At 35.6% G+C, this 144,179-nt stretch overlaps 6 protein-coding genes across 6 annotated transcripts; all 6 read right to left on the bottom strand.

Moving 5' to 3' along the window:
- Positions 1-10,875: 10,875 nt before the first annotated feature.
- Positions 10,876-29,628, bottom strand: LOC127557632 (vomeronasal type-2 receptor 26-like). The gene is made up of 7 exons (XM_051990944.1): positions 29,369-29,628; positions 27,229-27,520; positions 25,888-26,694; positions 22,117-22,257; positions 19,854-19,977; positions 19,715-19,720; positions 10,876-11,780 (listed from the first exon to the last, which is right to left on the bottom strand). Exons 1-7 carry the CDS (start codon positions 29,626-29,628, stop codon positions 10,876-10,878), a joined length of 2,535 nt encoding a protein of 844 aa, XP_051846904.1.
- Positions 29,629-37,974: 8,346 nt separating this feature from the next.
- LOC127557633 (vomeronasal type-2 receptor 26-like) lies at positions 37,975-40,641 on the bottom strand. The gene is made up of 3 exons (XM_051990946.1): positions 40,633-40,641; positions 39,961-40,084; positions 37,975-38,924 (listed from the first exon to the last, which is right to left on the bottom strand). The coding sequence occupies exons 1-3, from the start codon at positions 40,639-40,641 to the stop codon at positions 38,020-38,022; spliced, it is 1,038 nt and encodes a 345-aa protein (XP_051846906.1). The 3' UTR covers positions 37,975-38,019.
- A 1,511-nt stretch (positions 40,642-42,152) lies between these two features.
- On the bottom strand, positions 42,153-51,359 carry LOC127557634 (vomeronasal type-2 receptor 26-like). The gene is made up of 6 exons (XM_051990947.1): positions 51,256-51,359; positions 50,728-51,019; positions 49,360-49,479; positions 46,259-46,480; positions 44,068-44,191; positions 42,153-43,090 (listed from the first exon to the last, which is right to left on the bottom strand). Exons 1-6 carry the CDS (start codon positions 51,357-51,359, stop codon positions 42,186-42,188), a joined length of 1,767 nt encoding a protein of 588 aa, XP_051846907.1. The 3' UTR covers positions 42,153-42,185.
- Positions 51,360-69,419: 18,060 nt separating this feature from the next.
- On the bottom strand, positions 69,420-80,937 carry LOC127557635 (vomeronasal type-2 receptor 26-like). The gene is made up of 6 exons (XM_051990948.1): positions 80,897-80,937; positions 78,893-79,184; positions 77,542-78,345; positions 74,549-74,776; positions 72,393-72,516; positions 69,420-70,324 (listed from the first exon to the last, which is right to left on the bottom strand). The coding sequence occupies exons 1-6, from the start codon at positions 80,935-80,937 to the stop codon at positions 69,420-69,422; spliced, it is 2,394 nt and encodes a 797-aa protein (XP_051846908.1).
- A 5,923-nt stretch (positions 80,938-86,860) lies between these two features.
- Positions 86,861-109,268, bottom strand: LOC127557636 (vomeronasal type-2 receptor 26-like). Its single transcript, XM_051990949.1, has 7 exons — positions 109,159-109,268; positions 108,635-108,926; positions 107,719-108,096; positions 107,295-107,432; positions 104,226-104,453; positions 100,378-100,501; positions 86,861-87,765 (listed from the first exon to the last, which is right to left on the bottom strand). Exons 1-7 carry the CDS (start codon positions 109,266-109,268, stop codon positions 86,861-86,863), a joined length of 2,175 nt encoding a protein of 724 aa, XP_051846909.1.
- Positions 109,269-116,606: 7,338 nt separating this feature from the next.
- On the bottom strand, positions 116,607-135,748 carry LOC127557637 (vomeronasal type-2 receptor 26-like). Its single transcript, XM_051990950.1, has 8 exons — positions 135,621-135,748; positions 135,117-135,408; positions 134,967-134,977; positions 126,183-126,474; positions 124,840-125,664; positions 121,774-122,001; positions 119,574-119,697; positions 116,607-117,511 (listed from the first exon to the last, which is right to left on the bottom strand). Exons 1-8 carry the CDS (start codon positions 135,746-135,748, stop codon positions 116,607-116,609), a joined length of 2,805 nt encoding a protein of 934 aa, XP_051846910.1.
- Positions 135,749-144,179: the final 8,431 nt, after the last annotated feature.

The raw sequence follows: 144,179 nt of genomic DNA on the forward strand, positions 1-144,179 counted from the left end.
CTAAAATGGGACTATTTAAGTAATTTATTTCTTCTGTTAATCGGGAAATCCACATTTTTGTAGATATTCCTCCATTTCACTTAGGTTATCAAATTTATTGGCATAAAGATAGGCAAAGTAACTCCTAATTATTGTTCTAATTTCCTCTTTATTGGTGGAAAGTTCACCCTTTTATTTTTGAGACTAACAATTTTATTTTTCTCTTTCCTTTTTCTAATCAAATTAGCTAAAGGTTTATCTATTTTATGGTTTTTTCCACAAAACCAACTCATAGTTTTATTTATTAATTCAATAGTTTTTTTTTTTACTTTCAATTTTATTGATCTCTCCTTTTATTTTTAGAATTTCAAGTTTGGTATTTGGGTTTTTAAAAATTTGTTCTTTTTCTAGCTATTTTACTTGTCAGACCAATTCATTGATTTTCTTAGTCTTTATTTTATGCAAGTAAGCATTTAGAGATATAAAATGTCCCTTAATAACTGTTTTGGCTGCATCCCACAAGTTTTGGTATATTGTCTCATTATTTTCATTCTCTTGGATGAAATTATTAATTGTGTCCATTTTTTGCTGTTTCACCCATTCATTCTTTAGGATGAGATCATTTTGTTTCTAATTACTTTTGGGTCTATTTTCCCTGGCCTTTTATTGAAAGTAATTTTTATTGCATCATGATCTGAAATAAAATTCATTTACTATTTCTGTCTTTCTGCATTTAATTTTGAGGTCTTATGTCCTAATACATGGTCAGTTTTTGTATAGGTTCCATGAATTGCCAAGAAGAAAGTATATTTCTTTCTGTCTCCATTCAATTTTCTCCAAAGATCTATCATACCTAACTTTTTGAATATTCTTATTTACTTCTTTAACTTCTTTCTTATTTGTTTCTTATTTGTTGTAGGATTTATCTAGTTCTTAGAGAGCAAGGTTGAGATCTCCCACTGTTATAGTTTTCCTTTCTATTTCTTCTTGCAACTCTATTAACTTCTACTCTAGGATGCTATACAACTTGGTGCATATGTGTTTAGTATTGATATTGCTTCATTATCTATGGTAGCCTTTACTAAGATATAGTTTCCTTCCCTATTTCTCTTAATTAGATCTATGTTTGCTTTTACTTGATCTGAGATCAAGATTGCTACCTGTTTTTTTTTTTTTTTTTGTTTTAATCACCTGATGCATAATAGATTCTGCTCCAGGCTTTAACCTTCACTCTGTATGTAACACTATGCTTTAAATGTGTTTCTTGTAAGCAACATATTATAGGATTCTGGCTTTTAATCCAGTCTGTTATCTGCTTCCATTTTATGGGAGACTTCATCTCATTCACATTCACAGTTAAACTAACTATATCTGTATTTTCTGCCAACTTATTTACTGTTAAGTTATGCTTTTCTCTTTTCTTCCCCCCTTCTCTTCTCCCCACTATTTTGTTTTTGATGACCATTTACTTCCCTCAAACAGTCCTCCTCCTTTAGAGCCCCTCCTCTTTTTTTACACCTTTCCCATAATACATCTGTTTTCCCTTCTAATAGTCTTTCCCTTTCTTTTCCCTCTTTCCCTCACATTTCCTTATAAGGTGAGACAAATTTCTCTGTGAAACCAAATGTATCTGATATTCTTTCAGAGCCAAATCTTGTTTCTTCTCTCTCCAACCCTTCTTTTATGGATCTGCCAATCAATCAACAAATAGGCATTTAGAATGGTTCTACACATTCACACAGTGCTCATCCCCCTTCCTTCTTTCCCTCAATTATAATAGTTTTCTCTGCCTCTTTGTGAGATGTAATTTCTCTTATTTAACTCATTTTCCCATTTTTTTCCTGTATGATCCTCTTTCTATCTCTATTTTGTTTTTCATATTATCATAATACAACCAAATTATACCTGCATTCTCTAAGTATACCCACACAAAAATATAGTTCTTGAGTTCTTTCCTTTTTACCTTTTTATGCTTCTCTTGAGTTCTGTGTTTGGAGATCAATTTTTTTGTTCAGTTCTGGTCTTTTCATTAGAAATAGGTGAAATTCACTTGTATCACTGAATGTCCATCTACTTCCCTGAAAAGATAATGTTCATTTTAATTGGATAGCTTATTCTTGGCTGTAATACAAGTTTCTTTGCCTTTTGGAAGCTGCTAGGTCCTGGATTTCTGTATCATTATCAAAGATCACATGATTGAGAATATCAAAGTGTGCCACCAAGTTCCTCTTCTTATCCAAGACCATCGGGTTCCCAGCACTATTCTTAAACTGTATGTTCTTCAGAAAGAAAGGGAGCTATAAGTGAAGAAAATTATTTGGAAGTTCACCACTAAATTCTCTTGGGATTGTTTGATAGATTTTAAGCTGTTTCATATTTTCCTTAATGTCTTGCAATGAGCAGGAATTGTACAATTCAATAAGATTTTTCAATTGTCACAGAATTGGGATGGATTGCTAATAAATTGGATAACAGAACCAGGATTGCAAATGTTCTCAACAGGCTAAATTGATCCGAATTTCAACCTGGAAGTAGGAACTTTTCAATCTGCATGATAAAGCTAGATGAGAAGGGAAAGTGAAGGCACAGAAATGGAGAATGCAGTTCTTGCTTAGAATGAGGGTGTGTGTGTGTGCTACTGAGTTCTATCTCTTAGTTAATCAGATTGGTTCCAATACAATCCAACAAGTCACTATTACCATTTATTAAATCCCCACTATTTTTGAGATACTGAACTGGATCCTTAAGATATAAAATGAAAATAATAACTATTGGTCTTCAAGAAACTTACATTTTTTGGGAGGCTATATCATTGACTTAGAAAAAATAAATATGGCATGATTCCATGAGAAAGAAATTACTGCCTAATTTGAAGCAAAAGAAAAAAATTTCATATAGCATTCCCTATGTGCAATGTATTATGCCACATACCTTTTATCATTATCTTCTTTGATAAGAGAAGGGAGAGAGGATTTTTTAAGTGATAGGTCAGAATCTAAACCTATAGGCAAGCTAGAAATTCTAGAAGCCAGAGGTGAGTTAGCAGTATATCTCAGACTCAAGTGCTCATGTAAAAATGTGGAGATGGATGATGTGATTCTAAGTCAGAGCACATCCAGTTGGGCAATTTTGTATGAAATATATAAAATACTAAAGAGTTATAGTGTGAAATTAGCTTGGAATCACACAGTACAGGACTTTTAATTCTAAGCTTAGGATTTTTTATTTTCTCTTAGAAGTAATAGGAATCCATTTATGGTTCCTAATCAAATATATCATTATAGTAGGTGAGGAAAGGTTCATGCTTATATGTGCCTTTTTTTCAGTACATGCAGTATATGAAATACATGCAAAGATAGGTTTCAATATTCACCTTTGCAAAACTTTGCATTCCAAATTTTTCTCCTTTCCTCTTCTTCCTCTCTCCTCCCCAAGGCCTCTGCATTTTATGGGCTAAACATGTGCAGTTCCTTAATCATATTTCCACCTGTTCTTTAAGAAGATTATTTTGCTGATATTTGTCTTTCTTCCCTGATGATCTTAGATTGATTGGCATTTATAGTTTTGTATTATATATTTTTATAATTATTTTGTATATATAGTGATTTATACATACACATAAAATAATATGTATAATGTAAAATATAAACCCTTTATATTTATTTTAAAAATATTTTAACAATACATACATATACAATTATATGTCTATATAATATATATGTACATAATATACATATGTATATATATATATATGCAAACATATGTTTATCTTGCTATTTCCTTTAAGTTCTCAAAAGGATTTTTTTCATCTTTGTGTTCTTATCTTCATCTCAGTAGAACCACTCTAAATGCCTATTTGTTGATTGATTGGCAGCTCCATAAAAGAAGGGTTGGAGAGAGAGGAAATAAGAATCTAAAAGAACATGTAAGATACTTTTCATTCAAAAAGCATCTATTATGTACTTCTCAAGTAGGCTAGATACCATGTGAGTGCTGGAGACTTAACACAAAATAAGAGAAATCCCTCTTCTGAAGGAGCTTATGTTTTTGAAAAGCCAATATGTAAATCCTTACTTTGAGATTTTACATCCCATGTTAAAATTTACATTGAAAGGATCAACCAGGTAGTGCAGTGGCTAGAGCACTGGTCTGGAGTCTGTAATATTTGAGTTTAAATTAGTCTCAGACACTTGATACTTACTAGCTATGTGACTAAGCAAGTCATTTAACTCTGATTGCCTTACTTTTTAAAAAAGGAAAAAAAAAACAATTTAGATCTAAAACTGGAAGTGACCTTAGAGGCTATTTCATTCAACTTTATTTATTTAGAGATGAAACCTAAGAAATTCAGGTAACCTTTTCAGTGGCATCTGGGAAATAAGTTTTAGAGGCAAGATTTTAACTCAGGCTCCTTACAAGAACAAGAGCTCTCTCCATTGTATTATGTTGCAGTGGAGTAACTAAGGCTTCCAGGGTAAAAGAGATGCCTAGTTCTGACTTCCTCAGCCCCTGGTAGAAGAATGGCACCTATAGGGTTGATGCTCCTACTCTTTCCTGACATTCTCATTGTCAGAACCTCTCAGGACTCAGTTGATCTGGATTCTCACTCTTGTATCCTATCGGTTTTCTGTAATAATCCTAATTCTGAAATTACTAGAAATGCAGTATAATATCCTGAGTCTGCTGTGCCAAGTTTACTCACTGAAGAAAAAGGTGAGCTCAGTTATGAATCCCTTATCTCTTTTCTGGTTATGGCAGTTCCTGTAATGAGAGATTTGGGCATCAGTGACATGTGTGTGTGTGTGTGTGTGTGTATGTGTGTGTGTGTAGGAGGACATTGTACCTTCCAGTAGTGAATGGATTGTTGTCTCCATCTATATTGGATTGTTTCTAATATCATCATGAACATTTCAAGAAGGGCCCAGGCCACAGCATACACAGCAGTGTAGACAGTGGTCTGACATAGTGCTGTCTAAATAACTTAAGTGTAGTGGATCTACAGAGACATTTGGTGGACAGACCCCCTTATTCTTCCTTTCCATGTTTATATGGACATCCAAAAGCTGAGTTCTAAAAATTCTTAAGGAAAATGTCCTCTGGCTATCTGGCAGGATTAATGGTTTGCAGAAGATGTTTGAACCCAGGAATCTTACTTGTCTCATCTGAAACTATCAGAGCCCCATGGAAATTATCAAAATAGATATAACCAGGGTTTTTTTTTCAATATCTCAGTAATTGTTGGTGATCCATACCCTTGTTATAATAACATCAGACTCTGTCATAAATATCAGGCTCAGAAGTAAATTTGTATCTCCATAAAATATAATCATCTTTGCTGCAGAAACGAATATGTTCTACACAAAAACATGACACTGTTTCTTTTAATGATTGATCAGTGATGATCTTTTCTATAAAGGCCACACAAACATAATTTCTGACCATTTTTTCTTGAAGGTTCCTGAAGAATTTCTCACTTCTTGAATCACCTGAGGCAACAAGACACACCCAGGTCCATTTGAAATGGAACCATATTGATCTGACCATGCCAATGGTCAGAAAGTGTCCCTAGGGGGCCTAGTGATAATAGATGGAAACTGAAGTGGGTCACTCATAACTAGATCAAAGAAACCATAGTTCATCTGAATAGAAACCAGCGATGAACCTTTTTTCAGTTTAATGAGTTTAGTGTAGCAAAAGATTCCCCCATCCTATTACTCTACATTTGAACCTACTCTTTATCCCCCCTATCTAGAATGGACTCTTTCTCAATACCTCCCTTCATATTTTCTGATCTTTTAGACCTCCACCCAGTGGGCATCTTTCCTCAAAACTTCACAAGCTGAAACCAAAGTGTTTTCTGTCTTTTTGCTTCATTGTATCCTTACCATTGAACATAGGGACTTGAAAGTATTAGATGCTTACCAATTAATGTTTTTATTACAGTTCTTTTTTAAAATGTCTTTTCCAAATATAGAAGAAATTGTTTCATGTCTGTAAGAACAAGTGCCCTTTTCCATTTGATGAATTACATAAAATTTAAATAGGAAGTTACCAAGGTAAGGAATCCAAAATATAGATATATGAAAAAATGTTCCAAATGGGAGCATTGTAATTTAAAAAATCAACACAACTCGGAATCTTTATCTAATATTCACCAGATTGGCATAATTAACTGTAAGAGAGAAATGTGTATGGAGATATGATGTAATAGTCATATTATTGTATTATTGATAGATTTATTAATTATTTTTAGCATTCTGGAAAGCAGTTTCTATTTGTAGCCAAAACTTTAGTGAATTATAGATATATTTTGAGTAAACAATTCCTGAAAGAGTAAAAAAAATTATGATGACCTATTTATAAGTGAAAAGGTAGCATTTCTTTCTGTAATGGCAAAGATCGGGACATGAAGAAGTTGCCCTTTCATTAGGGAATACTTGAACAAATTATGTTATACATATTGAATACTATTATGCTGCAGGAAAGGAAACAACATGATTTTGTAGAAACATCAAAAAACTTGTAGGGACTTATGTACTACAACAATTAAAAAAAGGAACAATTTATACTTTAACAATAATATTGTAAAAAACAAATTTCTCCAGAACATTTAAGACCTCTGAACAATGCAACAATCCATAGTGATTACAAAAGACTGATAATGTATAAAGTATCCACATCATTATTGAAAGCTGATGGACTGATGAGCAAAATAAGACACTCATCTTTGATTTGTCCACTATGAGAATTTCAGGGAATTTTTTTGTGGGGGGGGTATTGGAGATGATACAGAAAAAAATCCTGGATAATTGAAAATGTTTTTTAAAAAATAAAATAGAACAAGTACTTATTGATAGTCTTTAGTATGGTATTGAGGGTGAAACGAAAACATTTTCCAATACATAAATGTGTTTTATAAGTAAAGGAAAAAATTCTCTAGCAAGATCCCCATCTCTGGACTATGTGGGGCTGAAAGTCCTTTTGAGGCATCATGGAGTCCCTTGCTTTGTGCCCATAGAGAATTGCAGCTGTAGGAGCAAAAAGAAAAAAAACAGAGAGAACATCAGAGAGACTGCTCTGCAGTCAAGGACCACCAGCCCTCTAGCCAAGTTTGTGCCATTATAGTATCTTCAAGGATCTTGGGAAGGGAAAACTCTCCTGCAGGTGAATTGTGTCTTTCTTGAGTAACTGTTTAAGCTTTGCGCTGATCCTCACCCTTGTGGAGACAGACATGATATGGCTCTGGCCCATATCCAAGACAGAGGAAGTGCTGGCTATGCCATGTGATGACCGCGTATTTTAAAATCAGCCAGAGTCAAGAATTCAGGGTAAGGGATAAGCTTTGATCTTTATTCTTTGTGGAGGTGAAGGGGGTTAGTGATAGGAATGTGAGTGGCCGCAACATGAACCCAGCCAGCAGTCTCTCTGCCTCTGTCTCTGCCCCTCTCTCTCCACCCACCAAAATCATCCCTACATCATTTCTTATACAATACATCAGAACTTGCACAAAGAGTGGGTGGGGGGGCATTCTTTCTCCAAGCATAATTAATATTATTATTAATAGAGTATGGTCCAATTACTATTTAGCTTCATGTGCTTGGGACCTTAATGCATCAATTCGAACTTCAGCTCATTACAATGCCAGAATGTATTTATGAGGAGTTACCCTGACTGAAAGCTCACTGAAAATTCTTTCTTAGTCTAAGGGAATAGGCTCCTGTGTTTGTATCCTTCCACCCAGGAGAAGTATCTTAGTCTTTGATGGACTCTTGGGATCACTGCTGCTTGTAGCTCTGCACCTGTTCCCCTGTGTCCAAGAAAAAACCTTGCTTATCTCATTTTCCTTCTCAACTCCTCTGCTTTCAACACAGCCAATTGGTATCAAGAGGGTAGGAGCCTCAGTGATTTCTCCAAAGGCAGTGGAGTTTCATACCATGTGAGAACCTGTGTAGGAACATAGATAACTCTGATCTGGTGCATCAGGGCAGACTCCATGAGAGGCGAAAAAGCAGAAAGTTGTAATGGCCGGGTGGCCAAAATTTAGATGGTATCAGCCTCCTGTCCGCCATATCTTTAAATTAGGAAGCCCTACAGTCTAGGATTATTCTCTAAATAATGACACCAGTCCTATTCCAAGTATTTTTTCACTAGTTCTTCTAGCAGCATAAAGAAAAAAAAATTTGGTCACTTATTGCCTCACAATATCCTCAACTTGTGACTAGATAATGATTTCTTACAAGTTTGTTGCAGAACAACTTGTTCTCTTCTTTCAGTAGTCCCTGAGTCTCAAACTCTTCCATTTTCTTGGGAGTGGTCACACTTATTCATGATAAGTAATCTCATTGGATTGGAGATCTTAGCCAGGGGCATAATCACCACCCTCTATTGATTGGAATGGCTCAAACTCCTAGTTAAGTAATCTCATTCAATTTTGAATTGCATTGAAGCCCCAAGCCTCAGAAGGCTAACAAAAGACAACTCTGAACCCCAATCTCTGCAGAAGTCCTAACAGGAGTTTACCTGCTGCTGAAGATATTTTCTTCTCAGTTTTATATTCCTAACAGGATCTTGCCCACCAAGAAGGCTGTTTTCCTAGCAAGCTGTCTTCTTGGTATAAATAGATCCCATTCTTTGCCACAAATCTTGTGTCTGTATTCATTGGGGTTTGTGAATTCTTTCACAAAGCTTGCCACCAGCCAAGGGGATTCCAGTGATGTTAGGGGATCTCTTACAGTTCTCGCACCTCATCATTATTATTGCACAGACCTTAGATTATCTTTAAAACACTGTGAAAAAACACTTTTTAGCAACTCACTTTTACTACCATTCTGTGCGGAATTGAAGTGGGAGGGAACTTTTTCCTTTACTAAAGTTGTGGTCCCTTTAAGAAACTATTTTTCTTTTGATCTGTGATCCCTTTCAAAATCTCAGCACCTCCTGGGGAAGATATATCTCCTCCAGATAAGTTATCTTTCCAAGATTCCAAAGCCTTTGATTCAATTAGAAATTCTGGTCAAAAAGCACCCCTTTGAAGTGTTGTTAATTCCAATAGGAAATCCAGGCTGAAAACTGATAAGAATCTAAGCCTGGGAACCTTGGCTCCTGAAACCCCAAGACTCCTTAAAAAGGGCTGTATCTGCACTTATTCTTTGAAGATGGCTCATGTACTTTTTCAGGACCCTTCTGCCCTCTGAGGAAACATTCTCAGTGCCAAAACACTATTTCCTTAATAGATCTCTGCCACTATAGAAGTGTCAGCCCCTTAGCAAACTGATTTCTATCTAACAATAAACTTTCATTTTGCAACTAATAATTCGGGAACGAGTGAATGTTCTGTGACTTTCAAAAACCATCATCTGAATTATTAAACCAGATGCCAACAGCTACATAAATCAAATAACAATCATTCTGAGGGAATGAAATACAAGAATCATGAAAAGTAGAGTGATTCAGGGTTCCTCTTTCCATTCAGAATAGTCTATAATACAATAAGTAAAAATCTTTAATCTAGAAGCTGGTTTGTAAGAGTAATCTTATTGTAAGGTAATATTTTGAATACCTTGTACCAGAGCCACCCTATGTAAAGAGAGGTAAATGAGTAATTGAAAAATTTATCATTAGTTGTTGAGTGTGGCCAAAAACTGGGGGGACAAATGGTAGTTATTTCCTTCAATTGATAGCAGAACAAATTTATAGTTATACCTCAATCCATTCTTTGTTTTTTTGTTAGTATTTTTTATTATAGATTTTTATTGACAAAACATATGCATGGGTATTTTTCAACATTGACCCTCACAAACACTTCTATTCCAACTTTTCCTCTTCTTCCCTCCACTCCCTCCCCTAGATGGCAGGTAGTCCCATACATGTTAAATATGCTAAAGTATATGTTAAATACTATACACACACACACACACACACACACACACACACATATTTATACAGTTATCTTGCTGCACAAGAAAAATCGGATTTAGAAATAAGGTAAAAATAACCTGAGAAGAAAAACAAAAATGCAAGCAAACGATAACAGCAAGAGTGGAAAGGCTATTTTGTGGTCCACACCCAGTTCCCAGTGTTCTTTCACTGGGTGTAGCTGGTTCTGTTCATTGCTGATCAATTGAACCTGATTTAGTTCTTCTCATTGTTGAAGAGAGCCACGTCTATCAGAATTGATCCTCATATAGTATTGTTGTTGAAGTGTATAATGATCTCCTAGTTCTGGTCATTTCACTTAGCATCAGTTCATGTAAGTCTCTCCAAGCCTCTCTGTATTCATCCTGCTGGTCATTTCTTACAGAACAATAATATTCCATAACGTTCATATACCACAATTTACCCAACAATTCTCCAATTGATGGTTATCCATTCAATTTCCAGTTTCTAGCCACTACAAAGAGGATTGCCACAAACATTTTTGCATATATGGATACCTTTCCCTTCTTTAATATTTCTTTGGGATATAAGCCCAGTAGAAACACTGCTGAATCAAAGGGTGTGCACAGTTTGATAACTTTTTGATTATAGTTCCAATTTGCTCTCCAGAATCCCAATTCATTCTTTTTAAAAATATTGTATTTGCACCAATTATGTTATGGAGAAAGTTAAGAAAGTAGCTGTTCATGCATAAGTCATGGGAGAATTTCTGTAATTCACATATGGATTCAATGTGGAGAAGGGGAGAAAACTCTGAAAGATGTCATTATTAGATTCATGAAATTGAAGACCCAATAAAAGTGGTTTTGAAGCAGTGGGGAATAGGCAAGAAGCTCTTGTTGAGTAAATGTAGAAGTCATTTGGGTTTCACTAGGATACTTGGAAGCAAGAGCAATTTGGGCTGGTTGTTTAAAATCTCATGTTAGTAGTTCTGCAGAACAATTCACAACAATTGTGCACTCAAGACTTGACATTATTCTTTAAGGTTTTCCTGGTGTTCTTGTGGGGCTGCAGAAGGATCACATAGCATTTGGGGATAAAGATGCAGGCTAGCAAGCCAGTACTGGAGCTTAAGATGGAGAAGATCTCCACGACAACCATCATCTTCCCCTTGGTGCTCTGGTAGGTGGGGAGGAAGGTGATCCAGACGCTGCAGAACACCAGCATGCTGAAGGTGATGAACTTGGCTTCATTGAACTCATCAGGGAGATTTCTGACAAAAAAGGCCACAGTGAAGCTCGCCAGGGCCAAGACTCCCATATAGCCCAGGACAAAATAGAAGGCAATGAGGGAACCCTCATTGCACCCCAGGATGATGTGCTCACGGTCAGAGTGTGTGTCTGCTTCTGGGAATGGGGGAGAGAGCAGCAGCCAGATTGCACAGACCATGACTTGAATCAAGGTGCTAAAGAGAACAACAGAAATGGGGACTCTTGATCCCATCCATTTCCTGCTCCTGCTGCCTGGTCTGGTGGCTCTGAAGGCCAGAACCACAATGATGGTTTTGGCCAAAATAGTGGAGATGGCCATTGTGAACATTACTCCAAAGGTTGTTTGTCGGAGAAGGCAATGGGCTGCTGTTGGGCGACCAATGAAGAGCAAAGAACAGAGGAAGCAGAAGAAAAGGGAGATGAGGAGGATGTAGCTGAGATCCCGGTTATTGGCTCTGACTATGGGGGTGTTTTTGTATCTCACAAAGACATAGAGAACCAGAGCTGTGAGGAGAGACAAGCAAGCAGCTATAGAAGCCAAAGCCATCCCAATGGGATCTTCATAGTCCAGGAAGGTCATCATTTTGGGGAGGCACTGATTCCTCTCCTGATTGGGATATTGATCTTTGGGGCATTTCACACACTGATCTGCATCTGAAGAGAACAAACAAGTCTCAATATTTCAGCCACAGCAAAACTTCCCTTTCAGTGGACCAATAATATTTGTGGAAAAAATACAAATGGCTCCATATGGTTCCATGGGGATCAGAATCTGATATCAGTGGATAGAACACAAGATTTGGAAGACCTGAGTTTGAATTCTGATTCAGATAGGTCTGAGACTTTGTGATGCTGGGTTAGTAAATCACCTTCTTTATACTTCAATATTATAGTTTATAAAATGGGGATAATTATTGTGCCTACTTCACATAAATGGAAAAAATATGGCACATCTTAAAGTAGTAAAATAAATTTGAGTAATTGTGAGTTGTGACTGACTCTTTGTGACCACATTTGAGGTTTTCTTGGCAAAGATAATAGAGTTATTTGCTATTTCTTCTTCCAGCCTATTTTTCCCTGATGAGGAAGCTAAAGTAAGCAAGGTTATATAACTCACCCTTAGTCATAAAACTAGTAGGTGTTGAAGCCAAATTTGAACTCAAGAAGATGCTTTCCCTACTGCAGGCCCAGTGCTTCATTCTCTACTTCATTTACTAGATAGTCACTAGATACATGCTAGCTTTTATATCTATATCTATATATCTATATAAAATATTCACAGAGTACCTTTTAAATATGACATATTATTCTTAGTATCAACAACAAGAATTATAAATGTGACAACTCCATGTCACAGAATAAGGTAATCAATTTATTGCTAAATTCATTTCTTGTACTTGGACCATAATCTTTTTAAAGGTTTTCTGTTAGAGAGATAGTAGCTCTCTGTTTTTGTCGTTCCTTCTTATAATAATATGATTCTGTTGTCCTAAATGCATTAATTCTTCCAGACTTCTTTTGCAACATGTGGAGAGATTCCCCCTACAACTGTTAAAGATCCTGGTTGTGTGTTTTTCCTGTTGGTGCTTAGCAAATTGATGACCTATTTGTATACAACTATTTGCTGACAAAGTCTTCTGTGCTTTCCTTAGATGACCCTGGAGTTTTTTAAGTCATCAATTATGAATGCTGTAAGGATAGGAATCAAAGAAACTGAATGTGTTTAACCTGGAGAAGAGCAACTTCTGAAGGGACATGACACTGGTGTGATATATAGAAATCTATGGTACCTGGAAGAGGGACCAAACTTGTTCTGTTTGGTGCTACAGGACAAACCTCAAAGCAAGCTGGGAATTGCAAAAATTCTACAGATCAAGCACTACTGCAAGTTCTTCCTTCACAGATATTTTGTTCTTGTAGGCATTGCTCTAGATCTGGCTATTTTAATTTTATCCATTATTATCCCTTTCCCTTCGTCAGAAGTATTTCCCCAAATTTCTGCCTATGTGGGCAGTTTTGTCATCTTTTACTTTCATCTTCCCCAAAATCATAATTTTATGTTGAGTAGGTTTAGGTCTGGGTTTAAAACAGATCATTGTCTATTAGGAAGGCAGGTAGTTTCTGGATAAACATCCAGGAGAAACAGCTGAGATGAATTGAAAAATGCACTGAATTGTAACTCCATACCCTGGCTGGAGTCCTAGCCCTCTTTAATAACCCTTATACTGTGAATGGTTACTTCATCTTTCTCTTCTCTTAAATTAGTAGGGAAGTATTTGTATTACATCACTGCTGTCCTGATTGGGGAAAAAAATAAAACCTCTTTTGAAAGGCTTTATTCCTATATAGGTGTGAGAAATCTGTGTAACAGGTACTTTTTTCAGCAATCTCTCCCTGCGCAATTAAAGTACAGAGGAACTTGGCAAGAAATTCCTACTTTGTGGATCTCAAATTCCCCATATCTCTCTAATATTGATCACTTTGGAACTTCAATATTTTTGATTGTTGATGATTGTTGGACTTCTGGGAGCAGAGCCATGATGGTGGAGAGGACATACACTTCTTACTGACCTTCTCCTATAACCCTCAGAGTAATTAATAAGTCCAGCCTCTTAATTAGCTCTTTACCAGCAGAATCCACACATATTGGGAGTGCAACAAGTTACCAACAGAAGATAATTTTGGAGAACACCAGGAAAGGTCTGTTTCAATTGGAAATGGGAGGGAGGGAGGCCAAGCACAAGCAGGCTGAGCACAGATGCCAGCACAAATAGCACAGAGTGCTGGAATGGTGTGGGCTCTGCAAGGAGGTGCAGAATCTGCATGGTGGAGAATCTATGGGGATAAATCTACACCAGTGTTGGCCACTCTGTCCTGGTTGCAAGCCATAGATCAGTAGAGAACTTAGAAAACATCCAACATAAACACAAAAGGTAAATAGTGAACCCCAAAATGCCAGAATCTCACAGGACTTGGCCACGGTCACCCAGCACTAAGAGTGAGTCAGCACTGATCCAGAGCAGCCTCAGACACATACAGAGGAATTCACTGTATGTAGAGAAAACTAAAACTTTTTTTTTTTAACAAAATGAGTAAGGAAGTAAAGAGAATTCTAACAATAGATAGCTTTTATGGTGAAAAAGAAGAACAGATTTCAAACTCCGAGAAGACTAAAGGAAGATTGTCTCCAGATGAAGACTCTGAAGGTGATATAATCTGGTCCCCATTGCACAAGACTCTCCTAGAGGAAATTTTAAAAAGATCATAAAAGTGAGCTAGAAGAAAAATAGGGAAAGGAAATGAAAACTTTGCAAGAGGGTTTGGAAAAGTTATATAACACATTAAAAGATAGATTTGATAAAGTGGAAAAAGAAAACAACTCCTAGAAAAACAGAATTTGTGAAGCAGAAAAAGAAAATAACTCCTTAAAAAACAGAAAGTGAAATGGAAAAAAAATTTCATAGAACAAAATAATTCATAGAACAAAAAAATTCTGAACACCTCCTGAAAGAAACCCTAAAATTAAAACCTCAAGAAATATCATGACTAAATTTCAGAACTATTGGACCAAGGAAAAAATATTACAAGCAAACAGAACAAAATAATTCAAATACTGAGGAGCCACAAAAAGGATTACTCAGGACCTAGCAACTTCCACTTTAAAGGATTGAAGGGCCTAAAATCTGATATTTTGAAAAGCAAAGTAACTTGGAATGCAACCAAGAATAAATCACCCTGCTAAACTGAGCATTTTATTTCAGGGAAGAAGATGGACATTCAATGAAAATGGTGAATTCTATTTATTTTTGATGAAAAGACCAGAGCTAACCCAAAAATTTGACTTTTGAAAATAGAACTCAAGAGAAGCATAAAAAGGTAAAAAGAACTCTTGAGAACTGTATTTCTCTTATGGATATATGTAGAGAATACATGTGTAATCTGATTTTACTGTTATAATATAAAAGAAACTAGAGGTAGAAAGGGGATTGTGACAGAAAAAAAGGGGAAAGTGGAGGTAAAATGAGGAAAATTACATCTCAGAGGCAAAGAAAACCTATTATAATTGAGGGAAAGTAATGAATATTGTGTGAATCTTACTCTCATCAGATTTGGCTTAAAGAAAGAATATTAGATATATTTGGTTTCACTGAGAATCTTCTCTCACCTTATAGAAAAATGGGGGGGGGGGAGGAAAAAGGGAAAGGCTAAGCTAAATAGGAAGGAAAACAGGAATAGTAGGGGGAAGGTATAAGAAGGAGGAGGGTCTCTAATGAGGGAGGATTGCTTGAGGCAAGTAGTGCTCATAAGTAAAATACTGGGGAGGAGGAAAGGAGAAAAGGAAAGAGAAAATTATAATTTGGGGTTAATAAGATGTCAGGAAATACAGAATTAATAGGTTTAGCCATAAATTTGAATGGGGTGAACTCTCCCATAAAGTGTAAGCAGATAGCAGACTGGTTTAAAAGCCAGAATTCTACAATATGTTTACAAGAAACACATTTAAAGAAGAGTGATACATATAGAAACAAGGTAAAAGGCTGGAGCAGAATCTATTGTGCTTCAGATGGAGTAAAAGAAAGCAGGGGTAAACATCCTGATTTCAGATCAAACAAAAGCAAAAACTGATCAAATTAAAAGAGAAAAAGAAAGAAACTATATCTTGCTAAAGGGTACCATCGATAATGAAGCAATATCAATATTACACATATATGCACCAAGTGGTATAGTATCTAAATTCCTAAAGGAGATGTTAAGAGAGTTGCAAGAAGAAATAGCCAGCAAATAGTGAGAGATCTCAACCTTGCTCTCTTAAAACAAGATAAATCAAACCACAAAATAAATAAGATAAAAGTTAAATAGGTAAATAGAATACTAGAAAAGTTAGGTATTATAGATCTTTGAAGAAAATTGAATGGCAACAGAAAGGCATACACTTTTTTTCTCTGCAGTTCATGGAACCTATACAAAAATTGACCATATGTTAGGACATAAATACCTCAAAATCAAATTCAGAAAGGCCGAAATAGTAAATGCACTTTTTTTAGATCATGATGCAATAAAAATTACATCCAATAAAAGAACAGGGGAAAATAGAGCAAAAAATTAATTGGAAACTAAATAATGTCATCCTAAAGAATGAATGGGTGAAACAGCAAATCATAGACACAATCTATAATTTCATCCAAGAGAATGCTAATAATGGGACAACATATTGTGGAATGTAGCCGAAACAGTTATTAGGGGAAATTTTATATCTCTAGATACTTAATTGCATAAAATTTAGAGAAAGAGAAGATCAATGAATTGGACTTACAACTAAAAAAGCTAGAAAAAGAGCAAATTAAAATCCCCCAATAAAATGCCAAACTTGAAATTCTAAAAATAAAAGGAAAGATAAATAAAATTGAAAGTAAAAATACTATTGAATTAATAAATAAAACTGAGTTGGTTTTATGAAAAAAAACCCCAACAAAATAGATAAACCTTTAGTTAATTTGATTAGAAAAAGGAAAGAGGAAAATCAAATTGTTAGTCTAAAAAATGAAAAGGGAGAATTATCCAACAATGAAGTGGAAATTAGAGCAATAATTAGGAGTTACTTTGGTCAACTTTATGCCAATAAATTTGATAACCTAACTGAAATAGAGGAATACTTACAAAAATATAGCTTTCCCAGATTAACAGAAGAGGAAATAAATTACTTAAATAGTTCCACTTAAAAAAAAGAAATAGAACAAGCTATTAATCAACTTCCTAAGGAAAAAATCCCAAGGACCAGATAGGTTCATATGTGAATTCTACCAAACATTTAAAGAACAATTACCTCCAGTACTATATATACTATTTGAAAAAAAAAATAGGGAATGAAGTACTTCTCCCAAATTCCTTTTATGACACAGACATGATGATACCTAACCAAAGCAAGAAGAAAAAAGATAAAGGAAAATAGAGACCAATCTCCCTAATTAATATTGATGCAAAAATCTAAAATAAAATATTAGCAAAGATAGTACAGAAAACTATCCCCAGGATAATACCCTTTGACCAAGTAGCATTTCTACTAGGAATGTAGAACTGGTTCAGTACTACCATAATTGATTATATCAGTAACCAAATTAACCAAAACTATAGATTATCTCAATAGACGCAAAAAAAGCATTTGATAAAATCCAACACCCATTCCTATTAAAAACACTAGAGAATATAGGAATAAATGGACTTTTCCTTAAACTAGTCAGTTGTAGCTATTTAAAGACATCAGCAAGTATCATATGTAATGGAGACAAACTGAAACCATTGCAACAAGATCAGCGATGAAACAAGTTTGCCCTCTAGTACCATTACTATTCAATATTGTAATAGAAATGTTAGCTTTGGTAAAAAGGGTAGAAAAAAATTAAAGAAATTAGAGTAGGTCATGAGGAAACCAAATTATCACTCTTTCCAGATAATATGATGGTATACTTAGAGAACTCTAGAGAATCAACTAAAAACTATTAGAAGCAATCCATAACTTTAGCAAAGTTTCAGGATGCAAAATAAATCCACATAAGTTATCAGTATTCTTACACATCACTAACAAAATCCAACAGCAAGAGATACAAAGAGAAATTCCATTTAAAATAACTGTTAATAGTATAAAATATTTCAGAATCTATCTGCTAAGGGACAATCAGGAACAATATGAGCAAAACTACAAAACACTCCACACAAATTAAGTTAGATCTAAGCAATTGGAAAAATATCAAGTGCTCTTGGATAGGTTGAGTGAATATAATAAAGGTGACAATACTCCCTAAACTAATCTATTCATTTAGTGCTATACCAATCAAACTCCCAAGAAAGTATTTTTCTGACCTAGAAAAAATAACAACAAAATTCTTCTGGAACAACAAATGGTCAATAATTTCAAAAAAATTAATGAAGAGAAAAGCAAATGAAGGTGGCCTAGTTGTACCAGATCTAAAACTATATTATACAGTAGTGGTCATCAAAACCATTTGGGACTGGCTAAGAAGCAGAGAAGTTGATCAGTGGAACAGGTTAGTTTCACCGAACAAAATAGTCAATAAATATAGCAATCAAGTATTTGTCAAATCCAAAGACCCCAGCTTTTGGGATAAGAATTCACTATTTGACAAAAACTGCTGGGAAAATTAGAAACTAGTATAGCAGAAACTAGGCATTGATCCACACCTAACACCATCTATCAAGATAAGGTTGAAATGGATTCATGATCTAGGCATAAAGAATGATATTATAAACGAATTAGAAGAACATAGGACAGTTTACCTCTCAGATCTGTGGAGAAGGAATTTGTGACCAAAGAAGAACTAGAGATCATTATTGATCACAAAATAGATAATTTTGATTATATTAAGTTAAAAAGGTTTTGTACAAAAAGCTAATGCAGTCAAGATTAGAAGGGAAGCCATAAACTGGGAAAACATTTTTATATTCAAAGGTACTGATAAAGGCTTCATTTCTAAAATATAGAAAGACAAATTTATAATACTTCAAGCCATTCTCCATTGATTCAATGGTCAAAAGATATGAGAAGACAATTTTCAAATGAAGAAATTGACACTATTTGTAGTTATATGAATAGGTGCTCCAAATCACTATTGATCAGAGAAATGCAAATTAAAATAACTCTGAAATAGCACTACACACCTGTCAGATTGGCTAAGATGACAGGACATGATACTGACCAATAATTTAGGTAATGATACATTGTAGGTGGAACTGTGAATGGATCCAACCATTCTGGAGTGCAGTTTGGAACTCTGCTCAAAAAGTTATCAAACTGTGCATATCTTTTGATCCAACAATGTTTCTCCTGGGCTTATATCCCAAAGAAATCTTAAAGGAGGCAAAGGGACTCACAAATGCAAAAATGTTTGTGGCAGCCTTTTGTAGTGACTAGAAACTGGAAACTGAGTGATGCCCATCAATTAGAGAATGGCTGAATAAATTATGATATACGAATGCTATGGAATATTATTATTCAGTAAGAAACAACTATCAGGATGATTTCATAGAGGCTTGGAGAGACATGAACTAAGTGATACTAAGTGAAATGAGCAGAACCAGAAGATCACTATACAGGGCAACAACAAGACTATATGGTAATCAGTTCTGATAGATGTGGCTCTCTTCAACACTGAGATGATTCAAGACAGTTCCATTTGTTCAGTGAAGAAGAGACCCATCTACACCCAGAGAGAGAACTATGGGAACAGAATATGGAAGACAACATAGCATTCTCACTTTCTCATTGTTATTTACTAGCATTTTGTTTTCTCAGTTTTTCTTTTTCTTCCTTTTTGATTTGATTTTTTCTTGTGCTGCAAGATAACTGTAAGTATTTTTACATATATTGGATTTAACATGTATTTTAACATATTTAACATGTATTAAACTACCTGCCATCCAGGGGAGGGGGTGGGGGAAGGAGGGGAAAATTTGGAACAGAAGGTTTTGCAAGGGTCAGTGTTGAAAAATTTTCCCATGCATATGTTTTGTAAACAAAAAGCTTTAATAAAAAATTAAGAAAATATTCTTGATTGTTCTGACCTTTCTTCTACACTTCCCTTGATCTCTGGATATCATATTCCATGGGTAATAAGTTGCCTGTGCCTTACAGTAAATAGGAGACCCATTCACTTGCTTGGTTACCCTATATTCATGTTTGCTACAGGAAAGCAAGTGTCCTCATAGACTTACCTGTCTGGTTGGAAATGTGCCTCTCTGGGCAGAGGTCACAGTTAAAACAGCAGACAGGCCTTCTCTCCTGGGCTTTCTTCTGAAATCCAGGACCACAGACTTTACTGCATCTGGACTGAGGAGGCTGCACAGAGAAGTAGCCAAAAGCTTTTGAGAAAGTCATTTTGACAAAGTTTAAATCAATTTCTTTGCAAAAGGGACCCATATAACTAAAGCCTTTAGGAGTTATATTTCTTCTTAACTGTAGAAGAGAGAATGCTATTAGTATCAAAACAACCTGGGTGAGGTTTTCATAAAAAACCAATGCAAAGAAATAGAAAAAACAAAGAATGGGAAAGGTAAAAGATTTCATTAAGAAAAATTTGAGCTATTAAGGGAGAGTTTCATGCAAATATGGACATTATAAAAAAACAAAATGCTTAGGTATTTAATAGAAGTAGAACACAACGGAACTACATAAGTAAGGTATTAACATCATCAGCAACCATGATGTTGTGGCTGTTCTCAGGAGCCAAGTATTTTGGAGAATGAAATTATATTTGCCCTAGTAAGCATTGCTAATGATAAGGTGAGGAAAAGTAATACAATTCTAGCCAAGCTATTTAAAATTCTGAAAGATGTGGCTCTTAAAAAGATGGACACGGTAGGACAGCCAATTTGAAAATCACAATAGTGGACATAGGATTGAAAAGATCAGTTCTAAAGATGGACAATTCTAAGACAATTCAAGTCACTCAGCAACTGCATTCATGTTACATGTTGGCAAGGTTATATTTAAGATCTTTCAAGTAAGGTTGCAACAGCAAGTACAGAATTACCAGAAGAGAAGACTGGTTTTCAAAAGAGAAAGAGGGATTAGAGATCAAATTGCCAAGATTCATGGACTATGAGTAATGTAAGAAAGTCCCTGAAAAATCAACCATAGCATGTCTACTTCATTTCCATTGATCGTGTTACTCATAACATATGTAGGAAGTCCTCAAAGAGATGGGAGTACCAGATCATCCTACTGCAGCCCAAGAAACATGAATGTGGACCAAGAAGAAAAAGCTAAATCTAAACATGCAACAATGATTGCTTTCAGATTGGAAAAAGATTATGATGAGGTTGTATACTTTCTCCTTATTTATTTAATTTATATGTACTACAAGTTATGAAAAATGCCTGACTGGATGAAACAACAGCTGGAATCAAGTTTTTCAGGAGAAATTTCAAAGATCTCAGTTATTTAGACAATGCCTTTCTGATGACAGAAAGGGAAGCAGAATTAAGAAGCCTCTTAATTGTAGCGAGAAAAGTCCCTTGAAGCTCAACAAAACCAAACTAACTAAAAACTCAAGATCTTTATAACTAGTTTAATCAGTTCTTTTCAAATAAGGAGGTAAAAATGGAAGCACTAACACATTTTATGTGCTTGGCTCAAAAATTTCTACAGATGGTGGCCACTGGGATGACATAAAAAGAGACTTCCTGCTTGGAAAGGGAAATCTAGACAGTATACTAAAAAGCAGAGATATTACCTTCTTAGCAAAAGTCTGAATAGATACAGTTGTATTTTTCCCCAGGAACAGTATATGACTTTGTCAGTGGAACTTTTAAGAAAACAGCACTATGGAAAAGACATTTTTGAATCGTGATGCTAGAGAAGATTTTTGAAAGGCTTTAGTTCAGCAAAAAGATCAAATTGGTCAATACTTAAAAACTTAATTGCATTTATTTACTTGGAATTTCAAATAATGAAGGGAAGCTACATACTGAGAGATTCATTAGAAACATCCCTGACATCATGAAATATTAAGTCAAGAGGAGAAAGGGATTGCAGAGCATGAAATGGATGAATAATGTCATGGAAAAAATTCTAGAATTGGCCCAACTTGAGTGGTAGGGGAGGATAGAAGGGCTTGGTGTTCTAGTCACAAATACTTGGATAAGACTGAGTGACTGGACAAGAACCACAGTCTTGGAGTAGTAGTTTGTTAATTACAAGATTTAAAAATCTTCTGGGGAAGGAAAAAAACTAATAATCATAATCCATTGCACACCAAATATCTTGATTTCTAAGCTGTTTCCTTCAAGCAGATTTTGTGAAATATACCCCATGTTGGAAAGTGCTAGTAACTATTGTGATGGGCTATTTTCTTAGAGATTTCATAAAACCAACATTTTAATCATTTACTTTTTTATTCCATCTGGGCCATGTAATGGCTTTCTCTTGAATGGTTAAATCTTGGCCAAGTGGAGCTTGAGGAATAAACTCTCCCACTTTTATCAGGACTTCAGTATCATTTCTAAAGGTCACATAGTTGAGAATGTCATAGTTTGCCATAGAGTTCCTCTTCTTATCCAAGACCACCAGGTTCCCAGCACTATCATTAAACTGGAGGTTCTTCAGAAAGGAATGGAGCTGAAAGTGAAGAAAATTAGTTGAAAGGTTGCCACTAGATTATCTCAGGGATGTTTTCTAGTTTCTTTGCTGTTTACATTTTCTTCAATGCCTTGCAATGAGGAAGGATTGTACGATCCTAAAATTTTTCATTTGTCACAGAATTTTATGATGGATTGCTAATAACTTGGATAACAGAACCCCACAAAGCCAACTGTTCTTTCCAAGTTAGAAGACTGGGCCAAATTTCAAGCTGGAAATAGGAATTTTTCAACCTACTGAAAAAAGCCTTTTCTCTGTTTGATGAGAGTGTTTTTAGGATTGAAGGTACAGAAAGAGAGCATATAGTATTGATTAGAGTAAGTAGAGTGGGAGTTCACCCTTATAACTAATTATACTGCTTTCAACACAGCCTTTTATAGCCATTTATTAATTTAAGACACTCAGCTGGGTCCTTGTTTTCAAGGAACTTACATTCCTCTGGATACTAGATCATTTAATCAGAAAAATACATACAGTATGATTCCATGAAGAAGAAAATATCACCAAAATAGAAGGGAAAGACCAAGTATTTATATAGCATTCTTTATATGCAATGCATTTTCCATATATAATTTTTTTTACCAATATTATCTGATATGAAAAGAGAATTTAGGGTTAGAGTTGGGAGTCGGGAGGCATATAGGGTTAGGGTTAGAGTCGGCTCTAACCCTAAAATCGCATGCTCAATAGCAAAGATTTTTAAGTGAGAGCACAGAATCTGAACTTATAGGAAGCTAAAGATGCTCTGAGCCAGAAGTGAGTAAGCAATGGATCTTAGGCTTAAGAGGCTGTGTAAAATTATGGAGTTGCATGATAGGATCCTAATTCAGTATACATCCAGTTGGGAATTTTGCTGAAACATAGAATGTTAAATAGGTATAGTGTGAAATTACATTGGAAAGCTGTGATCACACTTTATAGCACTTTAATTCTATGCTGAGGATATTTTCTGCTAGAAGACATAAAAATTTATTTATGGTTCCTGACCATGAGTATATTATCATATTGGGTTAGGAGAGGACCATGTTAAGATGGTTTTTTAGTTTGTGTTTTATTTTTTCCAAATAGATGGAAAAAGAGTTTTCAATATTTATTTTTGCAAAATCTTGTGTTCCAGATTTTTCTCCCTCTCACTGTTCTCCCTTCTCCCCAAAACAGCAAGCAATACTTTATAGGTTAAACATAAACAATTATTGAAACATATTGACAAAATGTATAGTTTTTTAGGAAGATTATTTTGCTGATATTTGGCTTCTTTCCCTAATATTCTTATATTTATTAGTATTTATATTTTTGTATTATATATTTTCATATTTATTTTGCACATATATATAATTTGTACATACAGGTAAAATATTGTGTATGTATATAATATAGGAAGCATTTATTTTAAAAACATATTTACAATAAATATATATGTAATTATATATGTCTACATAAAAATATGCATATATATATATATATACACACATTTTTGTGTTGCTTCTTCTAGGGTTAAGTTTTTGAGATGAATGCGTTTTTCTTAAATTTTGAGTTCCTATCTCTATTGTATGTCATTTTATTTTTCTTTTGGTAGAATTATTCTAAATGCATATTTGTTGATTGGTTAGTAGCTCAATAAATAATGAGTGGGAGATAGGAAAAATAAGAAGCTAAATGGACAGGTAAGATGATTTTCATTCAAGAAGCACTATTAAGTAGTCTAGACATCATGCTAGTGTGGTAGACTAAACTCAAAATAAGAGCAATCTCTGTTTTGAAGGAACTTATATTTTACAAAAGTCAATATATAAATCCTTGTTTTGAGATTTAGCATTCCATATTAAACTTTACATTGAAAGGATCAACCAGGTGATGCAGTGGCTAGAGACTGGATTGGAGTCTGGAAAACCTGAGTTTAAATTAGCCTCAGACAATTGTGTGTGACCCTGGGTAAGTCACTGAACTCTTATTGCCTTGCAAAAGAAAAAAAGCTATAAAGCTGGAAAGGACCTCAGAGGCTATTTCATTTAGCTTTATTTCCTAGGAAAATAAATTCACTTATTCAATGGCACCTGGGGAATAAGTTTCATGCAGGATTTGAATCCAGCTTGTCTGACTAGACAAGAATTCTCTCCATTTTACTAGGCTGCCATGGAATAGCTAAAACTGCTAAGTTAACATAAATGCCCCTGACTTCCTCATTCTCTGGTGGAAGCATGGCAACTGTAGTGCTGATGCTTCTTCCCTTGTCTGACATCTTCTTTGTCAAAGACCCTCAGGAACCAGTTAATCTGGATTCTCACTCCTGCATCCTATCACAGGGATCGAAATTGATCTTAATTTTTTTTTTAATAATAGCTATTTATTTTAAAAATACAAACAAAAATAGTTTTCAACATTCACCCTTGCAAAATCTTGGAGTAGTGAAATAGCCCAGGCAATAAAATTCAGGCCAGCCAAGGTGTTTGTAATTTGGAAATCATTTATCGTTTATACCAGCCGGGATAGTCAGGATGGACTCTCAGTAGAGATCTACCTCGAACCCAAGTAGAGACAGGCCTAGAAGCAATTCTTGTTCTGCCTTGCTGTTACAACAGTGACTCGACTTCTCGCTCGAGAAGGGGGATGCTGGGGGAGCTTACAGGATGTCTGACATTGTTAGGCAATCATTCTATTTGAACATCAAGCACTTTGTAAAAAACACTTCCCTTAATTTAGTTTAAGCAACATTTTCCTACAAGCTTGAGGCCCCTTGACCCAGGGATGAGGGGGCCAGTCTTTTGTCCATTTCAGTACAAATTTTTCTTCCTCCCTTCTCCCCTTGTTTCTCTCCCCCAGACAGCAAATAATCCAAAATATGTTAAGCATGTGCAATTCTACAGATATTTCCACACATCATACTGCACAAAAAAATCAGATGACAAAGAAAAAAAAATGAGAGAAAACAAAAGCAAGGAAACAACAACAAAAAGAGGAAAATACTATATTGTGTTCCACATTCAGTCCCCAAAATTCTCTCTGAACGCAAATGGTTCTCTCCATCACAAGTCTATTGGAATTGACCTGTATCACCTCAATGTTGAAAATAACTACATCCATCAGAATTGATGATCCTAATTTTGAAATGATAAGAAATGAGCTAAAATATACACATTTCATAGAGTTTTCTCATAAATTTATCTCTGATTCTGTCATTTCTCCTCAAGAAAAGGAGGCCCAATTTCAAAGGGAGTTTTGATATCTCACAGCTACACAGGCCCTACCTTTCTCCTAGCTCTTATTGAAGTTGACAGAAAATTTGCTTGATTCCATCTTAAAGTTTTTTATAATGAATTAAGGGAATAGAAAATTAGTTTTCATAAGATAGCTCAAGTTATCCAGCAACGTTTAAAAAGCAGCCCCTCATGCTTTATTCAAAGGCAATGAGAATTTTTGCTCAGGATCTTTAATTCAGTGTTTACTCATAAGAATCAGAAAAAGTTCAAGAAGGATTTGAGTCTGCTGTGAAGAGCTAACTCACTGTTGGAAGAAGTGAGCAGAGTTACTAATCCCTTATCTCTTTTTTTAAATATTGCAAGTTGAGAATCAATGACTTGGATATCACTGTAATGAAAGAGGGAACTTTACCTTCTGCGGGGGAACAACCCTGTCATCTCCATCTATGTTGAATTCCATTTCTGATCTCACCAAGAACATTTCATGAAGGGCCCAGCCCACAGCATACACAGCAGTGTAGACAGTGTAACTCTGGTCAGACATAGTGATGTCTAAATAGCTCAAATGCAGTGTGTCTAAAGAAGCATTTGGTGAACAGATCCCTTCATCTTCCTTTCCATGTTTATTTGGACACCCAAAAGCTGTGTTCCAAAAGTTCTTAAGGAAAATATCCTCTGGGTGTCTGGCAGGATTAACAGTTTTCAGAAACTGTTTGAACCCAGGAATCTTACTTGTCTGATCTGAAAATATCAGAGCCCCATGGAAAATATCAAAATCGATATAATCAGGTTTTTTGGCAATATCCCAGTGACTGGTAGTGATCCACACTCTTCTTACAAGGATATAAGGATGTATCGTAAACATCAGGCTCAGAAGTGAATTTGTATCTCCATAAATGACAGTCACATTTACTGCAGAAAAAAATATGTTGATTATAACATTTTCTTTTGATGAATATTCTTTTAATGAGTGACCAGTGGAGATCTTTTCAAAAAAGGCCACACAGACATCATTTTTTGCCATTTCTTCTTGAAGGTCCCTGAGGAATTTCTCACCTATTGAATCATCTGAGGCAATAAGGCCCACCCAGGTCCATTTGAAATGCAGCATTAATCTGACCATGGCAAGGGGAAGAGAAGTGTCACTGGGGGCCATCTGATAAACAGAAGGAAACTGAAGTGGGTCATTTATGAGTGGATCAAAAAGACCATAGCTGATCTGAAAAGGAACAAAACAGGGGTGTTTTTCAGTTTAATGCATTTGCTTAAAAAAAATTCTCCAACCCCACTCTATGTGAACTTAGTCTCCTCACTTCTCTCTATCTAGAATGAACTCATTCTTCATTTCTGCCTGGTAAAGTACAGAACTTCATGCAAGGGTCATCTCCTTCATCAAACCTGCCCTAGTTGGAACAGGTGTAAGTGTGTTCTCTCTTTTACTTCCTTGTATCCCCACCATTGAACCTAGGGACTTGAAAATATTAGATGTTTAATAAATATTTTAAATATTCAATTACATGATTTTATATAGCTTGTTGGTCAAAATGTAGCACATCCTATGTGATGAAGCTAATAAGTCTGATGTCCTCAAACTCTGTATTAGGTTTTTAATTTCTGAGATTCAATAGAAAGGTAACCGAGACACCAGAATTCCTGAAAAGTATTTGACATTTGTATTTCAAGTGGCACACCCTCCCAGGCCTGCCTCTGCCCTCCAACCAGCATAAGCTAAATGAAGCCTCTGATTTCCTACCTGTGGGAATTTATAGAGCTCCAGCAGAGTTCCCATGGAGAAAGTCAATTCAGAATTTTCTCCTCCAATGACCACTACAGACTTTCTCTGCCTCTCACAGCTGTAATTTGGAATGGTCTGTCCCTGGCCTGATAGCCACATGAGGGAACTCTCCAAGATCCTGTCATCATTGTGATAAGCATTGTAGATGTGGAATCCCAAAGAAATGTTGGGCAAGAGATGTGGGTTCCTGTTGATTTCTTCTATGGCAAACATAAAAGCCAGGACTTGATAATAGTGTTTGAGCAGCCAGCTGCAGTAAGAGGGAGATTATCAGGGACAAGGAATCTGTATGGTTCTACCAACCTTAAAGAGGAATTGGAAATTTTCCAGAGGATTTCCTCAGTTATACAAAGGTCCATTTTTAGATCAACCAACCTTCTTATTTTCTTTTTAATTGTATCATGATTTTCTGAATATTTCAGTCTATTGCTAGCAATGTCTCAATTACCTAGGCTTTTACTAGCTTTGTTGAATCTATGCCTGAGGGCATCAGGAGCTATACCAGAGCTTTCCTCCCCCTTTCATTCCAAATTATCACCACATTTAAACTACCACAGTAGCTGTCTAAAGCTCCCATTCATTCTCAAACATCATAAGCAGTTCCTCTAAAAGCTAACAAATTCTTTAGATAAATGAGACAAATTTAAAATAAATTTTCAAAATGTGGAGCAATAAAAAAAATGAAAAAAATAAGACAAGTAACATGGAGAAAACCAAACATCAACTTGATAGAAATAGATTGTTCACTGATTTTATTAATTATTATTATAATTGATATTAATATAATCTTCAAATAGATACATAATTAAGATATAAAACTAACATTATAAAATTGGGATCCTAAGGAAGAAATTATTTTTGAGCATTGAAAAGAATCCATGAACAAAGAAGGCATATACAAAGGAAGTTAATGGAAAAATTTTTGGTTATTTAAAATTTAAATCTTTTTTTGCCCCACACAAACCCAATGAAACTAAGATCAGAAGTCAAAGATTTAAGTGGAAAACTTATTATGCTTCTGTTAAAAAAATTATTTCCAAAATATAGTTTTTAAAAAGTAAAATTTGATAAATTGTCAAAGAATTTAAATAGAAACTTGTCAAGATAAGAAATTAAAGGTATCTTTAGGCTTATGAAAAAATAATCAAAATGGCAAATAAACATGGTAATAAAAAGCAAATCAATTCTGAGTCTCAACCTCGCACCCATCAGATTGGCATAATTAACAGAAAAGAGAGAAATAGTGAAATGTGCAAGGGGATGTAAGGTAACTGTCACATTATTGTATTTTTAATGGAACTATTAATTGTTTTAGCATTCTGGAAAGCAATTTCTATCTTAGCCAAAACGTCATTAAATTATAGAAATCTTTTGTATAAATAGTTCTTCAAAGAATTAAAAAATAAACGAGAGAAAGGTGTATAAGTAAAAAACAATGGCATTTCTTTGTGGTATGGCAAAGATCTGGACATGAAAGAGCTGCCTTTTCATTATGGAATGGCTGAGTAAATTATGGTACATAGATCTAATTTGATACCATTATTCTGTTGAAAATGAAGTAATATAATTTCATGGAAACCTCACACAATTTGTAGTAACTGATGTAATATGAAGATAGAAAAAGCAAAAGAACAATTTATACTTTAAGGACAACAATGTAAAAATAAATATCTCCAGAACACTTAAGAACTCTTAGCAATGTAATAATCCCACAATGATTGCAAAGGATTAATTATGTAGATGGTAATGAAATCATTATAGAAAGCTGCTGGGCTGATGTACAAAATAATACATTCATTTGAGATTTGGCCATTGTGAGAATTTTTTCCTTGATTATGCTGAATTGTTATAAGGAATTTTCTTTTTTTTTTCCAATATGAAGTGATACAGAAAAAATACTGGATAATTGAAAAAGTTATTTAAAAATAAAATAGAACAAATACTCACTGATAGTCTTCATTATTGTATTGAGGATGAAACCAGAACATATTCCCGTATTTAAGTTCTTGCACTTGATGTATGAATAAAGGAAAAAATCCTCCAACAACAAGATCCCCATCTTTGAAATATGTGGGGCTGAAAGACCTTTCTAGGTAACATGGAGTCTCTTGCTCCCTGACTACAGACAATGGCAGCTGCAAAAGCAGGAAGAAGAAAAGCCTGAAGAATATGTGGGTGACTGCTCTCCAACTCCCAGCCAAGGTGCACCTGCTTTTTAGCAAAGTTTGTGATGTGCTGTGGAGGAAGCAGGGCAGCAGCATCTGTAGTAGCTTTAGGTGTCTTGGGAACAGAAAACTTTCCTGCAGAATGAACAGTTTCTTTTTTGAGCAACTGTTTAAGTTTTGCTCTGATCCTCATAATTTCGAGACAGAATATAATATGGCTCTGGCTCATATCTAAGACAGAGACATTTCTGGCCAGGCCAGAGTGTATTAGCTCTGGTTAAAGGATCATTGAAATGTCCTTGCTGGTCTATGTGGCTAGGATCCTGTGTGTGCATCTTTCCACCCAGGAGAGAGAACTTAGTCCATGATGGACTCTTGGGACCATTGCTGCTTGCAACTCTGCACCTGTGTCCCTGTGTCTGAATGAAAAATGTGTTTTTCTCAGTCCTCCTTCCCAACTCTGTTCTCAGCACTGACAATTGGTATCAAGTGGGTAGGAGACCCAGTAATACCTCCAGAAGCAAGGGAATTTAATAATGTGTCAGAGCCTTTGTAGGAACCTGAGTAATCGCTCTGGTATATCAGAGTAGTGTCCATGACAGGTGACAAGGTCAGAAAGTGGTCCTGACTGAGTGACCAAGCTTTAGGTGATTTCAGCTTCTTTCTCCCATATCCTTAAATCAGGAAGCCCTGCAGACTGGGGTTAGTCTCTAAATAATGTTCTGTGACATATGTCCTGAACCAAGTATTTTTTCACTATTTCTTCCAACAGCACATAGAAAATTATTGTTGGCATTTATTGTCTCACACCTCCCTCCATTTGTTGATAGGAGGATGACTTTTACCAAGTTCTTCTATAGAAATCTCATCTTTTATTCCAGCAATCCCTTCATTCAGTCCCTCTAGTCAATGCCTGTCTAATTTTGAAGCAAGCATCCTTTCTTAATTCTGTCCCTAAAACACAAGCCCATAAAATATCACTCAGTTATATAAAAGCCACAAAATTATATACTTTGAATATCAGTGATACTATGAAATGACTCATTTGAACTTGAGTCAATTTAGTAAACTTAAAATTTATTAACAACTTGTTACTAATGGCAGATAGATTTTTTTTCCTTTGGAGAAGGCTTTATAACACTGCAATTATATTAGGATTAATGTTTAGAAATAACTTGTATAGACCTGGGAAATCAAAAATGAAAATCCCAATTTTCCTGCACCAAAGGAATTTTCATACTATTGTGAACAAATAAAGAAAAAAACAAATGCTTTCCTACTTGGATCTATGATCAGGTTTGAAATTTCATGCCAATGGGATAAGAAGGCCACAAAGAGTTGTTTCAGATATTTCCCAATTTCACTGATTTTGGAATTCTCTTCTACAAAAATTGTGGATGTGCTCATAATATTTAGTCTCAGAAGTCATGTGCAGCGTAGTTTTGATGAGGAATCTTTGTGCTCCTTCTAGGCAGAAGTACCTTTTTTTTTTTTTTACAAACAAGATGTTATAAGTAATATATTGATAAATAAAATAGGTAAGAGAAAAATCTGGGCAAAAGAAAAAAGATGAAGCCAAAAAGAGGAAGAAAGGAAAGAAATTTAAAAAGAAATTGAGAAGGAATAGAAAATCAAAAGCAGAAAAGTAGTAGAATAATAATGATTGTGATGATGACCCTAATATGAAGAAGAATAAAGATATATAAGAAAGGGGAAAAGGTGGAGCTTAAAAATGAGAAACAGGAAGCATAAAGTTAAGATGAAATGATTTATATTTCTACAGTACTACTTTTATATTGGGTGTATTCCATGAATCCAGTAACTTAGTTTGGTTACCATCACATTCATTTTAAAGTTAAAACAACTTAGGTCTAGAAGCAAGAAAGAACTTGTCCATGTTTCCATAATAGGTTGAATGGTTGTTGTCTTTCATTCTTGAAGAGAACCAAAATGACAACACTATGCTAGAGTCGAGTTACAGCTGCTGTTATAGTCTGTGGAGTTCTCATTTTTCATTAAGCAGCTTCTGAATTTCCCCATCATTTTCATCAAACCAGTCTTTATATTTGTGAGTGTTCAGATTCAGATGAGTAAACGCATTGCTGTTCACCAAATCTATGAAAGCTGCCTATTCCTTTTCTGCTTCATTGTTGCCCACTATGTCTTAGCTCAATTTACCCTCTAAGTTGACAACATACTGCTCCTTCTCAGAGAAGCACTGTAATCTGTTGACATTAATTCTTTTTTATTGTAGTTTTTTTTATTTTTAAAACATATGCAGGGATGTTTTTCAACACTGACCCTTGAAAAACCTTGTGTTCCCATTTTCCTTCCTTTTCTCCAACATTCCCCTAGATGACATGTAATCCAATATATCTTAAACATGGTTAAATATATATGTTAAATTCAAAATAGACATACATATTTATACAATATCTTGTTGCACAAGAAAAATCAGATAAAGCAAATGAGAAAGAAAATAAAATTCAAGCAAACCACAACAAAAAGTATGAAATGCTATGTTTTAATCCACCCTCAGTTTTCACAGTGCTCTCTCTGGGTGTGGATGGTTCTCATCACAAGATCAATGGAACAGGCATGAATCATCTCATTGTTGAAGAGAGTCATATCCATCAGAACTGATCCATATAATCTTGGTATTGATATGTATAATGATCTCCTGGTTCTGCTCATTTCACTCAGCATCAGTTCATGTAAGTCTCTATAAGCCTTTCTGAAATCATTCTGCTGATCATTTCTTATCAAACAATAATATTCCATAACATTCATATACCATAATTTATTCAGTCATTCTCCTAATGATCATCATCCACCTAGTTTCCAGTTTCTTGACAGTACAAAAAGGGCCGCCATAAACATTTTTGCAAATGTGGGTCCCTTTCCCTCCTTTAAAATCTCTATGGGATATAAGTCCAGTAAAAACACTGCTGGATCAAAGGGTATGAACAGCTTGATAATCCTTTGGGCATAGTTCCAAATTGCTTTACAGAATGGTTGGATCCATTCACAATTCCACCAACATTAGTGTTCCAGTATTAGTGTTCCAGTTTTTTTCACATCCCCTCCAACATTTCTCTTTATCTTTTCCTGTCCTCTTAGCCAATCTGAGAGATTTATAGTGATATCTCAAAGTTGTCTTAATTTGCATTTCTCTGATTAAAAGTGATTTAGAACACCTTTTCATATGACTAGAAATGGTTTTAATTTCTTAATCTGAAAATATTCTTTGACCATTTATAGTGGAGAATGGCTTGAGTTCTTATAAATTTGAATCAATTCCTTATATGTTTTAGAAGTGAGACCTTTATCAGAACTTTTGAATATAAAAATATTTCCCCAATTTATTGCTTCCTTTGTATTCTTGCCTGCATTAGTTTTGTTTGTATAAAAACTTTTCAACAATATTAAACAATCTTTTATGTTTAATAATGAATTTTAATTGTTCTTTGGTCACAAATTCCTTCCTTCTCCACAGATCTGAGTTTTAAACTATGCTATGGTCTTCTACTTTGCTTATAAACTTACTTTTTATGAACCCATTTCAACTTTATCTTGGTACATTGTGTTAGATGTGGGTCAATGACTAGTTTCTGCCATACTAGTTTCCAATTTTCCCAACAGTTTTTGTCAAAGAGTGAGTTCTCATCCCAAAATTTGAGGTCTTTGGATTTGTCTAACAATAGATCACTAGAGACATTGACTGTTTTGTCGTGTGAACCTAACCTTTTCCATGGATCTACTACTCTGTTTCTTAGCCAGTACCAAATGATATTGATGACCTCTGGTTTATAATAGAGTTTAAAATCTGGCACAGGTAGGCCACCTTTATTTGCATTTTAATGCAATTCTCTTGAAATTCTTGACCTTTTGTTCTTCCATTTGAATGTTGTTATTATTTCTAGGTCAGTAAAATATTTTTTTTGGAAGTTTGATTGGTATAGCACTAAATAAGTAGATTAATTTAGGTAGGATTGTCATCATTATTATATTTGCTGGACCCATCCAAGAGGACTTGATATTTTTCCAATTGTTTAGATCTGACTTTATTTGTGTGGAAAGTGTTTTATAATTGTGCTCATATAGTTCCTGACTTGCCCTTGGCAGATAGATTCCCAAATATTTTATACTATTGACACTTATTTTAAATGGAATTTCTCTTTGTATCTCTTCTTGTTTGATTTTGTTAGTGATGTATAAAAATGCTGATGATTTATGTGAATTTATTTTGTATCCTACAACTTTGCTAAAGTTGTGACGTTTCTAGTAGTTTTTTAGTTGATTCTCTGGGGTTCTCTAAGTTTATCATCATATCATCTGCAAAGAGTGATAATTTGGTTTCCTCATTACCTACTCTAATTCCTTTAATCTCTTTTTCTTCTCTTATTGACAAAGCTAGCATTTCTAACACAATATCGAATAGTTATGGTATAGTGGGCAACCTTATTTCACCCCTGATCTTATTGGGGATGGTATAGGGTTTTAGAGACCTTAGATCATCTTTACAATACTGTGAAGAAACACTTTGTAGCAAGTCACTTTAACTACCATTCTATGGAATTGTATTTCATTTTTGAAATGCCATTGAATTGTATTTCATTCCCAATGAAAGTGGACCGTGAATGGGTGTGATGTAATTGAGAACTTTCTAAGGAAAATTCCTGAGGCAAATGGGGACTTTAATAACTTCCATCTTGAAAGAACAGAATTGTTGGGTGGGTTGTTCCATTCTTTTGTGTGGATCAACAGTAGACATTTTTTAAAAAAGCAATACCTTTTGATTTCAAAATTCATGAAGATAGTTTTCAATAGTCACTCTTGCAAAACTTTGTATTCCCCAATTTTTCCCTTTCCCCCCTCCACTTCCTCTGCTAGATAACATAAAATCCAACATGTACAATTCTTCTCTGTATATTTCCACAATTATCATGCTACAGTAGAAAAATGAGATCAAAAAGGGAAAGTGAGAAAGAAAAAATCAGACAAACAACAACAAAAGAGGTGAATACAATGTTGTGATCCATGTTCAGTTCCCACAGTCATCTCTTTGGATATAGATGGCTCTTTCCATCACAAGTCTATTGGTTGATGGGGTAGCATTGTTTGTTTGTTTTTATTATGGATATCAGATTTTATTTTATTTGTTTAACAAAAGAGAACATTTTCATGTACCCAGCAGAACATCAGGGAGGATTCAAAATATATCACAAAAAATTACCAGTTTAAGAAAGTGCATATATAAAAAATACACATACACATATATTTATATATAATAGTAGAAGAAATTATATTCATGAATGTCCAGCTTTTCTTTCCTTCCTTGTAAATTGTTCTTTTGTTCTCTTTTTAATTTTATTCTTCTCCCTCCCCTTTCTTCTTTCCCCCACCTTAAGCAGGTTATAGTTAAGAAAGAAAATATTTATTTTTCCATATTTAGCAATATACATACACACACATATATTCCGCCCCCTCGATGCCCACTAACATGCAAACATAATTTTCCTATCTCTGCTGACTCTTTCCTTTAATTCTTATTCTTAATTTGCCTTGCTATTACTTAACCTCTCCCTTCCCCATGGATAATTGATATAAAATTTCTTTTGATTCTGGTTAATAGAAAGTCCTGAAAATCTACAAGTTCATTAAAGGTCCATTTGTCCTCATTCAATATTACACAGAATTTTGCTGCAGTGATATTTTTGGCCACAAGTCCAGTTCTTTTGAGGGTTGGTAGATATGATTCCAGAACTTGTGGCCTTTTATTGTGGCTGCTGTGCCACAATGCAAGCCTGTGCAAGTCTAATTGTAGCTCCAGTATATTTGAATTTTCTTTTTCTTGTTTTGTGTAAAAATTTTCTCTGTCATCTAGTAGTTTAAAAATTTATCAGTAATATTCCTATGTATTTTCCACAAAGGATCTTGTTGAAATGGTGACTGGTGGATTTTTCCTGTTTCTACTTTTCCCTTATGTTCTATCACTCCAGGACAATTTTCTTGAATTCTTTCTTCCATTATTGTGTTAAGATTCTTTTCTTGGTCACAACTTTCAGGGAGAAAAATTATTCTAATATTTTCTCTTCTTGATCTGTTTTTCCTATCTGTTATTTTTCCTATAAGATGTTTCATATACTGTTCTATTGTTTCATTCTTTATAATCTGTTCTGTTATTTCTTGGACTCTTATAGATTCATTGGCTTCTCTTTACTGAATTCTAATTTTCAAAACTTTATTTTCATTTTTGAGTTGCTTTCTCTCCTATTCTAGTTTGTTAATGTTTCTCCCATAACCTTTGGGTTTTTCTTAAATGATTTTTTTCTTTATTTTTCTTTTTTTGGAGGCAATTGGGGTTATGTACCTTGCCCAGTGTAACAAAGCTAGAAAGTCTTAAGTGTTTGAGATCAGATTTGAACTGAGGTCCTCCTGACTTCCAGGCTAGTGCTCTATCCAATGCACCACATAGCTGCCTCTTTTGGATGTTTTTTAAAAAAGGTTTCCTTGAGTATCTCTCATTTGATTTTTAGATTCATTTTTCACTTCTATAAATTCTTTCAGATTAGAAAGGCATTTCATGTTACTTACTTGTTGGGTGAGAATGTTTTTCTATGGTCTTCCCTGTTCCCATAGTAAGTTTTTGTGGTGGGGTTCTTTCATCTTGGCCATTTTCTTTTTTTAAAATAAGAAGTATTAGTGTAAGCATCTCTAATCATGGGATGATGGTTCAAACTTTACTTCAGCTCCTCCCTTTGACCTGGAACCCCAAACCAAGAGCTCTTTCCTTCTGTAAGTGCCTGCAGCCAGCAGTATCCTTGACCCCTCTGCCTCTGTACTCCTGTTGTGCTGATTCCTACATGCCCAGGGTTGCTCTGCAGTACATCTGGGCCTGGCATTCCTAATCAGACAAGGTATGCTCAGTTTTCTTGGACTCAAATCCAGACTCCTCAAGTAGTCAGAAGGAAAGTTTCTGTAGATCCTGCTGAGTGTCAACTCACATGTTGCTAACCATGGGGATCTACACTTGACATTTCTGCAGAGCTAACCTGGAGGTGTTTGCAAATCACATAGGTTAATCCTGGCCCCAGGTGTTGGAATCCTTACAAACTGCTAACTGATTAGAGTTGATCTAATCTTACAAGAAGATGTTTTGGGCAGAACCTGAAACGAGGTACTAAGTAGGACTAATTAATACAAGGCTTGTGTTTACACCTTTACTCATTGGAGTGCACAAGTATGCCAGCTTCACAAAGTAAACTTTGTACCTTTATGAGTTCACACCTCCCTTGAAGCTCTTTGGGCCAGAGAGCACTATGGGAGAAAACCCATAATCCCTCTCTCTCGTATCCCACAATTCCTCCCTCTTGTATAAAAGAAACAGACACAGAGCACTTTGAGAGATTTCACCGGAATGACATGAAGAGTGGAGCTGGCTGGAGGCTGAAGAAAGCAGAGGCAGAGGCTGAAGGACCAGACCTTTGGATTTGGCGACATTTGGAGAGAGCTCTTGGAACCAAGCAGAGAGATAGGCCTCTAAGCTAACCGGGCTATATTGGAGATAATAAAAGATCTGAACTTTTATCACCTGGCTGTGTTTTGAGAAGAAAAAGCTCACAACACCCAGGTCTTTGTTCAGATCATCTCTGGTTGTTTCAAGAGATCCCCTGTTCTGTCTCAAGTCTTCCTGGATTTCCCTAAATCTATGTTTGCTCTGAAATGCAAATTTGTTGTATTTGGGGGAAAATCCGCAGATCTTGAAATATACCAATCTACCCCACCATGTTCCCAGAATCTTCCCCAGCATTATTTATTTTACAGTTCTGGAAAATGATCACAGCTAATTGTGCCCAAGAATGTTTTGTAAGTTTCAAAAACCATCACCTGAATTAGTAAACCTGATGCCAACAGCTACATAAGTCAAATCACAGTCATTCTGAAGAATGAAATATAAGAATCATGAAAAGTAGAGTGATTCACGGCATTCAGAATAGTCTCTAATACAATGAGTAGAAATCTTTAGATTCTGGTTAGTAAGAGTAATCTTACTGTAAGGTAAAAATTTCAATACCTTGTACCAAAGCCACCCTATGTAAAGAGAGGTAAATGAGTTAATTTTAAAAAGTTATCATTAGCTGTTGGGTGTGGCCAACAACTGGGAGGACAAATGGGAATTATATTCCCATCAATAAAGTGATAGCAGAACAAATTTATAGTTATACCCCAATCTATCCTTGAAAAAATGTTTTATTTGCACCAATTATATATTATGGATGGAAAAAGGGTAAGGAAGCAGATGTTCATGCAGATATCATGGAAGAATTTGTGTAATTCAAATATGGATTCAATGTGAAGAAGGGGAGAAAACTCTGAAAGATGAAACTCATCAGATTCATGAAGTTGAAAGACCTAATGAAAATGTTTTTGAAACAGTGGGGAATCAGCAAGAAGCTTTTGTTTAGTAAATGCAGAAGTCATTTGTGTTTCACCAGGACACTTGGACACAAGAGCAATTTGGGTTGGTTGTCTAAAATCTCATGTTATTAGTTCCACAGAACAATTCACAATAATTGTGCACTCAAGACTTGACATTATTCTTTAAGGTTTTCCTGGTGTTCCTGTGGGGCTGCAGAAGGATCACATAGCATTTGGGGATAAAGATGCAGGCTAGCAAGCCAGTACTGGAGCTTAAGATGGAGAAGATTTCTACGGCCGCCATCATCTTCCCCTTAGTGCTCTGGTACGTGGGGAGGAAGGAGACCCAGACACTGCAGAACACCAGCATGCTGAAGGTGATGAATTTGGCTTCATTGAACGCGTCAGGGAGATTTCTGACAAAAAAGGCCACGGCGAAGCTCGCCAGGGCCAAGACTCCCATGTAGCTCAGGACAAAATAGAAGGCAATGAGGGAACCCTCATTGCACCCCAGGATGATGTGCTCACGGTCAGAGTGTGTGTCTGCTTCTGGGAATGGGGGAGAGAGCAGCAGCCAGACTCCACAGAGCATGCCTTGTATCAAGGTGCAAAAGAGAACAACAGAAATGGGGCCTCTGCTTCCCATCCATTTCCTGCCCCTGCTGCCTGGTCTGGTGGCTCTGAAGGCCAGAACCACAATGATGGTTTTGGCCAAAATAGAGGAGACGGCCACCGTGAACATGACTCCAAAGGTTGTTTGTCGGAGGAGGCAATAGGCTGCTGTTGGGCGACCAATGAAGAGCAGAGAGCAGAGGAAGCAGAAGAAAAGGGAGATGAGGAGGATGTAGCTGAGATCCCGGTTATTGGCTCTGACTATGGGGGTGTTTTTGTGCCTCACAAAGACCCAGAAAACCAGAGCTGTGAGGAGAGACAAGCATGCAGCTATAGAAGCCAAAGCCATCCCCAAGGGCTCTTCATAGGCCAGGAAGGTCTCCACTTTGGGGAGGCACTGATTCCTCTCTTGATTTGGATATTGATCTTCAGGGCATTTCACACATTGATCTATGTCTGAAGAGAACAATCAGAGTCTCAATATTTCAGCCTCAGCAAACCTTCCCTTTCAGTGGGCCAATAATATTTGTGGCAATAATACAAATGGCTTCATCTACTTCAATGGGGATCAGAATCTGTTATCAGTGGATAGAACACAAGACTTGGAAGACCTGAGTTTGAATTCTGCTTCAGATAGGTTTGAGGCTTTGTGATGCTGCGTTAGTAAATTACCTTCTTTATACTTCAATATCATAGTTTGTAAAATGCGGATAATTATTGTGCCTACTTCACATAAATGGAAAGAGTTTGGCAAATCTTAAAATAATAAATAAATTTGAGTAATTGTGAGTTGTGACTGACTCTTTGTGACCACATTTGAGGTTTCTTGGCAAAGATAATGGAGGTATTTGGTATTTCTTCTTCTAGACTAATTTTTTCCTGATGAGCTTCCTCATGAGTTTCCTGAGGTAAACAAGGTTATGTGACTTGCCCTCAGTCACAGAGGTAGAAGATGTTGAAGCCAAATTTGAACTCAAGAAGATGCCTTCCCTACTGCAGGCCCAGTGCTTCCTTCATCTACTAAGTAGCCACTAAATACATGCTAGCATATATATATATATATATATATATATATATATATATATATATATATATATATATATATATATATATATATATATAATATTCACAGAATACCTTTTAAACATGACATATTATTCTTAATATGAACAACAAGAATTATAAATTTGTCAGCTCGATGTCATAAAGTAAGGTAATCAATTTATTGCTGAATTAAGTACGGAGAAACTTGGCAAGAAATTCCTACTTTGTGGATCTGAAACCCCAGAAATCTCTCTAATATTGATCACTTTAAACCTTAATTAGTCTTGATTGTTTTGACCTTTCTTCTAGATGTCCCTCAATCTCTGGAGACCATTCCATAGGTAATAAATTTCCTTTGCCTCACTGTAAGTGGGACACCCATTCTGTTTTGCTTGGTCACTCTATGTCCATGTTTCCTGAAGGTGAGTAAGTGTCCTCACAGACTTACCTGTCTGGTTGGAAAAGTGCCTCTCTGGGCAGGGGTCACAGTTAAAACAGCAGCCAGGCCTTCCTTCCTGAGCTTTCCTCTGGAATCCAGGACCACAGGCTTTGTTGCATCTGGACTGAGGAGGCTGCACAGGGAAGTATCAAAAGCTTTTGAGACAGTCATTCTGACAAAGATTAGATCAATTTCCTTGAAAAAGGGACACATATAACTAAGGGTCTGGGGAGTTGGATTTCTTCTCAATTGTAGAAGAGAGGATGCTATTAGGGTCAAAACAACCTGGGTGAGGTTTTCATAAAGAAATAAGGAAATAGAAGACAATACAATGGGAAAGATAAAAGATTTCTTTAAGAAAATTTGAGCTACTAAGGAAAAGTTTCATGAAAATATAGAAATGATAAAAGACAAAATATTTGCTATTTAGTAGAAATAGAACACAATGGAACTATCTAAATAAGGTATCAATATCACCAACAACCATGATGTTGTGGTTACTCTCAAGAGCCAGGTATTCTGGAGAATGAAATCCTAGTTGCCCTAGTAAACATTCCTAATCAGACAAGGTATGCTCAGTTTTCTTGGACTCAAATCCAGACTCCTCAAGTAGTCAGAAGGAAAAGTTTCTGTAGATCCTGCTGAGTGTCAACTCACATGTTGCTAACCATGGGGATCTACACTTGACATTTCTGCAGAGCTAACCTGGAGGTGTTTGCAAATCACATAGGTTAATCCTGGCCCCAGGTGTTGGAATCCTTACAAACTGCTAACTGATTAGAGTTGATCTAATCTTACAAGAAGATGTTTTGGGCAGAACCTGAAACGAGGTACTAAGTAGGACTAATTAATACAAGGCTTGTGTTTACACCTTTACTCATTGGAGTGCACAAGTATGCCAGCTTCACAAAGTAAACTTTGTACCTTTATGAGTTCACACCTCCCTTGAAGCTCTTTGGGCCAGAGAGCACTATGGGAGAAAACCCATAATCCCTCTCTCTCGTATCCCACAATTCCTCCCTCTTGTATAAAAGAAACAGACACAGAGCACTTTGAGAGATTTCACCGGAATGACATGAAGAGTGGAGCTGGCTGGAGGCTGAAGAAAGCAGAGGCAGAGGCTGAAGGACCAGACCTTTGGATTTGGCGACATTTGGAGAGAGCTCTTGGAACCAAGCAGAGAGATAGGCCTCTAAGCTAACCGGGCTATATTGGAGATAATAAAAGATCTGAACTTTTATCACCTGGCTGTGTTTTGAGAAGAAAAAGCTCACAACACCCAGGTCTTTGTTCAGATCATCTCTGGTTGTTTCAAGAGATCCCCTGTTCTGTCTCAAGTCTTCCTGGATTTCCCTAAATCTATGTTTGCTCTGAAATGCAAATTTGTTGTATTTGGGGGAAAATCCGCAGATCTTGAAATATACCAATCTACCCCACCATGTTCCCAGAATCTTCCCCAGCATTATTTATTTTACAGTTCTGGAAAATGATCACAGCTAATTGTGCCCAAGAATGTTTTGTAAGTTTCAAAAACCATCACCTGAATTAGTAAACCTGATGCCAACAGCTACATAAGTCAAATCACAGTCATTCTGAAGAATGAAATATAAGAATCATGAAAAGTAGAGTGATTCACGGCATTCAGAATAGTCTCTAATACAATGAGTAGAAATCTTTAGATTCTGGTTAGTAAGAGTAATCTTACTGTAAGGTAAAAATTTCAATACCTTGTACCAAAGCCACCCTATGTAAAGAGAGGTAAATGAGTTAATTTTAAAAAGTTATCATTAGCTGTTGGGTGTGGCCAACAACTGGGAGGACAAATGGGAATTATATTCCCATCAATAAAGTGATAGCAGAACAAATTTATAGTTATACCCCAATCTATCCTTGAAAAAATGTTTTATTTGCACCAATTATATATTATGGATGGAAAAAGGGTAAGGAAGCAGATGTTCATGCAGATATCATGGAAGAATTTGTGTAATTCAAATATGGATTCAATGTGAAGAAGGGGAGAAAACTCTGAAAGATGAAACTCATCAGATTCATGAAGTTGAAAGACCTAATGAAAATGTTTTTGAAACAGTGGGGAATCAGCAAGAAGCTTTTGTTTAGTAAATGCAGAAGTCATTTGTGTTTCACCAGGACACTTGGACACAAGAGCAATTTGGGTTGGTTGTCTAAAATCTCATGTTATTAGTTCCACAGAACAATTCACAATAATTGTGCACTCAAGACTTGACATTATTCTTTAAGGTTTTCCTGGTGTTCCTGTGGGGCTGCAGAAGGATCACATAGCATTTGGGGATAAAGATGCAGGCTAGCAAGCCAGTACTGGAGCTTAAGATGGAGAAGATTTCTACGGCCGCCATCATCTTCCCCTTAGTGCTCTGGTACGTGGGGAGGAAGGAGACCCAGACACTGCAGAACACCAGCATGCTGAAGGTGATGAATTTGGCTTCATTGAACGCGTCAGGGAGATTTCTGACAAAAAAGGCCACGGCGAAGCTCGCCAGGGCCAAGACTCCCATGTAGCTCAGGACAAAATAGAAGGCAATGAGGGAACCCTCATTGCACCCCAGGATGATGTGCTCACGGTCAGAGTGTGTGTCTGCTTCTGGGAATGGGGGAGAGAGCAGCAGCCAGACTCCACAGAGCATGCCTTGTATCAAGGTGCAAAAGAGAACAACAGAAATGGGGCCTCTGCTTCCCATCCATTTCCTGCCCCTGCTGCCTGGTCTGGTGGCTCTGAAGGCCAGAACCACAATGATGGTTTTGGCCAAAATAGAGGAGACGGCCACCGTGAACATGACTCCAAAGGTTGTTTGTCGGAGGAGGCAATAGGCTGCTGTTGGGCGACCAATGAAGAGCAGAGAGCAGAGGAAGCAGAAGAAAAGGGAGATGAGGAGGATGTAGCTGAGATCCCGGTTATTGGCTCTGACTATGGGGGTGTTTTTGTGCCTCACAAAGACCCAGAAAACCAGAGCTGTGAGGAGAGACAAGCATGCAGCTATAGAAGCCAAAGCCATCCCCAAGGGCTCTTCATAGGCCAGGAAGGTCTCCACTTTGGGGAGGCACTGATTCCTCTCTTGATTTGGATATTGATCTTCAGGGCATTTCACACATTGATCTATGTCTGAAGAGAACAATCAGAGTCTCAATATTTCAGCCTCAGCAAACCTTCCCTTTCAGTGGGCCAATAATATTTGTGGCAATAATACAAATGGCTTCATCTACTTCAATGGGGATCAGAATCTGTTATCAGTGGATAGAACACAAGACTTGGAAGACCTGAGTTTGAATTCTGCTTCAGATAGGTTTGAGGCTTTGTGATGCTGCGTTAGTAAATTACCTTCTTTATACTTCAATATCATAGTTTGTAAAATGCGGATAATTATTGTGCCTACTTCACATAAATGGAAAGAGTTTGGCAAATCTTAAAATAATAAATAAATTTGAGTAATTGTGAGTTGTGACTGACTCTTTGTGACCACATTTGAGGTTTCTTGGCAAAGATAATGGAGGTATTTGGTATTTTTTCTTCTAGATTAATTTTTTCCTGATGAGCTTCCTCATGAGTTTCCTGAGGTAAACAAGGTTATGTGAATTGCCCTTAGTCACAGAGGTAGAAGATGTTGAAGCCAAATTTGAACTCAAGAAGATGCCTTCCCTACTGCAGGCCCAGTGCTTCCTTCATCTACTAAGTAGCCACTAAATACATGCTAGCATATATATATATATAATATTCACAGAATACCTTTTAAACATGGCATATTATTCTTAATATGAACAACAAGAATTATAAATTTGTCAGCTCGATGTCATAAAGTAAGGTAATCAATTTATTGCTGAATTAAGTACGGAGAAACTTGGCAAGAAATTCCTACTTTGTGGATCTGAAACCCCAGATATCTCTCTAATAATTGATCACTTTAAACCTTAATTAGTCTTGATTGTTTTGACCTTTCTTCTAGATGTCCCTCAATCTCTGGAGACCAGTCCATAGGTAATAAATTTCCTTTGCCTCACTGTAAGTGGGACACCCATTCTGTTTTGCTTGGTCACTCTATGTCCATGTTTCCTGAAGGTGAGTAAGTGTCCTCACAGACTTACCTGTCTGGTTGGAAAAGTGCCTCTCTGGGCAGGGGTCACAGTTAAAACAGCAGACAGGCCTTCCTTCCTGAGCTTTCCTCTGGAATCCAGGACCACAGGCTTTGTTGCATCTGGACTGAGGAGGCTGCACAGGGAAGTATCAAAAGCTTTTGAGACAGTCATTCTGACAAAGATTAGATCAATTTCCTTGAAAAAGGGACACATATAACTAAGGGTCTGGGGAGTTGGATTTCTTCTCAATTGTAGAAGAGAGGATGCTATTAGGGTCAAAACAACCTGGGTGAGGTTTTCATAAAGAAATAAGGAAATAGAAGACAATACAATGGGAAAGATAAAAGATTTCTTTAAGAAAATTTGAGCTACTAAGGAAAAGTTTCATGAAAATATAGAAATGATAAAAGACAAAATATTTGCTATTTAGTAGAAATAGAACACAATGGAACTATCTAAATAAGGTATCAATATCACCAACAACCATGATGTTGTGGTTACTCTCAAGAGCCAGGTATTCTGGAGAATGAAATCCTAGTTGCCCTAGTAAACATTGCTAATGATAAGGCTAGTGGAAGTAATATAATTCTAGCCAAACTATTTAAAATTCTGAAAGATGTGGCTCTTAAAAAACTGGACACTGCAGGACAACCAATTTGAAAAATACAATAGTGGACACAGGGTTGAAAAGGTCAGTTTACATGTCACTTCTAAAGATGGACGATTCCAAGACAATTCAAGTCACTGAGAATTACATTCATTTCACATGTTGGCAATATTTAAGATCTTTCAAGTAAGGTTGTAACAGCAAGTGCAGAATTACCAGAAGAGAGGGCTGGTTTTCAAAAGAGACAGAGGGATTAGAGATCAAATTGCTAATATTCATGGACTGTGGGTAATGGAAGAAGGTTCCTGGACAATCAACCATAGCATGTCTATTTCATTTATAGTTTCTGTGTTACTCATAACATATGTGGGAAGTCCTCAAAGGGATGGGAGTACCAGATCATCCTACTGCAGCCCAAGAAACATGAATGTGCACCAAGAAGTAAAAGATACAACTAAACAGGCAACAACTAATTGCTTTCAGATTGGAAAAAGATTATGATCAGGATGTATGCTTTCTTCTTATCTATTTAATTTATATGTAGAATAAGTTATGAAAATAGCCTGATTGGATCAAACAAAAAGTGGAATCAAGTTTTTCAGGAGAAATTTCAAAGATCTCAGTTATTTAGACAATGTCTTTCTGATGACAGAAAGGGTAGCAGAATTAAGAAGCCTCTTGAGTGTAGCAAGAAAAGTCCCTTGAAGCTTAACAAATCAATCAAACTACTAACTGGAACCCAAGATCTTTATGACTATTTCCATCATTTTGTCTCAAATATGGGGACAAAAATGGGAATAGTAACATGTTTTATGTGCTTTGCTTCAAAAAATTGCTACGGATGGTGACTGCCATGATGACATGGTTTCCTGGTTGGAAAGGAAAAGCTATACAATATACTAAAAAAACCGAGATATTGCCTTTTTAGCAAAAGTCTGTATACATACGGTTATATTTTTCCCCAGGAACAATATATGACTTTGTGAGTGGAACTTTTAAGAAAACAGCACTATGGAAAATCATTTTTGAATCATGATGCTAGAGAAGATTTTTGAAAGAATTTGGGCCAGCAAAAAAAATCAAATTGGTCAATACTTAAAAATTTAATTGCAGTTATTTACTTGGAATGTCAAGTAATGAAGGTGAAGCTGCATACTGAAAGACTCAGAAAAATCCCTTACTTCATGATAGATTAAGTCAAAAGGAGAAAATGATTGCAGAGGATGAGATGGAGAAATAATGTCATGGAAAAAAATTCTAGAATTGGTATAACTTGAGAGGTAGGGGAGGATAGAAGGGCTTGGTCATCTATATTCCACAGGGTCATAAATACTTAGTAAAGACTGAGTGACTGGATAAGAACCACAGTTGGAGTGGTAGTTTGTTCATTACAAGATTTAGAAATCTTGGGAGGGAAAAATGCTAATGATCATAATTCATTATGCATCCCAAAAAAATTATTTCTAAGCTGTTTCCTTCAAGCAGATTTTGTGGAATATGTGCCAAGTTTGAAAATATGCTACTGACTATTCTGATGGGCTATTTTCTTATGTGTACAGATTTTATAAAACCAACATTTTGATCATTCTTTACTTTTTTATTCCGTGTGGACCACGTAATGGCATGCTCTTGTATCGTTAAATCTTGGCCAAGTGGAGCTATAAACTCTCCCACTTTTATCAGGACTTCGGTATCATTGCTAAAGGTCACATAGTTGAGAATATCATAGTTTGCCACAGAGTTCCTCTTCTTATCCAGGACAACCAGATTCCCAGCACTATCATTAAACTGAAGGTTCTTCAGAAAGGAATGGAGCTGAAAGTGAAGAAAATTAATTGAAAGATCACCACTAGATTCTCTCAGGGATGTTTTCTAGTTTCTCTGCTGTTTACATTTTCTTCAATGCCTTGCAATGTGTACAATCCTAAGATTTTTCATTTGTCACAGAATTAGGTTGGATTGCTAATAAATTGGATAAAAGAACCAGAAACCCAACTATTCTTTCCAGGTTAGATGATTGGGCCTAATCTCAAGCTGGAAGTAGAATTTTTCACCTGTTGAAAAAACCCAGAAAGGTCTTTTCTCTGTTTGATGAGATTGGGTTTGGGAACGAAGGTACAGAAAGATAGCATCTAGTATTATTTAGAGTAAGTAGGGTGGTACAGAGTTCACCCCTATAATTAATTAGACTGCTTCCAGTACAATCCTAAAAGCCTTTATAATCATTTATTAATTCAAGGCACTCAGCTGGTTCCTTAAGATATAAAATAAAAATGATAAACTTCTTGCCCTCAAGGAACTTATATTCCTCTGGATAACAGAGCATTGAATCAGAAAAATAAATACAGTATCATTCCATGAAGAATAAACTCCCACTGAATTTGAAGGGAAAGAATAGGTATTTACATAGCATTCTTTATATACCCTCCATTTTCCATATATAATTTTTTTTACCCATGTTATCTTATATGAAAAGAGAACTGAGCAAGGATTTTTAAGTAAGAACACAAAATCTGAACCTATAGGAAGCTAAAGATGCTGTGAGGCAGAAGTGAGGTAGCAATGTCTCTCAGGCTTAAGTGTCTGTATAAAATTATGGAGTTGCATGACATGATATAATTCAGAGTTCACCCAGTTGGGAGTTTTGTTAAAACATAAAATGTTAAATAAGTATAGTGTGAAATTAGATTGGAAAGCTGGGCTTGCACAATACAGGACTTTCATACCAAGCAGAGAATATTTTTTGCTAGAAGATATAAGAATTCATTTATGGTTCCTAACCATGAGTGTATTATAATATTGGGTTAGGGGAGGGACATATTAAAATGTTTTTTAGTTTGTATTTTATTTTTTCCAATTAGATGGAAAGAGAGATTTCAATATTTACCTTTGTAAAACCTTGTATTCCATTTTTTCTCCCTCTCTCACTGATCTCCCTTCTCCCCCAAATAGCAAGCAATACTTTATAGGTTAAACCTAAGCAATTATTGAACCATTTGGACAAAATGTGTTGACATTTAGGAAAATTATTTTGCTGATATTTGCCTTTTTCCTTAATCTTCTTGTATTTATTAGTATTTACATTTTATATTACATATATTATATTTATTTTGTACATATACATAATTTGTACATACAGGTAATATATTGTGTATGTATATAATATATGAATCATTTAGTTTTTAAATATATTCACTATAAATACATATATTTATATATGTTCTACATAAAATATGAATATATATGCTCACATATTTATGTTGTCTCTTCTAATGTTAAGTTTTTGAGACTGAGTTTTTCTTAATCTTTGAGTTCCTATCTCTATTTTATATCATATTACTTTTCTTTGGTAGAAGTATTCTAAATGCCTATTTGTTGATTGGTGATAGCTCAATTAATGATGAGTGGGAGATAGAAGAATTAAGAATCCAATTTGGATAATTAAGCTTCAAGAAGATTTTCATTCAAGAACCACCTATTAAGTGTCTTCCAAGTAGCCTAGACATCATGCTAGTATGGGAGACTAAACTCGGAATAAGAGAAATCCCTGTTCTTAAGGAGCTTATATTTTTATAAAAGTCAATATATAAATCCCTGTTTTCAGATTTAACACTCCATGTTAAACTTTACATTGAAAAGATCAACCAGTTGGTACTTTGGCTAGAGACTGGACTAGAGTCTGGAACTGAGTTTAAATCAGCTCGAGAGAGTTATGTGTGACCCTGGGCAAGGCACTTAATTCTTATAGCCTTTTAAAAGAAAAAAAAGGAAAAAGTTAGTTGTAAGGCTGGAATGATCATAGAGGCTCTTTCATTCAGCTTTATTTCTAAGGAAAGTAAATTCACTTATTCAATGGCACCTGAGGGATATTTTTCATGCAGGATTTGAATCTAGCTTGTCTGACTAGAACAAGAATTCTCTCCATTGTACTAGACTGCCATGGAATAACTAAAACTGCCAGGGTATCATGGATGCCTGATCATGACTTCCTCATCCTCTGGTGGAGGCATGGCATCTGTAATGTTGATGCTCCTTCCCTTCCCTTACATTTTCTTTGTCAAAGATCCTCAGGAACCAATTGATCTTGATTCTCACTCCTGCATCCTGTCACAGGGATCTGAACGGATCCTAATTCTTTTTTTAATAATAGCTTTTTATTTTAAAAAGACAAACAAAAATAGTTTTCAACATTCACCCTTGGAAAACCTTGTGGTACAATTTTTTTCCTCCCTTGCCCTTTGTTTCTCTCCTCTGGACAGCAAGTAATCCAAAATATGTTACGTGTGTGCAATTCTATACATATTTCCACACATCTTACTGCACAAGAAAAAATCAGATGAAAAAGAAAAAAAGAAAGAAAACAAAACAAGGAAATAACAATAAAAAAGAGGAAAATACTATGTTGTGATCTACATTAAATCCCTATAGTTCTGTCTCTGAATGGAAATGGCTCTATCACAGGTCTTTTAAATTGACCTGTATCAGCTCATTGTTGAAAAGAGCTACATCCATCAGAGGTGATCCTAATTCTGAAATGACTAGAAATGAGGTAAAATACCCTGAGTCTGCTGTGAAGAGCTAACTCACTGAAAAAAGAGTTGAGCTGAGTTACTAATTCCTTATCTCTTTTCTATATGTTTGCAAGTTGAGTGTCAATGACTTTAATATCACTCTTTTGAAGGTGGGAACCTTACCTTCTGTGGGGAAACAACCCTGTTTTCTCCATCTACATTTGATTCCATTTCTGATCTCACCAAGAACATTTCATGAAGGGCCCAGGCCACAGCATACACAGCAGTGTAGACAGTGTAACTCTGATCAGACATAGTGATGTCTAAATAGCTCAAATGCAGTGTGTCTAAAGAGGCATTCGGTGAACAGACCCCCTCATTTTCCTTTCCATATATATAGGGACATCCAAAAGCTGAGTTCCAAAAGTTCTTAAGGAAAATATCCTCTGGGTGTCTGGCAGGATTAACAGTTTTCAGAAAATCTTTGAACCCAGGAATCTTACTTGTCTGATCTGAAAATATCAAAGCCCCATGGAAATTATTAAAATAGATATAACCAGGTTTTTTGTCAATATCCCAGTGACTAGTAGTGATCCACACTTTTCTTACAATCACGTAAGGATTTGGTGTAAACATCAGGCTCAGAAGTGAATTTGTATCTCCATAAATGACAATCACATTTGCTGTAGAAAGAAGTATCCTGTATACAAAAGTATGATACGATTCTTTTTTTAATGTCTGATTAGTGGAGATCTTTTCTATAAAGGCCACACAAACATCATTTCTGGCCATTTCTTCTTGAAGGTCCCTAAGAAATTTCTCACCTATTGAATCATCTGAGGCAACAAGGCCCACCCAAGTCCATTTGAAATGCAGCATTAACTTGACCATGCCAAGGGGAAGAGAGGTGTCACTGGGGGCCATCTGATAAACAGAAGGAAATTGAAGTGAGTCACTTAGGAGTGGATCAAAGAGACCATAGCTGATCTGCAAAGGAACCAAACATAGGTGTTTTTCAGTTTAATGCATTTGCTTAAAAAAGATTCTGCCCACCTACCCTGTGTGAACCTAGTCTCCTTATCTTCATCTATCTAGAATGGGCTTATTCTTCATCTCTTCCTGGTAAAGCATTTCTGATCATATAGACCTCCACATAAGGGTCATCCTCTTCATCAAACCTGCCCTAGCTGAAACTGGTGTAAGCATGGTCTGTTTTTTTACTTTCTTGTATCCCTACCATTGAACCTAAGAGCTTACAAATATTAGATGCTTAATAAATATGTTCAACATTCAATTACATGATTTTTTTAATAGTCGGTTGGTCAAAATGTGCTGTATCCTACATGATGAAGCTAATAAATCTGAAGTCCTCAAACTCTGTGTTTTCTTTTTCATCTCTGAGAGTCAATAGAGTTAAATTAGACGCCAGAATTCCCCCCCCCCCAAATTTGACATTTGTATTTGACAACTATTTCAAGGGTCAAGCAGACCCAGAAGGCCTGCCTCTGCCTTCCAATCAGCATAAGTTAAATTAAGGTACCGATTTCTTACCTGTGGGAGCTTATAGAGCTCCAATAGAGTTCCCATGGAGAAAGTCAGTTCAGAAGTGGCTCCTCCAATGACGACTACAGACTTTCTCTGCTTCTCACAGCTGTAATTTGGAATGGTCTGTCCCTGGCCTGACAGCCACATAAGGGAACTCTCCAAGGTCCTCTCATCATTGTGATAAGCATTGTAGATGTGAAATCCCAAGGAAATGTTGGACAACAGATTTTGGTTCCCGTTGATTTCTTCTATGGCAAACATAAAAGCCAGGACTTGGTAATAGTGTTTGAGCAGCCACCTGAAGTAGGAGGGAGATTATCAGTGAGTAACAAGGAATATGTATGATTCTACCAACTCTAAAGAGAAATTGGAAATTTCAAAAGAAGGATTTCCCCAGCTATATTAAGGTATATTTTTAGGTCAACCTATACTTTTATTCTCTTTGTAATCATGTTGTGATATTTTGCATATTTCAGTCTATTGCTAGCAATATCTCAATTACCCAGGCTTTTACTAGTTTTGTTGTGTTTGTGCCTGAGGGCATCAGGAGCTATACCAGAGATTTCCTCCTCCTTCCATTCAGAATTATCACCACATTTAAACCCACCAAAACAGCTGTGTACCAGCTCCCGGTTCATTCCCAAACAGCATAAGCAGTTCCTCTAAAGGCTAACAAATTCTTTAGATAGGTGAGACAAATTTTAAATAAATTTTCAAAAAGTGGAGCAATAAAAAATGAAAAAAAAAGACAAGTAATGTTGGGAAAAATAGGCATTAACTTGATAGAAATAAGTTGTTCACCCGAGTTTATAAATAATTATTAACAGATATAAAAATGTAATATCTAAATAGATACATAATTAAGATATAAAAAATGACATAATAAAAATTGGGGGCCTAAAGAAGAAATTATTTTTAATCATTGAAAAGAATTCATGACCAAAGAAGTCATATAGAAAAGAAATTAATACAGGAAATTTTGGTTATTTAAAATTTAAATTAAATCTTTTTTTTTGTCCCACACAAATCCAATGAAACTAAGATCAGAAGCCAAAGAGTTAAATGGAAAATTGTTTTTATTATTTTTTTTTAAAAATGTTTTTATTTCCAAAATATAAAAGAAATTGTTTCATGTGTTTAAAAACTAGTGCCAATATTCATTTGATCAATTATCAAAAAATTTAAATAGAAAGTTATCATGGTAAGAAATTCAAAGCTTATGAAAAACTGTTCAAAATGGTAAATAAATATGGTAATAAAAAAAAAAGCAATTCTGAGTTTCAACTCTCACCCACCAGATTGGCCTAATTACCAGAAAAAAAGAGAAATGATGAAATGTATAAGGGGATGTAAAGTAACTGTCACATTATTGGGCTTTTAATGGAACTATTAATTATTTTAGCATTCTGGAAAGCAATTTCTATCTGTGCCCAAAAAGTCATTGAGTTATAGATATCTTTTGTATAAATAGTTCTTAAAAGATTTGAAAAATAAAGAGAGAAAGGAGTATAAGTAAAAAAGTGAAAGAGCTGCCTTTTCATTATGGAATGGCTGAGTAAATTATGGTATATAGATCTAATTTAATGCCATTATTCTGCTGAAAATGAAGCAATATAATTTCATGGAAACATCACACAATTTGTAGGAACAGATGTAGTATGAAGATAGAAAAACAAGAAGAACAATTTATACTTTAAGAGCAATAATGTCAAAACATACCTTTCCAGAACACTTAACAACTCTCAGCAGTGCAATAATCCACAATGATTGCAAGGGACTAATAATGTAGATGGTACTGATATCATTACAGAAAGCTGATGGAATAATATACAAAATCACACATTCATTTGAGAGTTGGCCATTGTGGGGTTTTTTCCCTTAATTATGCTTAATTGTTACAAGGAATTTTTTTCTCAATAGGAAGTGATACAGAGAAAAAATACTGGATAATTGAAAAAATTATTTAAAAATAAAATAGAATAAATACTTACTTATAATCATTATTATCTTGAGGAGGAAACAAAAACATTTTCCAATATTTAAGTGCATGCACTTTATGTATGAGTAGAGGAAAAAATCCTCCAACAATAAGATCCCCATCTCTGAAGTATGTGGGGCTGAAAGACCTTTCTAGGTGGCATGGAGTCCCTTGCTCCCTGCCCATAGACAATGGCAGCTGCAAAAGCAGGAAGAAGAAAAGCCTGAAGAATATGTAGGTGACTGCTCTCCAACACCTGCTTTTTAGCAAAGTTTGTGATGTGCTGTGGAGGAAGCAGGGCAACAGCGTCTGTAGCATTTTCAGGTATCTTGGGAACAGAAAACTTTCTTGCAGAAGAACAGTTTCTTTCTTGAGCAACTGTTCAAGATTTGCTCTGACTCTCATAGTTTTGAGACGGAAGGTAATATGGCTCTGACTCATATCTAAGACAAAGACATTGCTGGCCAGAGCAGAGAGTATTTATGGGGATTCACCCTGGTTAAAGGATCATTGAAATGTCCTTGCTGGTCTATGTGGCTAGAATCCTGTGTGTGCATCTTTCCACCCAGGAGAGGGAACTTAGTCCATCATGGACTCTTGGGACCATTGCTGCTTGCAACTCTGCACCTGTGTCCCTGTGTCTGAGTAAAAAAATTGTTTTTCTAGTCCACCTTCTCTACTCTATTCTCATCACTGACAATTGATATCAAGTGGGAAGTAGACCCAGTTATACCTCCAGAAGCAAGGGAATTTAATAATGTGTCAGAGCCTTTGTAGGAACCTGGGTAACCATTCTGGTACATCAGAGTAGTGTCCACAACAGGTGACAAGGTCAGAAAGTGGTCCTGACTGAGTCACCAAGTTTTAGGTGATTTCAGCTTCTTTCCCCCATAGCCTTAAATCAGGAAGCCCGGCAGTCTGGGGTTAGTCTCTAAATAATGTTCTATGACATATGTCCTGAACAAAGTATTTTTCCACAAGTTCTTCCAACATCTCATAGAAAATTATTGTTGGTGTTTATTGTCTCACACCTCCCTCCATTTGTTGATAGGAAGGTGACTTCTACCAAGTTCTTCTATAGAAATCTCATCTTTTATTCCAGCAATCCCTTCATTCAGTCCCTCAAGTCAATGCCTGTCTAATTTTGAAGCAAGCATCCTTTCTTAATTCTGTCCCTAAAACACAAGCTCATATAATTGTAATATTCTCTCTAAAATGTAATGTTCTCTTGTTGGGGTTTTCTTGGGGTCTCTGGAGGCAGTCTTCCTTTCAGTTCAATAATCACCACAAGCAGAGCCAGGGGTTAAAGTCCAAATCCTTTATTATCTCTTTCCAAGTCTTGTCTCCTTTCCTGAGGCCTGGTTAGCTTTCTTATAATCCAGATCCTTTATTATCTCCTTCTGGGGGCTGGGCAGCTTTCTGGAGAGCCATTCAGTCTGGCCTTGGTTCCAAGAGCTTGAGCTCCCACCTGCTTTTTCTGGCTTCTGAATCTCCCTGACTGAATCCTGGCTGAAGCTCTGAGAGCTTCTAGTGTACTTGTCCTCCTGGCCCTGAGAGCTTCTTACTTATATGCTGTTCACTGAGTACAAACTCAGTTTATATCACTAGGAAACCATTATTTGTTGTGGAATTAAATCAATGCTAAACTAGATTTAACCACTGTCTCCTCAATTCCACTTAATATCTTGCTTCAAGTTCTGGCCCATAACATCTCCTTGTAGGATTAAATCAATCATACTGACCCAGGCTAAGTTAGATAACTGTTGTCTCTGTCAATTCCACTGACTTAGTACCTTGTAAGAATCCTTTGTTTCAAGTTCAGAGTTCTGGCCCATAACATATAATATCACTCTAGTTATAGAATACCATAAAATTACATACTTTGAAGATCAGTGAAACAATGAAATGACTCATTTGAACTTGTGACAATTTAGTAAACTAAAATTTTATTTACAACTTATTACTGTAATGACAAATGAATTTTTTTTTCTTTGGAGAAGACTTTATAACACTGAAATTATATTAGAATTAATGTCTAGAAATAAATTGCATAGGTCTGGGAATCCAAAAATGAAAATCCCAGTATTTCCTGCCCCAAAGGAATTTTCATTCTGCTGTGAAATGAGAAAGGAAAAAAAAATTTGGATCTAAGATCAGGCTTGAAATTTCATGCCAACGGTGTAGGAAGGCCACACTGAGTTGTTTAAAAAATCTCACAACTGCACTGAATGGGAATTCTCTTCTACTAAAGCTGTGGATGTGCTCACAATATTTAGTCTCAGAAGTCATGTGACAGCATAGTTTTGATGAGGATTTTTTTGCTTCTTGTAGGCAGAAGTAACTTTTTTTTTTTTTTAATGGAAGAAGGGTGGAGACAACACACCTTTTTTTTCTGACCTTCTCCTACAATCCTCAGACTAATTAGCAAATCCAGCCTCTGAATTAGCTCTGGACAGGCAGAATCCACAAATATTGGGAGTGCAACAAATTACCAGTAGAAGATAATTTTGAAGATCACCAGAAAAAGTCTGTTTCAATTAGAAACGGGAGAGAGGCAGTCAAGCACCAAGCACAAACAAGAACAACTGAGCTTGGAGTTGTGTTTTTTTCACTATAGGATTTAAAAAACTTCTGAGGAAGGAAATATTAATTTTTGTAATTAATTATCCACAGAGATTTTTCCTAAGAATCTTTAGTAAAATGTATTTGAAAAATATTAAAAAAGATGGATGGAGCCATGTCCGAAATCACTAAAGAATCTATTTGAGTTTTGGAGATCATAGACTTTGCCAAAAACACTCCAGTGAAATTCCTCAGGACAACAAATATCAACATGATAACAAATATTAAAACTTCCATGTTTGTGTGTGGGAATTGTAAAGGTTGGTTATTCCTTCCTCTTGAAAGCTGTCATCTTTTCCAAAGGTTTCCAAGATTGTAAGGATCTAGAACTAGAGTGACTGCAGCTAGTATGCCAACATCCCTCTTAAGAGCAAATTGAAGACTGAGCTGTGGCAGAAAAGGGAGAAATCAGCAGAATCTTCAGCTCTCCACTTTTTAGTGGAAAAACCCTAATGTGAGAGAAGTCCTGAGAAATTGTCAGCTCTATCTCCCAGGTGCTCTACTTTCCTGTCTATTAATAGAAAGTATAAATATAAGTGTTTTTTGGTTGTCCAAATGTTTCTAGGCATGTGAATTTTGCTTCAATCCTGAAGGGACTAGTGATGAAAAATAAAGTTAGACAATGGACCTAAAGTCTAAACTTGAAAATTTTCTAATCATATGTTCAGAGCAATTACATTTAAGCTCATAACTATGTGTTTAAGACCAAGAAAAAGGAGCCGCATGGGAAGTTTATTGATGGTATCTTTGTCCGGAAACTTTGAACCCACTCCTTAACAAATTCTTCGTGCATGGACAGAAGAATAAATGAATGAGGGGAAGCAAGATAGATAGAGCATCAGCCCTGAAGTCAGGAGGACTTGAATTCAAATCTGGCTTTAGACACTTAACACTTCTTAGCTGTGTGACTCTGGGCAAGTCATTTAACCCCAATTGCAAAAAACAGCAAAAAATAAAATAAAATAAAATAAATGTATGAGAGAGGAGATTGTGATTTATAATAAAAAGATCAGTCTCTCCCTCAGCCATACACATTTTTAAATTTTTAAGCAAACTTTACATACCCTGAATTGCTTGCCTCATCACAAAAAACCTGTAAGTGACTAAGCTGTTTATACTAACTTGATCACATATTTTTTTCCTATTCCATAATACTAAAATTTATGTTTTTGTCAAATTTCCTTTCTTGACCATATATTTTGTTTTTTAATTGTGTCATTGCCTATCCTAGGAAAGGAATCTAGCTCTCAGAAGGGTGTTAGTATATTTATAACTATTTGACATAGTATGAAGTACATATTAAAATCCTGATGACTCTCTTGGTTGGCTATATTACATTTATAACTTTCATAAAAACGTTTTACTCATTCTTGACTTTTCCTTTCCCTATGTGCTACACTATAGCCTTCTCCTAGATGATGAAATCTTGGCCCAGTGGAGCCTGAGGAATGAACTCTCCCACTTTCAAAGGTCACATAGTTGAGAATATCATAGTTTGCCAGAGAGTACTTCTTATCTGAGACCACCTGGTTCCCAGAGCTATTGTTGAAGTGGATGTTCTTCAGAAAGGAATGGGACTGAAAATGAAGAAAATTAGTTGAAGTCCAGAGTACATCCAGGTGGGCAGTTTTGTTGAAACATATAATATGTTAAGATAGATAGTATGAAATATCTTGGAAAGATGGAATAAAAGTGATTGAGATTTTTAATTACAAAGTCAGGAGTTTTTTATATTCTTTTACGTGTTATAGAAAGCTGTTTATGATTACCAACCAACAGTACATTATCATATTGCATCAGGAGAAGAACATGTTCAGATATTCTTTAAAAATGTCTTTTGTTGATATTTGTCTACCTTTACTAATGATCTTAGATTTAATAGTATGTATAATTTTTATTAAATATTACATATATTGTACATATACATAATTATTGTGTTCCTAAATGAAATACAAACCCTTTATCTTTATTTTGTAAATATATTCACAATTCGTACTTATATAATTACATGTTTCTATAGAAAACACATTTTTAAATTTGCTTCCTTCATTATTAAGTTTTTGAGAGTGAGTATTATTTTTTCATCTTTGTGTTTTTATCTCCATTGCTTATCATATTACTATTCACTTAGCAGAACCATTCTGAATGCTTATTTGCTGATTGGGTGGCAGCTCATTAATGATGAGTTAGAGATAGATATAATTTGCTGGAGCAGATAGAAGGGAATTTGGAAAAGGAATTGTCAGTACAAGTAGACTTTCATATGATGATATAAAAATATTAAGGGGTGGAAAACTTTGAACTAAGAGAAGAGGAAAGGGCATAAAAAAGTGTAAATTTGGTGGCACAGTGAAGCCAGCTCAAGGGCCTCGTTGAGAAGAAGGCATGACCTGGAACAGGTGGAGACATTGATTAATGAAGTTCAAAGTTTGTTTCTTGATCTGAGAGTCAATTTATATACTCTTTATGTTAGAGTTGTAGTAACGAATGTTGTCTCTAAGTTACATACTGTATATTCCTTGTTTACATTGTACCTGTACATTAATACTAAACAGCAAGTAGCTATAACAATCTGGGGATCACAACATAATCATAAATTATCTAGTTTCTGTATAGTCATAACAGAAATATAGTTTTCAAGAGTTCTTTCCTTATTTTCAATAATGATCTCTAGTTCTTCTTTGATCACAAATTACTTCCTCCTTCACAGATCTGAGAGATAAACTATCCTATGTTCTCCTAATTTGCTTATAATATCATTCTTTATGTCTAGATCATGAACCTTATCATGGTATACATTTCAACCTTCTCTTGGTATACAGTGTTAGGTGTGGGTTAATGCCTAGTTTCTGCCATACTAGTTTCTACTTTTTCCCAGCAGTTTTTGTCAAACAGTGAATTCTTATCTCAAAAGCTGGGGTCTTTGAAAGACTAGATTATTATAGTCATTGACTATTTTGTCCTGTGAACCTAACTTATTCCACTGATCAACTAGTCTATTTCTTACACAGTACCAAATGGTTTTCATGACTGCTGCTTTATAATATAGCTTTAGTTTTGGCACAGTTGGTCACTTTCATTTGATTTTTTCCATTAATTCCCTTGATATTCTTGACCTTTTCTTCTTCCAGATGAATTTTGTTGTTATTTTTCCTAGATCAGTGAAATAGTTTCTTGAGAATTTGATTGGTATAGTACTAAATAAATAAACAGATTAGTTCAGGCAGTATTGTCATCTTTATTACATTTGTTCAACCTATCCAAGAGCACTTGACATTTTTCCAATTGTTTAGATCTGACTTTATTTGTGTGAAGAGTGTTTTGTAGTCTTGCTCATATAGTTCCTGAGTTTCCCTTTGTGGATAGATTTTCAAATATTTTATACTATCAACAGTTATTTTAAGTGGAATTTATCTTTATATCTCTTGATATTGTATTTTTTTAGTGATGTATAAAAATGCTGATGATTTATGTGAATTTATTTTGTATCCTGCAACTTTGCTAAAGTTGTGGATTATTTCTAATAGTTTTTTGTTGATTCTCTAGGGTTCTCTAAGTATACCATCATATCATCTGCAAAGAGTGATAATTAGGTGCTACTGACAACTTTATGGAAAAGCCCATATGTTCCTATACTCTCTAGTGTTTTTTAATAGGAGTGGATGTTGGGTTTTATCGAATACTTTTTCTGCATCTATTGAGGTAATCATATTTTTGTTAATTTTGTTATTGATATAGTCAGTTATGCTAATGATTTTCCTAATATTGAACCAGCCCTTGCATTCCTGGTATAAATCCCACTTGGTTAAGGTATATTATCCTGGGGATGATTTTCTGTAATCTCTTTGCTAATATTTTCTTTAAGATTTTTTGTATCAATATTCATTAGGGAGATAGTTCTATGATTTTCTTTCTCTGTTTTTATCCTACCTGGTTTAGGTATCATTACTATGTCTGTGTCATAAAAGGAATTTGGTAGGAGTTCTATTTTCCCTTTTTTTTTTAAGTTTGCATAATATTGGAATAGTTTTTCTCAGCCATTCATGGAACTTATATCAAAACTAACCAAGTATTAGGACATGAAAACATCAAAATCAAATGGAGAAAAGCAGAAACAGTAAATGCATTTTTTCCAGATCATGATGCAGTAAAAATCATGCAATATAAGGCCAGGAAAAAATAGGTTAAAAAGTACTTGGAAACTAAATAATCTCATGCTAAAGAATGAATGGGTGAAGCAGCAAATCATAGACATAAGTAATATTTCATCCATAAGAATGACAATGAGAGAACATACCAAAATTTGTGGGAAGAAGCCAAAGCAGTTATTAGGGGAAATTTTATATCTCTAGATGCTTACTTGCATAAAATAGAGAAAGAGAAGATCAATGAATTGGACTTGCAAGTTAAAAAAGCAAGAAAAAGAACAAATTAAAAAACCCTAATCAAATATCAAACTTGAAATCAAAGGAGAGATTAATAAAATTGAAAGTAAAAAAAACTATTGCATTAATAAATAAATCTTAAAGTTGGTTTTATGAAAAACCCAACAAAATAGATAAATTTTTAGTTAATTTTATTAGAAAAAGGAAATTGGAAAGTCAAATTGTTAGTCTCAAAAATGAAAAGGGAGAACTTTCCACCAATGAAGATGAAATTAGAGCAATAATTAGGAGTTACTTTGACCAATTTTATGCCAATAAATTTGATAACCTAAGTGAAATGGAAGAGTATGTACAAAAATATAGATTGCCCAGATTAACAGAAGAGAAAATAAATTACAGAAATAGTCCCATTTTATTAAAAGAAATAGAACAGGCTATTAATTAACTCCCTAAGAAAATCCCCAGGACCAGATGGATTTACATGTGAATTCTACCAAACATTGAAAGAACAATTAAATCCAATACTATATAATCTATTTGAAAAAATAGATTTATATACTCTTTATGCTAGACTATGCTAGACAACACCCATCATCTCTAAATTACATAATGTATATTCCATTGTTACATTGTAGGTACACATTAATATTAAATAGTAAGTAGCTATAACAATCTGTGGACCACAACATAATCATATGTCTAGTTTCTGTATACCCATAATAGAAATATAATTCTCAAGAGTTCTTTCCTTTTTACCTTTTTTTTGGTTTCCTGAGGCATTTGGGATTAAGTGACTTGCCCAGGACCACACAGCTAGGAAGATTTTCTTTGTACTTTTTTATGCTTCCCTTGAGTTCTGTGTCTGGAGATCAAATCTTTTTTTTTTTCTCAGTATAGAGGGCCTTAGACAGTGGGGGAACTCTTGCTGATGTTTAAGACCCTTCAGTCCAGAGAGAACCTGCTGACAATGTCTGGTTGGCTCTAATCTCCCCTTTAGGGCATCTCAACCATCCTGAGAAGTCAGGGGAAAGGGGATGTGACAACCTGTGTTCTACTTGAAGCAGAGATACTTGCAGGAAAGAGACGTTTACATAATAATAGCAGATTGCTTTTAGCTACCACATGTTCAGTGTGCTGTGGTGATGTAATAGAATTAAGGTATTTAAGATTGGGAGAATTTGAAATGAACAGATTCTATATTTGAGCATCCATATGGGCCCCTGCTTTATCACTCCTCCTTTAAGGCCAAAGTTTCAGGCTGGTCCCGAGATCCTCCAGAGAGCTAGTGTAGATGGTACATATTGGATGGTATATATGGAAAATATTAATTTTTATAATTAATTATCCACAGAGCCTTTTTTAAGACTCTTTAGAAAAATATATCTGAAGAGTATTAAAAAAAAGATGGATGGAACCATTTCCAAAATCACTGAAGAATCTATTTAATTTTGGATTATAGACTTTTCCAAAAATCTTCCAGTGAAATTCCTCAGGACAACAAATATTAAAGCCTCCATGTGTGTTTGTATGTGGAGAGTGTAAAGTTTGATTATTCCTTCCTCTTAAAAGCTGTCATCTTTTCCAAGGGTGTCCAAGATTCCAAGGGTCTAGAATTATAGCAATTCCAGCATCCTTCTTAAGAGCAAAATTAAGACTGACCTATGGCAGAAAAGGGAGCAGTCAGGAGGATCTTCAGCTCTCTACTTTTTGGAGAAAAACCCTAACTTGAGAGAAGTCCTGAGAAATTGTTGGCTCTATCTCCCAGTTGTTCTACTTCCTTGTTATTAACAGAAAGTATAAATATAAATGCTCTTTAGTTGTCCAAATTTTTCTAGGCAGGTGAATTCGCTTCAACCCTGAAGGGGACAGTGATGAAAAATAAAGTTAGACAAGGTACTTGAAGTTTAAACTTGAAAGCTTTAAATACATGTTCAGAACAATTATATTTAAGCTTATACCTTTGTGTTTAAGGCCAAGAAAAATGAGCCATATGAAAGGATGTTGATGGTATCTTTGTATGTCCCCAAACATTGAACCCAGTCCTTAACAAAATCTTTGTGCAGGGACATAAGACTAAATGAATGAGAGAGAAGGGAGTTTGTAATAAAAAATTATCACTCTCTCCCTCAGCCATACACATTTTCTAATTTTTAAGCAAACTTTACATTCTCTGAATTGCTTGCCTATAAGTAAATAAGCTGTTTTTACTAACTTGATCACATATTTTGTTCTATTCCATAATACTAAAATTTGTTTTTGTTAAGTTTTCTTTGTTGATTGTGAATTTTGTCTTTTAAATATATTATTGCCTATCCTTGGAAAGGAATCCAGCTCTCAGAAGGGAGTTAGTATATTTATAAATGAGTGATATGGTATGAGATAAATATTAAAATACTGATGACTCTCTTGGATGGCTATATTACATTTACATATTTCATAAAACAAACATTTTAGTCTTTCTTCACCTTTCCTTTCCCTTTGTGCCACATCATAGCCTTTTCCTGGATGAAGAAATCTTGCCCCAGTGGAGTCTGAGGAATAAACTCTCTCACTTTCACCAGGATTTTGGTATCATTACCAAAGGTTACATAGGTGAGAATATCCTAGTTTGCCAATGAGTACTTCTTCTTCTTATCTGAGACTACCTGGTTCCCAGCACTATTTTTTTTAGTTTAATTTACGTTATTTATATTTTCTATATAATTTTCTTAAGACTAGATGATCAACAAAATAATAAATCAAGTGCTGATTAATACTATTTCTGATGTCTGAGATATAAATGCTTTACACTGACAATTTAACAAACACCAGCACTATTGTTGAAGTGGATTTTCTTCAGAAAGGAATGGAGCTGAAAGGGAAGAAAATTAGATCTGGACATGAAGGAGTTGCCCTTTCATTAGGGAATAGCAGAAAAAATTATGGGATATAGAACTAATTGAATATTATTATGTTGCTGAAAAGGAAACAACACGATTTGGTAGAAACATCACAAAGCTTGTAGGGACTGATGTACTATAATAATTAAAAAAAAACAAGAACAATTTATACTTTAACAACAATATTGTGAAAAACAGACTTCTCCAGAACACTTAACACCTCTGAACAATGCAACAATGGACAATGATTGTAAAAGACTGATAAAAGTACCCATATCATTATAGAAAGCTGATGGACTAATAAGCAAAATAAGACACTAATCTTTGATTATTTGGCTACTGTGAGAATTTATTTTGATATGTTATGCTTAATTGTTACAGGGATTTTTTTTTTCCAATGGGATATTTGAGGTGTAACAGAAAAAAATTCTGGATAATTTAAAAAGTTTTTAAAAAATAAAATAGAACAAGTACTTTAAGTCTTTAGTATTGTATTAAGAATGAAACCAAAACATTTTCCAATACATAAATGTGTTTTATAAGTAAAGGAAAACATCCTCCAGCAAGATCCCCATCTCTGTACTATGTGGGGCTGAAAGTCCTTTCTAGGCGTCATGGAGTCACTTGCTTCCTGCCCATAGAGAATTGCAGCTGTAGGAGCAAGAAGAAGAAAAGCAGAGAGAACATCAGAGAGACTGCTCTCCAGTCAAGGACTACCAGTCTTTTAGCCAAGTTTGTGCCGTTGCAGTATCTTCAAGAATCTTGGGAAAGGAAAACTCTCCTGCAGTTGAACAGTGTCTTTCTTGAGTAACTGTTCAAGCTTTGCTCTCTGATCCTCACACTTGTGGAGACAGAACATGATAGGACTCTGGCCCCTATCCAAGAGAGAAGCAGTGCTGGTTATGCCAGAATGTATTTATGAGGAGTTTCCCTGACTGAAAGCTCACTGAAAAGTCTTTCTTAGTCTAAAGGGATAGGATCCTGTATTTGAACTCTTCCACCAGGAGAAGGATCTTAGTCTATGATGGACTCTTGGGAGCATTGCTGCTTACAGCTCTGCACCTGTTCCCCTGTGTCCAAGGAAAAAAAAACCTTGCTTTTCTCAGTTCTCCTTCTCAACTTCTCTGCTTTCAGCCCAGCCAATTGATATCAAGTGGGTAGGAGCCTCAGTGATCTCTTCAGAGACAGGAGAGTTTCATACCATGTGAAACCTGTGTAGGAGCATGAACAGCTCTGATCTGGTGCATCAGGGCAGATTCTATGAGAGGTGAAAAAGTGGTAGTGGCTGAGTGGCCAAAATTTAGATGATCTCAGCCTCCTGACACCCATATTTTTAAATTGGGAAGCCCTGCATCCTGGGATTATTCTTTAAATAATGACACAGGTCCTGTTCCAAGTAGTTTTTCACTAGTTCTTTTAGCTTCATAAATAAATTTTTTTTGATCATTTATTGCCTCACAATGCCCTCGACTTGGTGATATCTAACAAATTCTGCTCCAGAGCAACTCATCTCTTGCTCTGGTAGTCCCTTAATATTCTGCCTCTCCGGTCAATGCCTTTCAAATTTTGAACCAGGTATATAATATCTCTGTTATGGGCCAGAACTTGAAACAGGGTGCTAGGTCACTGGAATTGATAGAAAAAATGCTTATGTACTTAGTTCACATCTTTGGAGAGTTCACACATTAAAGTTCACACCTCAAACACCTTTAGAGTTCACACCTTTAAGAGATCTTATATAAGGAGCTCCCACAAGCCCACTAGAGACTTCGGGAGATTTTTACAAGTCAGGATTCAGTAGAGGAGATTCACAAGTCATAGCTCCCACAAGCCCACTCTCTCAGAGGAGGAGTCAGATCCATTCGATATTCCATAATTGTGCTGGCTGGAGACTTTGGATTCAGAGGCAGCTGGAGGCTGAAGTTGGCAGAGGCAAAGGACTAGCAACAAGAATTCTCAGAACCAAGGGCTATTTTGGAAATGACAATAAAGGATTGGACTTTAACAGCTGGCTGCATTTGAGGTGATTATTACTTTAAACTGAAACAAAGGCTGCCTCCAGAAGCTCCCCAAGAAACCTGCTCCCAGAGAACAATTTATTTTAGAGAAGAATATTACATGTCTCAATTTTGTTCCTAAATCAAAAGTCCCCAAAATATCATTCCAGATACATGTGTCATAAAATTATATACTTTGAAGATCAGTGATAGAATGAAATGATTCATTTAAACTTGTGACAATTCAATAGACTAAAAATTTATCAGCAACTTATTCCTGCAGTAGCAGATGGAGTTTTCTTAATGGAGATGACTTTACAATAATGAAATTATGGTTTTAGTGGGTAATCCTAGACTCTCTATGCCAGGATCTGGGGCTCTAAAGACTAAATCCCAATAGCCCTTGCCCCAAAAGAGTTTTCATTCTGCTGTCAATAAACTGTAAGAAGAAATAGATGTTTCTCTGTTTGGACCAGGGAAGATGCTTTAACTTGAGACCAATGTGGCAGTGAAGCCACATGGAGTTGTTTTATATCTTTCCCCACTGCACTGAGTTGGGCATTCTCTTCTACTAAAATTGTGGATGTACTCATAATATTTAGCCTTGAGAGTCAGCTTCAGCATAGTTTTGATGAGGAATTTTGTGTTTCCTGTAGCCAAAAATAGCTTTTACAATGGTGGGAAGGGTAAGTAATGTCATGATAAATCTGATGGGTGAGAGAATAACCTTTGCAAAGTGAAGAAAAATGAGGAAAACAAAGATCAAGAAAAATAGGAAAAGGATTTAAGTAGAGAGAAAAAGAGAAGGAACAGGAGAAAATAAATTGCATGAAAAGAATTGGATAATGATAATTACACTAAAAATGTGGAGAAGAATAAATATGCAAGAAAAAGGGAAGGAAAAGCTTAAAAAGAGGGAAAGGATGAAAAAGGATAAGATGAAGTTATTTACATTTGTACAGTACTTCTTTTGTAAATTGTGACTGTGCCATAGCAATCCTGTAACTCAACTAGGGTAACACTTCTCATTTTAAAGAAAATAAAGCAAGACTGAGAAGCAAGAAAAAACTTGCCCATCTACCCACAGCAATTATTCTAAGGCAGAATATAAATCTGGATGTTCTGATTACAAGTTCAGTACTTCTTTCGTCATGCCATAATGCTTGTCAATCAGGTTATTAAGCTTACTAGAGTGTTCCAAAAAGAATTTAACTTTCATCAAATCAAAGACTAAATATGATTGCAGACACCTTCCATCATCTTTACAACACTGTGAAGAAACACTTTATAGCAAGTCACTTTAACTACCATTCTATGTGGAATTGCATTTCATTCTTGAAATATCATTGAATTGTATTTCATTCCTAATGAAAGTAGAACATGAATGGGTGTGATGCAATTGAGAATTTTCTAAGGAAAATTCCTGAGGCAAATGGGGACTTTAATAACTTCCATCTTGAGAGAACAGAATTGTTGTATGGTTGTTCCATTCTTTTGCGTGGATCAACAGTGAACATTTTTTTTAAACAATACCTTTTTATTTCAAAATTCATGAAGATAGTTTTCAATATTCACTCTTGCAAAACTTTGTGTTCTTAAATTTTTTCCCTTTCTTCCCTCCACTTCTTCTCCTAGATAGCATATAATCTAATGTGTACAATTCTTCTCTGTATTTTTCCACAATTATCATGCTGCAGTAGAAAAATAAGACCAAAAAGGGAAAAATGAGAAAGAAAAAAATCAAACAAACAAGAGTTGAATATAATGTTGTGATACACATTCAGTCCCACAGTCATCTTTTTGGATGTAGATGGCTCTTTCCATCACAAAGTCTATTGGTTGATGGGGTAGCATTGTTTGTTTGTTTTTATTATGGATATGAGATTTTATTTTAGTATTTTAACAAAAGAGAACATGTTCATGTGCCCAGCAGAAAATCAGGGAGGATTCAAAATATATTATAACAAATTACCAGTTTAAGAAAGTGCATTATATATATATATAATATACATACATATATATTTATATATAATAGTAGAAGAAAGTATATTCCTGAATGTCCAACCTTTCTTTCCTTCCTTGTAAATTGTTCTTTTGTTCTCTGCTGCATAACTTTTTAATTTTATTCTTCTCCCTCCCCTTTCTTTTTTCCCCCCATCTCAAGCAGGCTATATTTAAGAAAGAAAATATTTATGTTTCCATATTTAGCAACATACATACACATACACATACACATACTCCGCCCCCTCCATGATCACTAATACCCCACATATATTTTTCTTATCTCTGCTGATTCTTTCCTTTAATTCTTCTTAATTTGCCTTGCTATTACTTAACTTCTTCCCTCCCTCCTCTCATGGGTAATTGATATTTTAGTGGATAGAAAATCTTGAAAATTTGCAAGTTAATTGAAGGTCCATTTGTTCTCATTCAATATTACACAGAATTTTGCTGCAGTGGTATTTTTTTGGCCACAAGTCCAGTTCTTTTGAGAGTTGCTAGATATAATTGTAGAACCGTAGTCTTTTATTGTGGCTCCTGCTAAGCATGTGCAAGTCTAATTGCAGTTCCAGTATATTTGAATTGTCTTTTACTTGTTTTGTGTAAAATTTTCTCTGTCATCTGGTGGTTTAAAAATTTATCAACAACATTCCTATGTATTTTCCACAAAGGATCTTGTCGAAATGGTGACTGGTGGATTTTTCCTGTTTCTACTTTCCTCTTATGTTCTATAACTCCAGGAAATTTTTCTTGAATTCTTTCTTCCATTATTGTGTCAAGATTCTTTTCTTGGTCACAATTTTCAGGGAGTTCAATTATTCTAATATTTTCTCTTCTTGATCTGTTCTCCTTATCTGTTATTTTTTCTATAAGATGTTTCATATCCTGTTCTATTGTTTCATTGTTTATAATCTGTTCTATTATTTCTTAATCTCTCATAGCTTCACTGGCTTCCCCTTGCCCAATTCTAATTTTCAAAAAGTTATTTTCATCTTTAAGTCTCTGTATCTTCTATTTTAGTTGGTTAACATTTCCCTCATAATCTTCTTATTTTTCTTGGATGGTTTTTTCTTTCTTTCTTTTTCTTTTCTTTCTTTTTTTTTTAATTGTTGAGGCAGTTGGGATTAAGTGACTTGCTCAGGGTCACACAACTAGGAAGTGTTAAGTGTCTGAGATTAGAATTGAACTCAGGTCCTCCTGACTTCAGGGCTGGTGCTCTATGCAGCACCACCTACCTGCCTCTTTGGATGATTTTTTTTTAAAAGGTTTTTTTCAATGTCTTTCATTTGATTTTTAGATTCTTTTTTTTCATTTCTATAAATTCATTCTGATCTGAAAGCTATTTCATGTTACTTACTCTTTGGGTTAGAACCTTTTTCAATGGTCTTCCTTGTTCCCATAGTAAGTTTCTGGAGGGGGGGGGTTCTTTCATCTTTGCTGTTTTCTTTCTTTCTTTCTTTCTTTTTTTTTAATAAGAGGCATTTTAAGGACCTCTTTAGTGTAAGTATCTCTAATCATGGGATGGTGGTTCAAACTTTACTTCAGCTCTCCACTTTGACCTGGAACCCAAACCAAGAACTCCTTCCTCCTCTAAGTGCCTGAAGCCCACAGTATCCTTGGCCCCTCTGCCTCTGCTCTCCTGTTGTGCTGATTCCTTCATGCCTAGGGGTTGCTCTTCAGTACATCTGGGCCTGGCATTCCTAATCAGCTAAGGTTGGGTCAGTCTTCTTGGATTCAAATCCAGACTCCTCAAGCAGTCCAGGAGGTAATAGTTTCTGTGGATCCTGCTGAGTGTGAAGCCACATGTTGCTAACCAAGGGGATCTACACTTGACATTTCTTCAGAGCTAGCCTGGAGGTGTTTGCAAATCACATAGGTTAAATCCTAGCCCCAGGTCTTTGTTCAGATCATTTCTGGTTGCTTCAAAAGATTTTCCTGTTCTGTCCCAATTCTTTCTGATTTTTCATGAGTCTGTGTTTTCCCTGAAGTGCAAATTTGTTGTATTTTGGGGGACATCAGCAGATCTTGAAATATACCAACCTACCCCACCATATTCCCAGAATCTTTCCCAGCATTATTTGTTTAGCAATTTCAGAAAACCACCACAGCTAAGCATGAGTACCAAAAACCATCACCTGAATTATTAAACTGGATGCCAACAGGTACATAAGTCCAATGACAGTCATTCTAAGGGAATGAAATATAAGAATCATGAAAAGTAGAGTGATTCAGGGTTCCTCTTTCTATTCACAATAGTTTCTAATACAATGAGTAGAAATCTTTAGTCTAGAAGCTGATTAGTAAGAGTAATCTTATTATAAGGTAAAAATTTAAATATCTTGTACCAGAGCCACCCTATGTGAAGAGAAGTAAATGAGTAATTTAAAAATTTATCATTAGTGGTTGGTTGTGGCCAACAACTTGGGGAACAAACGGTAGTTAAATTCCCATCATCTGATAGCAAAACAAATTTGTAGTTATACCCCAAATCCAATCTTTTTAAAAATATTTTTTGGTACCAATTATATTTTATGGATGAAGAAAGGTTAAGGAAGCAGGTGTTCAGGCAGAAGTCATGGAATTTCTGTAATTCAAATATGAATTCAATGTGGAAAAGGAAAGAAAACTCTGAAAGATGAAACTCATCAGATCCATGAAATTGAAGACATAATGAAAGTGTTTTTGAAACAGTGGGTGATAGGCAAGAAGCTCTTGTTTAGTAAAAACAGAAGTTGTTTGGGTTTCATTAGGAGACTTGGAAGCAAGATCAATTTGGGTTGATTATTTCAAATCTCATGTTATTAGTCCCTCAGAACAATTCACAATAATTCTGCACTCAAGACTTGACATTATTCTTTAAAGATTTCTTGATGTTCTTGTGGGGCTGCAGAAGGATCACATAGCATTTGGGGATAAAGATACAGGCTAGCAAGCCAGTACTGGAGCTTAAGATGGAGAAGATCTCCACGACAACCATCATCTTCCCCTTGCTACTCTGGTAGGTGGGGAGGAAGGTGATCCAGACGCTGCAGAACACCAGCATGCTGAAGGTGATGAACTTGGCTTCATTGAACTCATCAGGGAGATTTCTGACAAAAAAGGCCACAGTGAAGCTCGCCAGGGCCAAGACTCCCATGTAGCCCAGGACAAAATAGAAGGCAATGAGGGAACCCTCATTGCACCCCAGGATGATGTGCTCACGGTCAGAGTGTGTGTCTGCCTCTGGGAATGGGGGAGAGAGCAGCAGCCAGGTTGCACAGACCATGACTTGAATCAAGGTGCTAAAGAGAACAAAAGAAATGGGGACTCTTGAGCCCATCCATTTCCTGCTCCTACTGCCTGGTCTGGTGGCTCTGAAGGCCAGAACCACAATGATGGTTTTGGCCAAAATAGTGGAGATGGCCACTGTGAACATTACTCCAAAGGTTGTTTGTCGGAGGAGGCAATGGGCTGCTGTTGGGCGACCAATGAAGAGCAAAGAACAGAGGAAGCAGAAGAAAAGGGAGATGAGGAGGATGTAGCTGAGATCCCGGTTATTGGCTCTGACTATGGGGGTGTTTTTGTATTTCACAAAGACATAGAGAACCAGAGCTGTGAGGAGAGAGAAGCAAGCAGCTATAGAAGCCAAAGCCATCCCAATGGGATCTTCATAGTCCAGGAAGGTCATCATTTTCGGGAGGCACTGATTCCTCTCCTGATTGGGATATTGATCTTCAGGACATTTCACACATTGATCTGCATCTGAAAAGAATAAAGAAATCTCAATATTTCAGCCACAGAAAACCTCCCTTTCAGTGGGCCAATTATATTTGTGGAAATAATACAAATGACTCCATCTGGTTCCATGGGGATCACAATCTGGTATAAGTGGATAGAACACAAGACTTGGAAGACTTGAGTTTGAATTCTGCCTCAGATAGCTTTGTGATTATGGGTTAATCAATTATCTAATTTGTACTTCTATATCATAGTTAGTAAAATGGGGATAATAATTGTGCCTACTTCACATAAATGGAAAGAGTTTGGCACATCTTAAAGTAGTAAATAAATTGGAGTATTTGTGAGTTGTGACTGACTGTGAACACATTTGAGTTTTCTTGACAAACATAATAGCAGTACTTGGCATTCCTTCTTCCAGCCTATTTTTTTCCTGATGAGGAAGCTGAAGTAAACAAGGTTATGTGACTTGCCCTTAGTCACAAAGCTAGTACGTGTGGAAGCCAAATTTGAACTCAAGAAGATGCCTTCCCTACTGCAGGCCCAGTGCTTCATTTTCTACTTCATTTACTAGGGATCCACTAGACACATGGTAGCTTATAAATACATACACACACACACACGTGTGTGTGTGTTTGTGTGTGTGTGTGTAATATTCACAGAGTACCTTTTAAACATAACATATTATTCTTAGTATCAACAACAACAAGAATTATAAATGTGTCAGCTCCATTTCACAAAGTAAGGTAATCAGTTTATTGCTGATTTCAATTCTTGCTCTTGGACCATAATCTTTTAAAAGGTTTTCTGCTAGAGAGCTGGTAGCTCTCTGATTTTGTGGTTCCTTCTTACATTAAAATGATTCTGTTGTTCTAACTATATCAGTTCTTCCAGACTTCTTCTGCAACATGTGGAGAAATGCCCCGCTATACCTGTTAAAGATCTTGGTTGTGTGTCTTTCCTGTCGATGCTTAGCATATTTATGATCTCTTTCTATATATCTATTTGTAGACATAAAATCTTTTGGGCTTTCTTTAGATGACACTTATGTTGTTTAGGCATCACTTCTGAATGATGTAAGGATAGGAATCAAAGAAATTGAATGTGTTTAACCTAGAGAAGAGAAACTTCTGAAGGGCCACAACAGCTGGTGTAATATATAGAAACCTACAGTATCTGGAAGAGGGACCAAACTTGTTTCTGTTTGGTGCTACAGGGCAAACCCCTACAGAACAGGGACTATTGCATGATTTACCTTCACAAAGATCTTGTTCTTGTAGGCATTGCTCTAGGTTTGGCTATTTCAATTTTATCCATTATTATCCTTTTCCCTTTGTTAGAAGTAATTCCCCAAATTTCTGCTTTTGTGTGTAGCTTTGTCAGGTTAATGTATCTTAAAGTTTTACTTGCATCTTCCCCAAAATCATAGTTCTGTGTTGAGTAAGTTTATGTCTGGGCTTCAAACAGATCATTGTCTACTAGCAAGGCAGGTAGTTTTCTGAGTGAGAGAAGTGTTTGGGATGGGTAGATTGATGCCTTCTTGGAAACAAATGTACATCAAAAAAAAAACATCCAGGGGAAACAGCTGAGATGAACTGAAAATTTCACCGAAGTCCAACTCAGTACCCTCACTGGAGTCCCAGCCCTCTTCAGTAATGCTGTTACTGTGAATGGTCACTTCATCTTTCCCTTCTCTTAAATTAGTATGAGAGCATTTCTATTTCCTTACTGCTGTCTTGATGGAAAAGACTCACTTGAATCTCTTAATTCCTATATAAGTTCGAGACATCTGTGTACATAGGTTCTCTTTTCTGCAATCTATCTCTGAGCAATTGAAGTACAGAGAAACTTGGCAAGAAATTCCTACTTTGTGGATCTGAACCCCCTCATATCTCTCTAATGTTGATCACTTTGGACCTTCAATATTCTTGATCATTCTGACTTTTCTTCTAGACTTCCCTTGGTCCCTGGATACCATATTCCAATATTATTATGTTTCCTGTGCCTTACAGTAAGTGGGACACCCATTCAGCTTCAGTTGGTTGTCTTAGGTCCATGTTTGCTGAAGGTGAACATGTCCTCAAAGACTTACCTGTCTGGTTGGAAATGTGCCTGTCTGGGCAGGGGTCACAGCTAAAACAGCAGACAGGACTTCCCTCCTGGGCTTTCTTCTGGAATCCAGGACCACAGACTTTACTGCATCTGGACTGAGGAAGCTGCATGGGGAATATTCCAAAGGCTTTTGAGCAATCATTCTGACAAAGTTTAGATCAACTTCCTTGCAAAAGGGACCCACATAACTAAAGCTATGTATAACTAAAGGAGTTATATTTCTTCTCAACTGTTGAAGAGAGGATTCTATTAGAGTCCAAACAACCTGGGTAAGGTTTTCATAAAGAATCAATGCAAAGAAATAGAAGACAATAGAATGAGAAAGATAAAAGATTTCATAAAGAAAATTGGAGCTACTAAGGGAAAGTTTCATGCAAATATTGACATGATAAAAAACAAAATGTTCTGTATTCAATAGAAGTGGAACACCATGGAACTACCCAATAACCATGATGTTGTGGCTATTCTCAAGAACCAGGTATTCTGGAAAATGAAATCATATTTACCCTGGTAACCGTTACTAATGATAAGGCTACGGAAACTAATACAATTCTAGCTAAGCTATATAAAATTCTGAAAGATATGGCTCTTAAAAACCTGGACACGGTAGGACAACCAATTTGAAAAACACAATAGTGGACATAGGATTGAAGAGATCAGTTCTAAGGATGGACGATTCCAAGACAATTCAAATCACTGTGAAACTGCATTCCTTCACATGTTGGCAAGGTTATATTTAAGATCTTTCAAGTAAGGTTTCAACAGCAAGTGCAGAATTACCAGAAGAGAAGACTGGTTTTCAAAAGAGAAAGAGGGATTAGAGATCAAATTGCCAGGCTCCATAGACTATGGGTAATGGAAGAAAGCCCCAGGAAAATCAACCATAGCATGTCTGCTTCATTTACGTTGACCACATAACTCATAACATATGTGGGAAGTCCTCCAAGAGATGGGAGTACCAGGTCATCCTACTGCAGCCTCAGGAACATGAATGTGGACCAAGAAGTAAAAGATACAACTAAACATGCAAAAACTAATTGCTTTCACATTGGAAAAAGATTATGATCATGTTGTATACTTTCTCTTTATTTAGTTAATTTATATGTAGAACAAGTTATGAAAAATGCCTGACTGAATGAAACAAAAGCTGGAATCAAGTTTTTCAGGAGAAATTTCAAATATCTCAGTTATTCAGACATCATCTTTCTGGTGACACAAAGAGAAGAAGAATGAAGAAGCCTCTTGTTTATAGTGAGAAAACTGCTTTGAAGCTCAACAAAATCAATCAAATAACTACATAAAAACCCAAGATCTTTATGACTAGTTTCATCATTTTGTTTCAAATATGGGGACAAAAATAGAAAAACAATAAAACATTTTATGTGTTTGCTGCTAAAATTGTTACAGATGGTGAACACTATGATGACATTAAAAGAAGCTTCCTGCTTAGAAAGGACAATCTAGACAGAATACTAAAAAGTAGAGATATTACCTTCTTAGCAAAAGTCTTTATATATATGTTGTATTTTCCCCAGGAACAGTGTATGATTTTGTGAGTGGAACTTTTAAGAAAACAGCACTAGGAAAACTGTTTTTGAATCACGATGCTAGAGAAGATTTTGAAAGACTTTGGGTCAGCAAAAAGATCATTTGTCAATATTTAAAAACTTAGTTGTAGCTATGTACTTGGAATTTCAAATAATGAAGGTGAAGCTGCTTACTGAGAGACTCAGAAAAATCCCTCACATCATGATAGATTAAGTCAAAAGGAGAAAAGGATTGCAGAGGATGAGATGGATAAATAATGTCATGGAAAAAATTCTAGAATTGGTCCAACTTGAGAGGTTGGGGTGGATAGAAGACATTGGTCACAAATAGTAAAGATTGAGTGACTGGACAAGAACCACAGTCTTCGAGTGGTAGTTTGTTCATTACAAGATTTAGAAATCTTGGGAGGGAAAAATGCTAATGATCATAATTCATTACACACCAAAAAAACTTTATTTCTAAGCTGTTTCCTTCAAGCAGATTTTGTGGAATATTCGCCAGGTTTTAAAATATGCTACTGAGTATTCTGTTGGGCTATTTTCTTATGTTTACAGATTTTATAAAAGCAACATTTTGATTATTCTTTACTTTTTTATTCCATGTGGACCACGTAATGGCCTTCTCTTGGATGGTTAAATCTTGGCCAAGTGGAGCTTGAGATATAAACTCTCCCACTTTTATCAGGACTTCAGTATCATTTCTAAAGGTCACATAGTTAAGAACATCATAGTTTGTCACAGAGTTCCTCTTCTTATCCAGGACCACTAGATTCCCAGCACTATTGTTAAACTGAAGGTTCTTCAGAAAGGAATGGAGCTAAAAGGGAAGAAAATTAATTGAAAGTTCACCACTAGATTTTCTCACGAATATTTTCTAGTTCCTCTGTGGTTTATTTTCTTTAATTTCTTGCAATGTGTATAATCCTAAGATTTTTCATTTGTCAGTGAATTAGGATGGATTATTAATAAATTGGATAACAGAACCAGAAACCCAACTTTTCTCTCCAGGTTAGAAGCCTGGGTCAAATCTCAAGCTGGAAATAGGAATTTTTCAACCTGTTGAAAAACCCAGAATGTCCTTTTCTCTCTTTGATGAGAGTGGGTTTGGGAACGAAGGTACAGGAAGAGAGCATCTAGTATTGTTTAGAGTAAGTAGGGTGGTACACAGTTCACCCCCATAATTAATTAGACTGCTTCCACTACAATCCTAAAAGCCTCTATAATGATTTATTAATTCTAAGCACTGAGCTTTGAATTCCTTAAGATATAAAATAAAAATGATAACTCCTTGCCCTTAAGTAGCTTACATTCCTCTAGATAATGGAGAATTGAATCAGAAAAATAAATACAGTATGATTCCATGAAGAATAAAATACTACCAATTAGAAGGGAAAGAATAAGTATTTACATAGCATTCTTTATATGCAATGCGTTTTCTATATATAATTTTTTTACTTATATTATCTGATATGAAAAGAGGATCGAGCAAGGATTTTAAAGTGAGAACACCGAAGCTGAACCTATAGGAAGCTAAAGATGCTGTGAAGCAGAAGTGAGGTAGCAATGTATTTTAGGCTTAAGTGCCTGTGTAAAATGATGGAGTTGCATGATAGGATCCTAATTCAGAGTACATTCAGTTGGGAATTTTGCTGAAACATAAAATGTTAAGTAGGTATGGTGTGAAATTAGATTGGAAAGTGGGATAACACTTTACAACACTTTAATTCCAAGCTGAGGCTATTTTCTCCTAGAGGATATAAGAATTTATTTATGGTTCCTAACTATGAGTATATTATAATATTGGCTTAGGAGAACGACATGTTAAGATGTTTTTTCAGTTTATATTTTATTTTTCCAAATAGATGGAAAGAGAGTTTTAAATATTTATCTTTGAAGACCTTGTGTTCCAATTTTTTCTCCCTTTCTCACTGATGTCCCTTCTCCTCCAAACAGCAAATAATAATTTACAGGTTAAACACAAGGAATTATTGAAAAATATTGACCAACTGTGTAGTTCTTTAGGAAGATTATTTTCTTGATATTTGGCTTCCTTCCCTAATTTTCTTATATTTGTTGATATTTATATTTTTGTTTTATATATTTTTATATTTATTTTGTACATATATACAATTTGTACATACAGGTAGTGTTAAATTTTTGAGACAAATGAGATTTTCTTAATCTTTAAGTTCTTATCTCTGTTGTATATCCTATTTCTTATCTTTTGGTAGACCCATTCTAAATGCCTATTTGTTGATTAGTTAGTAGCTCAATAAATGATGAGTGGGAGAGAGAAGAAATAAGAATCTCATTGTATAATTAAGATTGAAGAAGCTTTTCATTCAAGAAGTACTTATTAAGTTCCTTCCAAGTAGCCTAGACATCATGCCAATGTGGGAGACTAAACTCAAAATAAGAGAAATCCTAGTTCTGGTTTTATAAAAATCTATATATAAATCCTTGTTTTGAGGTTTAACATTCCTTGTTAAATGTTATATTGAAAGGATCAATCAGGTGGTCCAGTAGTTAGAAACTGAACTGATTTCTGGAAAACCTGAGTTTACAGCAGCATGAGACAGTTGTGTGTGACCCTGAGTAAGTCACTTAACTCTTATTGCCTTGCAAAAAAAAAAAAAAAAGAAAAGAAAAGAAAAACATTAGCTTGAAATCTGGAAAGGACCTCAGAGGCTATTTCATTCAGCTTTATTTCCTAGGAAAATAAATTCTCTTATTCAATGGCATCTGAGGAATAATTTTCAGATGCAGGACTTAATTGAACTTGTCTGACTAGACAAGAGTTCTCTCCATTGTACTAGGCTGCCATGGACTAGCTAAAACTGCCAGGTTAACAGAGATGCCTGGTCCTGACTTCCTCAGCCTCTTGTGGAGGCATGGCATCTGTAGTGTTGATGCTCCTTCTCTTCCCTTACATCTTCTTTCTCAAAGACCCCCAGGAACCAGTTGATCTTGATTCTTACTCTTGCATCCTGTCACAGGGATCTGAACTGACCCTAATTCTTTTTTTTTTTAATAATAGCTTTTTATTTTAAAAAGATAAACAAAAATAGATTTCAACATTCCCCTTTGTAAAACATTTTGGTACAATTTTCCCCTCCCTTACCCTTTGTTTCTCTCCCCTACACAGCAAGTGATCCAAAATATGTTAAGCGTGTGCCATTCTATACATATTTCCACACATCTTGCTGCACAAGAAAAAAATCAGATGAAAAAGAAAATGAGAGAAAACAAAAGCAAGTAAACAACAACAAAAAGGAGGAAATACTATGTTGTGATCCACATTCAGTCTCTATAGGTATTTCTCTAAATGTAAGTGGCTCTCTCTATCACAAGTTTATTGGAATTGACCTGTGTCACCTCATTGTTAGAAAGAGCTACATCCCTCAGAGGCAATCCTAATTCTGAAATGACAAGAAATGAGCTAAAATATCCTGAGTCTGCTGTGCAGAGCTACCTCACTGAAAAAAGCTGAGCTTAGTTAGTAATCCCCTATCTCTTTTCTAAATATTGCAAGTCGAGAATCAAGAGATTTGGGTGTCACTGTTATGAAGAAGGGAACCTTACCTTCCAGGGGGGAATGACCCTGTTGTCTCCATCTATGTTGAATTCCATTTCTGATCTCACTAAGAACATCTTGTGAAGGGCCCAGGCCACGGCATACACAGCAGTGTAGACAGTGTAACTCTGATCAGACATAATGTTTTCTAAAGAGCTCAAACTCAGGCTGTCTAAAGATGCATTTGGTGAACAGACCTCCTCATTTTCCTTCCCATGTATATGGGGACATCCAAAAGCTGAGTTCCAAAAACTCTTAAGGAAAATATCGTCTGGGTGTCTGGCAGGGTTAACAGTTTTCAGAAAATCTTTGAACCCAGGAATTTTACTTGTCTGATCTGAAAATATCAGAGCCCCATGGAAATGATCAAAATAGATATAACCAGGTTTTTTGGTAATATCCCAGTGACTGGTAGTGATCCACACTTTTCTTACAAGGACACGAGGATTTTCCATAAACACCAGACTCAGAAGTGAATTTGTATCTCCATAAATGACAAACACATTTGCTGCAGAAACATGTATGCTGAGTATAAAATATTGATAAAAATCTTTATTTGATGACTTTCTAGTAGTTATCTTTTCCATAAAGGTTACACAGACATCATTTCTGGCCATTTCTTCTTGAAGGTCCCTGAGGAATTTCTCACCCCTTGAATCATCTGAAGCAATAACACCCACCCAGTTCCATTTGAAATGCAGCATTAATCTGACCATGGCAAGGGGAAGAGAGGTGTCACTGGGGGCCATGTGATAAACAGAAGGAAATTGAAGTGGGTCACTTATGAGTGGATCAAAGAGACCATAGCTGATCTGTAAAGGAACCAAACATAACTATTTTTCAGTTTAATGAGTTACCTGTACAAAAGATTCTCCCTTCCCACCCCTTGTGAACCTAGTCTCCTCATCCCCCTCTATCTAAAATTGACTCATTCTTCATCTAAACCTAGTAAGGTATTTCCGATCATACAGAACTCCACTCAAGGATCATCTCCTTCATCAAACCTGCCCTCACTGAAATAGGTGTAAGCATGTTCTGTATTTTTACTACCATGTGTGTCTATGATTGAATCTAAGGACTTGTATATGTTACATAAATAATAAATATTTTAACATTTCAATTTCATGATTTTTAAAGTCTTTTTTTCAAAATGTGTTACATCCTACATGATGAAGCTAATAAATCTGATGTCCTCAAACTCTGTATTACCTTTTTCATCTCTGAGAATCAATAGAAAGGTAAATTAGACACAAGAATTCCCCAAAGGTATTTGATATTTGTATTTCAACTGCCAGACCCTCAAAGTCCTGCCACTGCCCTCCAACCAGCATAAACTAAATGAAACCTCTGATTTCCTACCTGTGGGAGCTTATAGAGCTCCAGCAGAGTTCCCATGCAGTAAGTCAGTTCAGAAGTGGCTCCTCCAATGACCACCACAGACTTTCTCTGCCTCTCACAGTTGTAATTTGGAATAGTCTGTCTCTGGCCTGACAGCCACATGAGGGAACTCTCCAAGATCCTCTCATCATTGTGATAAGCATTGTAGATGTGAAATCCCAAAGAAATGTTGGGCAAGAGATTTGGGTTCCTGTTGATTTCTTCTATGGCAAACATAAAAGCCAGGACTTGATAATAATGTCTGAGAAACCACCTGCCGTAAGAGGGAGATTATCAGGGACAAAGAATATGTATGGTTCTACCAACCTTAAAGAGGAATTGGAAATTTTCCAAAAAAGCACTTCCTCAGTCATATGAAGATCCATTTTTTGGTCAACCTATCTTTTTATTTTCTTTGTAATGGTATTAGGAAATTCTGAATATTTCAGTCTATTGCTAGCAATATTGCAATTAACGAGGCTTTTACCAGCTTTGTAGTATGTGGGCTTGAGGGCATCAGGAGTTATACCATTGATTTCATCCTCTTTCCATTCAGCATTATTACCACATTTAAACCACTACAGCAGCTGTCTACAAGCTCCTAGTTCACTCCCCAACATCACAAGCAGTTCCTCTAAGAACTATCAAATCATTTAAAGATAAATGAGAAAAATTTAGATAAATTTTCAAATAGTGGAGCAATAAAAAAATGAAAAAAAAAAGAGAAATTATATTGAGAATCAACTTGATAGAAACAGGTCATTTATGTGATTTTATTATTATTATGAATTGATATTAATATCTTAATATTGTCTCCAAATAGCTACATATTTAAGGTATAAAAAATCGTGGGCTTAGGAAGAATTTATTTTTGAACATCGAAAAGAATTCCATGACCAAAGAAGGCATATAGAAAAGAAGTTAATATAGAAATTTTTGGTTATTTAAAATTTAAAAAAAAATCTTTTTTTTGCCCCCCCAAAATCCAATGGATCCAAGATCAGAAGCCAAAGAATTAAATGGAAAATTGTTTTTATTATGCTTCTTTTAAAAAAGTTTTTATTTCTAAATTATAAAATTGTTTTATGTTTTTAAAAACTAGTGCCGTTATCCATGTGATAAATTGTCAAAGAATTTAAATAGAAAGTCATCGAGATAAGAAATTCAAGGTATCTTTAGGCTTATGAAAAAATGTTCAAAATGGTAAATAAACATGGTAATAAAAAGAAAAGCAATTCTGAATTACAACCTCTCACCCATCAGAGTGGCATAATCACCAGAAAAGAGAGAATAGTGAAATGTATAAGAGGATATAAGGTAACTATCACATCATTGTGTTTTTAATGGAACGATTAATTATTTTAGCATTCTGGAAAGCAATTTCTCTCTGTGGCCAAAAAGTCATTGATTGATAGATATTTTCTGTATAACTTGTTCTTCAAAGATTTAAAAAATAAATAGAGAAAGGAGTACAAATAAAAAAATTGCATTTCTTTACAGAGTGGCAAAGATCTGGACAAAAAGAGCTACCTTTTTGTTATGGAATCGCTGAGTAAATTGTGATATGTAGATCTATTTTAATACCATTGTTCTGTTGAAAATAAAGCAATATAATTTCATAGTAACATCACACAATTTATAGCAACAGATGTAGTATGAAGATAGAAAAACAAGAACAATTTATATTTTAAGAGCAATAATGTAAAAATAAACATCACCAGAAACTTACGAACTCTCAGCAATGCAATAAACCACAGCGATTGCAAAGGAATAATAATGAAGATGGTAATGATATCATCATTATAGAAAGCTGATGGACTGATGTACAAAATAACACATTCATTTGAGATTTGGCCATTCTGGGAAATTTGTTTTTGATTATGCTTAATTGTTACAAGGAATTTTTTTTCTCAATAGGAAGTGATACAGAGGGAAAAAATACTTGATAATTGACAAGTTATTTAAAAATACAGAATAAATACTTACTTATAGTCTTTTTCATTATATCGAGGATGAAACCAAAACATTTTCCAATATTTAAATGGATGTTCTTTATGTAAAAATAAAGGAAAAAATCCTCCAACGACAAGATCCCCATCTTTGAAATATGTGGGGCTGAAAGACCTTTCCAGGTAGCATGAAGTCCCTTGCTCCCTGCCCACAGAGAATGGCAGCTGCAAAAGTAGGCAAAAGAAAAGCCTGAAGAATATGTGGGAGACTGCTCTCCAACTCCTAATCAAGGTGCACCTGCTTTTTAGCAAAGTTTGTGAAGTGCTATGGAGGGAGCAGGGCAGCAACAGTTGCAGCAGTTTCAGGTGTCTTGAGAACAGAAAACTTTCCTGCAGAAGAACAGTTTCTTTCTTGAGCAACTGTTCAAGCTTTGCTCTGACCCTCATCATTTAGAGACAGAATGGAATATGGTTCTGGCTCATATCTAAAACAGAGACATTGCTGGCCAGACCAGAGAGTATTTAAGGCGATTAGCCCTGATTAAAGGATCATTGAAATGTCCTTGCTGGTCTATGTGATTAGGATCCTATATGTGCATCTTTCTGCCCAGGAGAGGAAACTTAGTCCATGATGGACCCTTGGGACCATTGCTGCTTGCAACTCTGCACCTGTGTCCCTGTGTCTGAGTGAAAATTGTATTTTTCTCATTCCTCCTTTCCTACTCTATTCTCAGCACTGACAATTGTTATCAAGTGGGTATGGGACACGTAATACATCCAGAAACAAGGGAATTTACTAATGTATCAGAGGCTTTGTAGGACTCTTTTAGTAACTGCTCTAGTGCATCAGAATGGTGTCCATGACAGGTGACGAGGTCAGAAAGTGGTCCTGACTGAGTGACCAAACTTTAGGTGATCTCAGCATCTTTCCCCCATATCATTAAATCAAAACACCCTGAAGCCCGGGGTTATTCTCCAAATAATGTTCTCTGACATAGTTTTACCAAGTATTTTTTCACTAGTTCTTTGAGCAGCACATAGAAAATTGTTTTTGTTGCTTATTGTCTCATATCTCTCTCCCTTTGTTCCACAGGAGAGTGATTTCCACCAAGATTTGCTATAGAAAAACTCATCTTTTATTCCAGTAGTCCCTTCATGTTCAGTCCCTCAAGTCAATGCCTGCCTACTTTTGAAGCAAGCATCCTTTCTTATTCCTGTTCCTAAAACACAAGCCCATATAATATCACTGCAGTTATAAAAGCCATAAAATGATAGACTTTGAAGGTCAGTGAAACAATGAAATTATTCATTTGAACTTGTGACAATTCAGTAAACTAAAATTTTATTATAAACAACTTATTACTGTAATGACAGATGGATTTTTTCCTTTAGAGAAGATATTATAAAACTGAAATTATATTAGGATTAATGTCTAGAAATAAATTGGATAGGCCTGGGAATCCAAAAATGAACATCCCAATGTTTCGGGCAGCAAAGGAATTTTCATTCTACTGTGAGGAAAGGAAAAAAAAAACCACATTTGCATCTAAGATCAGGCTTGAAATTTCATGCCAATGGGGTAGGATGGCCTTAATGGGTTGTTTCATATACCTTGCAACTACACTGAGTGGGAATTCTCTTCCACTAAAGCTGTGGATGTGCTCACAATATTTAGTCTCAAGAGTCATGTGACTGCATAGTTTGTGCCGCTGTAGTATCTTCAAGGGTCTTGGGAAGGGAAAACTCTCCTGCAGGTGAACAGTGTCTTTCTTGAGTAACTGTTCAAGCTTTGCTCTGACCCTCACACTTGTGGAGACAGAACATCATATGACTTTGGCCCATATCCAAGAAAGAAGCAGTGCTGGCTATGCCAGAATCTATTTATGAGGAGTTACCCTGACTGAAAGCTCACTGAAAAATCTTTCTTAATCTAAGGGGATAGGATCCTGTTTTGAACCCTTCCACCCAGGAGACGGATCTTAGTCCATGATGGACACTTGGAGCACTGCTGCTTGCAGCTATTCATCTGTTCCCCTATGTTGGAGAAAAAACTTTGCTTATCTCAGTGTTCCTTCCCAACTTCTCTGCTTTCAGTACAGCCAATTGGTATCAAGATGGTAGGAGCCTCGGTGACCTCTCCAGTGGCAGGGGAATTTCATACCATGTGAGAACCTATGTAGGAACATGCGCGGCTCTGATCTGGTACATCAGGGCAAACTCTATGAGAGGTGAAAAAGTCAGAAAGTGGTAGTGGTTGGGTGGCCAAAATTTAGAGGATCTCAGCCTCCTGTCCCCCATATCTTTAAATTAGAAAGCCCTGCAGTCTGGGATTATTGTTTAAACAATGACATGGGTCCTGTTCCAAATATTTTTTCTCTAGTTCTTCTAGCAGCATATAGAAAATTTTTTTGGTCACTTATAGCTTCACAATACCCTCGACTTAGTGACTGGATAGTGATTCCTAACAAGTTCTGCTCCAGAACAACTCATCTCTTGTTTCAGTAGTCCCTTAATATTCTGCCCCAATGACTGTCAAATTTTGAAATAGGTATATTAGATCTCAATTTTGTTCCTAAATCAAAAGTCCCTCAAATATCATTTCAGATACACAAGTGCCATAAATTATATACTTTGAAGATCATTGATATAATGAAATGACTCATTTCAACTTGTGACAATTCAATAAACTAAAAATTTATTAGGAACAGACTCCTGCAATGCAGATGGAGTTTTCTTAATGGTGACAAACTTTACAACAAAGAAATTATGGTTGTAGTGGTTAATCCTAAACTATCTATACCAAGACCTGGGGATGTAAAGACTAAAATCCCAATAGCCCTTGCCCCAAAGGAGTTTTCATTCTACTGTCAATAAACTTTAAGAAGAAGTAGATGCTTCTCTGTTTGGAGAAGGGAAGATGCTTTAACTTGACACCAATGTGGCAGTAAAGTCACATGGATGTGTTTTATACTATTACTTCTACTAAATCACGGATGTGCTCATATTTAGCCTTGAGAGTCATGCTTCAGCATAATTTTGATGAGGAATTTTGTGCTTCCTGTAGCCAGAAATAGCTTTTACAATGCCGGGTAGGGGTAAGTAATGTCAAGATAAATCTGATAGGGTGAGAGAATAACTTTTGCAAAATGAAGAAAAATGAGGAAAACTAAGGACAAGAAAAATAGGAAAAGAATTTAAGTAGAGAGAAAAAGAGAAGAAATTTGAGGAAATAATTTGCAGGAAAAGAATTGGATAATGATGATTACACTAAAAATGTGGAGAATAGATATGCAAGAAGAAAGGGAGGGAAGAGCTTAAAAAGAGGAAAATGATGCAAAAGGATATCATGAAGTTATTTACATTTGTATAGAACTTCTTTTGTAAATTGTGCCTGTGCCATAACAATCCTGTAACTTAACTAGGTTAACACTATTCTCATTTTACAGAAAAGAAAGTAAGACAGAGAAGCAAGAAAAAACTTGCCCATCTTCCCACAGAAATTATTCCAGGGCAGAATCTAAATCTGGATGTCATGATAACAAGTTCAATATTTCTTCCATCATGCCATAATGATTGTCAGTCAGTTCCTTAAGCTTATTAGAATGTTCCAAAAAAAAGTTTCACTTTCATCAAATCAAAGACTAAATATGATTGCAGACACCTTCCATCATCTTTACAACACTGTGAAGAAACACTTTGTAGCAAGTCACTTTAACTACCATCCTATGAAGAATTGTATTTCATTCCCAATGAAAGTAGAACTTGAATGGGTGTGATGTAATTGAGAACTTTGTAAGGAAAATTCCTGAGGCAAATAGGGACCTTAATAACTTGCATTTTGAGAGAACAGAATCGTGGTGTGGTTGTTCTATTCTTTTGAGTAGATCAGCAGTGGACATTTTTTAAAATGATATCTTTTTATTTCAAAATTCATGAAAATAGTTCACTCTTGCAAAACTTTGTGTTCTTAAATTTTTTCCCTTTCTTCCCTCCACTTCTTCTTCTAGATAGCATATAATCCAATATGAACAATTCTTCTCTGTATATTTCCACAATTATTATGCTGCAGTAGAAAAATGAGATCAAAAAGGGAAAATAGGAAAGAAAAAATCAAACAAACAACAAAAAGTGAATATAATTTTGTGATCCACATTCAGTCCCCACAGTCATCTCTTTGGATGTAGATGGCGCTTTCCATCACAAGTCTATTGGTTGATGGGGTCGCATTCTTTGTTTTATTATGGATATCAGATTTTATTTTATTATTTTAACAAAAGAGAACATTTTCATGTGCCCAGCCGAAAATCAGGGAGGATTCGAAATATAACAAATTACCAGTTTAAGAAAGTACATATATATACAATATGCATACACATATATTTTTATATAATAGTAGAAGAAAGTATATTCCTGAATGTCCAATTTTTCTTTCCTTCCTTGTAAATTGTTCTTTTGTTCTCTGCTGCATACTTTTTTAATTTTATTCTTCTCCCTCCCCTTTCTTCTTTCCCCCACCTCAAGAAGGTTATAGTTAAGAAAGAAAATATTTATGTTTCCATATTTAGCAATATACATACACATACACACACATATATACTCCACCCTCTCCATGCCCACTAATACACACACATAATTTTCCTATATCTACTGACTCTTTCCTTTAATTCTTCTTAATTTGCCTTGCTATTACTTAACTTCTCCCCACCCATGGGTAATTGATAGAAAATTTCTTTTGATTTTGGTGCATAGAAAATCCTGAAAATCTACAAGTTCATTGAAGGTCCATTTGTCCTCATTCAATATTCCACAGAATTTTGCCTCCGTGATATTTTTGACCACAAGTCCAGTTCTTTTGAGGGTTGCTAGATATGATTCCAGAATCATAGTCTTTTATTGTGGCTGCTGCTAAGCCTGTGCAAGTCTAATTGCAGCTCCAGTGTATTTGAATTGTCTTTTCTTATTTCTTGCAAAATTTTCTCTGTCATCAGGTGGTTTGAAAATTTATCAACAATATTCCTATATATTTTCCACAAAGGATCTTGTTGAAATGGTGACTGGTGGATTTGTCTTGTTTTTGCTTTCCACTTATATTCTATAACTCCAGGGTAATTTTCTTGAATTCTTTCTTCCATTATTGTGTCAAGATTCTTTTCTTGGTTACAACTTTCAGGGAGTTCGATTATTCTAATATTTTCTCTTCTTGATCTGTTCATCTTATCTGTTACTTTTTTCATGTCCTGTTCTATTGTTTCATTGTTTATAATCTGTTCTGTTATTTCTTGGTCTCTCAGATCTTCACTGGCTTCCCCTTGCCCAATTCTAATTTTCAAAAATCATCCTTAAGTCTCTGTATCTTCTATTTTAGTTGGTTAACATTTCCCTCATAATCTTCTTATTTTTCTTGGATTTTTAATAGCTTTTTTTATAATAACTTTTTATTGACAGAATCCATGCCAGGGTAATTTTTTTTACAACATTATCCCTTGCGCTTACTTCTGTTCCGATTTTTCCCCTTCCTCCCTCCCATCCCGTCCCCTAGATGGCAAACAGTCCTATATATGTTAAATATGTTGCCGTATATCCTAGATACAATATATGTTTGCAGAACCAAACAGTTCTCTTGTTGCACAGGGAGAATTGGATTCAGAAGGTAAAAATAACCCGGGAAGAAAAACAAAAATGCAAGCAGCTTATATTCATTTCCCAGTGTTCTATCTTTGGGTGTAGCTGCTTTTGTCCATCCTTGATCAATTGAAACTGAATTAGTTCTCTTTATCGAAGAGATCCACTTCCATCAGAATATATCCTCATACAGTATCGTTGTTGAAAGACCCAATGAAAGTGTTTTTGAAACAGTGGGGAATCAGCAAGAAGCTCTTGTTTAGTAAATGCAGAACTTGTTTGGGTTTCACTAAGACACTTGGAAGCAAGAGCAATTTGGGTTGATTGTTTATAATCTCATTTTATTAGTCCTGCAGAACAATTCACAATGATTCTGCACTCAAGCCTTGACATTATTCTTTAAAGAGTTCTTGATGTTCCTGTGGGGCTGCAGAAGGATCACATAGCATTTGGGGATGAAGATGCAGGCTAGCAAGCCAGTACTGGAGCTTAAGATGGAGAAGATCTCCACGACTATCATCATCTTGCCCTTGGTGCTCTGGTAGGTGGGGAGGAAGGTGATCCAGACGCTGCAGAACACCAGCATGCTGAAGGTGATGAACTTGGCTTCGTTGAAAGCGTCAGGGAGATTTCTGACAAAAAAGGCCACAGTGAAGCTCGCCAGGGCCAAGACTCCCATGTAGCTCAAGACAAAATAGAAGGCAATGAGGGAGCCCTCATTGCACCCCAGGATGATGTGCTCACGGTCAGTGTGTGTGTCTGCCTCTGGGAATGGGGGAGAGAGCAGCAGCCAGATTGCACAGAGCATGACTTGAATCAAGGTGCAAAAGAGAACAACAGAAATGGGGGCTCTGCTTCCCATCCATTTCCTGCTCCTGCTGCCTGGTCTGGTGGCTCTGAAGGCCAGAACCACAATGATGGTTTTAGCCAAAATAGTGGAGACGGCTACTGTAAACATGACCCCAAAGGTTGTTTGTCGGAGGAGGCAATGGGCTGCTGTTGGGCGACCAATGAAGAGCAGAGAGCAGAGGAAGCAGAAGAAAAGGGAGATGAGCAGGATGTAGCTGAGATCCCGGTTATTGGCTCTGACTATGGGGGTGTTTTTGTACCTCACAAAGACCCAGAGAACCAGAGCTGTGAGGAGAGACAAGCAAGCAGCTATAGAAGCCAAAGCCATCCCCATGGGATCATCATATTCCAGGAAGGTCATCATTTTCGGGAGGCACTGATTCCTCTCCTGATTGGGATATTGATCTTCAGGGCATTTCACACACTGATCTGCATCTAAAGGGAACAAAGAAATTTTTCAATATTTCAGCCACAGAAAACTTCCCTTTCAGTGGGCCAACAATATTTGTGGAAATAATTCAAATGGCTCCATATGATTCCATGGGGATCAGAATCTGGTATCAGTGAACAGAACAAAAGACTTGAAAGACCTGAGTTTGAATTCTTCCTCAGATTGCCTTGTGATTATGGGTTAATCAGTTACTTAATTTGCACTTCTATATCATAGTTAGTAAAATGGGGATATAATAATTGTGCCTACTTCACACAAATGGAAAGAGATGGGCAAATCTTAAAGTAGTAAATAAATTGGAGTAATTGTGAGTTGTGACTGACTCTTTGTGAACACATGTGAGCTTTTCTTGGCAAAGATAATCGTGGTACTTGACATTTGTTCTTCCAGCCTATTTTTTTTCCTGATGAGGAAGCTGAGGTAAACAAGATTATGTGACTTGACCTTGGTCACAAAGCTAGTAGGTGTGGAAGCCAAATTTGAACTCAAGAAGATGCCTTCCCTACTGCAGGCCCAGTGCTTTATTCTCTACTTCATTTACAAGGTAGCCACTAGATACATGGTAGCTCTTTTATAAATAACATTCACAGAGTATCTTTTAAACAAACATATTCTTAGTATCAACAACAACAAGAATTATAAATGTGTCAGCTTCATGTGACAAAGTATGGTAATCAATTTGTTGCTGACTTCATTTCTTGTTCTTGGACAATAATCTTTGTAAAGTTTCTCTATTAGAGAGCTGGTAGTTCTCTCTCTCTCTTTTTGCGGTTTCTTTTTACAATAAAATGATTCAGTTGTTCTAACCGTATCAGTTCTTCCAGACTTCTTCTGCAACATGTGGAGAGTTGCCCCGCTACACCTGTTAAAGATCTTGGTTGTGCATTTTTCCTGTTGATGTTTAGCATATTTATGATCTATTTCTATATATCTATTTGTTGACATAAAATATTTTGGGCTTTCGTTAGATGACCCTTAAGTTGTTTAGGCATCAATTATGAATTCTGTATGGATAGGAATCAAAGAACCTGAACATGTTTAACCTGAAGAAGAGAAACTTCTGAAAGGACATGACAGTTGGTGTGATGTATAGAAACTATAGTAACTGGAAGAGGGACCAAACTTGCTCTATTTGGTGCTATGGGACAAACCCCAAAGCAAGCTGGGAATTGTGAAGATTCTTCAGATCAAGCTCTATTGCAAGATCTTCCTTCACAAAGATCTTGTTCTTATAGGCATTGCTCTAGGTCTGGCTATTTTAATTTTATCCATTATTATCCTTTTCCCTTTGTTAGAAGTAATTTCCCAAATTTCTGCCTATGTGCACAGCTTTGTCAGGTTAAAGTATCTTAAAGTATAACTTGCATCTCCCCCCAAATCATAGTTCTGTGTTGAGGATGTTTAGGTCTGGGCTTCAAACAGATCATTGTCTATTGGCAAGGCAGGTAGTTTTCTGAGTGAGAGAAGTATTTGGGATGGGTAGATTGATGCCTTCTTGGCAATCATTGTACATCAAATGGTAAACATGCAGGAGAAACAGCTGAGATGAATTGAAAATTTCACCAAATTCCAACTCAGTACCCTCATTGGGTCCCAGCCCTCTTCAGTAACCATGGTACTGTGAATGGTCACTTCATCTTTCTCTTCTCTTAAATTAGTATGAGAGCATTTCTATTTCCTTACTGCTGTCTTGATGGAAAAGACTCTCTTGACTCTTTTAACTCCTATATAGTTACAAGAAATCTGTGTACATAGGGGCTCTTTTCTGCAATCTATCTCTAAGCAATTGAAATACAGAGAAACTTGGCAAGAAATTCCTACTTTGTGGATCTCAACCCCCTCATATCTCTCTGATGTTGATCACTTTGGACCTTCAATATTCTTGATCATTCTGACTTTTCTTCTAGACTTCCTTTGGTGCCTGGATACCATATTCCAATATTAATATGTTTCCTGTGCCTTACAGTAAGTGGGACACCCATCCAGCTTCAGTTAGTTGCCCTGGATCCACATTTGCTGAAGGTGAACATGTCCTCAAAGACTTACCTGTCTGGTTGGAAATGTGTCTGTCTGGGCAGGGGTCACAATTAAAACAGCAGACAGGACTTCCCTCCTGGGCTTTCTTCTGGAATCCAGGACCACAGACTTTACTGCATCTGGACTGAGGAAGCTGCATGGGGAATATTCCAAAGGCTTTTGAGCACTCATTCTGACAAAGACTAGATCAATTTCCTTGCAAAAGGGACCCACATAACTAAAGGCTTGGGGAGTTGGATTTCTTCTCAGCTGAAGAAGAGAGGATTCTATTAGGGTCCAAACAACCTGGGTGAGGTTTTCATAAAGAAGCAATGCAAAGAAATAAAAGACAATAGAAAGGGAAATATACAGGATTTCATAAAGAAAATTGGAACTAAGAGGGGAAATTTTCATGCAAATATGGACATGATAAAAAACAAAATGTTCTGTATTTAACAGAAGTAGAACATCATGGAACTATCCAATAACCATGATGTTGTGGCTATTCTCAAGAACTAGGTATTAATATGATGGTATACCTAGAAAACCCCAGAGATTCTACTAAAAAGCTATTAGAAATAATTCATAATTTTAGCAAAGTAGCAGGATACAAAATAAATCCCCATAAATCCTCAGCATTCTTATACACCACCAACAAAATCCAAGAGCAAGAGATACAAAGAGAAATTCCATTCAAAATAACTGTTGATAGCATAAAATATTTGGGAATCTACCTACCAAAGGAAAGTCAGGAATTATATGAGCAAAATTACAAAAAAGTTTTCACACAAATAAAGTCAGACTTAAATAATTGGAAAAATATTAAGTGCTCTTGGATAGGCCGAGCGAATATAATAAAGATGACAATACTCCCTAAACTAATCTATTTATTTAGTGCTATACCAATCAGACTTCCAAGAAAATATTTTAATGATTTAGAAAAAATAACAACAAAATTCATATGGAAGAATAAAAAATCGAGAATCTCAAGGGAATTAATGAAAAAAAATCAAATGAAGGTGGTCTAGCTATACCTGATCTAAAATTATATTATAAAGCAGCAGTCACCAAAACCATTTGGTATTGGCTTAGAAATAGATTAGTTGATCAGTGGAAAAGGTTAGGTTCACAAGACAGAATAGTCAACTATAGCAATCTAGTCTTTGACAAACCCAAAGATTCTAAATTTTGGGATAAGATTTCATTATTTGATAAAAACTGCTGGGATAACTGGAAATTAGTATGGCAGAAATTAGGCAAGGACCCACACTTAACACCACATACCAAGATAAGATCAAAATGGGTCCATGACCTAGGCATAAAGAACGAGATTATAAATAAATTAGAGGAACATAGGATAGTTTATCTCTCAGACTTGTGGAGGAGAAAGAAATTTGTGACCAAAGATGAACTAGAGACCATTACCGATCACAAAATAGAAAATTTTGATTATATCAAATTAAAAAGCCTTTGTACAAACAGAACGAATGCAAACAAGATTAGTAGGGAAGTAACAAACTGGGAAAACATCTTTACAATTAAGGGTTCTGATAAAGGCCTCATTTCCAAAATATATAGAGAACTGACTCAAATTTATAAAAAATCAAGCCATTCTCCAATTGATAAATGGTCAAAGGATATGAACAGACAATTTTCAGATGAAGAAATTGAAACTATTACCACTCACATGAAAGAGTGTTCCAAATCACTTTTGATCAGAGAAATGCAAATTAAGACAATTCTGAGATATCACTACACACCTGTCAGATTGGCTAAGATGACAGGAAAAAATAATGATGAATGTTGGAGGGGATGCGGGAAAACGGGGACACTGATGCATTGTTGGTGGAGTTGTGAACGAATCCAACCATTCTGGAGAGCAATCTGGAATTATGGCCAAAAAGTTATCAAACTGTGCATACCCTTTGATCCAGCAGTGTTTCTATTGGGCTTATACCCCAAAGAGATACTAAAAAAGGGAAGGGGACCTGTATGTGCCAAAATGTTTGTAGCAGCCCTGTTTGTAGTGGCTAGAAACTGAAAAATGAATGGATGCCCATCAATTGGAGAATGGCTGGATAAATTGTGGTATATGAATGTTATGGAATATTATTGCTCTGTAAGGAATGACCAGCAGGATGAATACAGAGAGGCTTGGAGAGACCTACATGGACTGATGCTAAGTGAGATGAGCAGAACCAGGAGATCATTATACACTTCGACAACGATATTGTATGAGGATGTATTCTGATGGAAGTGGATTTCTCTGACAAAGAGACTTAACTGAGTTTCATTGGAGAAATGATGGACAGAAACAGCTACACCCAAAGAAGGAATACTGGGAAATGAATGTGAACTATTTGATTTTTGATTTTCTTCCCGAGTTATTTTTACCTTCTGAATCCAATTCTCCCTGTGCAGCGGGAGAACTGTTCGGTTCTGCAAATATGTATTGTATCTAGGATATACTGCAACATATTTAACATATATAGGACTGCTTGCCATCTTGGGGGGGGGGAGGAGGAAGGGAGGGGAAATAACGAAACATAAGTGATTGCAAGGGATAATGTCGTGTAAAAATTATCCTGGCATGGATTCTGTCAATACAAAGTTATTATTAAATAAAATAAAATTAAAAAATTAAAAAAAAAAAGAACTAGGTATTTGGGAGAAGGAAATCATTATTGCCCTAGTAACCATTACTAATGATAAGGCTGGGGAAACTAATACAATTTTAGCCAAGCTATTTAAAATTCTGAAAGATGTGGCTCTTAAAAAACTGGACACTGTAGGACAGCCAGTTTGAAAAACATAATAGTAGACATTGGAATTAAAAGATCCATTTACATGTCAGTTCTAAAGATAGACAATTCCAAGACAATTCAAGTCACTGAGGAACTGCATTCATTCAAATGTTGGCAAGGTTATATTTAAGATCTTTCAAGTAAGGCTGCAAGACCAAGGACAGAATTACCAGAAAAGAAGACTGATTTCAAAAGAAATTGAGGAATTAGAGATCAAATTGCCAAGATCCATAGACTATGGGTAATGGAAGAAGGTCCCAGGAAAATCCACCATAGCATGTCTGCTTCATTTACTTTGACCATGTAACTTATAACATATGTGGGAAGTCCTCAAAGAGATGTACTAGATCACCCTACTGCAGCCCCAGGAACATGAATGTGGATCAAGAAGTAAAGATACAACTAAACATGCAACAACTAATTGCTTTCTGATTGGAAAAAGATTATGATCATATTGTATGCTTTCTCTTTATTTAGTTAATTTATATGTAGAATAAGTTATGAAAAATGACTGACTGGATGAAACAAAAGCTGAAATCAAGTTTTTCAGGAGAAATTTCAAACATCTCAGTTATTCAGACATCATCTTTCTGGTGACACAAAGAGAAGAAGAATTAAGGAACCTCTTGATTATAGTGAGAAAAATGCTTTGAAGCTCAACAAAATCAATCTAACTAAGTAAAAACCCAAGATCTTTATGACTAGTTCTATCACTTTGTTTCAAATATGGGGACAAAAATAATAAACAGTAAAAAAAACCCAAAAAAACCAGTAAAACATTTTCTGTGCTTTGGTTCAAAAATTGTTACAGATGGTGACCTCTATGATGACATTAAAAGAGGCTTTCTCCTTAGAAGCGATAATTTAGACAGAATACTAAAAAGTGGAGATATTACCTTCTTAGCAAACGTCTGTATACATATGGTTGTATTTTTCCCCAGGAACAGTGTATGACATTGTGAGTAGAACTTTTAAGAAAACAGCATTATGGAAAATCATTTTTTGAATCATGATGCTAGAGAAGATTTTTGAAAGATTTTGGTTCAGCAAAAAGATCAGATTGGTCAATACTTAAAAATTTAATTAAAGTTATTTACTTGGAATGTCAAATAATGAAGGTGAAGCTGCATACTGAGAGACTCAGAAAAATCCCTCACATCATGATAGATTAAGTGAAAAGGAGAAAAGGATTGCAGAGGATGAGATGGAGAAATAATGTCATGGAAAAAATTCTAGAATTGGTCCAACTTGAGAGGTAGGGGAAGAGAGAAGGGCTTGGTGATCTATATTCCATGGGGTCACAAATAGTAAATTCTGAGTGACTGGATAAAAACCACAGTCTTTAAGAGGTAGCTTTTTCTTTACAAGATTTAAAAATCTTGGGAGGGAAAAACGCTAATGATCATAATTCATTATGCACCAAAAAACTTTATTTCTAAGCCAATACCAGATGGTTTTGGTGACTGCTGCTTTATAATATAATTTTAGATCAGGTACAGCTAGACCACCTTCATTTGATTTTTTTTTTCATTAATTCCCTTGAGATTCTCGACTTTTTATTGTTCCATATGAATTTTGTTGTTATTTTTTCTAAATCATTAAAATATTTTCTTGGAAGTCTGATTGGTATAGCACTAAATAAATAGATTAGTTTAGGGAATATTGTCATCTTTATTATATTCGCTCGGCCTATCCAAGAGCACTTAATATTTTTCCAATTATTTAAGTCTGACTTTATTTGTGTGAAAACTTTTTTGTAATTTTGCTCATATAATTCCTGACTTTCCTTTGGTAGGTAGATTCCCAAATATTTTATGCTATCAACAGTTATTTTGAATGGAATTTCTCTTTGTATCTCTTGCTCTTGGATTTTGTTGGTGGTGTATAAGAATGCTGAGGATTTATGGGGATTTATTTTGTATCCTGCTACTTTGCTAAAATTATGAATTATTTCTAATAGCTTTTTAGTAGAATCTCTGGGGTTTTCTAGGTATACCATCATATCATCTGCAAAGAGTGATAGTTTGGTTTCCTCATTGCCTACTCTAATTCCTTTAATCTCTTTCTCGGCTCTTATTGCAGAGGCCAGTGTTTCTAATACAATATTGAATAATAATGGTGATAGTGGGCAACCTTGCTTCACTCCAGATCTTACCGGGAAAGGTTCCAGTTTTTCCCCATTGCATATGATGCTTACTGAAGGTTTAAAATATATGCTCCTAACTATTTTAAGGAAAAGTCCTTTTATTCCTATGCTCTCAAGTGTTTTTATTAGGAATGGCTGTTGGATTTTATCAAATGCTTTTTCTGCATCTATTGAGATGATCATATGGTTTTTTTTTGGTTGGTTGTTGATATAGTCAATTATGTTAATAGTTTTCCTAATATTGAACCAGCCCTGCATTCCTGGTATAAATCCTACTTGGTCATAGTGTATTATCCTGGGGATGATTTTCTGTAATCTTTTTGCTAATATTTTATTTAAGATTTTAGCATCAATATTCATTAGGGAGATTGGTCTATAGTTTTCTTTCTCTGTTTTCAGCCTACCTGGTTTAGGTATCAGTACCATATCTGTGTCATAAAAGGAGTTTGGTAGGACTCCTTCAATCCCTACTTCTTCAAATAGTTTATTTAGCATTGGAGTTAATTGATCTTTAAATGTTTGATAGAATTCAGATGTAAATCCATCTGGTCCTGGGGTTTTTTTCTTAGGGAGTTGATTGATAGTTTGTTCTATTTCTTTTTCTGAGATAGGAGTGTTTAGGATATTTACTTCTTCCTCTGTTAGTTTAGGCAAGCTATATTTTTGGAGGTATTCTTCTATTTCATTTAAGTTGTCGAATTTATTGGCGTAAAGTTGGGCAAAGTAACTCCTAATTATTGCTCTAATTTCCTCTTCGTTAGTGGTGAGTTCTCCCTTTTCATTTTTAAGACTAACAATTTGATTTTCCTCTTTCCTTTTTTTAATCAGATTTACTAAGGGTTTGTCTATTTTGTTGGTTTTTTCATAGAACCAACTCTTAGTTTTATTAATCAATTCAATAGTTTTTTTTACTTTCAATTTTATTGATCTCTCCTTTTATTTTTTGAATTTCAAGTTTAGTGTTTGATTGGGGGTTTTTAATTTGTTCCTTTTCTAGCATTTTTAGTTGCAAGCCCAATTCATTGACCTTCTCTTTCTCTATTTTATACAAATAGGCCTCTAGAGATATGAGATTTCCCCTTATTACCGCTTTGGCTGCATCCCATACATTTTGGTATGATGTCTCATTATTATCATTTTCTTGGATGAAGTTATTAATTATGTCTATAATTTGCTGTTTCACCCAATCATTCTTTAGTATGAGATTATTTAGTTTCCATTATTTTTTTTGTCTACTTCCTGTGGCTTTTTATGAATGTAATTTTCAATGCATCATGGTCTGAAAAGGATGCATTCACTATTTCTGCCTTACTGCATTTGAGTTTGAGGTTTTTATGTCCTAATATATGATCAATTTTTGTATAAGTTCCATGAACTGCTGAAAAGAAGGTGTACTCCTTTCTGTCCCCATTACATTTTCTCCAGAGATCTATCATATCTAATTTTTCTAGTATTCTATTTATCTCTTTGACTTCTTTCTTATTTATTTTGTGGTTTGATTTATCTAATTCTGAGAGTGCAAGGTTGAGATCTCCCACTATTATAGTTTTACTGTCTATTTCTTCTTGCAGCTCTCTTAATTTCTCTTTTAAGAATTTAGATGCTACACTACTTGGTGCATATATATTTAATATAGATACTTCTTCATTATTCATTCTACCCTTTAGCAAGATATAGTGCCCTTCCTTATCTCTTTTGATTAGATCAATTTTTGCTTTAGCTTGATCTGAGATCAGGATGGCTACCCCTGCTTTTTTGGCTTCACCTGAAGCATAGTAGGTTTTGCTCCAACCTTTTACCTTTAACCTGCATGTATCACCCGCTTCAGGTGTGTTTCCTGTATACAACATATTGTAGGATTCTGGCTTTTAATCCATTCTGCTAACCGCTTCCTCTTTATAGAGGAGTTTACCCCGTTCACATTTATGGTTAAAATGACCAATTCTGTATTACTTGCCATCTTGTTAACCCCGGTTTATGCTTTTCTCCTCTTCTTACTCCCTTACCCCCCTTCCCAGTATTAAGCTTGTGAGCTCCCCTTGCTTCTCACAGCCCTCCCTTTTTCAGTATCCCTCCCCCTCCCTTAGAGTTCCCCCCCCCCCCAACTTGCCCCTTTCCCTCCCAGTTACCATATTTCCTTCCTTAGTATTGTTTAGAGTAAGTAGGGTGGTACAGAGTTCCCCCCTATAATTAATTAGGCTGCTTCCACTATAATCCTAAAAGCCTCTATAATGATTTATTAATTCTAAGCACTCAGCTGGTTCCTTAAGATATAAAATAAAAATGATAACTTCTTACCCTCAAGGAGCTTATATTCCTCTGGATAATAGATCATTGAATCAGAAAAATAAATACAGTATGATTTCATGAAGAATAAAATACTACTGAATTAGAAGGGAAAGAATAAGTATTTACATACATTCTTTATATGCAATGTATTTTCCATATCTAATTTTTTACCAATATTATCTGATATGAAAAGAGAATTCAGAAAGGATTTTTAAGTGAGACCACAGAATCTGAACCTATACAAACTAAAGATGCTGTGAGGCAGAAGTGAGGTAGCAATTTGTTTTAGGCTTAAGTGCCTGTGTAAAATTATGGAGTTGCACCTTATGATCCCAATTCAGAGTACATCCATTTGGGCAGTTTTGTTGAAACATAAAATGTTAGAGAGATATACTGTGAAGTTAGATTGGAAAGCTGGAATCATTTTACAACACTTTAATTCCAAGTTAAGGATATTTTCTGCTAGAAGATGTAAGAATTCATTTATGGAAGATGGCGGAGAGGAGGCTCACAGTTGCATAAGCTCCGCGCTTTCTCTCACTATCCACTTCATTACAAGCCTCTGAATCAATGCTTGACTGAAAAAAACCCACAAATAGTTACCAAGAGAAGCCATCCTTGAGATCCGCCAAGAAAGGTCTGTCTTTACTGGAGGGCTGGGGCGGTTTTAGATCGGGCGCAGGCTGAGGGCAGCGGCAGTGAGAGCACGGGAGCAGACTGGAGAGGGGGTGGGGAGTGATTGCAGCTGTCTCTGCGGGGAGAGCTTCGCTACAGGTTTGGAACCTGCAGCAAGTCAACAGCCCAGCAGAGAAGCTAAAAACACCGGGGCTGAAGAACACAACCGCAAACAGCTGGAGTCTCTCAGGACCTGGCCGCCCCCCCCTTCCCCCCCCTCAGTGACTCAGCACACTTTGGGATCTCAGAGCGCAGGCGCAGCACAGTCCTGCTAGTGCCTCACTGCTGCCACCTGCAGTCTGTAGAGGAAGCTCGATAACACACCCAGCCCCCCCCCCCCAACTTGCCCCTTTCCCTCCCAGTTACCATATTTCCTTCCACTTAGCTTATTCCTTCCTTTTTCACTTTTCCCTTCTCACTTTTCAATGAGGTGGGAGAAGTTTCACCATAGATTGAATATGTCTAAAATTCTTCTCTTAATGCCAATTCTGAAAGCAGTAAAATACTCACTATTTTCATCCCTCTCCATTCTTTCTCTCAGATATACTAGGTTTTCTTTGCCTCTTCATGAAATGTAGTACCCCCACTTTCCCTTTTTTCTAGTACAATGTCCTTTCCACATCTAGTTTCTAGAACAAGGTATACATGTATTCTTTATACATCTTTACAGCCGAAATATAGTTCCCAAGATTAATCTTTACCTTTTTAGATTTCTCTTGAGTTCTGTGCTTGTAGATCAAATTTTTTGTTAAGTTCTGGCTTTTTCATCAGAAATAGATGAAATTCGCTTATTTCGCTGAATGTCCATCTTCTTCCCTGGAAAAAGATGCTCAATCTCGCTGGGTAAGTTATTTTTGGTTGCATACCAAGTTCCTTAGCCTTTCGGAATATCATATTCCAGGCCCTTCGATCCTTTAATGTGGATGCTGCCAGATCCTGGGTGATCCTTATTGTGGCTCCTTGATACTTGAATTGGGTTTTTCTAGCCGCTTGCAGTATTTTTTCCTTTGCCTGAGGGTTCTGGCATTTGGCCACTATATTCCTTGGTGTTTTGATTTTAGGATCCCTTTCAGTAGGGGATCGATGAATTCTTTCAATGTCTATTTTACCTTCTGTTTCTATGACTTCTGGGCAGTTCTCTTTGATAATTTCCTGGAAGACAGTGTCCAGGCTTTTTTTTTCATCATACTTTTCTGGAAGTCCGATGATTCTCAGGTTGTCTCTCCTGGATCTGTTTTCCAGGTCTGTTGTCTTCCCCAGAAGGTATTTCACATCCTTTTCCATTGTTTGATTTTTTTGGATTTGCTTGACTGATTCTTCTTGTCTCCTCGAGTCATTCAATTCCAATTGTTCGACCATGATTGTCAGTGAGGTATTTTCTTCACTCACTTTTTTAAGATCTTTTTCTAATTGTCCAATTGAGTTCTTTTGTTCTGTGGAATTTTTTTCCATTTCGCCAATTTTGTTTTCCAGTTCACCAATCCTATTTTTCAAGGATTTGGTTTCTTTATCCACTCTCTCTTTAACTGACTTCTCCAGGCTCTTTTGCCAAGCCTCCCTCTCCTTTTGCAGAGCCTCCCTCTCCTTTTCCCATTTTTCTTCTAGCTCCCTTGTGAGAGCCTTTTTAATTTCCTCCATGAGATTCATCTGTGCTGAGGGACATATGGTCTCCTCCTTTGGGGATTCACCTGGGGACTGTTTGTTTTTAGTCTCCTCAGGGTTTGGAGTCTGCTCTTTATCTGTATAAAAGCTGTCCAGGGTTAAATTCTTTTTCAGTTTCTTGCTCATTCTGTCTATTTATCAAAGACAAACTATCAAAGAAACAGAAGGAAAAAACCCCTTGAATGGAGGCTGCTTTCTTTGGGGGAGGGGCAGGGTATTCGTGAGGCACGGGTCCTACTGTGCTATGGCGCCTGCGCGCTGAGATCCGAGCGCTCTGAGATCCGAGCGGGCTAAGACACTGTGGGGGAGGGGTGGCCAGGTCCCGAGAGACTCCAGCTGTTTGGGGTTGTATTCTTCACCCCGGTGTTTTTAGCTTCTCTGCTGGGCTGCTGACTTGCTCCTGTAGCAAAGCTCTCCCCGCAGAGACGGCTGCGATCGCGCCCCACCCCCTCTCCGCTCTACCCGGTTCTGAGCTGCTTTCTGTGCTCTGGTTGCAGCTGCTGCCCGCAGACTGCTTCCAAATACCGTCCCCGCCCTCGCGCAAAAACAGACCTTTCTTGACGAGTCTCAAGGATGGTTTCTCTTGGTAAGTAATTGTATGGTTTTTTTTCAGTCGAGCATTAATTCAGAGGCATGAAATGAAATGAATAGTGAGAGAAAAACACGGAGGTTACACAGAAGTGTATTTCCTCTCCGCCATCTTGGCCGGAAGAGGTACTGTTTTCTTCAATCTATCTCTGAGCAATTGAAGTACAGAGAAACTTGGCAAGAAATTCCTACTTTGTGGATCTCAATCCCCTCATATCTCTCTAATGTTGATCCTTTGGACCTTCAATATTCTTGATCATTCTGACTTTTCTTCTAGACTTCCTTTGGTGCCTGGATACCATATTCCAATATTAATATGTTTCCTGTGCCTTACAGTAAGTGGGACATCCATCCAGCTTCAGTTGGTTGTCCTAGGTCCACGTTTGCTGAAGGTGAACATGTCTTCAAAGACTTACCTGTCTGGTTGGAAATGTGCCTGTCTGGGCAGGGGTCACAGCTAAAACAGCAGACAGGCCTTCCCTCCTGGGCTTTCTTCTGGAATCCAGGACCACAGACTTTACTGCATCTGGACTGAGGAAGCTGCATGGGGAATATTCCAAAGGCTTTTGAGCAATCATTCTGACAAAGACTAGATCAATTTCTTTGCAAAAGTGACCCACATAACTAAAGCCTTTAGGAGTTATATTTCTTCTCAAATGTTGAAGAAAGGATTCTGTTAGGATCAAAATAACCTCTGTGAGGTTTTCATAAAGAAGCAATGGAAAGAAATAAAAGAAAATAGAACGGGAAAGATAAATGATTTGATAAAGAAAATTGGAGCTACTAAGGGAAAGCTTCATGCAAATATGGAAATTATAAAAAAGTCTCCACACAAATAAAGTCAGACTTAAATAATTGGAAACTAAATAATCTCATACTAAAGAATGATTGGGTGAAACAGCAAATCATAGACATAATTAATAACTTCACCCAAGAAAACGATAATAATGAGACATCATACCAAAATGTATGGGATGCAGCCAAAGCGGTAATAAGGGGAAATTTCATATCTCTAGAGGCCTATTTGTATAAAATAGAGAAAGAGAAGGTCAATGAATTGGGTTTGCAATTAAAAATGCTAGAAAAGGAACAAATTAAAAACCCCCAGTCAAACACTAAACTTGAAATTCTAAAAGTAAAAGGTGAGATCAATAAAATTGAAAGTAAAAAAACTATTGAATTGATTAATAAAACTAAGAGTTGGTTCTATGAAAAAACCAACAAAATAGACAAACCCTTAGTAAATCTGATTAAAAAAAGGAAAGAGGAAAATCAAATTGTTAGTCTTAAAAATGAAAAGGGAGAACTCACCACTAACGAAGAGGAAATTAGAGCAATAATTAGGAGTTACTTTGCCCAACTTTATGCCAATAAATTCGACAACTTAAATGAAATAGAAAAATACCTCCAAAAATACAGCTTGCCCAAACTAACAGAGGAAGAAGTAAATATCCTAAACAGTCCCATCTCAGAAAAAGAAATAGAACGGGAAAGATAAATGATTTGATAAAGAAAATTGGAGCTACTAAGGGAAAGCTTCATGCAAATATGGACATGATAAAAAACAAAATGTTTGGTATTTAATAGAAGCAGAACACAATGGAACTATATAAGTAAGATATTAACATTACCAATAACCATGATGTTGTGACTACTCTCAAGACCCAGATATTCTGGAGAATGAAATCATCATTGCTTTAGTAAATATTACTAATGATAAGGTTAGGGAAACTAATACAATTCTAATCAAGGTATTTAAAATTCTGAAAGATGTGGCTCTTAAAAAGCTGAATACTGTAGGACAGCCAATTTGTAAAACACAATAGTGGGCATAGGATTGAAAAGATCAGTTTATATGTCAGTTCTCAAGATGGACAATTCCAAGACAATTCAAGTCACTGAACAAATGCATTATTCACATGTTGGCAAAGATATATTTAAGATCTTAAAAGTAAAGTTGCAACAGCAAGTGCAGAATTATCAGAAGAAAAGACTGGTTTTCAAAAGAGAAAGAGGGACTAGAGGTCAAATTGCCAAGATTCATGGAGTATGGATAATAGAAGAAAGTCCCAGGAAAATCAACCCTAGCCTGTCTGCCTCATTTACATTGACCATGTAACTAATAATATATGTGGGAAGTCCTCAAAGAGATTGGAGCACCAGATCGTCCCACTGCAGCCAAGAAACATGAATGTGGACCAAGAAGGAAAAGATACAACTAAACATGCAACAACTAATTGCTTTCACATTGGAAAAAGATTACAATCATCTTATATACTTTCTCTTTATTTAATTAAATTATATGTAGAATAAGTTATGAAAAATTCCTGACTGGATGAAACAAAAGCTGGATCAAGTTTTTCAGGAGAAATTTCAAACATCTCAGTTATTCAGACAATACCTTTCTGATGACGCAAAGAGAAGAAGAATGAAGAAATCTCTCTTGATTATAGGGTGAAAACTGTTTTGAAGTTCAACAAAATCAATCCAACAACTAAGTAAAAACCGAAGATCTTTATCACTAGTTCCATCATTTTGTTTCAAATATGGGGACAAAAATAGAAAAACGTAAACCATTTTATGTGCTTTGGTTCAAAAATTGCTACAGATGGTGCCCACTATCACCATTATTATTTAATATCGTATTAGAAACACTAGCCTCGGCAATAAGAGTCGAGAAAGATATAAAAGGAATTAGAGTAGGCAATGAGGAAACCAAACTATCACTCTTTGCAGATGATATGATGGTATACCTAGAGAACCCCAGAGATTCTACCAAAAAGCTATTGGAAATAATTCATAATTTTAGCAAAGTAGCTGGCTACAAAATAAATCCCCATAAATCCTCAGCATTTTTATACATCACCAACAAAACCCAACAGCAAGAGATACAAAGAGAAATTCCATTCAGAATAACTGTTGATACCATAAAATATTTGGGAATCTATCTACCAAAGGAAAGTCAGGAACTATATGAGCAAAATTATAAAAAAGTCTCCACACAAATAAAGTCAGACTTAAATAATTGGAAAAATATTAAGTGCTCTTGGATTGGCCGAGCGAACATAATAAAGATGACAATACTCCCTAAACTAATCTATTTATTTAGTGCTATACCAATCAGACTTCCAAGAAAATATTTTATTGATCTAGAAAAAATAACAACAAAATTCATATGGAACAATAAAAAGTCGAGAATCTCAAGGGAACTAATGAAAAAAAAATCAAATGAAGGTGGCCTAGCTGTACCTGATCTAAAATTATATTATAAAGCAGCAGTCACCAAAACCATTTGGTATTGGCTAAGAAATAGATTAGTGGATCAGTGGAAAAGGCTAGGCTCACAAGACAGAATAGTCAATTATAGCAATCTAGTGTTTGACAAACCCAAAGCCCCTAACTTCTGGGAAAAGAATTCAATATTTGATAAAAACTGCTGGGATAATTGGAAATTAGTATGGCAGAAATTAGGCATGGACCCACACTTAACACCATATACCAAGATAAGATCAAAATGGGTCTATGACCTAGGCATAAAGAACGAGACTATAAATAAATTAGAGGAACATAGAATAGTTTATCTCTCAGACTTGTGGAGGAGAAAGAAATTTGTGACCAAAGATGAACTAGAGACCATTACTGATCACAGAATAGAAAATTTCGATTACATCAAATTAAAAAGCCTTTGTACAAATAAAACTAATGCAAACAAGATTAGAAGGGAAGCAACAAACTGGGAAAACATTTTCACAGTTAAAGGTTCTGATAAAGGCCTCATTTCCAAAATATATAGAGAACTGACTCAAATTTATAAGAAATCAAGCCATTCTCCAATTGATAAATGGTCAAAGGATATGAACAGACAATTTTCAGAGGATGAGATGGATAAATAATGTCATGGAAAAAAATTCTAGAATTGCTATAACTTGAGAGGTAGGGGAGGGTAGAAGGGCTTGGTCATCTACATTCCACAGGGTCACAAATAGTTAGTAAAGACTGAGTGACTGGACAAAAACCATAGTCTTGGAGTGGTAGTTTGTTCCTTACAAGATTTAGAAATCTTGGGAGGGAAAAATGCTAATGATCACAATTCGTTATGCACCCCCCCCCCCCAAAAAAAAAAAAAAACCATTTCTAAGCTGTTTCCTTCGAGCAGATTTTGTGGAGTATTTGCCAGGTTTGTAAATATGCTACTGACTATTCTGATGGGCTATTTTCTTATTTATACAGATTTTATAAAACCAACATTTTGATCATTCTTTACTTTTTTATTCCTTGTGGACCACGTAATGGCATGCTCTTGGATGATTAAATCTTGGCCAAGTGGAGCTTGAGGTATAAACTCTCCCACTTTTATCAGGACTTCGGTATCATTGCTAAAGGTCACATAGTTGAGAACATCATAGTTTGTCACAGAGTTCCTCTTCTTATCCAGGACCACCAGCTTCCCAGCACTATTGTTAAACTGAAGGTTCTTCAGAAAGGAATGGAGCTGAAAGGGAAGAAAATTAATTGAAAGTTCACCACTGGATTCTCTCAGGGATGTTTTCTAGTTCCTCTGCTGTTTATTTTCTTCAATTCCTTGCAATGAGTATAATTCTAAGATTTTTCATTTGTCACAGAATTAGGATGGACTGCTAAGAAATTGGATAACATAACCAGAAACCCAACTATTCTCTCCAGGCTGGAAGATTAGGCCAAATCTCAAGCTGGAAGTAAAAAATTTTCACCCTGTTGAAAAATCCAGAAAGGCCTTTTCTCTCTTTGATGAGAGGGGGTTTGGGAATGAAAGTACAGAAAGAGAGCATCTAGTATTGTTTAGAGTAAGTATGGTGGTACAGAGTTCCCCCCTATAATTAATTAGGCTGCTTCCACTATAATCCTAAAAGCCTCTATAATGATTTATTAATTCTAAGCACTCAGCTGGTTCCTTAAGATATAAAATAAAAATGATAACTTCTTACCCTCAAGGAGCTTATATTCCTCTGGATAATAGATCATTGAATCAGAAAAATAAATACAGTATGATTTCATGAAGAAGAAAATACTACTGAATTAGAAGGGAAAGAATAAGTATTTACATACATTCTTTATATGCAATGTATTTTCCATATCTAATTTTTTACCCATATTATCTGATATGAAAAGAGAATTCAGAAAGGATTTTTAAGTGAGACCACAGAATCTGAACCTATACAAACTAAAGATGCTGTGAAGCAGAAGTGAGGTAGCAATTTGTTTTAGGCTTAAGTGCCTGTGTAAAATTATGGAGTTGCACCTTATGATCCCAATTCAGAGTACATCCATTTGGGCAGTTTTGTTGAAACATAAAATGTTAGAGAGATATACTGTGAAGTTAGATTGGAAAGCTGGAATCATTTTACAACACTTTAATTCCAAGTTAAGGATATTTTCTGCTAGAAGATGTAAGAATTCATTTATGGTTCCTCACCACGAGTGTATTATAATATTGGGTTTTCAGAAGAACATGTTAAGATGCTTTTGTAGTTTGTATTTTGTTTTTCCCAATAGATGGAAAGAGAGTTTTAAATATTTATCACTGCAAAACCTTGCCTTCCAATTTTTTCTCCCCTTCTCACTGATCTCCCTTCTCCCCAAAACAGCAATCAGTACTTTATAGGTTAAATATATGCAATTATTGAAACATATTGACAAAATGTGTAGTTCTTTAGGAAGATTATTTTGCTGATATTTGGCTTCTTTCCCTAATCTTCTTGTATTTGTTGATATTTATATTTTTGTTTTATGTATTTTTATATTTATTTTTACATGTACATCATTTGTACATACAGGTAAAATAGTATATATGCATATAAGATATGAAGCCTTTATTTTGTTTATACATTTACATATATAATTATATATAACTACACAAAAATATGCATATATACACACCCATATTTATGTTGCCTCTTCTATTGTTAAATTTTTGAGACCAATGAGTTTTTCTTAATCTTTGAGTTCCCTCTCTATTGTATATCATATTACTTTTCTTTTGGTCAAACCATTCTAAGTGCCTATTTGTTGATAAGTTAGTAGTTCAAGAAATGATGAATGGGAGATGGAAGAAATCAGAATCTAATTGGATAATTAAGATTCAAGAAATGTTCAATCAAGAAGCACCTATTAAGTGCCTTCCAAGTAGCCTAGACATCAGGCTAGTGTGGGAGACTAAACTAAAAATAAGAGAAATTCCTGTTCTGAAGGAGCTTATATTTTTATAAAAATCAATATATAAATCTTTGTTTTGAGTTTTAACATTCTTTAGTAAACTTTTTATTAAAAGGATCAATCAAGTGGTGCAGTAGTTAGAGACTGGATTGTATAAATCAGCCTGAGACAGTTGTGTGGGACCCTGAGCAAGTCACTAACTTTTATTGCCTTGCAAAAAAAAAAAAAAGAAAAAAGAAAAAAAAAACATTAGCTTGAAAGCTGGAAAGGACCTCAGAGAATATTTCATTCAGCTTTATTTCATAGGAAAATAAATTCTCTTATTCAATGACATCTGAGGAATAATTTTCAGATGCAGGATTTAATCGAACTGGTCTGACTACAACAAGAGTTCTCTCCATTATACTAGGCTGTCATGGAATAGCTAAAACTACCAGTGTAACACAGACACTTGGTTCTGACTTCTCATCCCCTGGTGGAGACATGGCATCTGTAGTGTTGATGCTCCTTCCCTTCCCTTACATCTTCTTTGTCAAAGACCCTCAGTTAATCTCTATTCTCACTCCTGCATCCTGTCACAGGGCTCTGAACAGATCCTAATTCTTTTTTTTTAATTATAGCTTTTTATTTTAAAAATACAAACAAAAATAGTTTTCAACATTCACCCTTGTAAAACCTTGTAATACATTTTTTCCCCTCCCTTGCCCCCTATTTCTCTCCCCGAGACAGCAAGTAATCCGCAATATGTTAAGCATGTGCAATTCTATACACATTTCCACACATCATGCTGAACAAAAAAAAAATCAGACAAAAAAGGAAAAAATGAGAGAAAACAAAAGCAAGTAAACAGTGTTCCACATTCAGTCCTCATAAATATCTCTCTGAATGGAAATGGCTCTCTCCATCACATGTCTTTTGGATTTGATCTGTATCACTTCATTGTTGAAAAGAGCTACTTTCCTTAGAGGTGATCCTAATTCTGAAATGACTAAAAATGAGTTAAAATGTCCTGAGTCTGCTGTGCAGAGCTACCTCACTGAAAAAAGCTGAGCTTAGTTAGTAATCCCCTATCTCTTTTCTAAATATTGTAAGTCGAGAATCAGAGATTTGGGTGTCACTGTTATGAAGAGGGGGTCCTTACCTTCCGGGGGGGAATTGTCCTGTTGTCTCCATCTATGTTGAATTCCATTTCTGATCTCACTAAGAAGATCTCATGAAGGGCCCAGGCCACAGCATACACAGCAGTGTAGACAGTGTAACTGGTCAGACATAATGTTTTCTAAAGAGCTCAAACTCAGGGTGTCTAAAGATGCATTTGGTGAACAGACCTCCTCATCTTCCTTCCTATGTATATGGGGACATCCAAAAGCTGAGTTCCAAAAGTTCTTAAGGAAAATATCCTCTGGGTGTCTGGCAGGGTTAACAGTTTTCAGAAAATCTTTGAACCCAGGAATCTTACTTGTCTGATCTGAAAATATCAGAGCCCCATGGAAATGATCAGAATAGCTATAGCCAGGTTTTTTGGCAATATCCCAGTGACTGGTAGTGATCCACACTTTTCTTACAGGGACAACAGGATTTTCCACAAACGCCAGGCTCAAAAGTGAATTTGTATCTCCATAAATGACAATCACATTTGCTTCAGAAAAAGCTATGCTGAGTACAAAATATTGATAAAATTCTTTATTTGATGACTTTCTAGTAGTTATCTTTTCCATAAAGGCCACACAGACATCATTTCTGGCCATTTCTTCTTGAAGATCCCTGAGGAATTTCTCACCTCTTGAATCATCTGAGGCAATAACACCCACCCAGTTCCATTGGAAATGCAGCATTAATCTGACCATGGCAAGGCGAAGAGAAGTATCACTGGGGGCCATCTGATAAACAGAAGGAAACTGAAGTGGGTCACTTATGAGTGGATCAAAGAGCCCATAGCTGATCTGTAAAGGAACAAAACATGACTATTTTTCAGTTTAATGAGTTACCTGTACAAAAAATTCTTCCACCCCACACCATGTGAACCTAGGCTCCTCATCCCCTTCTATCTAAAATCGACTCATTCTTCATCTCTGCCTGTTAAGGTATTTCTGATCATACAGAACTCCACTCAAGGGTCATCTCCTTCATCAAACCTGCCCTACCTGAAATGGGTGTAAGCATGTTCTGTATTTTTACTACCATGTATGTCTATGATTGAATCTAAGAACTTGAAATATTAGATAATTAATAAATATTTTAAAGTTTCAATTTCATGATTTTTAAAGTCAAAATAGGCTACATTCTACATGATGAAGCTAATAAACCTGATGTCCTCAAACTCTCTATTACCTTTTTCATCTCTGAGAATCAATAGGCAGGAAAATTAGACACAAGAATTCCCCAAAGGTATTTGACATTTGTATTTCAACTGGCAGACCCTCAAAGGCCTGCCTCTGCCCTCCAACCAGCATAAGCTAAATGAAACCTCTGATATCCTACCTGTGGGAGCTTATAGAGCTCCAGCAGAGTTCCCATGGAGAAAGTCAGTTCAGAAGTGGCTCCTCCAATGACCACCACAGACTTTCTCTGCCTCTCACAGCTGTAATTTGGAATGGTCTGTCCCTGGCCTGACAGCCACATGAGGGAACTCTCCAAGGTCCTCTCATCATTTTGATAAGCATTGTAGATGTGGAATCCCAGAGAAACGTTGGGCAAAAGATTGGGATTCCTGTTGATTTCTTCTATAGCAAACATAAAAGCCAGGACTTGATAATAGTGTCTGAGAAACCACCTGCAGTAAGAGGGAGATTATCAGGGACAAAGAATATGTATAGTCTACCAACATTAAAGAGGAATTGGAAATTTTCCAAAGAAATATTTCCTCTGTCATATGAAGATCCATTTTTTGGTCAACCTACATTTTTATTTTCCTTGCAATGGTATTATGAAATTCTGAATATTTCAGTTTATTGCTAGCAATGTCTCAGTTACCTAGGCTTTTACCAGCTTTGTTGTATCTGGGCCTGAGGGCATCAGGAGCTATACCATTGATTTCATCCTCTTTCCATTCAGAATTATCACATTTAAACCACTTCAGCAGTTGTCTACAAGCTCCTACTTCACTCCCCAACATCATAAGCAGTTCCTCTAAGAACTACCAAATCTTTTAGATAAATGAGAAAAATTTAGATCAATTTTCAAAACATGAAGCAATAAAAAAATGAAAAAAATAAGGCAAATTATATTGAGAAAACTGGACATTAACTTGATAGAAACAGGTCATTTATGTGATTTTATTATTATTATGAATTGATATTAATATCTTAGTATTGCCTGCAAATAGATACATATTTAAGGTATAAAATATCGTGGGCTTAGAAAGAATTTCTTTTTGAGTATTGAAAAGAATCCATGACCAAAGAAGGCATATAGAAAAGAAGTCAATACAGAAAGTTTTGGTTATTTAAAATTTAAAATAAATCTTGTTTTTGCCCCCCACAAATCCAATGGAACTAAGATCAGAAGTCAAACTGGAAAATTGTGTTTATTATGCTTCTTTTAAAAAAGTTTTTATTCCCAAATTATAAAATTGTTCTATGTTTTTAAAAACTAGTGCCATTGTCCATGGGATAAATTGTCAAAGAATTTAAATAGAAAGTTATCGAGATAAGAAATTCAAGGTATCTTTAGGTTTATGAAAAAATGTTCAAAATGGCAAATAAATATGATAATAAAAAGAAAAGCAATTCTGAATTACAACCTCTCACCTATCAGATTGGCCTAATCACCAAAACAGAGAGAAATAATGAAATGTGGAAGGAGATATAAGGTAACTATGACATTATTATACTTTTAATGGAACTATTAATTATTTTAGCATTCTGGAAAGCAATTTCTGTGGCCAAAAAGTCATTGATTTATAGATATCTTTTGTATAACTTGTTCTTCAAAGATTTAAAAAATAAAGAGAGAAAGGAGTACAAATAAAAAAATTGCATTTCTTTGCAGAGTGACAAAGATCTGGACAAAAAGAGCTGCCTTTTTGTTATGGAATGGCTGAGGAAATTGTGATATGTAGATCTAATTTAATACCATTGTTCTGCTGAAAATGAAGCAATGTAATTTCATAGTACATCACACAATTTGTAGGAACAGATGTAGTATGAAGATAGAAAAATAAGAAGAACAATTTATATTTTAAGAGCAATAATGTAAAAATAAACATCACCAGAACACTTCCGAACTCTCAGCAATGCAATAATCCACAATGACTGCAAAGGACTAATAATGAAGATGGTACTGATATCATTATAGAAAGCTGATGGACTGATGTACAAAATAACACATTCATTTGAAATTTGGCCATTGTGGGAATTTTTTTCTTGATTATGGTTAATTGTTACAAGGAATTGTTTTCACAATAGGAAGTGATACAGAGAAAAAAAACTTGATAATTGAAAAGTTATTTAAAAACACAGAATAAATACTTACTTATAGTCTTTTTCATTATGTCGAGGATGAAACCAAAACATTTTCCAATATTTAATTGTATGCTCTTTATGTAAAAATAAAGGAAAAAATCCTCCAACAATAAGATCCCCATCTTTGAAATATGTGGGGCTGAAAGACCTTTCTAGGTGACATGGAGTCCCTCGCTCCCTGCCCACAGACAATGGCACCTGCAAAAGCAGGCAAAAGAAAAGCATGAAGAATATGTGGGAGACTGCTCTCCAACTCCTAGCCAAGGTGCACCTGCTTTTTAGCAAAGTTTGTGATGTGCTGTGGAGGAAGCAGGGCAGCAGCAGTTGTAGCAGTTTCAGGTGTCTTGGGAACAGAAAACTTTCCTGCAGAAGAACAGTTTCTTTCTTGAGCAACTATTCAAGCTTTGCTCCGACCCTCATCATTTAGAGACAGAATGGAATATGGCTCTGGCTCATATCTAAGACAGAGACATTGCTGGCCAGAGCAGAGTGTATTTATGGCGATGAATCCTGGTTAAAGGCTTATTGAAATATCTTTGCAGGCCTATGTGATTAGAATCCTATATGTGCATCTTTCTGCCCAGGAGAGGAAACTTAGTCCATGATGGACCCTTGGGACCATTGCTGCTTGCAACTCTGCACCTGTGTCCCTGTGTCTGAGTGAAAATTGTATTTTTCTCATTCCTCCTTTTCTACTCTATACTCAGCACTGACAATTGTTATCAAGTGGGTACGGGACACAGTAATACATCCAGAAACAAGGGAATTTACTAATGTATCAGAGGCTTTGTAGGAATCTTTTGGTAACTACTCTACTGCATCAGAGTGGTGTCCATGACAGGTGACGAGGTCAGAAAGTGATCCTGACTGAGTGACCAAACTTTAGGTGATCTCAGCATCTTTCCCCCATATCATAAAATCAAAACACCCTGAAGCCCGGGGTTATTCTCCAAATAATCTTCTCTGACGTGGTTTTATCAAGTATTTTTTCACTAGTTCTTTGAGCAGCACATAGAAAATTGTTTTTGTTGCTTATTGTCTCATATCTCTCTCCCTTTGTTCACAGGAGGGTGATTTCTACCAAGATTTGCTATAGAAAAACTCATCTTTTATTCTAGTAGTCCCTTCATGTTCAGCCCCTCAAGTCGATGCCTGCCTACTTTTGAAGCAAGCATCCTTTCTTATTCCTGTTCCTAAAACACAAGCCCATATAACATCACTGCAGTTATAAAAGCCATAAAATGATAGACTTTGGAGGTCAGTGAAACAATGAAATTATTCATTTGAACTTGTGACAATTCAGTAAACTAAAATTTTATTATAAACAACTTATTACTGTAATGACAGATGGATTTTTTTCCTTTAGAGAAGATATTATAAACCTGAAATTATATTAGGATTAATGTCTAGAAATAAACTGGATAGGCCTGGGAATCCAAAAACGAACATCCCAATGTTTCCTGCAGCAAAGGAATTTTCATTCTACTGTGAGGAAAGGAAAAAAAAACACATTTGCATCTAAGATCAGGCTTGAAATTTCATGCCAATGGGGTAGGATGGCCTTAATGGGTTGTTTCATATACCTTGCAACTAGACTGAGTGGGAATTCTCTTCCACTAAAGCTGTGGATGTGCTCACAATATTTAGTCTCAAGAGTCATGTGACTGCATAGTTTGTGCCGCTGTAGTATCTTCAAGGGTCTTGGGAAGGGAAAACTCTCCTGCAGGTGAACAGTGTCTTTCTTGAGTAACTGTTCAAGCTTTGCTCTGACCCTCACACTTGTGGAGACAGAACATCATATGACTTTGGCCCATATCCAAGAAAGAAGCAGTGCTGGCTATGCCAGAATCTATTTATGAGGAGTTACCCTGACTGAAAGCTCACTGAAAAATCTTTCTTAATCTAAGGGGATAGGATCCTGTTTTGAACCCTTCCACCCAGGAGACGGATCTTAGTCCATGATGGACACTTGGAGCACTGCTGCTTGCAGCTATTCATCTGTTCCCCTGTGTCGGAGAAAAAACTTTGCTTATCTCAGTGTTCCTTCCCAACTTCTCTGCTTTCAGTACAGCCAATTGGTATCAAGACAGTAGGAGCCTCAGTGACCTCTCCAGTGGCAGGGGAATTTCATACCATGTGAGAACCTATGTAGGAACATGCGCGGCTCTGATCTGGTACATCAGGGCAAACTCTATGAGAGGTGAAAAAGTCAGAAAGTGGTAGTGGCTGGGTGGCCAAAATTTAGAGGATCTCAGCCTCCTGTCCCCCATATCTTTAAATTAGAAAGCCCTGCAGTCTGGGATTATTGTTTAAACAATGAAACGGGTCCTGTTCCAAATATTTTTTCTCTAATTCTTCCAGCAGCATATAGAAAATTTTTTTGGTCACTTATAGCTTCACAATACCCTCGATTTAGTGACTGGATAGTGATTCCTAACAAGTTCTGCTCCAGAACAACTCATCTCTTGTTTCAGTAGTCCCTTAATATTCTGCCCCAATGACTGTCAAATTTTGAAATAGGTATATTAGATCTCAATTTTGTTCCTAAATCAAAAGTCCCTCAAATATCATTTCAGATACACAAGTGCCATAAATTATATACTTTGAAGATCATTGATATAATGAAATGACTCATTTCAACTTGTGACAATTCAATAAACTAAAAATTTATTAGGAACAGACTCCTGCAATGCAGATGGAGTTTTCTTAATGGTGACAAACTTTACAACAAAGAAATTATGGTTGTAGTGGTTAATCCTAAACTATCTATACCAAGACCTGGGGATGTAAAGACTAAAATCCCAATAGCCCTTGCCCCAAAGGAGTTTTCATTCTACTGTCAATAAACTTTAAGAAGAAGTAGATGCTTCTCTGTTTGGAGCAGGGAAGATGCTTTAACTTGACACCAATGTGGCAGTAAAGTCACATGGATGTGTTTTATACTATTACTTCTACTAAATCACGGATGTGCTCATCATATTTAGCCTTGAGAGTCATGCTTCAGCATAATTTTGATGAGGAATTTTGTGCTTCCTGTAGCCAGAAATAGCTTTTACAATGCCGGGTAGGGGTAAGTAATGTCAAGATAAATCTGATAGGGTGAGAGAATAACTTTTGCAAAATGAAGAAAAATGAGGAAAACTAAGGACAAGAAAAATAGGAAAAGAATTTAAGTAGAGAGAAAAAGAGAAGAAATTTGAGGAAATAATTTGCAGGAAAAGAATTGGATAATGATGATTACACTAAAAATGTGGAGAAGAATAGATATGCAAGAAGAAAGGGAGGGAAGAGCTTAAAAAGAGGAAAATGATGCAACAGGATATCATGAAGTTATTTACATTTGTATAGAACTTCTTTTGTAAATTGTGCCTGTGCCATAACAATCCTGTAACTTAACTAGGTTAACACTATTCTCATTTTACAGAAAAGAAAGTAAGACAGAGAAGCAAGAAAAAACTTGCCCATCTTCCCACAGAAATTATTCCAGGGCAGAATCTAAATCTGGATGTCATGATAACAAGTTCAATATTTCTTCCATCATGCCATAATGATTGTCAGTCAGTTCCTTAAGCTTATTAGAATGTTCCAAAAAAAGTTTCGCTTTCATCAAATCAAAGACTAAATATGATTGCAGACACCTTCCATCATCTTTACAACACTGTGAAGAAACACTTTGTAGCAAGTCACTTTAACTACCATCCTATGAAGAATTGTATTTCATTCCCAATGAAAGTAGAACTTGAATGGGTGTGATGTAATTGAGAACTTTGTAAGGAAAATTCCTGAGGCAAATGGGGACCTTAATAACTTCCATTTTGAGAGAACAGAATCGTGGTGTGGTTGTTCTATTCTTTTGAGTAGATCAGCAGTGGACATTTTTTAAAATGATATCTTTTTATTTCAAAATTCATGAAAATAGTTCACTCTTGCAAAACTTTGTGTTCTTAAATTTTTTCCCTTTCTTCCCTCCACTTCTTCTCCTAGATAGCATATAATCCAATATGAACAATTCTTCTCTGTATATTTCCACAATTATTATGCTGCAGTAGAAAAATGAGATCAAAAAGGGAAAATGGGAAAGAAAAAATCAAACAAACAACAAAAAGTGAATATAATGTTGTGATCCACATTCAGTCCCCACAGTCATCTCTTTGGATGTAGATGGCGCTTTCCATCACAAGTCTATTGGTTGATGGGGTCGCATTGTTTGTTTTATTATGGATATCAGATTTTATTTTATTATTTTAACAAAAGAGAACATTTTCATGTGCCCAGCCGAAAATCAGGGAGGATTCGAAATATAACAAATTACCAGTTTAAGAAAGTACATATATATACAATATACATACATATATATTTTTATATAATAGTAGAAGAAAGTATATTCCTGAATGTCCAATTTTTCTTTCCTTCCTTGTAAATTGTTCTTTTGTTCTCTGCTGCATACTTTTTAAATTTTATTCTTCTCCCTCCCCTTTCTTCTTTCCCCCACCTCAAGAAGGTTATAGTTAAGAAAGAAAATATTTATGTTTCCATATTTAGCAATATACATACACATACACACACACATATACTCCACCCTCTCCATGCCCACTAATACACACACATAATTTTCCTATATCTACTGACTCTTTCCTTTAATTCTTCTTAATTTGCTTTGCTATTACTTAACTTCTCCCCACCCATGGGTAATTGATAGAAAATTTCTTTTGATTTTGGTGCATAGAAAATCCTGAAAATCTACAAGTTCATTGAAGGTCCATTTGTCCTCATTCAATATTCCACAGAATTTTGCCTCCGTGATATTTTTGACCACAAGTCCAGTTCTTTTGAGGGTTGCTAGATATGATTCCAGAATCATAGTCTTTTATTGTGGCTGCTGCTAAGCCTGTGCAAGTCTAATTGCAGCTCCAGTGTATTTGAATTGTCTTTTCTTATTTCTTGCAAAATTTTCTCTGTCATCAGGTGGTTTGAAAATTTATCAACAATATTCCTATATATTTTCCACAAAGGATCTTGTTGAAATGGTGACTGGTGGATTTGTCCTGTTTTTGCTTTCCACTTATATTCTATAACTCCAGGATAATTTTCTTGAATTCTTTCTTCCATTATTGTGTCAAGATTCTTTTCTTGGTTACAACTTTCAGGGAGTTCGATTATTCTAATATTTTCTCTTCTTGATCTGTTCATCTTATCTGTTATTTTTTCTATAAGATGTTTCATGTCCTGTTCTATTGTTTCATTGTTTATAATCTGTTCTGTTATTTCTTGGTCTCTCAGATCTTCACTGGCTTCCCCTTGCCCAATTCTAATTTTCAAAATCATCCTTAAGTCTCTGTATCTTCTATTTTAGTTGGTTAACATTTCCCTCATAATCTTCTTATTTTTCTTGGATTTTTTAATAGCTTTTTTTATAATAACTTTTTATTGACAGAATCCATGCCAGGGTAATTTTTTTTACAACATTATCCCTTGCGCTTACTTCTGTTCCGATTTTTCCCCTTCCTCCCTCCCATCCCGTCCCCTAGATGGCAAGCAGTCCTATATATGTTAAATATGTTGCCGTATATCCTAGATACAATATATGTTTGCAGAACCAAACAGTTCTCTTGTTGCACAGGGAGAATTGGATTCAGAAGGTAAAAATAACCCGGGAAGAAAAACAAAAATGCAAGCAGCTTATATTCATTTCCCAGTGTTCTATCTTTGGGTGTAGCTGCTTTTGTCCATCCTTGATCAATTGAAACTGAATTAGTTCTCTTTATCGAAGAGATCCACTTCCATCAGAATATATCCTCATACAGTATCGTTGTTGAAAGACCCAATGAAAGTGTTTTTGAAACAGTGGGGAATCAGCAAGAAGCTCTTGTTTAGTAAATGCAGAACTTGTTTGGGTTTCACTAAGACACTTGGAAGCAAGAGCAATTTGGGTTGATTGTTTATAATCTCATTTTATTAGTCCTGCAGAACAATTCACAATGATTCTGCACTCAAGCCTTGACATTATTCTTTAAAGAGTTCTTGATGTTCCTGTGGGGCTGCAGAAGGATCACATAGCATTTGGGGATGAAGATGCAGGCTAGCAAGCCAGTACTGGAGCTTAAGATGGAGAAGATCTCCACGACTATCATCATCTTGCCCTTGGTGCTCTGGTAGGTGGGGAGGAAGGTGATCCAGACGCTGCAGAACACCAGCATGCTGAAGGTGATGAACTTGGCTTCGTTGAAAGCGTCAGGGAGATTTCTGACAAAAAAGGCCACAGTGAAGCTCGCCAGGGCCAAGACTCCCATGTAGCTCAAGACAAAATAGAAGGCAATGAGGGAGCCCTCATTGCACCCCAGGATGATGTGCTCACGGTCAGTGTGTGTGTCTGCCTCTGGGAATGGGGGAGAGAGCAGCAGCCAGATTGCACAGAGCATGACTTGAATCAAGGTGCAAAAGAGAACAACAGAAATGGGGGCTCTGCTTCCCATCCATTTCCTGCTCCTGCTGCCTGGTCTGGTGGCTCTGAAGGCCAGAACCACAATGATGGTTTTAGCCAAAATAGTGGAGACGGCTACTGTAAACATGACCCCAAAGGTTGTTTGTCGGAGGAGGCAATGGGCTGCTGTTGGGCGACCAATGAAGAGCAGAGAGCAGAGGAAGCAGAAGAAAAGGGAGATGAGCAGGATGTAGCTGAGATCCCGGTTATTGGCTCTGACTATGGGGGTGTTTTTGTACCTCACAAAGACCCAGAGAACCAGAGCTGTGAGGAGAGACAAGCAAGCAGCTATAGAAGCCAAAGCCATCCCCATGGGATCATCATATTCCAGGAAGGTCATCATTTTCGGGAGGCACTGATTCCTCTCCTGATTGGGATATTGATCTTCAGGGCATTTCACACACTGATCTGCATCTAAAGAGAACAAAGAAATTTTTCAATATTTCAGCCACAGAAAACTTCCCTTTCAGTGGGCCAACAATATTTGTGGAAATAATTCAAATGGCTCCATATGATTCCATGGGGATCAGAATCTGGTATCAGTGAACAGAACAAAAGACTTGAAAGACCTGAGTTTGAATTCTTCCTCAGATTGCCTTGTGATTATGGGTTAATCAGTTACTTAATTTGCACTTCTATATCATAGTTAGTAAAATGGGGATATAATAATTGTGCCTACTTCACACAAATGGAAAGAGTTTGGCAAATCTTAAAGTAGTAAATAAATTGGAGTAATTGTGAGTTGTGACTGACTCTTTGTGAACACATGTGAGCTTTTCTTGGCAAAGATAATCATGGTACTTGACATTTGTTCTTCCAGCCTATTTTTTTTTCCTGATGAGGAAGCTGAGGTAAACAAGATTATGTGACTTGACCTTGGTCACAAAGCTAGTAGGTGTGGAAGCCAAATTTGAACTCAAGAAGATGCCTTCCCTACTGCAGGCCCAGTGCTTTATTCTCTACTTCATTTACAAGGTAGCCACTAGATACATGGTAGCTCTTTTATAAATAACATTCACAGAGTATCTTTTAAACAAAGATATTCTTAGTATCAACAACAACAAGAATTATAAATGTGTCAGCTTCATGTGACAAAGTATGGTAATCAATTTGTTGCTGACTTCATTTCTTGTTCTTGGACAATAATCTTTGTAAAGTTTCTCTATTAGAGAGCTGGTAGTTCTCTCTCTCTCTTTTTGCGGTTTCTTTTTACAATAAAATGATTCAGTTGTTCTAACCGTATCAGTTCTTCCAGACTTCTTCTGTAACATGTGGAGAGTTGCCCCGCTACACCTGTTAAAGATCTTGGTTGTGCATTTTTCCTGTTGATGTTTAGCATATTTATGATCTATTTCTATATATCTATTTGTTGACATAAAATATTTTGGGCTTTCGTTAGATGACCCTTAAGTTGTTTAGGCATCAATTATGAATTCTGTATGGATAGGAATCAAAGAACCTGAACATGTTTAACCTGAAGAAGAGAAACTTCTGAAAGGACATGACAGTTGGTGTGATGTATAGAAACTATAGTAACTGGAAGAGGGACCAAACTTGCTCTATTTGGTGCTATGGGACAAACCCCAAAGCAAGCTGGGAATTGTGAAGATTCTTCAGATCAAGCTCTATTGCAAGATCTTCCTTCACAAAGATCTTGTTCTTATAGGCATTGCTCTAGGTCTGGCTATTTTAATTTTATCCATTATTATCCTTTTCCCTTTGTTAGAAGTAATTTCCCAAATTTCTGCCTATGTGCACAGCTTTGTCAGGTTAAAGTATCTTAAAGTATAACTTGCATCTCCCCCCAAATCATAGTTCTGTGTTGAGGATGTTTAGGTCTGGGCTTCAAACAGATCATTGTCTATTGGCAAGGCAGGTAGTTTTCTGAGTGAGAGAAGTATTTGGGATGGGTAGATTGATGCCTTCTTGGCAATCATTGTACATCAAATGGTAAACATGCAGGGGAAACAGCTGACATGAATTGAAAATTTCACCAAATTCCAACTCAGTACCCTCATTGGGTCCCAGCCCTCTTCAGTAACCATGTTACTGTGAATGGTCACTTCATCTTTCTCTTCTCTTAAATTAGTATGAGAGCATTTCTATTTCCTTACTGCTGTCTTGATGGAAAAGACTCTCTTGACTCTTTTAACTCCTATATAGTTACAAGAAATCTGTGTACATAGGGGCTCTTTTCTGCAATCTATCTCTAAGCAATTGAAGTACAGAGAAACTTGGCAAGAAATTCCTACTTTGTGGATCTCAACCCCCTCATATCTCTCTGATGTTGATCACTTTGGACCTTCAATATTCTTGATCATTCTGACTTTTCTTCTAGACTTCCTTTGGTGCCTGATACCATATTCCAATATTAATATGTTTCCTGTGCCTTACAGTAAGTGGGACACCCATCCAGCTTCAGTTGGTTGCCCTGGATCCACATTTGCTGAAGGTGAACATGTCCTCAAAGACTTACCTGTCTGGTTGGAAATGTGTCTGTCTGGGCAGGGGTCACAGTTAAAACAGCAGACAGGACTTCCCTCCTGGGCTTTCTTCTGGAATCCAGGACCACAGACTTTACTGCATCTGGACTGAGGAAGCTGCATGGGGAATATTCCAAAGGCTTTTGAGCACTCATTCTGACAAAGACTAGATCAATTTCCTTGCAAAAGGGACCCACATAACTAAAGGCTTGGGGAGTTGGATTTCTTCTCAGCTGAAGAAGAGAGGATTCTATTAGGGTCCAAACAACCTGGGTGAGGTTTTCATAAAGAAGCAATGCAAAGAAATAAAAGACAATAGAAAGGGAAATATACAGGATTTCATAAAGAAAATTGGAACTAAGAGGGGAAAATTTCATGCAAATATGGACATGATAAAAAACAAAATGTTCTGTATTTAACAGAAGTAGAACATCATGGAACTATCCAATAACCATGATGTTGTGGCTATTCTCAAGAACTAGGTATTTGGGAGAAGGAAATCATTATTGCCCTAGTAACCATTACTAATGATAAGGCTGGGGAAACTAATACAATTTTAGCCAAGCTATTTAAAATTCTGAAAGATGTGGCTCTTAAAAAACTGGACACTGTAGGACAGCCAGTTTGAAAAACATAATAGTAGACATTGGAATTAAAAGATCCATTTACATGTCAGTTCTAAAGATAGACAATTCCAAGACAATTCAAGTCACTGAGGAACTGCATTCATTCAAATGTTGGCAAGGTTATATTTAAGATCTTTCAAGTAAGGCTGCAAGACCAAGGACAGAATTACCAGAAAAGAAGACTGATTTCAAAAGAAATTGAGGAATTAGAGATCAAATTGCCAAGATCCATAGACTATGGGTAATGGAAGAAGGTCCCAGGAAAATCCACCATAGCATGTCTGCTTCATTTACTTTGACCATGTAACTTATAACATATGTGGGAAGTCCTCAAAGAGATGTACTAGATCACCCTACTGCAGCCCCAGGAACATGAATGTGGATCAAGAAGTAAAGATACAACTAAACATGCAACAACTAATTGCTTTCTGATTGGAAAAAGATTATGATCATATTGTATGCTTTCTCTTTATTTAGTTAATTTATATGTAGAACAAGTTATGAAAAATGACTGACTGGATGAAACAAAAGCTGAAATCAAGTTTTTCAGGAGAAATTTCAAACATCTCAGTTATTCAGACATCATCTTTCTGGTGACACAAAGAGAAGAAGAATTAAGGAACCTCTTGATTATAGTGAGAAAAATGCTTTGAAGCTCAACAAAATCAATCTAACTAAGTAAAAACCCAAGATCTTTATGACTAGTTCTATCACTTTGTTTCAAATATGGGGACAAAAATAATAAACAGTAAAAAAAAAAAACCAAAAAAAACAGTAAAACATTTTCTGTGCTTTGGTTCAAAAATTGTTACAGATGGTGACCTCTATGATGACATTAAAAGAGGCTTTCTCCTTAGAAGGGATAATCTAGACAGAATACTAAAAAGTGGAGATATTACCTTCTTAGCAAACGTCTGTATACATATGGTTGTATTTTCCCCCAGGAACAGTGTATGACATTGTGAGTAGAACTTTTAAGAAAACAGCATTATGGAAAATCATTTTTTGAATCACGATGCTAGAGAAGATTTTTGAAAGATTTTGGTTCAGCAAAAAGATCAGATTGGTCAATACTTAAAACTTTAATTAAAGTTATTTTCTTGGAATGTCAAATAATGAAGGTGAAGCTGCATACTGAGAGACTCAGAAAAATCCCTAACATCATGATAGATTAAGTGAAAAGGAGAAAAGGATTGCAGAGGATGAGATGGAGAAATAATGTCATGGAAAAAATTCTAGAATTGGTCCAACTTGAGAGGTAGGGGAAGAGAGAAGGGCTTGGTGATCTATATTCCATGGGGTCACAAATAGTAAATTCTGAGTGACTGGATAAAAACCACAGTCTTTAAGAGGTAGTTTTTTCTTTACAAGATTTAAAAATCTTGGGAGGGAAAAACGCTAATGATCATAATTCATTATGCACCAAAAAACTTTATTTCTAAGCTGTTTCCTCTGAGCAGATTTTGTGGAGTATGCCGCAAGTTTGACAATATGCTACTGACTATTCTGATGGGCTCTATTTTATGTTGACAGTTTTTATAAAACCAACATTTTGATCATTCTTTACCTTTTTATTCCATGTCGACCACGTAATGGCATGCTCTTGTATTGTTAAATCTTGGCCAAGTGGAGCTTGGGATATAAACTCTCCCACTTTTATTAGGACTTCGGTATCATTGCTAAAGGTCACATAGTTGAGAACATCATAGTTTGCCACAGAGTTCCTCTTCTTATCCAGGACCACCAGCTTCCCAGCACTATTGTTAAACTGAAGGTTCTTCAGAAAGGAATGGAGCTGAAAGGGAAGAAAATGAGTTGAAAGTTCACCACTAGATTCTCTCCGGGATGTTTTCTAGTTTCTCTGCTATTTTTTTCTTCAATTCCTTGCAATGAGTACAATCCTAAGATTTTTCATTTGTCACAGAATTAGGATGGATTGCTAAGAAATTGGATAACAGAACTAGAGACTCAACTGTTTTCTCCAGGCTAGAAGACTGGGCCAAATCTCAAGCTGGAAATAGGAATTTTTCAACCTGTTGAAAAACCCAGAATGTCCTTTTCTCTCTTTGATGAGAGTGGGTTTGGGAACGAAGGTACAGGAAGAGAGCATCTAGTATTGTTTAGAGTAAGTAGGGTGGTACACAGTTCACCCCTATAATTAATTAGACTGCTTCCAGTACAATCCTAAAAGCCTTTATAACGATTTATTAATTCAAAGCACTTAGCTGGGTCCTTAAGATATAAAATAAAAATGATAACTCCTTGCCATTAAGGAGCTTACATTCCTCTGGATAACAGGGCATTGGATCATAAAAATAAATACAGTATCATTCCATGAAGAATAAAATACTACTGAATTAGAAGGGAAAGAAGTATTTCCATAGCATTCTTTATATGCAATGCATTTTCCATATATAATTTTTTTACCCATATTATCTGATATGAAATGAGAATCGAGCAAGGATTTTTAAGTGAGAACACAGCATCTGAACCTATAGGAAGCTAAAGATTCTGTGAGCCAGAAGTGAGGTAGCAATATGTTTTAGGCTTAAGTGCCTGTGTAAAATTTTGGAGTCACAGGATAGGATCCTAATTCAGAGTACATCCAGTTGGGAATTTTGCTGAAACATAAAATGTTAAATAGGTATGGTGTGAAATTAGATTGGAAAGTTGGGATCACACTTTACAGAGCTTTAATTCCAAGCTGAGGTTGTTTTCTGCTAGAGGATATAAAAATTTATTTGTGGTTCCTAACTATGAGTGTATTATAATATTGGGTTAGGAGAAGGACATGTTAAGATGCTTTTTTAGTTTGTATTTTATTTTTCCAAATAGATGGAAAGAGAGTTTTAAATATTTATCTTTGCAAAACCTTGTGTTCCAATTTTTCTCCCTCCCTCAGTGATCTCCCTTGTCCCCCAAAGTGCAAGCAATATTTTATAGGTTAAACATAAGAAGTTATTGAAACACTGACAAAATGTGTAATGCTTAAAGAAGATTATTTTGCTGATATTTGTCTTCTTTCCCTAATCTTCTTGTATTTGGAGATATTTATATTTTTGTTTTCTATATTTTTATATTTATTTTATACATACAGGTAAAATATTATGTATGTATATAAGATGTGAAACCTTTACTTTGTAAATATATTTACAATAAATACACATATAATTCTATATGTCTATATAGAAATATGCATATATACAGACATATTTATGTTGCCTCTTCTAGTGTTAAATTTTTGAGACAAATGAGATTTTTTTAATCTTTAAGTTCTTATCTCTGTTGTATATCATATTTCTTATCTTTTGGTAGAACCATTCTAAATGCCTATTTGTTGATTAGTTAGTAGCTCAAAAACTGATGAGTGGGAGAGAGAAGAAATAAGAATCTAATTAGATAATTAAGATTCAAGACACTTTTCATTCAAGAAGCAACTATTAAGTGCTTTTCAAGTAGCCAAGACATCATGTTAGTGTGGGAGACTAAACTCAAAATAAGAGAAATCCCTGTTCTAAAGGCGCTTATATTTTTATAAAAATCAATATATAAATCCTTGTTTTGAGATTTAACAGTCCTTGTTAAACTTTAAATTGCAAGGATCAATCAGGTGGTGCAGTAGTTAGAGACAGGACTGGATTCTGGAAAACCTGAGTTTAAATCAGCCTGAGACAGTTGTGTGTGATCCTGAACAAGTCACTTAATTCTTATTGCCTTGCAAAAAAAAAAGAAAAGAAAAAAGTTAGCTTGAAAGCTGGAAAGGACCTCAGAGGCTATTTCATTCAGCTTTATTTCCTAGAAAAATAAATTCTCTTATTCAATCTCACCTGAGGAATAATTTTCAGATACAGGATTTAACAAATGGAGTTCTCTCCATTGTGCTTGGCTGTCATGGAATAACTAAAACTGCCAGGGTAACAGAAATGCCTAGTTCTGACTTCCTCATCCCCTCGAGGCATGGCATCTGTCGTGTTGATGCACCTTCCCTTCTCTGACATCTTCTTTGTCAAAGACCCTCAGGAACCAGTTAATCTCGATTCTCACTCCTGCATCTTGTCACAGGGATCTGAACAGATCCTAATTTTTTAAACAATAGCTTTTTATTTAAAAAATACAACCAAAAATCATTTTCAACATTTATCCTTGCAAAACCTTGTGGTATGTTTTTTTTTCCTTCCCTTGCCTCCTGTTTCTCTTCCCCACAAGTAATCCAAAATAAGTGAAGTGTGTGCAATTCTATATATATTTCCACACATCATGTTGAACAAAATAAATCAGATAAAAAAAATGAGAGAAAACAAAAGCAAGTAAACAACAACAAAAAGAGGAAAATACTATGTTGTGATCCACATTCAGTCCCCATAGGTATCTCTCTGAATGGAAATGGCTCTCTCCATCACAAGTCTATTGGAATTGATCTGCATCACTTCATTGTTGAAAAGAGCTACATCCCTCAGAGGTGATACTAATTCTGAAATGACAAGAAATGAGCTAAAATATCCTGAGTCTGCTGTGCAGAGCTACCTCCCTGAAAAAAGCTGAACTGAGTTAGTAATCCCTTATATCTTTTCCAAATATTGCAAGTCGAGAATCAGAGATTTGGGTGTCACTGTTATGAAGAGGGGAACCGTACCTTCCAGGAGGGAACGACCCTGTTGTCTCCATCTATGTTGAATTCCATTTCTGATCTCACTAAGAACATCTCATGAAGAGCCCAGGCCACAGCATACACAGCAGTGTAGACAGTGTAACTCTGGTCAGACATAATGTTTTCTAAAGAGCTCAAACTCAGGCTGTCTAAAGATGCATTTGATGAACAGACTTCCTCCTCTTCCTTCCCATGTACATAGGGACATTCAAAAGCTGAGTTCCAAAAGTTCTTAAGGAAAATATCCTCTGGGTGTCTGGCAGGGTTAACAGTTTTCAGAAAATCTTTGAACCCAGGAATCTTACTTGTCTGATCTGAAAATATCAGAGCACCATGGAAATTATCAAAATAGATATAACCAGGTTTTTTGGCAATATCCCAGTGACTGGTAGTGATCCACACTTTTCTTGCAAGGACATAAGGATTTGCCCCAAACACCAGGCTCAGAAGTGAATTTGTATCTCCATAAATGACAAACACATTTGCTGCAGAAACATGTATGCTGAGTACAAAATATTGATATAGGTTTTTATTTGATGACTTTCTAGTGGTGATCTTTTCTATAAAGGCTACACAGACATCATTTCTGGCCATTTCTTCTTGAAGGTCTCTCAGGAATTTCTCACCTCTTGAGTCATCTGAGGCAACAAGGCCCACCCAGTTCCATTGGAAATGCAGCATTAACCTGACCATGGCAAGGGGAAGAGAGGTATCACTGGGGGCCATCTGATAAACAGAAGGAAACTGAAGTGGGTCACTTATGAGTGGATCAAAGAGACCATAGCTGATCTGTAAAAGAACCAAACATGACTATTTTCAGTTATAATGAGTTATCTGTGCAAAAGATTCTCCCACCCTACCCCACGTGAACCTAGTCGTCTCATTCCCTTCTAGCTAAAACCGACTCATTCTTCATTTCTACCTGGTAAGTTATTTCCGATCATACAGAATTCCACTCAAGGGTCATCTCCTTTATTAAACCTGACCTAGGTGAAATGGGTGTAAGTATGTTCTGTATTTTTACTATTGTGTATGTCTATGATTGAATCTAAGAACTGGAAATATTAGATAATTAATAAATATTTTAAAGTTTCAATTTCATGATTTTTTCAAGTCAAAATATGCTACATTCTACATGATGAAGGTAATAAATCTGATGTCCTCAGACTCTCTATTACCTTTTTGATCTCTGAGAATCAATAGAAAGGAAAATTAGACATCAGAATTCCCCAAAGGTATTTGACATTTGTATTTCAACTGGCAGACCCTCAAAGGCCTGCCTCTGCCCTCCAACCAGCATAAGCTAAATGAAACCTCTGATATCCTACCTGTGGGAGCTTATAGAGCTCCAGCAGAGTTCCCATGGAGAAAGTCAGTTCAGAAGTGGCTCCTCCAATGACCACCACAGACTTTCTCTGCCTCTCACAGCTGTAATTTGGAATGGTCTGTCCCTGGCCTGACAGCCACATGAGGGAACTCTCCAAGGTCCTCTCATCATTTTGATAAGCATTGTAGATGTGGAATCCCAGAGAAACGTTGGGCAAAAGATTGGGATTCCTGTTGATTTCTTCTATAGCAAACATAAAAGCCAGGACTTGATAATAGTGTCTGAGAAACCACCTGCAGTAAGAGGGAGATTATCAGGGACAAAGAATATGTATAGTCTACCAACATTAAAGAGGAATTGGAAATTTTCCAAAGAAATATTTCCTCTGTCATATGAAGATCCATTTTTTGGTCAACCTACATTTTTATTTTCCTTGCAATGGTATTATGAAATTCTGAATATTTCAGTTTATTGCTAGCAATGTCTCAGTTACCTAGGCTTTTACCAGCTTTGTTGTATCTGGGCCTGAGGGCATCAGGAGCTATACCATTGATTTCATCCTCTTTCCATTCAGAATTATCACATTTAAACCACTTCAGCAGTTGTCTACAAGCTCCTACTTCACTCCCCAACATCATAAGCAGTTCCTCTAAGAACTACCAAATCATTTAGATAAATGAGAAAAATTTAGATCAATTTTCAAAACATGAAGCAATAAAAAAATGAAAAAAAATAAGGCAAATTATATTGAGAAAACTGGACATTAACTTGATAGAAACAGGTCATTTATGTGATTTTATTATTATTATGAATTGATATTAATATCTTAATATTGCCTGCAAATAGATACATATTTAAGGTATAAAATATCGTGGGCTTAGGAAGAATTTCTTTTTGAGTATTGAAAAGAATCCATGACCAAAGAAGGCATATAGAAAAGAAGTCAATACAGAAAGTTTTGGTTATTTAAAATTTAAAATAAATCTTGTTTTTGCCCCCCACAAATCCAATGGAACTAAGATCAGAAGTCAAACTGGAAAATTGTGTTTATTATGCTTCTTTTAAAAAAGTTTTTATTCCCAAATTATAAAATTGTTCTATGTTTTTAAAAACTAGTGCCATTGTCCATGGGATAAATTGTCAAAGAATTTAAATAGAAAGTTATTGAGATAAGAAATTCAAGGTATCTTTAGGTTTATGAAAAAATGTTCAAAATGGCAAATGAATATGATAATAAAAAGAAAAACAATTCTGAATTACAACCTCTCACCTATCAGATTGGCATAATCACCAAAACAGAGAGAAATAATGAAATGTGGAAGGAGATATAAGGTAACTATGACATTATTATACTTTTAATGGAACTATTAATTATTTTAGCATTCTGGAAAGCAATTTCTGTGGCCAAAAAGTCATTGATTTATAGATATCTTTTGTATAACTTGTTCTTCAAAGATTTAAAAAATAAAGAGAGAAAGGAGTACAAATAAAAAAATTGCATTTCTTTGCAGAGTGACAAAGATCTGGACAAAAAGAGCTGCCTTTTTGTTATGGAATGGCTGAGGAAATTGTGATATGTAGATCTAATTTAATACCATTGTTCTGCTGAAAATGAAGCAATGTAATTTCATAGTACATCACACAATTTGTAGGAACAGATGTAGTATGAAGATAGAAAAATAAGAAGAACAATTTATATTTTAAGAGCAATAATGTAAAAATAAACATCACCAGAACACTTCCGAACTCTCAGCAATGCAATAATCCCCAATGACTGCAAAGGACTAATAATGAAGATGGTACTGATATCATTATAGAAAGCTGATGGACTGATGTACAAAATAACACATTCATTTGAAATTTGGCCATTGTGGGAATTTTTTTCTTGATTATGGTTAATTGTTACAAGGAATTGTTTTCACAATAGGAAGTGATACAGAGAAAAAAAACTTGATAATTGAAAAGTTATTTAAAAACACAGAATAAATACTTACTTATAGTCTTTTTCATTATGTCGAGGATGAAACCAAAACATTTTCCAATATTTAATTGTATGCTCTTTATGTAAAAATAAAGGAAAAAATCCTCCAACAATAAGATCCCCATCTTTGAAATATGTGGGGCTGAAAGACCTTTCTAGGTGACATGGAGTCCCTTGCTCCCTGCCCACAGACAATGGCAGCTGCAAAAGCAGGCAAAAGAAAAGCATGAAGAATATGTGGGAGACTGCTCTCCAACTCCTAGCCAAGGTGCACCTGCTTTTTAGCAAAGTTTGTGATGTGCTGTGGAGGAAGCAGGGCAGCAGCAGTTGTAGCAGTTTCAGGTGTCTTGGGAACAGAAAACTTTCCTGCAGAAGAACAGTTTCTTTCTTGAGCAACTGTTCAAGCTTTGCTCTGACCCTCATCATTTAGAGACAGAATGGAATATGGCTCTGGCTCATATCTAAAACAGAGACATTGCTGGCTAGACCAGAGAGTATTTAAGGTGATTAGCCCTGATTAAAGGATCATTGAAATGTCCTTGCTGGTCTATGTGGTTAGGATCCTATATGTGCATCTTTCTGCCCAGGAGAGGAAACTTAGTCCATGATGGACCCTTGGGACCATTGCTGCTTGCAACTCTGCACCTGTGTCCCTGTGTCTGAGTGAAAATTGTATTTTTCTCATTCCTCCTTTTCTACTCTATACTCAGCACTGACAATTGTTATCAAGTGGGTACGGGACACAGTAATACATCCAGAAACAAGGGAATTTACTAATGTATCAGAGGCTTTGTAGGAATCTTTTGGTAACTACTCTAATGCATCAGAGTGGTGTCCATGACAGGTGACGAGGTCAGAAAGTGGTCCTGACTGAGTGACCAAACTTTAGGTGATCTCAGCATCTTTCCCCCATATCATTAAATCAAAACACCCTGAAGCCCGGGGTTATTCTCCAAATAATGTTCTCTGACATGGTTTTACCAAATATTTTTTCACTAGTCTTTGAGCAGCACATAGAAAATTGTTTTTGTTGCTTATTGTCTCATATCTCTCTCCCTTTGTTCACAGGAGGGTGATTTCTACCAAGATTTGCTATAGAAAAACTCATCTTTTATTCTAGTAGTCCCTTCATGTTCATCCCCCAATACTTTTGAAGCAAGCATTCTTTCTTAATCCTGTTCCTAAAACACAAGCCCATATAATATCACTGCAGTTATAAAAGCCATAAAATGATATACTTTGAAGTTCAGTGAAACAATGAAATTATTATTTGAACTTGTGACAATTCTTTAAACTAAAATTTTATTATTAACAACTTATTACTGTAATGACAGATGGATTTTTTTCCTTTAGAGAAGATATTATAAAACTGAAATTATATTCGGATTAATGTCAAGAAATAAATTGTATAGGCCTGGGAATCCAAAAATGAACATCCCAATGTTTCTTGCAGCAAAGGAATTTTCATTCTACTGTGAGGAAAGGAAAAAAAACCACATTTGTATCTAAGATCAGACTTGAAATTTCATGCCAATGGGGTAGGAAGGCCTTAATGGGTTGTTTCATATACCTCACAACTACACTGAGTGGGAATTCTCTTCACTAAAGCTGTGGATGTGCTCACAATATTTAGTCTCAGGAGTCATGTGACTGCATAGTTTTGATGAAGACTTTTGTGTTCCTAGTAGGAAGAAGTACCTTTTTTTATTATAATTTTTTATTGACAGAACATATGCCTGGGTAATTTTTACAACATTATCCCTTGTACTCACTTCTGTTCCAACTTTTCCCTTCTCTTCCTTCCCTAGATGGCAAGCAGTCTTATACATGTTAAATATGTTATAGTATATCCTAGATACAATATATGTGTGCAGAACCGAACAGTTCTCTTGTTGCACAGGAAGAATTGGATTTAGAAAGTAAAAATAATCTGGGAAGAAAAACAAAAATGCAAACAGTTCACATTCATTTCCCAGTGTTCCTTGTTTGGGTGTAGCTCCTTCTGTCCATCATTGATCAATTGGAACTGAGATAGATCTTCTCTTGTCGAAGATATCCACTTCCATCAGAATATATCCTCATACAATATCGTTATTGAAGTATATAATCATCTCTTGGTACTGCTCACTTCATTCAGCATCAGTTTATATAAGTCTCTCCAAGCTACTCTGTATTCATCCTGCTGGTCATTTCTCACAGAACAATAATATTCCATAACATTCATATACCACAATTTACCCAACCATTCTCCAATTGATGGGCATTCATTCATTTTCCAGTTTCTAGCCACTACAAACAGGGCTGCCACAAACATTTTGGCACATACAGGTCCCTTTCCCTTCTTTAGTATTTCTTTGGGATATAAGCCTAGTAGTAGCACTCCTGGATCAAAGGGTATGCACAGTTTGATAACTTTTTGGGCATAATTCCAGATTGCTCTACAGAATGGTTGGATTCATTCACAACTCCACTAACAATGCATCAATGTCGCAGTTTTCCCCGCATCCCCTCCAACATCCCTCATTATTTTTTCCTGTCATCTTAGCCAATCTGACAGGTGTGTAGTGGTATCTCAGAGTTGTCTTACTTTGTATTTCTCTAATCAATAGTGATTTGAAACACTCATATGAGTGGAAATAGTTTCAATTTCATCATCTGAAAATTGTCTGTTCATATCCTTTGACCATTTATCAATCAGAGAATGGCTTGATTTCTTATAAATTAGAGTCAATTCTCTGTATATTTTGGAAATGAGGCCTTTATCAGAACCTTTAATTGTAAAAATGTTTTCCCAGTTTGTTGCTTCCTTTCTAATTTTGTTTGTATTAGGTTTTTTTGTACAAAGGCTTTTTAATTTGATGTAATCAAAATTTTCTATTTTGTGATCAATAATGATTTCTAGTTCAACTTTTGTCACAAATTTCTTCCTCCTCCACAAGTCTGAGAGGTCAACTATCCTATGTTCCTCTAATTTATTTATAATCTCGTTCTTTCTGTCTAAATCATGGACACATTTTGATCTTATCTTGATATATGGTGTTAAGTGTGGGTCCATGCCTAATTTCTGCCATACTAATTTCCAGTTTTCCCATCAGTTTTTGTCAAATAATGAATTCTTATCCCCAAAGTTGGGATCTTTGGTTTTGTCAAACACTACATTTCTATAGTTATTGACTATTTTGTCTTGTGAACCTAACCTATTCCACTGATCAACTAATCTATTTTTTAGCCAATACCAAATGGTTTTGGTGACTACTGCTCTATAATATAGTTTTAGAGCAGGTACAACTAGGCTACCTTCATTTGATTTTTTTTTTCATTAATTCCCTTGAAATTCTCGACCTTTTGTTGTTCCATTTGAATTTTGTTGTTATTTTTTCTAGGTTATTCAAATAGTTTCTTTGGGCTCTGATTGGTATAGTACTAACTAAAGAGATTAGTTTAAGGAGTTTTGTCATCTTTATTATATTCGCTCAACCTATCCAAGAGCACTTAATATTTTTCCAATTATTTAAATCCTACTTTATTTGTGTGGAAAGTGTTTTGTAATTTTGCTCATATAATTCCTGACTTTCCTTTGGTAGATAGATTCCCAAATATTTTATGGTATCAACAGTTATTTTGAATGGAATTTCTCTTTGTATCTCTTGCTGTTGGATTTTGTTGGTGATGTATAAAAATGCTGATATGGGGGTTTATTTTGTATCCTGCTACTTTGCTAAAATTATGAATGATTTCTAATAGCTTTTTAGTAGAATCTCTGGGGTTCTCTAGATATACCATCATATCATCTGCAAAGAGTGATAGTTTGGTTTCCTCATTGCCTACTCTAATTCCTTCAATCTCTTTCTCGACTCTTATTGCAGAGGTTAGTGTTTCTAATACAATATTGAATAATAATGGTGATAGTGTGCAACATTTTTTCACTCCTGATCTTACTGGGAAAATTTCCAGTTTTTCCCTATTACATATGATGCTCCTGACTATTTTAAGGAAAAGTCCATTTATTCCTATCTTCTCAAGTGTTTTTATTAGGAATGGATATTGGATTTTATCAACTGCTTTTTCTGCATCTATTGAGATGATCATATGGTTTTTGTTAATTTGGTTATTGATATAGTTAATTATGCTAATAGTTTTCCTAATATTGAACCAGCCCTGAATTCCTGGTATAAAACCTACTTGGTCATAGTGTATTATCCTGGGGATGATTTTCTGTAATCTTTTTCCTAATATTTTATTGAATATTTTAGCATCAATATTCATTAGAGAGATTAGTCTATAATTTTATTTCTCTGTTTTCAACCTACCTGGTTTAGGTATCAGTACCATGTCTGTGTCATAAAAGGAATTTGGTAGGACTCCTTCAATCCCTGTTTTTTCAAATAGTTTATATAACATTGGAGTTAATTGTTCTTGAAATGTTTGGTAGAATTCACATGTAAATCCATCTGGTCCTGGGGATTTTTTTCTTAGGGAGGTGATTAATAGCTTGTTCTATTTCTTTTTCTAAAATGGCACTGTTTAGTCTATTTACTTCTTCCTCTGTTAATCTGGGGAAGGTATATTTGAAGGTATTCTTCCATTTCATTTAACTTATCAAATTTATTGGCATAAAGTTGAGCAAAGTAACTCCTAATCATTGCTCTAATTTCCTCTTCATTAGTGGCGCATTCTCCCTTTTCATTTTTGAGACTAACAATTTGATTTTCCTCTTCCCTTTTTTAAATCAGATTTACTAAGGGTTTGTCTATTTTGTTGGTTTTTTTCACAGAACCAACTCTTAGTTTTTATTAATTAATTCAATAGTTTTTTTTTACTTTCAATTTTATTGATCTCTCCTTTTATTTTAAAATTTCAAGTTTAGTGTTTGACTGGGATTTTTTAATTTGTTCCTTTTCTAGCATTTTTAGTTGCAAGCCCAATTCATTGACCTTCTTTTTCTCTATTATATGCAAGTAGGTCTCTAGAGATATGAAATTTCCCCCGTATTACCATTTTGGCTGCATCCCACACGTTTTGGTATGATGTCTCATTATTGTCATTTTCTTGAGTGAAGTTATTAATTACGTCTATGATTTCCTGTTTCACCCAATCATTCCTTACCATGAGATTATTTAGTTTCCAATTATTTTTTGGTCTATTTCCCTCTGGCTTTTTATTGAAGGTAACTTTCATTGCATTGTGGTCTGAAAAGGATGCATTTACTATTTCTGCCTTACTGCATTTGAGTTTGAGGTTTTTATGTCCTAATCTATGGTCAATTTTTGTATAGATTCTATGAACTGCTGAGAAGAAAGTATACTCCTTTCTGTCTCTATTTAGTTTTCTCTAAAGATTTATCATATCTAACTTTTCTACTATTCTATTTACCTCTTTGACTTCTTTCTTATTTATTTTGTGGTTTGATTTATCTAATTCTGAGAGTGCAAGTTTGAGATCTCCCACTATTATAGTTTTGCTGTCTATTTCTTCTTGCAGCTCTCTTAATTTTTCTTTTAAAAATTTAAGTGCTTCACCACTTGGTGCATATATGTTTAATATTGATATTGCTACTTCCAGAGACCCCAGGAAACCGAACCAAGAAGAAAATTACAAGTGTCAGTGCAATGCTTATGGAGGGAGAACTTTACTTTCCAGGGGTGAATAACCCTGTTTTCTCCATCTATGTTGGATTCCATTTCTGATCTCACCACGAACATTTCATGAAGAGTCCAGGCCACAGCATACACAGCAGTGTAGATAGTCTAACTCTGCTTAGATGTAGTGATGTCTAAATAGCTTAAATGTAGTTTGTCTAAAGAGGCATTCATCTTCCTTTCCATGTTTATTTGGACATCCAAAAGCTGAGTTCCAAAATTTCTTAAGGAAAATATCCTCTGGGTATCTGGCATGATTAATGGTTTGCAGAAAATGTTTGAAACCAGGAATCCTACTTGTCTGATCTGAAAATATCAGAGATCCATGGAAATTATTAAAATAGATATAACTAGGTTTTTTGGTAATATCACAGTGACTGTTATCGATCCACACTCTTGTTACAATAACATTAGACTTTGTTTTATGACAAAGTCAGGCTCAGAAGTGAATTTGTTTCTCCATGAAGTACAATCACCTTTGCTGCAGAAACTAATATGTTCTGTAAAAATATTTTCTCCTTGAATGATCGGCCAGTAAAGATCCTTTCTTTAAAGGCTACACAGACATCATTTCTGGCCATTTTTTCTTGAAGGTCTCTCAGGAATTTCTCACCTCTTGAGTCATCTGAGGCAACAAGGCCCACCCAGTTCCATTGGAAATGCAGCATTAACCTGACCATGGCAAGGGGAAGAGAGGTATCACTGGGGGTCATCTGATAAACAGAAGGAAACTGAAGTGGGTCACTTATGAGTGGATCAAAGAGACCATAGCTGATCTGTAAAAGAACAAAACATGACTATTTTCAGTTAAAATGAGTTATCTGTGCAAAAGATTCTCCCACCCTACCTCATGTGAACCTAGTCGTCTCATTCCCTTCTAGCTAAAACCGACTCATTCTTCATTTCTACCTGGTAAGTTATTTCCGATCATACAGAATTCCACTCAAGGGTCATCTCCTTCATTAAACCTGTCCTAGGTGAAATGGGTGTAAGTATGTTCTGTATTTTTACTATTGTGTATGTCTATGATTGAATCTAAGAACTGGAAATATTAGATAATTAATAAATATTTTAAAGTTTCAATTTCATGATTTTTTCAAGTCAAAATATTCTACATTCTACATGATGAAGGTAATAAATCTGATGTCCTCAGATTCTCTATTACCTTTTTGATCTCTGAGAATCAATAGAAAGGAAAATTAGACATCAGAATTCCCCAAAGGTATTTGACATTTGTATTTCAACTGGCAGACCCTCAAAGGCCTGCCTCTGCCCTCCAACCAGCATAAGCTAAATGAAACCTCTGATTTCCTACCTGTGGGAGCTTATAGAGCTCCAGCAGAGTTCCCATGGAGAAAGTCAGTTCAGAAGTGGCTCCTCCAATGACCACCACAGACTTTCTCTGCCTCTCACAGCTGTAATTTGGAATGGTCTGTCCCTGGCCTGACAGCCACATGAGGGAACTCTCCAAGGTCCTCTCATCATTTTGATAAGCATTGTAGATGTGGAATCCCAGAGAAACGTTGGGCAAAAGATTGGGATTCCTGTTGATTTCTTCTATAGCAAACATAAAAGCCAGGACTTGATAATAGTGTCTGAGAAACCACCTGCAGTAAGAGGGAGATTATCAGGGAAAAAGAATATGTATAGTCTACCAACATTAAAGAGGAATTGGAAATTTTCCAAAGAAATATTTCCTCTGTCATATGAAGATCCATTTTTTGGTCAACCTACATTTTTATTTTCCTTGCAATGGTATTATGAAATTCTGAATATTTCAGTTTATTGCTAGCAATGTCTCAGTTACCTAGGCTTTTACCAGCTTTGTTGTATCGGCCTGAGGGCATCAGGAGCTATACCATTGATTTCATCCTCTTTCCATTCAGAATTATCACATTTAAACCACTTCAGCAGTTGTCTACAAGCTCCTACTTCACTCCCCAACATCATAAGCAGTTCTTCTAAGAACTACCAAATCATTTAGATAAATGAGAAAAATTTAGATCAATTTTCAAAACATGAAGCAATAAAAAAATGAAAAAACATAAGGCAAGTTATAGTGAGAAAACTGGACATTAACTTGATAGAAATAGGTCATTTATGTGATTTTATTATTATTATGAATTGATATTAATATCTTAATATTGCCTGAAAATAGATACATATTTAAGGTATAAAATATTGTGGGCTTAGGAAGAATTTCTTTTTGAGTATTGAAAAGAATCCATGACCAAAGAAGGCATATAGAAAAGAAGTTAATATAGAAAGTTTTGGTTATTTAAAATTTAAAATAAATCTTGTTTTTGCCCCCCACAAATCCAATGGAACTAAGATCAGAAGTCAAACTGGAAAATTGTGTTTATTATGCTTCTTTTAAAAAAGTTTTTATTCCCAAGTTATAAAATTGTTTTATGCTTTTAAAAACTAGTGCCATTGTCCATGGGATAAATTGTCAAAGAATTTAAATAGAAAGTTATCGAGATAAGAAATTCAAGGTATCTTTAGGTTTATGAAAAAATGTTCAAAATGGCAAATAAATATGGTAATAAAAAGAAAAACAATTCTGAATTACAACCTCTCACCTATCAGATTGGCCTAATCACCAAAACAGAGAGAAATAATGAAATGTGGAAGGAGATATAAGGTAACTATGACATTATTATACTTTTAATGGAACTATTAATTATTTTAGCATTCTGGAAAGCAATTTCTGTGGCCAAAAAGTCATTGATTTATAGATATCTTTTGTATAACTTGTTCTTCAAAGATTTAAAAAATAAAGAGAGAAAGGAGTACAAATAAAAAAATTGCATTTCTTTGCAGAGTGACAAAGATCTGGACAAAAAGAGCTGCCTTTTTGTTATGGAATGGCTGAGGAAATTGTGATATGTAGATCTAATTTAATACCATTGTTCTGCTGAAAATGAAGCAATGTAATTTCATAGTACATCACACAATTTGTAGGAACAGATGTAGTATGAAGATAGAAAAATAAGAAGAACAATTTATATTTTAAGAGCAATAATGTAAAAATAAACATCACCAGAAACTTAAGAACTCTCAGCAATGCAATAATCCCCAATGACTGCAAAGGACTAATAATGAAGATGGTACTGATATCATTATAGAAAGCTGATGGACTGATGTACAAAATAACACATTCATTTGAAATTTGGCCATTGTGGGAATTTTTTTCTTGATTATGGTTAATTGTTACAAGGAATTGTTTTCACAATAGGAAGTGATACAGAGAAAAAAAACTTGATAATTATTTAAAAACACAGAATAAATACTTACTTATAGTCTTTTTCACTATGTCGAGGATGAAACCAAAACATTTTCCAATATTTAATTGTATGCTCTATATGTAAAAATAAAGGAAAAAATCCTCCAACAATAAGATCCCCATCTTTGAAATATGTGGGGCTGAAAGACCTTTCTAGGTGACATGGAGTCCCTTGCTCCCTGCCCACAGACAATGGCAGCTGCAAAAGCAGGCAAAAGAAAAGCATGAAGAATATGTGGGAGACTGCTCTCCAACTCCTAGCCAAGGTGCACCTGCTTTTTAGCAAAGTTTGTGATGTGCTGTGGAGGAAACAGGGCAGCAGCAGTTGTAGCAGTTTCAGGTGTCTTGGGAACAGAAAACTTTCCTGCAGAAGAACAGTTTCTTTCTTGAGCAACTGTTCAAGCTTTGCTCTGACCCTCATCATTTAGAGACAGAATGGAATATGGCTCTGGCTCATATCTAAAACAGAGACATTGCTGGCTAGACCAGAGAGTATTTAAGGTGATTAGCCCTGATTAAAGGATCATTGAAATGTCCTTGCTGGTCTATGTGGTTAGGATCCTATATGTGCATCTTTCTGCCCAGGAGAGGAAACTTAGTCCATGATGGACTCTTGGGACCATTGCTGCTTGCAACTCTGCACCTGTGTCCTTGTGTCTGAGTGAAAAATTTGTTTTTTTCCTATCTCCTTTCCTACTCTATTCTCAATGCATCCAGAAACAAGGGAATTCACTGATGTATCAGAGGCTTTGTAGGAATCTTTTGGTAACTGCTCTAGTGCATCAGAATGGTGTCCATGACAGGTGAGAGGTCAGAAAGTGGTCGTGACTGAGTGAACAAACTTTAGGTGATCTCAGCATCTTTCCCCCATATCGTTAAATCAAAACAACCTGAAGCCTGGGGTTATTCTTTAAATAATGTTCTCTGACATGGTTTTACCAAGTATTTTTTCACTAGTACTTTGAGCAGCACATACAAAATTGTTTTTGTTCCTTATTGTCTCATATCTCTCTCCCTTTGTTCCACAGGAGAGTGATTTCCACCAAGATTTGCTATAGAAAAACTCATCTTTTATTCTAGTAGTCCCTTCATGTTCATCCCTCAAGTCAATGCCTGCCTACTTTTGAAGCAAGCATCCTTTCTTAATCCTGTTCCTAAAACACAAGCCTATATAATATCATTGCAGTTATTAAAGCCATAAAATGATATATTTTGAAGTTCAGTGAAACAATGAAATTACTCATTTGAACTTGTGACAATTCAGTAAACTAAAATTTTATTGTTAACGACTTATTACTGTAATGACAGATGGATTTTTTTTCCTTTAGAGAAGATATTATAAAACTGAAATTATATTAGGATTAATGTCTAGAAATAAATTGTATAGGCCTGGGAATCCAAAAATGAACATCCCAATGTTTCCTGCAGCAAAGGAATTTTCATTCTACTGTGAGGAAAGGAAAAAAAACACATTTGCATCTAAGATCAGACTTGAAATTTCATGCCATTGGGTAGGAAGGCCACACTGAGCTGTTTCATATACCTCACAACTACACTGTGTGGGAATTTTCGTCCACTAAAGCTGTGGATGTGCTCACAATATTAGTCTCAGGAGTCATGTGACTGCATAGTTTTGATGAAGACTTTTGTGTTCCTAGTAGGAAGAAGTACCTTTTTTTTATTATAACTTTTTATTGACAGAACATATGACTGGATAATTTTTTACAACATTATCCCTTATACTCACTTCTGTTCTGACTTTTCCCTTCTCTCCCTCCCCTAGATGACAAGCAGTCTTATACATGTTAAGTATGTTATAGTATATCCTATATACAATATATGTATGCAGAACTGAACAGTTCTCTTGTTGCACAGGAAGAATTTGATTCAGAAAGTAAAAATAATCCGGGAAGAAAAACAAAAATTCAAACAGTTCACACTCATTTCCCAGTGTTCCTTCTTTGGGTGTAGCTCCTTCTGTTCATCATTGATCAATTGGAACTGAGTTAGATCTTCTCTTGTCGAAGATATCCACTTCGATCAGAATACATCCTCATACAATATCGTTATTGAAGTATATAATCATCTCCTGGTACTGCTCACTTCATTCAGCATCAGTTTATCTAAGTCTCTCCAAGCTACTCTGTATTCATCTTGCTGGTCATTTCTCACAGAACAATAATATTCCATAACATTCATATACCACAATTTACCCAGCCATTCTCCAATTGATGGGCATTCATTCATTTTCCAGTTTCTAGACACTACAAACAGAGCTGCCACAAACATTTTGTCACATACAGGTCCCTTTCCCTTTAGTATTTCTTTGGGATATAATCACAGTAGTAGCACTGCTGGATCAAAGGGTATGCACAGTTGGATAACTTTTTGGGCATAATTCCAAATTGCTCTCCAGAATGGTTGGATTCGTTCACAACTCCACTAACAATGCATCAATGTCCCAGTTTTCCCTCATCCCCTCCAACATTCATCATTATTTTTTCCTGTCATCTTAGCTAATCTGACAAGTGTGTAGTGGTATCTCAGAGCTGTCTTAATTTGTATTTCTCTGATCAATAGTGATTTGGAACACTCATATGAGTGGAAATAGTTTCAATTTCATCATCTGAAAATTGTCTGTTCATATCCTTTGACCATTTATCAATTGGAGAATGGCTTGATTTCTTATAAATTAGAGTCAATTCTCTGTATATTTTGGAAATGAGGCCTTTATCAGAACCTTTAATTGTAAAAATGTTTTCCCAGTTTGTTGCTTCCTTTCTAATTTTGTTTGTATTAGTTTTTTTTTGTACAAAGGCTTTTTAATTTGATGTAATCAAAATTTTCTATTTTGTGACCAATAATGATTTCTAGTTCATCTTTGGTCATAAATTTCTTCCTCCTCCACAAGTCTGAGAGGTCAACTATCCTATGTTCCTCTAATTTATTTATAATCTCATTCTATGCCTAAATCATGGACACATTTTGATCTTATGTTGATATACGGTGTTAAGTGTGGGTCCATGCCTAATTTCTGCCATAATAATTTCCAGTTTTCCCATCAGTTTTTGTCAAATAATGAATTCTTATCCCCAAAGTTGAGATCTTTGGTTTTGTCAAACACTAGATTGCTATAGTTATTGACTATTTTGTCTTGTGAACCTTTCCCACTGATCAACTAATCTATTTTTTAGCCAATACCAAATGGTTTTGGTGACTACTGCTCTATAATATAGTTTTAGATCAGGTACAACTAGGCTACATTTATCTGATTTTTTTTTTCATTAATTCCCTTGAAATTCTCGACCTTTTGTTATTCCATATGAATTTTGTTGTTATTTTTTCTAGGTCATTCAAATAGTTTCTTTGGGGTCTGATTGGTATAGCACCAACTAAATAGATTAGTTTAAGGAGTTTTTTCATCTTTATTACATTCGCTCAGCCTATCCAAAAGCACTTAATATTTTTCCAATTATTTAAATCCTACTTTATTTGTGTGGAAAGTGTTTTGTAATTTTGCTCATATGATTGCTGATTTTTCTTTGGTAGATAGATTCCCAAATATTTTATTCTATCAACAGTTATTTTGAATGGAATTTCTCTTTGTATACCATGCTGTTGGATTTTGTTGGTGATGTATAAAAATGCTGAGGATTTATATGAATTTATTTTGTATCCTACAACTTTGCTAAAGTTATAAATTATATCTAATAGCTTTTTAGTAGAATCTCTGTGGTTCTCTAAGTATACCATTGTATCATCTGCAAAGAGTGATAGTTTGGTTTCCTCATTACCTACTCTGATTCCTTTAATCTCTTTCTTGAGTCTTATTGCCGAGGCTAGAGTTTCTAAAACAATATCGAATAATAATAGTGATAGTGGGCAACATTTTTTCATTCCTAATCTTACTGGGAAAATTTCCAGTTTTTCCCTATTACATATGATGCTTACTGATGGTTTTAAATATATGCTCCTGACTATTTTAAGGAAAAGTCCATTTTTTCCTATCTTCTCAAGTGTTTTTATTAGGAATGGATGTTGGATTTTATCAACTGCTTTGTCTGCATCTATTGAGATGATCATATGGTTTTTGTTAATTTGGTTATTGATATAGTCAATTATGCTAATAGTTTTCCTAATATTGAACCAGCCCTGAATTCCTGGTATAAAACCTACTTGGTCATAGTGTGTTATCCTGGGGATGATTTTCTGTAATCTTTTTGCTAATATTTTATTGAATATTTTAGCATCAATATTCATTTGGGAGATCAGTCTATAATTTTCTTTCTCTGTTTTCAACCTACCTGGTTTAGGTATCAGTACCATGTCTGTGTCATAAAAGGAATTTGGTAGGACTCCTTCAATCCCTGTTTTTTCAAATAGTTTCAATAGTTTTCAAACATTGGAGTTAATTGTTCTTGAAATGTTTGGTAGAATTCACATGTAAATCCATCTGGTCCTGGGGATTTTTTTCTTAGGGAGGTGATTAATAGCTTGTTCTATTTCTTTTTCTAAAATGGCACTGTTTAGTCTATTTACTTCTTCCTCTGTTAATCTGGGGAAGGTATATTTGAAGGTATTCTTCCATTTCATTTAACTTATCAAATTTATTGGCATAAAGTTGAGCAAAGTAACTCCTAATCATTGCTCTAATTTCCTCTTCATTAGTGGCGCATTCTCCCTTTTCATTTTTGAGACTAACAATTTGATTTTCCTCTTCCCTTTTTTAAATCAGATTTACTAAGGGTTTGTCTATTTTGTTGGTTTTTTTTCACAGAACCAACTCTTAGTTTTTATTAATTAATTCAATAGTTTTTTTTTTACTTTCAATTTTATTGATCTCTCCTTTTATTTTAAAATTTCAAGTTTAGTGTTTGACTGGGATTTTTTAATTTGTTCCTTTTCTAGCATTTTTAGTTGCAAGCCCAATTCATTGACCTTCTTTTTCTCTATTATATGCAAGTAGGTCTCTAGAGATATGAAATTTCCCCCGTATTACCATTTTGGGTGCATCCCACATGTTTTGGTATGATGTCTCATTATTGTCATTTTCTTGAGTGAAGTTATTAATTACGTCTATGATTGCCTGTTTCACCCAATCATTCCTTACCATGAGATTATTTAGTTTCCAATTATTTTTTGGTCTATTTCCCTCTGGCTTTTTATTGAAGGTAATTTTCATTGCATTGTGGTCTGAAAAGGATGCATTTACTATTTCTGCCTTACTGCATTTGAGTTTGAGGTTTTTATGTCCTAATCTATGGTCAATTTTTGTATAGATTCTATGAACTGCTGAGAAGAAAGTATACTCCTTTCTGTCTCTATTTAGTTTTCTCTAAAGATTTATCATATCTAACTTTTCTACTATTCTATTTACCTCTTTGACTTCTTTCTTATTTATTTTGTGGTTTGATTTATCTAATTCTGAGAGTGCAAGTTTGAGATCTCCCACTATTATAGTTTTGCTGTCTATTTCTTCTTGCAGCTCTCTTAATTTTTCTTTTAAAAATTTAAGTGCTTCACCACTTGGTGCATATATGTTTAATATTGATATTGCTACTTCCAGAGACCCCAGGAAACCGAACCAAGAAGAAAATTGCAAGTGTCAGTGCAATGCTTATGGAGGGAGAACTTTACTTTCCAGGGGTGAATAACCCTGTTTTCTCCATCTATGTTGGATTCCATTTCTGATCTCACCACGAACATTTCATGAAGAGTCCAGGCCACAGCATACACAGCAGTGTAGATAGTCTAACTCTGCTTAGATGTAGTGATGTCTAAATAGCTTAAATGTAGTTTGTCTAAAGAGGCATTCATCTTCCTTTCCATGTTTATTTGGACATCCAAAAGCTGAGTTCCAAAATTTCTTAAGGAAAATATCCTCTGGGTATCTGGCATGATTAATGGTTTGCAGAAAATGTTTGAAACCAGGAATCCTACTTGTCTGATCTGAAAATATCAGAGATCCATGGAAATTATTAAAATAGATATAACTAGGTTTTTTGGTAATATCACAGTGACTGTTATCGATCCACACTCTTGTTACAATAACATTAGACTTTGTTTTATGACAAAGTCAGGCTCAGAAGTGAATTTGTTTCTCCATGAAGTACAATCACCTTTGCTGCAGAAACTAATATGTTCTGTACAAAATATTTTCTCCTTGAATGATCGGCCAGTAAAGATCCTTTCTTTAAAGGCCACACAGATATCATTTCCAACCCTTTCTTCTTGAAGGCTCCCAAAGAATTTCTCCTTCTTGAGTAATAAGACCCACCCAGATCCATTTGAAATTCAACAATAATTGGATCATGCCTTATACAAGAGAGGTGTCCCTGGGCACTGAGGAGTTTATCAAAGAGACCATCGGTGATCTCTATAGAAACTAAACATGAGCCTTTTTTGAGCTTAATGAGTTGAGTAGCAAAAGATTCCCCCATCCCATTACTCCACATTTAACCCTAACTAGAATAAACCCTTTCTTAATATCTTCCTTCATATTTTCTGAGCTTTTAGATCTCCACCTAGTGGGCAACTTTCCTCATAACTTCAAAAGCTGAAAACAATGTGTTTTCTGTCTTTTTACTTCATTGTATCCTTAACATTGAACACAGGGATTTGACAGTATTAGATACTTAATAATTATTGTTTTTATTACACTTCTTTTTTAAATTAAAAAAATTTTCAAGATATAGAAGAAAATGATTTATGTTTGTAAAAATAAATGTTATTTTCCATTTGATGAACTGTATAAGGTTTAAATAGAAAGTTCCCTTTTACCAACATGGTCCAGAAGCAAGAGATACAAAGAGAAATTCCATTTAAAATAATTGATGATAATATAAAAGATTTGGGAGTCTATATGCCAAGGCTAAATCAGGAACTATATAAACACAATTACAAAACACTTGCCACACAAATAATGTCAGATCTAATGAATTGGAAAAACATCAAGTTCTCATGAGTAGGCTGATTGAATATAATAAAAAAATGACCACACTGCCTAAATTAATCCACTTATTCAGTTCCATACCAATCAAACTCTCAAAAATTATTTTACAGAGCTAGAAAGAAATACTAAAACTCACCTGG

The sequence above is a fragment of the Antechinus flavipes genome, chromosome 3 (genome assembly GCF_016432865.1).
Source record: "Antechinus flavipes isolate AdamAnt ecotype Samford, QLD, Australia chromosome 3, AdamAnt_v2, whole genome shotgun sequence".
NCBI lineage: Eukaryota > Metazoa > Chordata > Mammalia > Dasyuromorphia > Dasyuridae > Antechinus > Antechinus flavipes.

Bases quoted from the DNA above. Each gene is read 5' to 3' on its own strand.
- LOC127557635 (XM_051990948.1), bottom strand. From the start codon at position 80,937: ATGTTTTGGTTTCATCCTCGATATAATGAAAAAGACTATAA. The intron at 78,346-78,892 runs GTAGGAAATCAG...GTTCCTTTACAG, and splicing joins AGCTCTATAAGCTCCCACAG to ATCAGCTATGGTCTCTTTGA. The intron at 70,325-72,392 runs GTAAGTCTTTGA...TATTCTTTTCAG, and splicing joins GCACATTTCCAACCAGACAG to ATGCAGATCAATGTGTGAAA.
- LOC127557636 (XM_051990949.1), bottom strand. From the start codon at position 109,268: ATGTTGGGGAGTGAAGTAGGAGCTTGTAGACAACTGCTGAAGTGGTTT. The intron at 104,454-107,294 runs GTAAGGACCCCC...CTTCCCTTTCAG, and splicing joins GGACAATTCCCCCCCGGAAG to CTCCATTCCTTTCTGAAGAA. The intron at 100,502-104,225 runs GTAAAGAATGAT...TTCCCCATGCAG, and splicing joins GGTCCACAAGGAATAAAAAA to CTTCCTCAGTCCAGATGCAG.
- LOC127557634 (XM_051990947.1), bottom strand. From the start codon at position 51,359: ATGAACCGGGAGCTGGTACACAGCTGTTTTGGTGGGTTTAAATGTGGT. The intron at 49,480-50,727 runs GTAAGAAATCGG...ATGTCTGATCAG, and splicing joins AGCTCTATAAGCTCCCACAG to AGTTACACTGTCTACACTGC. The intron at 46,481-49,359 runs GTAAGGTTCCCA...CTTCACTTTCAG, and splicing joins GGGTTGTTTCCCCACAGAAG to CTCCATTCCTTTCTGAAGAA.
- LOC127557633 (XM_051990946.1), bottom strand. The intron at 38,925-39,960 runs GTAAGTCTGTGA...TGTTCTCTTCAG, and splicing joins GCACTTTTCCAACCAGACAG to ACATAGATCAATGTGTGAAA.
- LOC127557632 (XM_051990944.1), bottom strand. From the start codon at position 29,628: ATGAGGATCAGAGCAAAACTTAAACAGTTGCTCAAAAAAGAAACTGTT. The intron at 27,521-29,368 runs GTTACCTAGAAA...CTCTTACTGCAG, and splicing joins CAGGGAGCAAGAGACTCCAT to CTGGCTGCTCAAACACTATT. The intron at 22,258-25,887 runs GTAAAGTTCCCT...CTTCACTTTCAG, and splicing joins GGGTTGTTCCCCCGCAGAAG to CTCCATTCCTTTCTGAAGAA.
- LOC127557637 (XM_051990950.1), bottom strand. From the start codon at position 135,748: ATGTTGGGGAGTGAAGTAGGAGCTTGTAGACAACTGCTGAAGTGGTTT. The intron at 122,002-124,839 runs GTACGGTTCCCC...CTTCCCTTTCAG, and splicing joins GGGTCGTTCCCTCCTGGAAG to CTCCATTCCTTTCTGAAGAA. The intron at 119,698-121,773 runs GTAAAGAATGAT...TTCCCCATGCAG, and splicing joins GGTCGACATGGAATAAAAAG to CTTCCTCAGTCCAGATGCAG.